The following is a 120,369-nucleotide window of genomic DNA, read 5'->3' on the forward strand; positions in this document are numbered from 1 at the left end:
AATGGAAATGTAACAACATTTGATCTACCTTAGAGTTACTTACATTATCAGTGTATGTAAATGCTGTAGAACATAGAAATATATGAGTGAAAATGAGCGGTATGTTCACATTGGGATTGAAAGATTTTAGATTTTTTTGTAGTCGACAAGAGTTGTTTTATTTAGAAACATTTCTTTATGCATGATTTATTCATGGTTTACCTACTGTCAGGTGCTTAGCTTAAAATATAACAGTAACTTGGGACTTGCTTGAAAGTGAAGGTTTGTTGTGACTTGCTTGTGACTTGGCACTGTAATATTTAAATAAATTGCTGGGATGGAATTATTTCAAAGTATCGGTACTCGCAGCAACGGCCGATAACAGTATCAGCCACCCTCTTGTAGCTATTTTACGATCAGGAACTAGAAATTAGAAACATAGAAAATTGCCATTAGTTTCATGCAGTAATAAGGAAAAATGCTATATTGGGATATATACTGTATAGGTCTTTCTTTAAAAATGTCTGTCATTGTTGTATGGGGGACTTTTATGTTGAAATAAAAATAGAAAATTGGCATTAATTTCATGATGAAAAAAAATACTAGGAAAAACTAAGCTAAGAACCACAATGGTAAATTATTTATTCTATCACGATTTTGTTTTTTTTAATATTAATGATGCAGATGAAGCTCTAACTCGCCTGCCTACACACCCCTGGCTTAGTGTATATGACGTATATTTGAAAGAGTACTGCATGCTACATCACCTCAGGCACACTTGATTTTCATGTGACATTTAATTTTCAAGTGGAAATGGATGTTTCTGGAGGTGACAGAATTGGTATTACAAAATACTTTACTTGAAGAATCTGAGAGCATGACAGAAAGCGCATCATTTTTTTTCCTCTCCTAAACTTCAGTGCGAATGGAACACCAGAAGAAAAACTACAGAAAGTTCACCTCTATTTCCTTTATGGTTATGCACCACAATGACCCCAGAAAAAAAAAAGCAGTTCTAAATGAAGCTCACATGTAAAGTGGGTTGCTGACAGCTCCAAAGACTTCTGGGCCCAATTCATTTGCTGTTTGACATGTTGAGATCAGTCTGTCAGACCTCCCGTGAAGATGAACATTTTGAAAGCGCCACCAGCCCGTGACATTTGGAGCAGGCTCTCAAAAGATCTTCACAGTACAGAACAATACAAAGCAATACTTCACATTTATTGTTTGAATCAAGTAATCAGCTAGTATCCACTAGTTTAACATGTACTTTAAATGTATGATGTAGACATGAAAGACCAGCAAATGGCTTTATATTTTTGATTGTTGACTGATTCAGCTTCTCATTCAAAGGAATTAATTAAATGAACGACTTGCTATGGTAACGTTACTCAGTTGAACTTTTTATGGTAAATTTGACACATCTGTTACTCAATTCAACCTTTTACTGTCCACCTAGACTTTTAAGAACAACCTTAAATACAATTCTTTGTCAGATTAAAATGGTAAAAGGTTCTTTCATATCGCTGACTGTTACAAATACAAAATAAGTCAACATTTCTGCTTCAGTCTTTGACACAGCCTCCTCTCCATCTATCACTCGGTAAAAGTCAATGCGTGCACAGTGGCTCGTGTGTGTTCTTTTTAGTGAAGTCCATTAAAGTTATGGACACACAAAAAAAAGCTAGTTTAAACCTTTGACATCGCTATTGTAACGGACTATAGTCCCAGAATGACGAGGCAATTTATTAAGGACTGGTTGAATATATTACCAATCTTAATATCTCTCCTCTGACTGTCTTTTTAAACATTATGTTTGATTAACCTGAGTTTTCCTTGGGGGACGGGGTAAGACTTGTGAAAGTGTGTTTTGGCATATGGCACAAATTGTTTCATTCCTTTAAATTACAAGGTGGAGTAGAGATAATGGCAATTTTGAGACCAAGGCAACAAGTTGGACTTGTCTTATTCACACCACCTCCATATTGGCAACACTATTTTACTCAGTTGTTTATTTCTTAAAGTGTGTTCCTTGTCAAAGTCTGTCAGAACAAAACAACTTTTGTTTTTCAGTTCACCTGCCAGCGGTTATGGTGTAATGACTGGTGGTAACCCTAAGCACTCCTGCAATTTCATACAGTATTTTGCGTATAATGCGTTAGCATGTAAAACATGTTCAATGTCAACCAAAGTGTCCATCAGCAACGGCTGAAGGTTGTGTTTGTGAAATTGGCAGTGTCACAAGTGAGAATATCTTGGGCTGATATGAGTGGTGAAGTGAGAGCCTATAGTAAAACTCCATTCCTTACTATCAATCATCACACTTGATTACAGCTCACACGTTGTGCTCCATTGCCTTTCTGAGTCCGTGCTTTTGATTTCTCATGATTGTTTTTCCCCCAAAGCCAAATGTTTCAACAAAGTCTTCACCTCTGAAAGATGTTCTGCTGCACCGATTGTTTACGTCACATAGTGATTTGGATCTTATAGTACAGAAGTCCTCTTTCATTTAAAAATAATCAGCTCAATTTCTGCTAATTTCTGTGTTTACCAAAGGCATATAGCTGCAGAAAATGGAGATTTTTATTTATTTTTTAATCCACGTGGTCATCACTTTTGGGGTGGCAATGTACCTACATAACATTTAACCTGAGAGATGAGTCAGGAGGCAAACAAGTTATGTACAAAATTTAAGAAAAGGCAATTTAATACATCAAAAAACACAAATTAATCTTATGGACATGCAAAATGGCAGATTCTTTTTTTCTTTTTTTAATTTTATAAAACAATGCAGTGACTGGTGCTAGACTTGATGTAAAATAGCAATGGAAGTGTCAACTGCATTAACAGATGTTTTTCCAATATGACACACTGAAATTATGTAATTTGCACAAAAATATGTGTTCAGAATTTGAAATGACCTATTCTATACATTCATCATGTGACATTTTGTGGGCTGTTATAGCAAGCAAACAAGATTTACCATATTCCTTATGAGGCATAATGACAACATATTTACTTCTAACATCAAGAGAAGCAGGACTCAAAAATATTTATGATGTGCAGTAAAATATCACTGGAAAATAATAAGTTAATAAGTAAACTTTACAGGCAGATCACACTTTCAATACATCTGAAACAGGAAAAAAAAAGAAAAATTGCTGACAAAAGAATAAAGTTGAATTGATGAATTTGTCTATCCAAATAACATTGGGGCTCATTCACTAATAATGCATAGAAACGTTTGCAATATCACCGTTGGATCTTTATTCTATTCTCCAAAATAAGTCTCATCAGAGAGCTTGCAAAAACAGAAAATGACAGCATACAATAATGTGAACCATTTGTAATTAATTCCAAAGTTAAATTTGACAATGCTTCGCACAAAACATGTATAGAGAAAATAAGGAGAATGAACAAAAGTTTTTAAAATAGATATATACGTAGTAGTAAAAAATAAATATAGAATAGCAAAAACACATTTGCAGTTGACCGAATTCATGAAATTTGTGTTGGAACCACTCACCGAAGATATGTGTATGCCGGTGGGCGTTATGCCCACAAGTATACTCTGTTGTGTACCGCCTTGATCTTTATGATGGTTGTTTGCCAACTGTAAATTTCTGGTAATGTTCGAGATTTTTAGCCTGCATATGTACTTGCAACAACTTTGAAACCATGAATTGTAAGTGGTTAATGTCTTTTCCGATTGCACAAGAAAGCTGGGCAGTCATTATTTGCGCATACGCGTAGTTTGAGGAATTCCTAAATGTGCTTGTAGCGTACTCTCATATTCAAGCACAAACATTTGAATCACAGATTTGTGCATCAAACATGCAAGCGCACAACAAATTTACACTTACACACTGCTAGTGAATGAGGCCCAATGAGGGCAAAGAGAATTTAGTGTAGAGCCAACAACAGTAATTAAAAAACAAACCCTCTACGTATTATTATAGTAAAAATTATAATAAAAGACACTTCACATACAGTATGCACACACACATATATATATATATATATATATATATATATATATATATATATATATATATATATATATGTGTGTGTGTGTGTGTGTGTGTGTGTGTGTGTATGCGTGCGTGCGTGCGTGTCTTTCTAATCACCCCCCGCTATTCGCTGGAGATAGGACCTGGGCCCACGAATAGCACAAATCTGCATATATATATATATATATATATATTAAACCACCCATATTCTTTAAAAAAAAACACGTGAATAAACATTCACTTTCCGTTTTCGACAAAAAACAGGCTGAAATGGGGGGGGGGGGTCTGCTCCCCTTGCAAAAAAAATAAAACAAGTAAAAAATCAACCAAAATATATAGATTTTTATATTTTTTTTATCCCGTAAATGCAAATCACAGGTGCTGAAATGGTGTTATGTGAGCGTTGACCTTGTATAAATATACATAAGTAGGTATTAATAGTCATTCAGCTGCAACCAAACAAACAGAAAATGAGGATGGCAGTTCCACTGGCTATGCTGCATTGCATTTGACACAAAACGTATGCTCTGCATCACTATTACATGTGTTCACTTGCACTTGTCCCTCTGAGCAGGTTTAATGAAAACAGTGTGCATGGTGGAAGATGGATGGAAGTCGGGCTGCTCACGCAGGGCTCTGAGCGGTGGCTTTGATCTCAGATGACATCCTCTTCTCCTTACGGCCCGCATACTCGCCTATAAAGGAGCCATCTTCGTTGAAGTGAGTGTCTTCTCCAGCGTAGTCCACCAGGCTGTCCCCGCTGTCCCCTGCTTTGATCTCTCTGCTCAGAGAGCGGCGGCTGCCTTTTAGGGGTTTCTCATCGTTGTCGCTGTTGGAAGAAGCACAATACAGTTGCCATGGATGGATGTTTATTTACTGACAAAAGGCTTTCAATGTTTGTTTTCCCATTATTATGTATTCTCTCCAAAGAATACAATTAGACTGAATGGAAATCATTAAATAAAAGTTTAAAAATGTATTATTTTAACGATTGCTTTATAAAAAGGTTGTTAAATATTTTCACAAAAATATGATAATATTTGAAGCATAAAAGTATAAAAATAATCAACTTCAGAAGAGTAATGTAGGGCTGTTAGATTATAGGAGCTGTGTAAGAACATGCACACGTGGACACAATTGTTGGTTAATTAATGAATAACCCACAGTGGTCACAGAAATGATTGAATCTGACTAAACTAATATAAATAAAGGAATACAATGATCCTACGCATTTGGTGGGGGTGGGGTGGGTGTTAAACTGACTATCATACAACAGCGTATTAGGGATATATATATATATATATATATATATATATATATATATATTTGGGGTTAATATTCTGAGAAAAAAGCTTTATAAAGTGGCAAATTTGTGAGAAAAAAAACTTGTTGACTACAACTACATGTTGATAGCACGGTGGCTATTATTATAAATATTTTTTTAATATACCGAGAAAAAAACATGCAAATTTGCCACTTCATTAACTTGCAAATTTAAGATTTTTTTTTTCTTCCAAATTTGCCACTTTATAAAGTGGCAAATTTGCACGTTTTTTTCTCGGTATATTAAAAAAATATTTATAATAATACGCCACCGTGCTATCAATATGTACTACTAACCCACAAAATTAGATTTCTGCATCGACCCATCACAGGGAACACACATGGTTAGTGGTACACACTGGAGCAGGGGGCTGCTTAAGTGCCTGGGGAGCAGTTTGGAGTATCGCCGGTGTCTTGCTCAAGGACACCAAAACCATGTGTTTGTCGGTGGTCTTGAACGAGGGTCCCCACGGTGACAGGTGATGATCTTAACCATACAGTATATATGGACTCTCGGCTGTGGTGTCCTTGAGCAACACACTCATACCCCAAACTGCTCCCCGGAGTTACACCTTGCACATGCATTGGGTGTAAAAATTCGGCCACACTGAGACACATTTTTCTTCATACTATATGCATTTGGGCTTTGTAGATGTCACTGATTGGGAAATTACAGTATACCACAGCCCATGGGGTGGTCTGTCATGAGTTGGACCACTACAGGATTAATGAAACGTGCACAGATAATACTGCCCCAGAGAAGAGCTACTTTCAAACACTGATTGCTTTCCGCTTCCTGCTGTGTACTGGGTAGTCTGTGCCCAGTGCCAGCAGAAGAGGAAATGGCAGCATTTCAACACTGCAACAGCTCCCTTCAGAAAGCATTGTCTAATGTGCACACCACACTGTAGGCGCTTTGTGACCAGAGGAACTTTTTATACTTTCCAGAAGTTGTTGACATAATTACTCATCTTTTGCATGTGTACATCAAAAAGTAGGGAAGGTACTTTTTGCATGCACGAAAACCCTGTCTCCACCAAGCAGAACCAATCGGTTTAGCCACAACTTGCACTGCCAATCCGCTTGTTGTTGTGCATTCAAGTAAAACGTCAATGCCCGCTTGCCTTCAATGTTGCAGTTTGTTTAGTGCAGCCATCCCCAAAGTGTCCTTCGCGAGCCGACTCACAGACGCTATGTCATGATCAAGCTTGGGTAGGAATGGAATACATGTCACGGTGTTATATAATCAGAATAAAGCATTCCAGCTTGCATTTTGCCTCCTGAAGACTGGAATGAAGGGAGAAATCCCAGAAACAAACAAGAACTGAAAGAGGCTGCAGTAAAGGCCTGGAAAAGCATTTCAAATGACAAATGCAACAGTCTGGTGAAGTCAACGGGTCGCAGGTTTGAAGTTGGAAGTAAGAGTCCGTCCATCCATCCATTTTCTACCGCTTATCCGGGGTCGGGTCGCGGGGGTAGCAGCTTCAACAGAGGAACCCAAGCTTCCCTCTCCCCAGCCACTTCATCCACCTCCTCTGAAGGGATCTCAAGGCGCTCCCAGGCCAGCCTAAAGACACTAGTGTGTGCCGGGTTGTCCCGGGGTCTCTTCAACAGGGAGGCGTCAGATGCCCGAGCCACCTCAACTAGCTCATCTCAATGTAGAGGAGCAGGGGCTTGACGCTGAGCCCGTATTGAATGACCGAGCTTTTCACCCTATCTCTAAGGGAGAGCCCAGACACCTTATGAAGGTAACTCATGTCGACAGCTTGTATCGGCATATTGTTTTTTCGGTCACGATGCAAGTAAGGGTTATGCCACCAAATATCGAATATTATTCACTTTAATTAAGTTAATTTCTTAATAATGTCTGTTCCAATACTTCTGCCCGCTAGTAAAGTGGGTGGCTTCAAACAAAAGGTGTTCTGTCTTGCAGTGTTTAACACATCTAGATGTAAAAAGCATGAAATTTAAGATATAATCCTGAACGTCTAATCTGGCACACAAAGTATACAACAAAAACAAAGGAAGTTGTTCCAATACTTTTGGAGGGGACTGTATATCTGCTACTACAACAAACTAACACTTATACTACTCAGAGATGGGAAGTAACGTAGTACAAATAATTTGTTACTGTACTTGAGTAGTTTTTTCAGTACTTTGTACTTTCCTGAGTATTTCTTTTTTGAAATACTTTTCACTTTTATCCATTACATTTTAACATGAGTATCTGTACTTTTTACTGGATGTGGGACGCCTGCCACTACAGAGGATAATTTGAACTTGATAAGAACACTGCAGTCTGCCAGTCAACAATACGAAAGAAGGTTCAATTATGTCATCAAGGAGTGGACCAGCAACAAGATGAGTGATTGATACTCAACACTGTGGACTTGACGCAGGGCAAGTCGGAGTGTCATCTGGCTGATGTACAGTACACCCATTTTTGCTCCATTACCTAATATCTTTCAAATTGATGTAGGAGGAAACATCTGTTAAAAGTACTTTTTACTTCTACTCGTCAAGTACTTTTCAGAGCCTGTACTTTTTTTACTTTTACTTGAGTAATTGACTGAATTTACTTACAGTAAATTTAAGTAGAGAATGTCAGTACTTTCCCCATCTCTGCTAATCATAACAGTAATACTATTTCTAATAATAGCAGCAACAGCACATGAAACAATATTTTCTGGTCCAATGAAAAAAGCTCCCAGACAATTTGGCTCATAATTTGGCCCTCAGCAAGAACTAATTGGGGAACCTCGGTTTGCTGTGTCACTGGTATGATCGGGGCGGGGAATCCAGGTGAAGAAAGTAAAAACCTTGCCGCAGATTCGCTTTAAACCACAGGTGCTTCTACTCAACTGGCAGGTAAATGACCTCGACTCCACCTGTTGAGTTGAAAGCCAAACTGTTTCAGGTTTTTACTTTCTTCACCTGGATTCCCCAACCTTGCTATTACCATCCCTCCTCCTCAAACTTCAATGCAAAGACACAATCCAGATCAGCGTTAAGCGTGTCAAACCATACAGTGCCAAGCTGAAATGAACTGTACCGGTTGGTGGAAACATGGCTCATGTATTGAGGGATGTTGTGGCATCCACAAGTTTGAAGCGTAACAATGATAAATTCCGTACACAATTTACATGTGAATGCAATCAGAATTGTTCCCTCAAGGTTTGTCCTAGTGAGCATTAAACAGTAAGTTGCTATTCCAACAAATACATATTTTCCCTAGCTCTCTTTGGTCAAAAACCGCCTTGTATCTAATGATAAACAATAGCTAGGTGCAACTACTACTGCAACAACACAAACAGCTCACAATGCTACTGCTGCTTATCACATACGTTACAATTCCCCAGCACCATCAAATTTCTTCTACAGAAGACGTATGAGGCTCTGTGTCGACCTCGTGAGTGTTACTTTCCCTTTGCAGCAATAGGGGAGAAATAAAGAGTAGTACTGAGAGAAGAGGAAAGATACTTTAATAGGAAGCATTGCTTTGAGGGTGCCACTTACCTGTATTCACAAAATGTGTCGTCATTCATACCCTGGGACTCCACGTCTGGATGAAGGTCCTCCTTTTCTTTTACTGCTCACAAAATGAAGAGACAATGGCAAATATATGCTCAAGAGAGATGCAAATGAAAAGTATGGTCTCCCAACACGCTACAATCGAACTCTGCACACTCAGATTGTATGGAGAATAAATCTAAGATTTAATGCAAGCCAGAAAGAGATGCTCTTTGAGCAAAAACATGCCTTGTTAAAGTTCAATTAATTTACATTTAAGTGATTTACATTGTACACACGGGGCGGTTAGTTTTACACAAATTATACCGATTTGAGACAACAATAATGGGAATTTAATGAGAGAACAAAGAACTGAGCTGTGTATCCCTTTTGTTTTCATGACGGCAAATGCGACATAGACACCAACCTGATGGCCATTAGCTGTGAATAATAAATGCAATTACGGACTCTCGAGATCCCGGTAGAAGGGATAAGAAAAACAAGAAAGGAGGGAAAAAAAGTGAGATAACCATAAAGCTTATATCATCATTAACTGCTCACGAACAACATGTGCAGCATTTGCATCTTGTCCCGCTGTGGGCTCTACATTGTTTGAAAATAATGCAACAAATGCAGGACAGAAAAACACATTTCCTATCACTACAGTACTGATATTTTGAGTTCTGCTGGTCTTGCAACTTGTACTCAAGTGCAACTTGTATATATTAAAATTAGAGCTGTCAAACGATTATTTTTTTACAAGATTAATCACATTTCAGAATTTTGATTAATCACGATTAATCACTTAAAAAGGCTTTTTTGACCGCCAAATTTGAAGAGCACCTGTTATGTGTTAATTCTTTCAACAACTCTCATCCTCCTCTTTTTCTAATCAGTTAATTACTTGCATCATTTAAAATCAAGAAAAAAGACCCCAGTAGTTCAACATGAGCAAATATTCTGAATGTCATACGCAAACATTGATTAAATGCTTTACTTTAATGTATGTAGTTAGTTTATTGCGCAAACACAACCTGTGCTACCTTTTTCCGCTGCCAAACTAAAGGATAATCTGTGGTCAAAATTAATAGTGTGATTAATCTGTGTTAATAGATGATCAATGCACTTTTCTTCGTGATCAATCAATGAGTTAACACTTTAACGTTGACAGCACTAATTCAAATTAGAGCTTGGCCTAGCACCCAAAATCACGTTTCTCTAATTGTGTTGACTTTCTGTTAATTTTCGCCACCTACTTTCCACGGACGGTAATGCACCAAAAATATTTGCCAACTGCCAACACAGTAGAAGAAAAAATGGAAGAAAACAAAGAAGAAGTAGTCATCATGGCAACTAATGTATGGTGCATGTTAACTGCGGCCGCTAGCATACTAACAAAAAACACAAAGATTCACTATTTACAGCAGCAAAAGGCTCAAAAAATGACCAGGATTGTATCTTTGGCCGCAATGTGACGTGGGATTATAGTAAAGGTAAGCCATTTTAAACTAAAAAGAAAAAACTTTTCCAAAGGTAGAAGCATAAGTTCCAAATGCAAATGGAATTTGTCAACACACTGTGTTGAACACAGGGTGCATTCGGAAATTCACTCTGATGCCCCAACACCACCCTGAGCGAGTGATTGTTCAGAGTGGCAGTCCGTGCTCCCCTCTTATTGAATTCCGAACACAGCCTATGTTATAAACCAATCATCAGTTCATGCTTGAATGGTTTCCATCTGTACTGCCTGACGAACTGGGCTCCGGTCCTCCCTTTTTGGGGGCACTCTGAATAACCAAACAGCACATTTAAACAACGTTCTGAGTTTCCGAACAGTCGGAGTGAAGCGGTGTGCGTTCAGAGTGTATTTCTGAATAGGGCCCGGTTGATTAATCGGCTGTCAATCATAATCGCCCGATTATTGCCCTTCAAACATCGGCTAAAACAATAGGCCAAATGGCCAATTATTTTTCCCTTAAAACCTTGTTGAAGAAAACCGAAGTTTCCGATGCTGTGAAAGTAACCTGAATGCACCATTTTGTTTGTGTAGCATTAGCAACTAGCAAGTGTGTAGCGTATGTTATTCTGATTATTCTGTTGTCCCTAAGCGTTCTTTAAGCTGTTGGGAGTTTCACATTGCTCGGCAGAGAGCCTGCCGCCATTCTACGTCGCTAGTCACCAAATGGGTTGTGACATAAAGAACAACGGCGGTGTACGTCCAAATAAAGTTTCTACAAAATGTACTGGAAACGATTTTTGAAAAACAAATCTCATAGTTATGTTGGTAATGCCCAAATAAACAATATAGAGCAAACTAGTAATTACAGTTGGGGTTCCTTATAATAGAATTCAATCACAACTTTCTTCTGTACACACTTTAAGTGTGCGCAACATGGCACCACACTGCCCCCTAGAGGCCATATATATATATATATATATATATATATATATACTTTATGCATCAAATATATATTTTTAAATAGTCGGCAGATTAATCGGTAATCTGTATTTTTTCCTGCCAAAAATCGGTATCGGCCCCAAACACTGCATCGGTCGGGCCCTATTTCTGAATGCACCCAAGATTAGGGAACAGGGAGTTTGGAGGCGAGTCCCCAAATACCCAACCCCCCCCACCCCCCCCCCCCTTAAAAAATGTACCAATATGGTACATGTTCTACAAAAATCACCAGAGGTGGCAAATCCAGGTCCAAAAATTAAAAAAAAACTGCCACAGTTTGGCCTTAACCCCTGATGCTAGCTAGCGAGCTAGCTCCCTAGCAGGTAAACGAGTACCATGGGAGCTAGCTAACGAGTACCTGAGGCTAAAGCCAAACTGTGGCAGGGTTTTTATTTTCTGGACCTGCATTTGCCACCTCTGAAAATAAAATTGTTTTATACATATACTGTATAAGGAATATGGAGTGATTATAAAAATGTGTGTGCTTGTACATGAGCACATACCTGAATATTTTCCTCCTTTATTTCTGTTGACAAAACAGGCAATCAGCACAATCAGTGTGAGTAGAGCAATGGCACACAGCAGGCCAATAAACCATCCCTGGTTAGATATTCCTCCGTGGATGCTGGCAAGACCTGAGGAGAAGAATACTCAGTGACTTTGACACGCCTTAACCTTTTTATCGGACGGCTTGATTGAATGTTTACATCGACATTGCCTGTCTGATGCAGAAGCGGTAGTCCAGTGATGGAAACCGTCCAATATTAATATTAAACAGCTAATTCGCCTGTCTAATTAATCAAGTATTGAGCATTATACAAATGGAATTCCTTGATCCATACCGCCAGATTAAATCCTTCAGACAATGGAGGACCACGCTCGACAAGGACACACCTGTAGTCGGTTAAAAAGGGGAGGTCATTTCAATGTAGCCTACAGCTTTTTCTGTTGATTTATTGTTAATTTTTTTTGCTGCAGTTCAGCTGAGCTTTGTACACATGCAGTAACCTAAACCTGAGCGTCGGTCTGCAGAAAACATGGCAGAGTAATAACCCCATCCTGACAAATGCCTGAGATGTTTACAGTCACACAGCCAACTAAAGCCAGAAAAGTCAATTTTGTAGTTATGTACCTTTGCGCAAACACTACCACTCTAAAGTTGGACTTTCTTAGCAACATTCATACCTTGCAAACATGGTGTTAGTGTCATGTTTTGGGGGATAGGGTACACATAAAAGGGTGATTTCACCCCTGCAATCTGCTTTCCTAGGTTTAAATGATTTACTACTAGGGGTAACAAAATTTGTGTTAATTCAAAGTTCCGTTAATGCCACAAATTTTTTTGACACCCGATTAATGACTGCCTTTTACTTGGAATGCCAGTACAGGGGGAATTCCAGTCGCAAACGCAGCAAACACGTCCACGTCAAAATTTAGCTGTAATAAATGTAATAATAATGCATATGTGGAGACTGGGGTCAGGTTTTATTTTACAATTTTACAATGCAGAATTTCACAAGTTACTTCATGTTAAAGATTAGATAGCTCCTTAATATGAAAAGAAAATTGCACTGAGCTGTCACCAACGTCTTAAAAATGAAATGATGCCATCTAGTGGCAGAAATATTACTTCAACACAAATCAATATCACACTCACAGTACAGTATATCTTTTTAATCTTAATTCAATGTTATGAATTATTTAAAAATTACTGTATCAATGACTACAAGATGCATCCTTATTTCAGCCATATATCTTAGTTTAATATTTTTTTCCAATTTGATGTTAACAAGAGTATGAAAATTTAGAAAAAAATATTTTATTGTACATTTTATTGTACATTTAGAACAGATTAATCGTGAATTAACGATTAAAGTCATGCGATTAAAAAATATGTTCGTAAACATTATGACCCGTGTCCCCCGGTTTGATTTGTCTTCACACAGCAAAAATATCAAGTGTTCCAAGCCAAAAGCACAAATAAAACACCAAATGGAGCAAAACTCTTGATGTAATAACTTCTGGACAACCTATCAAACTCCATTACACCAGCAAATAGCCAAGTTCACTTTAAAAGCACAATTGGAGTTCATCATTCTTTTTTGTTCAAGAAGACACGCTGCTATGTGAAGCTGTGTAACTGCAAACACAGTAAACCAAAGACAAACTAGACTTTGATTCAAATAACTAAACGGTACTGGAGTGAAAGCAGACAACGATGAAGTACATGACAGGCTTTATACAATGAATTGCACTTGTGGACAAATATCAATTTGAACAGCAATGCTTTTCAATTTTGTTTTTTCGTCGTGATTTGGTGGGGTGGGCGGCGGGACAAATACTGTACGTAAACAGCAAATATAATGGCAATCTGAATTTCCTATTATTTAATGAAATTGTGCAAATGCTTTTACAAACCGAAGAAATAGAAAGTTACCTGGTAGGCTACTTTTTATTCACATTTTAGTTACACATTTTTTTGTTTCTTTAAAAAAAAAAAAGAAGTCATTTTTATCAGCGATATTCGAATTGACTGACAGTTTGTTTTTCTGAATCTCTTTAATTTACATAATGAAATTCCGACATATCAAATAACTTGGCCTTTTGCAAGTCAAGCGGGGAGGAACACCATCTAATAATGTAGTGAATGATGTGCATCATTAGTATGCCTTGACAGCTGCTGTCGGAGCAGGTCGACATCAATCCACTTCATTTCCCCATGGCAAACATGCAAATCTTGTGTCGTGCCTTCAGCTCAGGTGCTTTATTTACTCAGGTGATAATTCAGCACACATGGACACCTGCGTCTGTGTTGCCCATCCCAACCAGTGCAAATGACACTCTTTGACTAATGTTGATGGATTAGGCTGCGACCATGGTAATTCCAATCATTGGAACTGCACAATGAATTTGACTAAGAGCAGACCTTGAACTAAAAATATCCTCAGGCTGTCTCCTGTGTGTGTGTGTATTTTTTGTCATTGCACTTCTCAGCTTGCTTCAGAAATGCCGGAGAAACCAGCTGTTCAGACAACAGGGAGTTGCTCTAGAAGATGCAGCAGCAAAGTCAAGGGTACTTTTGGATCAGACGACATCACCAACAATTCTGATATGATAACTTCCAACAGCTTCCACTTATCCATTTACCGCACTGTCCTATAAATATCACCCCTTCCCAGTGTGCGCTTCCAAATCCCCAGCATACTTCCGGAGGACATTCTCCTCATTTTCTCTCCGCTCAGTCAACTTCTTGTTTCAATGCGGTACTGCTGCTTAGCTAGTCAGGTGACTGTTGAGTCAATATACTGCCGTGTAGAGTGGGGACCCGGGCCCAAGAAATCAATCACTGACAATTAGATGTGTTTGTAGCATTCAAGTGATGGCATTCTCCAGCTACACCGTCTGGCTAGAGTATAGATCTTGTATCTTTTAATCCCCATGGTACAACAGGGAAATGAAAACTGTATTAGAACCAATTGATCAGTTGGCAGGATCACTCTGCTTGCAATTAGTAACGGCAATAAATCATGCACAGAGACTCATTAACGTGTGGACGGTCAGAACATTTTCATAATTTTGTTTACACGAAGACAACAAAAAACAAATCTAGTGAATAGTGGTATAATAGTTTGGGAATTTTCAGTATTGTTAGTTTTAATTTTGCTTTGAGTTTGTCTTTTGTTTTTTTACAGCAGATTTTTTTTTTTCTGAAAATGATTTGTTTTAGTTTAGTCTAAAAAACTTTTATTTCTTGTATGCAAAATAAAAATCATCATGGTAAATATTGTATATCAAAAATTTAATTTTAATTTAACACATTTTAAAAACAACCATCCACAAATCAAATGGGGGATGAGAATATGCTTTGATTTAACAAAAATGTTTCAACAAAGCAAAAAAGCAAAATGAAGCAAAGAAGGAGAACACTTCTCTTTAGAGTCACGTTTCGGGCTGAGCGTGACACACAAGCAACAAGCACAGCTGTGGCCTAGGAGTGATGTCATCTGGTGGCACTTTTTTATTGACTGCCACCAGATTCATTTTGCCGATTTAGCTTTAGTTAGTTTTGGAAACGTAATACGCAGTTTCCCTTAGTTTTCTTTTTTTAAAGCATTTAAATATATATATTTCATTCACATTTTTTCCTCCCAATTTTAGTCTTAGTTAATTTATTTCATTAGTTTCCGTTAACTATAACCTTGGTAATTGCGAACAAAATACTCTGACAAGACTTTTACAACTTGTTCATTTTATGGCTTTAGTGCTTTATGGTGCCATTTATGTGCTGAGGTTCTACCTATAGTGGACTGAGTAGATTTGGTCATAAGGTACTTGGGAGTACTTGGAGGTGAGGAAGGAGCGGATTTGCCTGAAAAGAAACATAGACCTTAAAGTTATTGTGATAGGGCTCATATTGCCACTTTCTAGTGTTGACATGCATGCTTTTTAACTACCCATTATTTTGGTGTGCATGCGCTTCGACTACTCAGTAGCTTCTAGCTAGATTAGTGACTATTCATGCTGCTACAGTGCAAGACAAATTATACATGTAATATGGTTTATTTAGTCTAGTATGATTCAGCTTTTTCTCTTCATTTTTTGGACCTTGGATTATCATACGTCTCAATAAGAGAATTTCTGTATCGCTGGGGAGACAAGGTTAATAGAGGCTGAATTATCCCTTTGATTGCTAATTAGAAGAATTATTAATGAGGCGACTAGAGTTTAGAAAAATATTTTCTTTTTTTCTTCATAACAATATGCAATAAATGCTTCCTACTGGTGGCAAGGACAAACAGTACACGTTTAATTATCTGCACATACATTATGTTCACTCTATATTATATATTTTTTAAGTAATACAAATCAAATATGCCCCTTGAATGAGGTTTTCCTGTACCCTAAAGTTATGGATTACTATTAGTATTATAATTAGCTGTAACACCGTGTGTGATTGCATGTGTACTGTATGTGTGAAATGCCATGCATCTACTCTGTTCTACATACTGGGGCCATCAGTGGGAGGCAGAGTGAAAGCTGTAGGGGCAGAATAAAAAAAAAAAAAAGAAAAAAATACAGAAGGGACAAGCAAATGCATTGCTAAGCAGGCATTGAAACACATTAGACATTGCATGATCAAAGGTTCCGCTTGAAGGGGAAGCCCTTTTACGCAGCACGACAGCGAGTAGACAACAATGAACGGTGCACTTTCACAGGGTACCAGCAAATATTCTACTACCTTTAATACTTACTGTAATTGTTACACATGCAGTGATGTAAAAAAAAATGGAACGGAATACAGAAAATACAATTCTTGTAATCATTCCTTTCTGCTTTTTAACATTCAAACAAGCAATCATTGACAGAGAGACAATTAAGTTTTGTTTTGCAGGGCTTGCAGCCCAATAACTTTCATTATGGCACAGCGCTAGTAAATTAAAAGCACCGTCTAGTCATCTAGAATGCCTACAGTCTGTTTGTATTGAAACTTAAATATGTTCCTGTTTCATTTCCTCTCCAATTGTTCATGCGACAGAGATTGCCTTCACTAGAGGTGTGCCATGTAATCCTCCACAAATGATGTGTCATGACAAAGGCACAATTATATGATACAAGCTGGATCATTATGCGGACTTACCCAGCGTCTCTTTTCATGATTGCACAATTCATTATCGGAACCTTCAGTTCCTCCCTGCTCAAAGCAATTTTCTTTCTTTGCTGATTGTCTCATAACTTGCACTTTCCATCCAATCAATAAACACTTGCTCTGGCAGTGACAAATGAAAAGTGGCAGGGCAGACATATTAAATTGTTTGTCCACAAATATAACTTACTGGGACAAAAGCAAAGCTTGGCTGCCCAGGCTGCAGCTTTTACAGGCTGAATGCTGTTTGGAAAACAAACCAAAAAATGGCTTTGTTATGCGCCTCACTAAGCCTGGATTATACTGAACAAATTCTGTGCCATAAACTCTAATGTTGTTGTTGCCTTTTAATGTAACACCAACACACACCAGTTTATTCCATCCAATTTACACAATGTTGCTTCCCCCTATTACTCACTTGCTTCAAGAGTGGTGGTGCTCTCCTCACTGGTAATGGGCCCACAGCCCACTGTGGTGCAGGAACGCAGGTGGAACTTGTATTTGCTTAAAGGCTCCAAGTCTCGCAGGGTCCACTTGTTCGTGTCGGGCTTGCTAATGTCGATAGTCTGCAGTTGTCCAACTTCCTCTGTGTTGTTAACTACATTCAATCATAAATTGACAAAAAAAAATGTTACTCTTGAACATTTTAACCCACAGAGGAATCATGAAATTCAGAATGATCTTAAAAGTCGCAGCTATGAAATGCTCTTTGACTAAACTATATGCTTAATATATATATATATATATATATATATATAGCCATTTTGCCACTTGCTGTCGACTGAAAATGTCATTACAGTTTCTCAGGGCTCAGGTGATGACAAATCACGGCTCAGCTAACAAATGTCACATGTCCAAACTCAGAAAACAGGTGAGCCTTGATTGGTCATTACCTGAACCCTGAACCACTGCGATGTAATTTTCAGCAGACAGCAAGTGGCAAAATGGCCGCCCACCGAGGCCCCATCCAGACGGAAGCCAAGTCACGTCGATGTGACACGTCTGTGTTTTTGTTAACTGTTATTTTGCACATCATTGAATAAAAAAATAATAAAATAAATTTAATTAAGCCCCCGTCCAGACGGAAACAAATCTGGTACACACAGAAGCATTTCAAGACTTGCGTGTGTCCAAAAGAAGACGCTGAGGATGTTTGACGGCTGTAATGTATATGCCAAGTCTGGAGTGGCGCTGTAGCGAAGCCAGAGGAAGTTAACAGAGAGCGTAGAAGAAGAATCAGCGAGAAAGACGAACATGTTTTTTTTTTCTAACTTCATTGCAATTTACAGAACAAACATGGCTTTGCATGTATCGAAACAACATGAAAAAGACAAACACAGGAGAAGTGACAATGGCGGGTGATTCAAGTACAACACCTCTTGCTGAAGGTGGGAATAAAGCAGCAAAATATTTTGCTGCAAAAGCATAAGCAAGCTAAGGAGGCTGCGCAAAACGACTATGACACGGCTATCCGCCATTGTTGTTGACAGACTGACGGTTCGAGCGCAGTCACGCGAGAATTGCCGCATACGTCATCAATGTGCGACAATGCGTCGTCATCGAGCTGTGACCATTACGCCATCACTGGAGGAGTATCCTGCGTATGGTGTCCAGATGGATTTTACTGGGAGCATTTTGAAATCTTTCCCCTCTGGAGCCCGGTTTCAAAAGTGAACGGTTTCAAGCTCCGAAATCGCGCCATTGGCCTAAACAGTGTAAGAAACTTGTGAGGATACATTGAAACTGGCTTTCGAGTGGACGGGGCCTAAGATGGATTTTTTTTAAAAATTGGATGCTGCTGCTTAATTCATATTTCACAAAGGCATTTTTATTCAGAATGCCGTGTTTAGACTAGTGGAGGGTGCATAGTATATTATTGGAAAGAAGATTTTTGAATTGACTTCCCCTTTAAAATTTTACTTGAAACCAAAATTAAATGACACCATGGATATCAACCAAATCTGAAAGTGAATGTGATTGTTTTGAACATTGAGTTCCTGACTAAAAATAAATTTGTAAATTTGGCACTGCATTCGATATGATGATCGGAATATTTTATCCATTCTCGTACAGTGCATCTTCCATGTAACAGTTTTATTACAGCAGTGAAACTTGTGAGATGTAAAAGCCATTAAAAGCTGCCATGTGGGTGTAGTCATGTAGCAGCTGCTCCTTAGCTTGAAATGTCACTTGTGTCACTGACAGCACGTTGGCAGCTGAATGCATTATCCCCAACTTTTTGCACATAGCTTGCTTCAAGGGCACTTTGACATACCGTCGTCACATATCAACTAGTACATCAGCTCTATCGCTGAGACACACTGAAAATGTCCTCTCCTGAAATACACTGTGACATTTGGCCCTCTTCCTCAGCTGCCAAATCAAACTCAATTAGCCAAGAAATGTGGCAATAAGATAATGTTGGAAGTGACTCCTAAGCTTTACTTTTACTTTTGTTTGATGAGAGCAGGATGTAATCAAATCCTGTTGGGACTGTGAGCGATTGCGTTGATGTCCCCTGCCAACAGCACAGGGTCAATAAAACGGAACCCTAACAAATTATGACTAGTGGCCTTGCTCTGCATGAGTCAAGGAATGATTATGGCAGACATCACCCTGATATGTTTCCTATACACACATTGTGACCTCATTATGACCACTGTCCCATTTGTGGGGCAGAACGATTTCCGTTACATAACGTGTTGCAGGTTTGGACAGCAAGACAAGACTTTTTTTTGTGTGGTATGCTATTTCCAAAAATGGCCAGAGAAGCCAAACATTTTACTCAAGTAAGAGTAGCGTTACTTCAAAACAATATTACTCAAGTAAAAGTAAAAAGTAGTCATCAAAAAAATTACTCAAGTACAGGTAAAAAAGTATTCGCTGAAAAGAATACTCAAGTACTGAGTAACTGCTTGAACATAAAGTCGGATTTATTTTTAAAAACAATGTCAAATCGCGACAGACAAATATATGAAATTATGTGGAAATTCTGGCATCTTCAAATGATAAAATAAAAAAAATATTACTTTTTGAGCTTGAACGGTGCAAGCAGACACGTTAGCCCAAGCACGCACAATTCATTCACAAATTGTGGCATTACTCGCTCTGCGCTGCCTCCCAGTATAGGCACCATAAGTGACAGTTTCTGTGAAAGCACCAAGATGTCATCTTTCAGTTGACTCTTTCAGGTTCTCATCATGCCCGCCAGCCCTCAACCAGGGCCGCATTTCCTGTATATAAGTAACGTGTCCGCGGAAATGCTCCCACACAGTCAGTCAAGCGGAGCGCTTACCGAAGTCGCACAACAACATTTGCCCATTTTGAAACTCGGTGCATACAAAAGGCACATTTCATTATTAGGCGCGTCTTCGATTATTGAGAAAATTTAAGACTTTTAACTCATTGACTCTCAACCATTTTCACTGAAGCAGCTCCCTTCGCTCCTGGCTGTTTTATTGGATTTTGACTGATTTAGCAAGGTCCACAGAATATTCTGTTCTATTGCTATAAAAACATGGAACCTACCAAAAGAAAGATAAGAGTCTCTTCTTTCATCGGGGAAAAAAGTATATTTGTATCTGTTTCTGTTTTTCAGCAGTTAGCATTAGAATATAGCTAAGTTTCATCATTATTCACAAACCTGTTGAAAACACTGGGGAACAGAGTTTATTACAACATAAACATGTTGATCTCTTATACTCTTCTGCCACCTGCTGGCCATTTTTTTCTAATAACTACCACTGCTTTAACCGACCTCTTCTGGTCAGAGGCTGAATCAAAGCCTTCTGTATACTCTAGCATTAAAAAAAACATGAACAAAATAACTTATAAATATGTTTCCGGGACCATGGCAATATTTAAAATAGAACGTTTGTATATGCTTTTGGGAGCCAATGAGTTAAATAAAGGGAAAATACAGTATTTTGAAAATAATTGATACATACTTAGCTGATACTCTAAAAGGTATCCTGTCAGAATCCCATTCGGCTTTGATGGCGGTGCCCAAGCCAGAGAGACAGTATGCTTCTGTGTGTCTGTGACCTTGAAAACTGAATTTTTCTCAGGAACTGTGGGGCAAAAAAAAAAAGGGGAAAAACAGCAAAAAGTTGAATTCTTAAACCAAATGTTCCTTTGTTGTTATTAGTTTCACAAGTTTTAAATTAATACACTCCATGTTGGGTTTTTTCACAATCCTACCTCCCTCTGGGGTTTTGAAGTTGACAGGATGGCTGCCAGGACCGTTGCCACGACCGTTAAAGGTCATGACAATGAGGCTGTATTCGGAAAAGGGTTGTAGTCTGGGTATGATTGTGTGGCTACGGTCGCCAGGTAAGGTTAGTGTGTGTTTGTCTCCGTGGCTTTTCTTCAAATCCAACAAACTGCGCAGACGCCACCAGTTTATCTACACAAAGAAAGAGACGCTCATTACAGCCTCAGTAAATATCCAGCATCACAGTCCTTTTATGTGTGTGACAAAATGTTAAGGAGGGCGTGCAGAAGTGCATTGTGCTGAGGAGAATGTGTAGGTGACAGCGGCATTAGTGCACAAAACGTTTAGAGTAGGTCAGGGTCATTGCATTTAAACTGTGGCTAAAAACAAAGGCCAGTTTTGAAGTATTACCCTGTAGCCTCCCAGATGTCCATGCAACTTGTCCTTGTTTACACGAGTCCAGCTGACCTTGACCACTGAGCTGTTCATCACCGCCACAGCAACATCATCAGGTGCAGCCGACGGAACTACAAAAACAAAACACGACAGGATATATAACACACTTTATGTATGTAAGACATGCAGAGCTACAACTTGGAACACTGAGAGCTATTGTGACAAAATCCAATTTCAATTTGAAAAGCTACATCACAAATGAAGATCAGACAACACAGGTTGCAATATATTGGGAAAACACATAACTACAGGGATGGAGGGGCTCGACCATAGAAATGTGGAAAGTAAGTAACATGAAGGACCATTTATCTTCTATCTAGAGGTCGTGACCTGTGTTGGTCTCCTGGGGACAAGTCCAAAAGAAAGCTAAACACAAAAAATACAGGTGGTTGCACACTTTTCTCCAGAAAACACATAAGTACATAACCTTCAAAGCTAAGCTCATACTAAAATATGTCAATTGAATGTTAATGAATAGCTGAATACTACGGCATAGAAATAAATTTGTGAAGTTGAAGTCAAAGCACTCATTCTTATCTAATGTTCCTCTTTCTTGTCTTTTCTTTTTATATTAAAACGATAGATCACAAACACACTGGCTACTCGAAAATTGACTGTTCAATATCTAGAATCCATATGAGTTTATGTCAGTTAGGAAAAAAATAGCTCTCAGAGGGTACAAATTGATTAAATTCAAAAAGTTAGATTTCTAGCAACTTTTCACATAAAAAAACAACAAACTAAAACAATAGTTTGAGCTGTCTGTTGTGAGCTCACTAGTTAGAATTTGTGTTATCTACCTTTTGTGAAACCCATGTGTCGCCCCTGAGCTTATTAAAATAAAACATCTTGAATCTTATACTCAATATGGCAATCTTAAAGAGGAAGTCAAGACATTTTTTTTCTTGACGATGATATGTTCTCCGTGTTCTCACTATTCTAAACAAGGCATTATGATTAATACTGTGTTTGTGGAATATTATTTACTGGTAAGCAGCTAAATCTACCCATTTTTATCCATCTCAGCAGGCAGCCATTTTGCCACTTGCTGTCCAATGTCTATATAACTGCGCAATGTCATCTGTGATCTTATAGCCTCTTTGAAAAGTGTGATTTGCGATCGACTCGTGATGTCTGATAAGGACGGAAGAGGGAGCTCTCGTCGCAATGCTCATCGTCGCTTTAGCCGCTGGAGAAGACGCATCTGTGGCCGAGTGGTCATTGATATCTCTCTCATCCTCATCCAGGTATGAAAGTAAACATTTTGTGCATTAACATTATGAGAAGAGTTACTAGAAAGTTCGTTTTGAACTACTTGTGTGATTTTAAATGTTTTGAAAGCTGTACCGTCGTGTTTATTCCCTTGTTAGAGACGCCAGCTCGACGCGGTCATTACAAATGGGCATGTCGTTTATGAAGAGGTCACATGAAGTGTACATGGTCGTACGTACGTTGCGATTACTAACGTATATATAGCCAAAGGGTTAAAATGCTTATTTGTGTTAAGAATTATTAGTACTTTGTATGAACATATTTAAAAATTTGTTATGATAGCAATAATAGGCTTTAGATGCACAATCTGTCTATGTATGTTCATGTGTATTTGAAATGTACTTTAAAACACTAGATTTTATTATTTTTTTTTAATTTTAGGCTGTATTGCCTGCCTCAACTATATCCCATGGTAATTGGAAAAATATTGTTTTTGTACTATGTTGCAAAATTTGTGTTCAAGTATATTTGTACTTTTTGTGAATATTCATGAGATAAAGATTCTCGCTTTAGCCGCTGGAGAAGACGCAGCTGTGTCTGATTGGTCATTAATATCTCCCTCATCCAGGCTGTAACACTTATTAGTACAGTACATTCAACAAAGCTATAGTTTGAAAAACAAAACAAATTGTAGTTCCAAACATTGTTTACATTTGCTGTAAGGAGTAAGATAATAAGAGTTGCAGCCTGCAGCTGTTTAAAATTGAGACAAACAGTATAACCAAAACACTCGTCTAAAGTCAATTTCCTTAAACATTAATGACTCTCCCACAAGCATTGCCTCCACATTAGATACCGTTGGCTGTAAAGATTAAAACATAATTAGTGTAAGTTTCAAACCAAATTAAACGAATGAATACTCACAATCTTCGCCAGAGTAGCCTGTCATTATTTTTGGCTCTGGCCCCCAACCCTGGTTGTTCCTGGCTTGGATCTTGATCTCATAGGGCACAAACGTGGGTGTGTTCTTCACCACAAACGAGTGTCTCTTCACCATGTGCTCCTTCCAGTCATCCTCCAAATCCTGTCGTCTGTAGCTCACTTTGTACTCAAGACCTGGCCCATTGTGTTCAATTGGCAACAAGGGCTAAATAGTAAAAAAATAAAGAAAAAAGGTGGCTTTTAAACTTGGCTTCCTTTATTGTGTAAAATACCACTTTTATTTCTCTTCCACAATGTTACTCCTTCCATTTCACTAAAATGAGAAGTCAGCGCTTGGAGCACTCGCAGTGTTTTATCTTGCCATCTATTAAAACAATGGGCTGAGTATCCGGCTCTAGCGGGGCTTTTCTTAAATGTAGAATCGAGCATATTGCAATTTATCTCTAAATAGAGGACAGTCTGCAAGAAATAGAATGAGATAGCATAATCCACAAAAGAACATCATTAACAAAAGGGTAGCTCATCAATCCAGGATTCAGAAGCCTTCTTTCTGTGACCCAAGAACCAGCTAAGAGGTGAAAGCAAGATTTGTCTCACAGCAATAAAACTGAATATGAACATTGTCTTTCTCAAGGGCAGCTTTCAACGGAACCTCATTCAAATGAAGACCAAAGCCAAATTGAAATGAATGTTTGTTCTCCTAACTTAAAAGGTAGTCGATGTGTTATTCTTTTAGTCCAGACAACAAGATCTGTTGCAAAGGAACGATACAAGCCCCATAATCCTTTCTTACCTCCCAGTTGATATCCATTTCATGCGGGAAATGACCTTCGATTTTGATATTTTCCGGGTTCTTGTCCGGGGCTGTGAAAACAGCGGGTACAGCTTTAGTCAGAATTGTTAGTGTGTGAGATGTCTCAAGTGAAATGGGCACACAAAAGATTTTCAACAAGAGTGGAATCAATTATGTCACAGCTCTGAATGTTTGAACGTTCACACAGAGCACAATTTTGCCGGCTTTAGTGGCCTCAGTCCCCTTATCCAAACACATAAAGCATAATAAACAATACACGGAGGATGCATTAGACCTGTTGGAGGGGTTTTGTATCTCTCTGTGGGCTCACTGGGAGGGCCCCTCCCGACACCGTTAACACCAGCCACACGGAAACGATAGTCGACGTGACCGTGTAGTTTGAGGACGGACGAAATGTGATTCCCAGGTACCCTGAGCAGCTCCTTCCAATTTCCAGGCTCCCACTGGCTCTCCTCGTATTGAATAATAAACTCTGTTGAAAGGCAGAGAGACAATCAGCCCCTAACCGCGACGGTTCTTGTCAAAGAATTGCTTATCTAACCACAGGCTGTGCAGAGCTCTCCTCGCTCTCTGCTTTGGGCTTGTATATTCCACACAGACACTGATCACAATTCATGCTTGGATGGATCAATAATTGATACATGTTGAATAAACATATGGTGAACCCTCGCACAAAATTAGAACAAAAATGATGTATGTCATATTAACACCAGACTGCTGCATGGATTTTCCTTTTACCTGTGGTTGAGCTGTTGTGATTGTCCCCTGGGGTCCATTTCAGTTTCACACTTTTGGTCTTGTGCTCTGAGAGTACCAAGTGCTCAGGTGCATCTGGGACATCTGGAATCCACAACATGGGTTTGGAAAAATCACAGACACATCAATCTCAGCGGGAATTGAGGCCAAGGCAACAATTTTCAATCAAATCATCCCAGCAGTGATAAGATGTGGAAAAGCCTGCTTCACTGAAATGGAGATGGGTGATGTCAAAACGATTGCTCATGCTTATGATAGCATATAATACAGTATTTCACTGTTAAAGCCATGGTATATTCTGCTTAGGCTTGCTGACGTATTGATCTGTTCTCAAATGTCATAACGTAAAATGTTATTGGGGATTTCTGGACTGCATATAAAATTGTATTTCGATGCCAGCTCACCTAACACCATGAGCAATGCAGATGCGGTGTCCCGGTCCACTGGAGTTCTTCCTACACATGTGTACACACCCTGGTCCTTGTGGCTTACATTGAAAATTTGAAGGATACCATCCTCCGCAAAGTATCTGTTAACGAGATGATGGATACACAATATTGATTGACAGAACTAAGCAGTAAAATGACTTTTCAGCAGGGAATAGGTCTGTAATGCAATACAAAAAATCCGTAGCCTACCTGGAATTCTCAGTATAATTGAGGCCTATGTCCATATCGTCTTTTTCCCACAGGAGCTCAAAGTCGTCGCTGAAGGACTTGTCGTATTCTGCCAGACATGAGAACTGGGCTGTGGTGCCTATTAGGATCTGCTGGTCTTCCGGGGCCACTGTTATTCTTGTGGGATCTTTATAAGCAGGACCATATTTAGTTTCCTCCTTATGAGGACTAAGAACCACAACAAACACATCAGGTAAAACATATCATACCTTTCACATAAAGTGAAGCTTCAATGGCAGATGATCCTTCTATGTTTTTGGCGTAACATGTATACTGTCCTGTGTCATCTTTTTTTGTGGTGTAGATCTCCAACGAGCCATTTTCATGGACGGTAAACCGTGGCCCCACCACAGATTCAGAGGAATCGTCTTTCTTCCTGTAAACAATAAATACATAAAATTAGTCAACTTTTCAACATTCATTGAAGAGCTAATGCTAAGTCAACTTGCACTCATTGATGTTGCTTGTTAGCTACACACATTGTCTCTGTCAGTTCTATCAATTTTAAGTGAAGCTAAAGCTTTCCATGTATTAGGAGCTCATAAAAATATGCTGCAAAGCAAAGATGTTAATGAAGGACAATGCATCCAGTGGTTGAGATCTACTGCTCCCTGTTGTTAAAGAGGAAGAATAGCAACAGCCTGTCCACCCACCAAGTGATTGTTGATGGCGGAGAGCTGAAGACATTGCAGTCCATCATCACTCCCCTCCCTTCGACAGCAGTGTAATCCTCCCCCTCCTTTGTAAGAATCATTGGAGGGAGATCTGCAAAGCAGTAGATTTGAATGAGAAGCAGTGCGAGCTTGTGATGGGAACCACACTACTCAGTGAACAAAAGAAGGTGTGGCATTCAGCTGACGCACACTGCAGTACCGACTCGAGTGAAACAACTAATATTGGTTTAACTTTGGGAAATACAATTGTCTTTTCTGTGCCTTAATTAATCTGAGGTTTTTGTGAGAAGACTCAAAGGAACACACAATGAATCGTTGAACATACACTATATTCCTTAACAGTTTTAGCCAAGGATGCCACTGAGCTGTCTTGTCTCGTAATTTAGCATTCAGATACTGTTCAACTTGTTTTTTTAAGGCAAGGCAGCTTTATTTATATAGCACAATTCAAAGACAAGGTGTGCTTTATATAATTACAACTGCAACTATTAAAAACATTTACAAACAAAAGAGTTAAATACATTTATGGTGTTGACTCTCTAAAAGAGCATCACACATATGTAGACTGCAGTTCATTAAGAACGCCACAACTCAAGTTCTGACCAGAACAAAGAGATCAGAACATATCTAGTCCTAAAGGTCAGTTGTAAATTTTAAAACTCTGCTACTGGTCAATAAATTGCTGACTGGTGTAGGTCCTAATTACATGAAATAAATGATAATGGAGAATAATTTTAGTAGGGCTGTGATGTCTGCAGACTCGAGTCATTTAGTGGAACCTAAAGTTCAAAGCAAAGATGGTGAAGTAGTATTTAGCTGTTGTGCTGTTTAACAATGGAAGTGAAGTCAGTCCAAAGTTTAAATGCTTTAGAATCCAGGTTAAAAATATGTGCTTTTCCCCATGAACTTTTTTTACTGCTGAAAATGTTTCTGAAATTCCACCGTGGACCACCAACATCGTTAATTGACATCAAGGTTGTTTTGTTTTTTTCCGATGGGCAGCGAAATGTCTTGGGCAGCTCTGGTTTCATGAATGAGCTGGGAATGAGCATTTTTAAAATCACGAACTTGCACTGTACGTTTTCTTGGCAATTTTAGTAAGCTACTTTTCTTTACTTTGCTTTTAATTGAACTGTTGTTATTTGGGGACATTGTGGAATGGACAAGAACTCGTTAGCATTTAAATGTCAAGGAATAGAACTTATTGCTCCTCTGGGAGTGCAAACAGCTACAATCACAAAATGAGGCTCATCGGCAGTTCCTTTCAGCATTATGGACGTATGCCAACATCGGGACCAGCTCACTAATAGGCACATCACTCAGCAATCTCAACATAACGCCCTACCAACTTTGACATTTATTACAGTATTGTCTTAACGTCAAACTGAAGTTAAAACCAGAATTTAAAACAGAACTTTGTGAAACAAAACTTAAAGCAAGTCGAATACTATAAAACATACTCACTCATGACCATGATGTTTGCATTAGCAAGGAGGGATCCATGCCTGTTGGATGCTTGACACTGATAGACTGCACTGTCAGATGCTTTGGCGTTGCGCAAAAAGATGGTGTCATCAAACACCTTCCTGTTAGCTGCAGGGGCTTCTACACAGTAAGATTAAAGGTCACTTAGTTAACAAAACAAAAGCACTTTGTTTTAAAACATTCTGGAAATAATGGTGCCCATTTTATTAAATGGTTTGTTCACTTTGCATAATTTGAATATGATGATAGCTACATCATTGTTTGCAAGCACATTCTGATGCTGGAATCATGATTGGCCCTGCCAATAATTTGGCTTCTGACCAAATTGAGATAAAAAAAAAAATGTTTTAATCCGTTAACGACATTGGCATAACAGAGAGAAAATAGTCGACTGTTTCCCAGTGTTTTTCAGTCTGTCAATTGTTTGTTTATGCAGTCAAAATACATACATTAGGATGCCATCCTCCCTCTCCCCATCATCTGTCATTTTTAAACCAGCAGATTTCATCAGGAGCGGAAACTCTATAAATAATAAAATAATATTCTTCCTTCGTTTTAGATACCATCTTTGTATCCCAGTAGAGAGATTTCAATTTGACGATTTCAGAGTTGGTGACAGCTCAGGACTCATCTCAAAGTATTTCAAAGTCTATTCCGTTCATCCTCGGAGCTTTTGAGAGTTCACTACCATTCCAGGCAGCTTTTAAGCACGCTCTGCCTTTCTTTGCTCAATCATGCACCAAGTTGTGCAAAGTGAAGGAAAAGTACCACAAAACTGCTGATGATTTGTAAATTCAGATCGATTAAGTCAAACATGAGACAAGTGACATGAAGACGTGTGGGACCAACCGTGCAAAGGCAGACCGTTCACCCTCCAAGTTATGGCCGGCTTTGGAGTTCCAGTCGCTGAGCACTTGATGAGCACATCTGAGCCAATCATACTGAGCTGACTCTCAGGCTCCAACAGCCACTCTGGAGGCTCTGGGAAGACACACAATCAGGATGATTTTTATCAAACTGAATACAGCGCAGACATTAAGCAGTTACAAGGAGAGGAGTGAGAATATATTTCATTCAGTGCAAGAGCTCCACTGCAATAAAAAAAAATGGATGTCAGACAGGCTTCACGAGGAAACTTGGACATGTAATGTTGTCAATAGAAAACTTGTTCAAACAGCTCAATGTCACCCTGATATATACACATATTTTCTGACAATGACTGTGAAGGACATTGAATGTAGTATTCATTGACAACAAGTCCCAAGTTATTGTATCCAATATCTACTGTATCTACTTTTCAAAACTCAACTTTTATTTTCATTTATTACTCAGATGATTTCCATGTGTGATGTGCCAATAACAACATAGACTTTCTTTAAATCAAATTCCACACTTCTGACATTACTTTGTGATCAAATACATTCAGCTGTTTATTGACGCCTGTTGTGTCACTTAAGGAATGAAACGTGTTTTAATTATATGAGATGCAAGCGCAAAACGCCTACAAGACATCATCACTGCACGTTTGATTTACCTTCAACTGTTACTGTGAAGTAATGGACTACTTCTCCGAGTATGTTCTTGGCCTTGCACATGTACTTGCCGCTGTCTTCTTGTTCAATGCTTGGCACAATGAGCAACTTTCCATGACTCTCCAGTTTGGCTTTTGCTGAAAGCTTATGACCCATTTTGACCCATTCGACCTCTGGAGTTGGACTTCAAGAAAAAGCACATTTAGACTATTATTCAAAAAAACATTATTTGCAGCCTAATAATGCATTTTATTGCTAAGAAACTACTGTAACTATATTGTTGTTTTATATATCTATATGTTTACCTAAATTATACACAGTTCTAAACAGTCTTGCATGTGTGTATTTAACTCACAATCCCTCAGGAATGCACTCCAGTTTCAAGTCCTCTCCCCTGACAATATGTTTCTCTGTTCTGACACCAGAGGGCGCCATAAGCTTGGGGCTCCGCTGCAGGATGGCATTGGCTAATGGCACATGGATCGGGGACAAGAGATGAGCAGTTTATTAAAGATTACTCTCACAAATGCAACATGACAATGAAATCTTACCATTTTCAGGACTCATGCCATGACTTTTCTCTGAAATGCAGGAGGATGGGATGAAAAATAATAACACAAAGTGGATGCAAAATTACACATATCACTGAGCTCGCAAACCAAAACCAAGAACATGCATGTGAATAAGACAGAGTGGCACAGGCATGGCTTTATAATTGCAGCTATAAACTGTGAATGTGCAAATACTGCAACTCATGCTAATTTAGGAGTAAATTAGTGACACCTACTTGACTTGACAATGACCGACATGGCTGTCTTCTGAACGATGGTTCGTATTCTTGGGAAGGCAGCGAAGCAGCAGTAGTCTCTCCTGCTGTCCTTCTCCACCGCGTGAGAAAAGTACAGGTCTCCATTCAAGCCCATTGACACCCTCTCATCTTGTTCTATATGTTGAAGGTCTGAGCAGAAAAATGTGTCCAAATATTCACAAGTGAGAACATTTACTTGATATTTCTATTCACACATGTAAAGGAAATGAGGCCTATGAAAGCCATTGTGCGCCGTGACATGATTCTGTAGCAACGGAAATCCACCCATCACGTCATAGTTGTCTTGCATGCTTTTTTCAGTGATTCTAGCACTTTTGTTCGGGAACAGCTTTATAGGCAAAATACACTTTCACTTTTGCTGTGGTGCGTCCACACCGGAGCGCAAAAACCCTGGTTGTTAACGACCCCATATGGACTAAAAGGGTTGCAGTGGATGATGAGATTTGTCTCGCTCTTTCAGAGCTGTGGGGAAGTTTTGACAGTCCTTCTTCTATTGTTCGCTGGTTAGCAGCAACAACTGCCGGATTATTCTCCGCTAACCCTGGGTGGAAATGCGAGAGGGGCTGTTGCATGTTTCCCACCATCTTTTTATTCTGAGGAGAACATCTGTCACTCAGTTACTTCCGCTGCCGCTTTAAATGATGAATAAAAAATAAAAAACTTCCACTGCCGCTATCCTCATCTTGTGCGTTCCTTTGGGTGTATGGGCGGCAGGCGTGTCTTTTACTTTCGTTCTGAGAGCAGCGGTAATGTTCCTGTCATTAAAACTCATTCACTGCCATTGACGGCTATAGACGTCAAAAAATCATTTGAACTATTTTTTATAAGTTTCACATTTTTTTCCACTATGTTAACAAGAGTATGAAAACCTAGAACAGATCAAGTCATGTGACAAATTTTAATCGCCTGACGCCCCTCATTTTTATCAGTCTTTTCTTTTTTAAATCTTAAAAAATATATAAAAAAATGAAGAAAAGATTATTAAAAATTTAGGGGCGTCAGGTGATTACATTTTTTTACTGTAATTAATCGCATGACTTTACGAGTTAACTCACGATTAATAACACATTTTATATCTGTTCTAAATGTGCAATAAAAAAAATTCTAGGTTTTCATACTCTTGTTAACAAAAGTGGAAAAAATGTTAAATTAAAATAAATAGTTAAAATATTTTTTGGACGTCTATAGGCGTCAAAGGCAGTGAATGATTTAAGTTATTATGGAAAATAATCATTTTTGAACATTTATGAATTGTAATCAAATCGTCACGTGCTGAATCGCGATTAATCTAATCATCAATGTATTGACACACCCCTAGTGTCCACACCAATGAGTTTAAATCTTACACTTTTATGTTACTTTTTCCACACTTAAACAGTGTAACTCCCACACTGTATAGTGTTAAAAATCTACACTGGTAAACACTGAGTAGTGTTGAAAATATTTTACACTGGTGTCAGTGTTAAACATTTGATTCTGCCAAATTACACTTAACTCTTTAAACACATATGAGTGTATTGCAGTGTTAAAATTTTAACTCAAACTACACTTTACTCTTAATTTATATCGTGTTTTAGCTCCTCGCAAGGGCCTTTGACTACTGATGACACGGCATCAGGAGCAATTTGTGGGTTCAGTATCTTGGTCAAGGACACTTTGATTTAGTCACACTGCCCTGGGATCGAACACATGCTCTTAGGGTTGGGAGAAAACCGCTCTACCACTGAGCCGCGCCACCCCAACAACATCAATGACCGGATGTATCGCTATTGAAATGTCGACAGCTCGCTGAAAAACTGGAAAGTTTCTCCTTCACCGGAAATGAGAATGTGGTCAATTCAACACTCAAAGTAGTGCTATTCAGTTTGCACCCAACACTCACCGAAATTTACTCTGACAGTGTAAAAATAACACTGCTTACTGCATATTTGATCGAACACTGGAAATTTAACACTGACCGATTAGCTGTGTTGTGTGCAGAAATATCTTACTAATGAGGACAAAGAGCGTACTTGTACTGTATATGGGCAATAAGTGCTCAAATGGCTTTAAATGTGCCAGCACACAAATGTCACAAGTGTGAGTCATTACAACGTGTGGCGAAAACATTTGCAGAGGTTATATTCATGGAAAGCATCACTTACTGATAGTCATCCAGTAAATCTGCAGAGGGGGTATTCCTTTAGGCGGGTCACATTTTAAAGTAAAAGGCTGACCTTCCTCCACCCCAACAGGATCAAGCGTTTCTTTTGGAAACTTTGGAACATCTAGAAAAGTAAGACAACGACTATTTAGAGTGAAACAGTATTGTGTGGGTTGAAAAAATGAGCAATGAGTTCTCCCCACCTCCCAAAGCTTGCTCTAAGAAGATACTGTTTTGTTTTATAAACTGTAGCAGTCAACCTGGCAGTGGATTATGCACTTCAATTGTGTGGGAGCAAAAATTCAAATGTTTAAAACCAGGTGGAAAGGCTAAATGCTTAGTGTAGCACACATATTTACACTGAGATGTGCTTAAATCCTCCCTGCCACCTCAAATTGACTCACAGTGGAGAGGGCCAACAGATAGTTACAATACACAGGAATAGACTCAAATCACTTAGCTGTAATAGAGCACTCCCTCCCCCCCTTCCCCCCACACAAAGGCATGTGTATATGTTACTCACGAGGGACAATGAATTCAATCTCCTTGGATGTGGCAGTCCCCAGTTTGTTTGAGGCATAACAAAGATAGGTTCCCTGGTACTCTGTAAGGTTCCCATTATTGGGTATCACAAATGTCCCAGAATCCTCTTCTTTCATCAGCCGGGGATCTGAAGAGGGGTCGAATTCCTGGCCATTTTTCATCCATCTGAATCTACACCATAAAAGTTGGGAAATGACAATGCCTTCAGCTGAAATTGAAGTGTGCACATGTTGGGTCTGAGAACCACAATGTCAATATTTGTCCCAGTGTGGGCAAAGTGTCATTGTTTTCTGGCTACTATCGAGTTTTCCTTCCTCTCTTTGCGTCGAGCAGAAGTGATGCAAAACTTGCTACTTACTCTGGCGTGGGATTCCCTTTGGCCTCACACGTCATGGGATAACTCTCATCAAACGGGAAGGCGATAAGGGAGCTTGGCGACTGGGCAGTGATGGTGGGCAGCTGCTCAACTGGGCCACAAACCAGAAAGAATCAACATTTGAGCAATTCATGAAAAGTTAGATGCAGACATTTACGCGTATTACACAATTCATGCAATTAACAGAGCATGTTTTTGAGTCTCTAGGGTAGACGGCCAGTTGGAACATTTCACCTAACGATCATTCAGTATAGAACTTTTTATTATTATTATTTCTTCATTTAGATACATTGACTGCTCTTTGCAAGGAACATAGTGGGGCTTTGACCAAGTGGTTGTTTGCATAATTATCAATAATTGTAGCGGGAGAACTTTTTCTCAACACCCTATAGACTGTATCCCAACAGATTATTAGTATAACATTGCTTTATTTTGCCAGAAATACAAATATCACAATACTATTGTGCTATGATTTATATACTGGAAAACAAATATAGTAACTGAAGCAGTTTTCTAATGTCTGTCCTCGTTGAATAGCAAAACATATAGCATGCGTTATTGAAGGTTGTATTCAAAAAAGCGAACCCAGCACCCACAAAAAGATGTTATCATTGGTAAGGATGAGCGAGTACCGATAGCAGGTATCGTTATCAGTGAAAATACCATCCTTAATTTAAGGTATCGGTTCTTGTGACAGTGGCCGATACTGATATGTGACTGTTTTACAATCAGAAACTAGAAATCCGAAGAATAATTGCCATTAATTTCATGTCATTGATTTTTGGAGGAATTTTAAGTACTAGTGGTATCGATATTTGGCATAGGTATCAAGGACTACTTGTACAATTATTGGTCTGAAAAAAGTGGTATTGAACAACCCTACTCATTGGTGGTAACACTAGATCCACTGATACACAGTACCAATGATGTATATCAATATTGCACCATGAGGTATAATGAAACAATACTGGAATATTGATATTTTGTCAATAAGATTATAAAATGAGAGTTACAACATATAATAAAAGATAAACACTGCACAACAGAGCAATGAAATTAAAAGAAAAAAAAACAAAAGCCCAACATGGAATGAAATGGGCCTCTGCTCAAACAAATATGGCTAATAACAAATGTGGTGTTCAACAACATAGCAGAAGATGAACAACAGAGAGTTACAGTTTGTTTGAGTAAACTTACTGTCGACATAACCTAAAACTAGAAAATCCAATGCAGCAGTGGAAAGATAATAGAAGAAAAACAAAGCAAAAAGAGTACTTTGGGATTTATTCCTTTTTGTCACATGCTATTCCCCCTTAAGACTGAATTCAAAAAAGCTGTTTTTATTTTTAGAAAAAAGCTGTTTGAACTGCTCTCTATCGAACCCTAAGAGACAGCCTTGAATAATTTAGAGGAAGAGGTTTGATATGAGTTTCCAAGGAAACTCAAATACACACAGACACAAAAGATACAAGAAACATGATTCAAGCCAGATAATAGCTGTAAATATATTCTATTCACACTGTGAGTGCTTGATGAAACTAAGCGTACTCTAAATTATTCAACTGCTTTCGTTTCCCAATGAGAATAGATTGTTTTTTTTTTATTGTTATTTATCCGTATACAACCATAAGCAAAATGAATTTCTTTGCACAGTTGCATTCCTCACGCCGTGAAGGCTGAGCTGCAAGTTGGTGGAAAACAAAGAACTTTAAGCTGCAGTAAGATCTAACAAGTCCTCCAATGGAGGACGACCTTATTGGTCGTTTTACCATGCACCAAAATATGACCTAGTGTTACGTATTGTAGTTTAGCAACCTCTATCGGCCATGTAAATAGCGAAGGAAACCATAGGTGGAGTTAATTGGACTCGAACCTGATCAGAAGATGAACGTCTATCTTATTAAGCTATCAGGCCTGTAATTATTTTAGTGTTCAGACTAATGGTTGGGGTTAGTATTAGGAGTCCCAGTAACTACACTTATGGTTCATTTTTAAAAAATTTTTTTCGCTATTTACACGGCAGATAGGGGTCGCTAAACTACAATATGTAAGACTTGGTTGTAATTGGGCACATTTCAAAACGTATTCATTGGAGGACTGTCTCTAATATCACTTGTTGCTCGCAGATTGTTTTATTGTCTGTGAACATGTGCTCCACAGTTTGAGCTGTATTTTTGTGATAATCGCAAGTCTGGCTTGAATGGGTGGAGTTTTCTTTCTTTTGGCATTTTCGCGGGACAAGGGTGGTTACAAACGGGCTTTTGTGTGGTCGACTAGCTTCCCAGCCAATAGAAGCGGCTCATCTCTTCTCTTTGAAGAACTTGAGGTTATCTGCCAAACTGCTGCTTGATGTGTTGACGCTGTCAGCCACCATTGACCTATCGAGAGTCTAAAGTGGTCTCATTCATCAAGTCGTTGTTTGCAACATAAGTCAAAAACTTGGCTGAACGACGGCTCGTACCTTAAAAAACTTGAGCCACTTGATATTTCAGGCCTCCCTACCACTGTATCTTGGAAATTGAGTAAAAGTCATGCCTAAACAGTTACTTGTTGAAGTTTGGTATTCTCACAATCCAAGGTTGGTTTTTAGGTTTAGATTGTCAAGTTGAGCAATTGAACAGTTTTTTTTAATGCAGAAACTATCATTTAAATATTTGATCTAATATATGCGTTTTTTTTATTTCAAGTTCTGTTATGAAGAGTAACATGTATTACTAACCTTCCAGCGGGATATCAATGGCTGTAGTAATATGAAAGGCACAGATAAAAGTGACTGAGGCAAGAATGCAAATGATTCTCCAGCTTCTTGTCATGATTTTCATTGTCGATCTTAGACGTCAAGAAACGAGTGCTTTCCAATGTTTTCTCAGTTTTTGTCTCTGGTGTAGTGAAGAGGTGGCACCTGTGAATGCAGAGCAGACGGAGAAGCCCCCATGAATCCACCCACGTGCTGGCAGAGCAAAAGGCAAACCCCAGACACAACAAATCCCCCGTGACTGAGAGCCCCGGCTGCTCTCTCTTGTCAGCCATGCGTAACCGGGCACGCTCATGTTCACTTGCAGCAACAGGGACTCTGCTCAACATGTAAATTTTGATGAAATATTCACATTAAAGTCTCCTACCAACCCACTCAAGTCAACCACCCACATACAGTAGATTTCCATCATTCCTCTCATTTTATTTTCTAAATTTGATGTCTACCTGCATAAAGTTTACTTTCCTTAGGACAATAGAAAATAATGAGTTGATTTAATGATGCCTGACAAATGCTCACTATCATCCAGTTTTTTTTTTTTATTATATCCATAGCCATCCAATTTAAGTTAGTCACTGTCAGTGCTGTGATTCACTGTGAAAGGTTTTATGTCTTGACCAGTTCAGAGGAAAAATCCACCTATTGTCTGCAATCAGCTGGGATTGGCACCTGTTCCCTGTGACCCTGAGCGGGATAACCTCTATCGAACACTAAAGGATGGGCAAGTTCTATTTTCTTTATCCCTTCTGCTCATTTAGGTCCCAGGTGAGCTGAAGCAGATCCCGGGTGACTTTGGCCACCCCCTGGGCCACCCCCTGGACTGGTTGTCAGAATGTCAGCCAATCACAGAACTGTAAAATCAACGTCAAATTCACAAGGTCTGTTTAGGCTATTTAATAAGAGAGCTGTTTGAGTGTTAGCTTTGCTAATTAGCATGCAGTAAGACATCTATAATTTCAGCTAGTATTGCTGCCTGAGGGGTGTGAAGCATAGTTAAATTGCTATCTGACAAGTCAAAGTACAAACCCAATTCCCAAAAAGTTGGGACACTATATGTGGAAGTGCCAAATTTTTATATTTTATTTATAATAGAACATAGAGAATAGGTCAAAAGTTTAAACTGAGAAAATGTATCATTTTAAGGGAAAACTATGTTGATTTTAAGTTCCATGGTGTCAACAAATCTCCAAAAAGTTGGAAGAAGGCCATTTTCACCACTGTGAGGCATCCCCTCTTCTTACAACAGTCTGCAAACGTCTGGGGATCAAGGAGGCAAGTTTCTCAAGTTTAGAAATAGGAATGCTGTCCCATTCTTGTCTAACACGCGTCTCTCTAACTGTTCAATTGTCTTGGCCTTTCTTTGTTGCACCTTCCCTTTTATGATGCACCAAATGTGCTCTATAAGTAAAATAAGTGGAGTGCAGGCTGGCCATTTCAATACCCGGATCCTTTTCCTACGCAGCCATGATGTTGTAATTGGTTCTGTATGTGGTCTGGCATTATCGTGTTGAGAAATGCAAGATCTTCTCTGAAAGTGATGATGCCTGGATGGGAGCATATGTTGTTCTCCAATCTGAATATAGCTTCCTGCATTGACGATGCCTTTCCAGATGTGGAAGCCGCCCATGCCACACGCACTCATGCAACCTTATGCCATCACAGATGCAGGCTTATAAACTGAGTGCTTGTCCGCTTTAGTCAGTATGATATAGCGCCCAAGTTTTCCACAAAGAACTTCAAATTGTGATTGGTTTGACCACAAAACAGGTTTCCATTTGCCACACTCCATTTGAAATGACCCCTGGCCCAGAGAAACGCCTGCGCTTCTTGGTCTACTTTACAAATGGCTTCTTCTTTGTACTGTCGATTTTCATCTGGCAACGGCGGCTGGCACGGTGGATTGTGTTCACAATCACAATGTTTTCTGGAAGTATTCTGAGCCCTGTCTGTGATTTCCTTTACAGTAAGCATTCCTGTTTGCGGTGCAGTGCCGTTTAAGGGCCCGAAGATCACGGGCATCCAGTATGATTTTTCGGCCTTGACCCTTACACACAGACTCAGACTCTTTGGATGATGTTATGCACTGTAGATGATGATTACGTCAACCTTTTTGCAATTTTTCGCTGGTAAACACCTTTCTGATATTTCTCCACTATCTTTCTGCGCAACATTGGAGGAATTGGTGATTCTCTCCCCATCTTCGCTTCTGAGAGACACTGCCACTCCGAGAAGCTCTTTTTATACTCCAATTAAGTTGCCAATGGACCTCAACTGGTCTTCCAGCTGTTTTTTTTAACAAGTGCAATTGACTTGTCCAGCCTCTTATTGCTACCTGTCCCAAATTTACAATCAACACATTTTCCCCTTAAAATGATACATTTTCTCAGTTTAAACTTTTGACCTGTCATCCATGTTCTATTCTGAACAAAATATTGAAATAATTGCATTCAGTTTTTATTCACAATTTGTATTGTGTTCCAACTTTTGGGGAATTGGGTTTGTACTACCTGCACTCACACACTGTACCTACACCTTTCCAGCCAACAGATTAGATTGTGTGAGTGAAGTTGGGTTGCTTTGGTTTCAACCCCTGCAGTGGTGTAAAATTTCAGACTTTTATACCTGTGCCTTAAAGTGGAAGTCAACCTTAAACATTTCTTGACAATAATATGTCACATGTGACATTACTAGTCTGAACATGACATTTTGATTAATATTACATTTGTGGAATATGAGTTATGCAGCAAAATCCAGCTGTTTTAACCATCTCAGGGGTGCAGCCATTTTGCCACTTGCTGTCGACTGATGATGACATCATAGTTGCTCAGGACTCAGGCAACGACGTTATTTGTACATCCTTGTGAATGGGGATACTATTGATAACATTCTTATCTGTGCAGTTTTGAGTTATGCATTTGTTTCACCCGATAATGTAATCATTTCCTGATAAAATAATAATGCCGGAAAATGCAACAAAATTTGCACTTAAACATGCATTGCGGACTTTAACACGTTAATGATAAAGATGTTTTTATACATCACGCATGCTCCACCAATGCCAAGACGAGTACAAAGAGCCCTGACTTTTTAACTGCAACTGTGCCGACCAGCGTCTACCTTCCCTTCAGTTCAGAGTATTCAGAGCATTTCGGGGCCAACACACTCCACAATTTAATATGAGGGAGAAAGGGTTCTGGGCTGGCGTCATGCACTTGCTTGACACAGAGGTTGCGGTTAAGCTTAAGGTCAGAGATGGCAGTCGTGAGTAAAAAAGTGACAACCTCCAAAATGCACCTTTACCTTAATCAAAAATGTAATAAAACCCAATACCTTCACCAACGATGTAATAATAAAATAAAAAAAAATGACTGATATTGTTATAACATCTGTACCGATAATGCAATATCTTATTACATTTAATTATATTCTAATAACGTGGGCAGATGGTATTTAATTATCCCTATGCGGACGCTGTTTAGCACTAAATAAATCAACTCCAAAAATGACTTACATTTAAATCTGAAAATATGGCGGTCAAAATCAACTCCAAAATTTTAACACTCAATTTTATTATTTATTTATTTATTGCTGCGAATGTAGATAACAGTCTTAGATTCTCCAAACACAAAATGTAGAACTTTGGACTGGAAATAAACATATTTATTAATTTATCTGTCAAGTTTCACACGATCAGTTTTAAGAACAAAACGACGCACCTTCATATGTAATAAATCCCCGACAATGTAAATATACTATTTGTAAAAATGCTATTACAATATCAGTCAGGATTATTACATGTACTGGACATTTTTGATCAAGTTAATATAGGTCATTCTTTTATACAGGAAGACTACCCTAAAATTAACAAATCAAGGTCAACATCACACAATTACCAATAAGAACAGCCGAACATTTGCATTTCTGTATTTATGCTCTTATAGGGACTGTGCAATTTGTGTAGTAGCTTAATGTTAGCCCTGTACACTGGGGTCAAACTTAATCATTGACCAGAGAACAAAGAGCAAATTTAATTAATAATTTAATTAATTCAGTCCAGTCGATTCATCTTCAAATGAACATGCACTCTGAACTTAACAACCATTCCTCAAGTTAATGGTATAAACTAGGGGCCTCATGGGTCAATACTAGTGTTTAAACCAGCTTGTGACCTCAGCTCCACCCACATATATCAGCAACGGGGTTCAGGGCTCTAGGTTAGCGTTACGTACACTAACACTCAATCACAATTCAGTGCCTTTGACCTTATCTGAACTGAGGACTGGTGTCTCCGAGTTATAAGTCACCCTGAAAAAAATGCCCGAGGTGTTCATTTGTTTCAGCGTTTCACACACATTTTGATTTATGTTGTTATACGCTGAATGAAATCAAAAAGTAGAGACTTGCTGTAATTGGCTTGAGCTTTGTTCATGGTTTCGGCATGGTTGAAGGAGGAGGGATAGGAGGAGTTCCAATTCCCAAAGCCATTGTTTTCTTAATGTCCGCATTAGCCAGGCAAAGGCTTCTCCCCACCCTCAACACTTCACATGGATTACATTTTGTTCAAACTGTGCTTGATGATTTGCCTTCTGATTTAATTTGTTGCCCCCCTATTAAACATTTATTGAGAACTAACACTGCCATCTGGTAGTGGGAGGTTCACTAAAGGACTTGACTGTGGCGAGTGATAATGTCGACATTGAAGTCACGGCTATGCTGTCTATTCGACGTATATGATGCACATGAGGGGCCCCCTAAAGCTCGCCTGATTTAAAGACCCCGGGGTCTTCTTAATCCCCGCCCCATTCAACAGCGATCAGACCAGCCGGAGATTGATGAATCTGGCAGGAGGTTAAATCTGTTCACTGTGGGAAGGCCTATATGAACCCTAACTTTGGTTTGCCAAGACTCAGAGGGGACAGACGCTCTGCAGCGGAGGGGGCAAGAAGAGGGAAACAGTCAGAGGCAAATAGAGTCGGTTTCACTACTTTGAAAGTTTTGGCGTGACACAGAAAGACAGCCAAATAACTACTTTTTTCCCTGCTCATTGTTGATTACTAATCTTGCCTGGTTTATCATGTCGCAGCATGCCAATTCATCAATGTCATGTGGCATCAATATTTGCTTTTCCATTTTTTAAGCTTTCTCATTTATTTAACACTCATATGATTACAATATAAAAGTTCCCCAAATTTTGCATGCACAAATAAATCAGGCTACTGACAAATGTTGGTACCTCCACTTTTTCCACATTTGTTTGTGAAGTCAGGGTTTGAATCTCTGGAACTCCGTACTTGTGTGGGTTTTCTCCCAGTACTCCGGGTTTCTCGCACAGTCAAAAAACAATGTATGTAATTTTCATCGAAGACTCTACATTTTTGTCTAGCGCGCACCGTTCACCCCTAACCCAAAGTCAACTGGGATTGATTCCAGCTCACACTTATGAGGGCAAGCAGTACAGAAAAACAGATGAGTGGATGGGTTTGACCTGTGGCTAAACTGTATCTGCCTCCAAACGCTAGGTGGCGACGATGTTCCTTTCAGCTCATTTCAATCATTGAATTTTTCAACAAGAAGTCACTGCAGAGAGGTTGGATGTTGAATGGTAAAATTTATCACTTTTACCACCCTTTAAATCTCGTGCGTCTGCTAATGTTTATTTTATTTCTAGAAATCTGCTTGACTCAATGCTTTTGTTCACTTTTACATCAGAGATCCTCACAGAATGACTTTTGTTACAGCAAAACATATACAATTTGATTTAAATCAAAGATAACACTGTAGTACTAAGAAAAGTACTGAAAAGAGATTTACACTTAAATCAGCATAATTCAAAGTCGAATCGATCCAATTTTCTTGTATCAAAGAGACTCAGCTCTGAAGCAGATGCATAAATGATGCTTTGATTGATCTACATTACAGCGTAGACTGCACGTAGTTAAACACCAACGTCAGTTATTTTAGCAAGTCCCAATTGTCATCATTATCAAACTACAAGGTCATCATTGTAGAGACTTTCTGTGCCTACAATGCATGGTCAAACAAAGTCAAAGTCAAGTCATGTAAACAAAGTAAACAAATAAACAAAAAAGGTTGTGATGGTGAAAACAATAACGCTAAAAAAAGTGTTTTTACTTGCTGGACTGGCCGACAGGTCACAAAGCTGCCTCAAACGTTGTTGCAGTTGTGCTTTGGCATTCTGTTCTGCTGTTCAACTTTTGTGTGTGTGTGTAGCCTGATGCAATAAGCAGATTTGTTTCAGAAAATAGCATAAAATATATATATAATTAAATAGAGGGGGTGGGGGGGTGAGTGGTGTAGTATATTACAGCTACAGCTATTTTAAATCAACTATCGTCACTTCATTCCATTTGAAATTTGAAAACAAGAATACAAATTAACATGTACTGTACTTATTGGGGACATTGTTATTGTTTCTTTGCATGCCTATCCATTATTTCCACAAATAAAACTGTAAGATTTGGTTGTTAGAGTTCTATTAGTTTTCTTTCTGTCATAAATATATTTAAGTTTCCGCTTGGCTTTGCACAATTTTATTACTGTATTTTTTTTGTGTTATGTTATGTTATGACATTTTTATGCTTATGCGCAGAACATATTATTTTAACATTTTTGCTGACAATTCTTTGACCTATTCAATGACTTATTGGCTGTTGAAAACAAGTTGGCAAACCTGTTCTATATTTTTGGCAAGCTCCATCATCATATTCCGACCATCTGGCCCTTGCACCTTGGCTTTGACCCTCAAACACCTCACGCATTACAAATACACAATACAGTAGCATTACTCACATTAATGGGAAAGAACACAGAAAGGTTGTTTGCTCGAGAATTCCACACACTTGTGGATATGTTGTTGAGGGCGGTGCAAGGTGCAAGAGAAAGCATGCACAGTTCAGTACAGTAGCCTCTTTAGCTGGCACCATCTGCTGCTTTTTCGCACAAAGACAACAGACAGGCACGTGTGAACCATGTGTGGTTTAATGTGAAAGACTGTAATAGGATTAGGCAGCTCGTCTTCTTGTCAGGCTGGATTAAAATATTGCCTTTGCTTAAAACCAGCAACATTCTGCTGACATTCATTACAATGCCTACACACACACACGCACACACACACGCACACACACACAAAATCATTAATCATTGATCATTAAAAATGAACTGCTGAACAAGAGCATCAATTTTCTTACCTACCAAGCGTGCATGTGTGACTGTATCTGCAAATGACATTTTTTTTTCAGTATTTCCATGTTTTTTCCACAAAGCAGTCTTTCCTCTGGCGATAATAAGCACATTCAATTTGCTACTACAAGCTTGGCCATGCAAGTCATCTATTATTAAAAACATTATTGGTAGGACAAAATCGAAAACAAGACACTAAATGAGATTGGGAAGTGGGAACAATATTGGATCATTTGCCTGTAATTGTCCAATTTTGCCGCACTTCAGGAGCATGACAGTTCAATTATGCCACTATTAATATTGCAGGAGTGTGTAGCATTAGCAGGCTGATGGAACTTAGAGTACTGTCAGAGGAGGCTGAGAGAGGAAGTGATGAAGCTGAAAGTGAAGAAATGAGGCTTAGTTGGAGTTGGATATAGATCTGCTGAACCGAGTCACTCGGGTCTGTGACCTGCATGTTCTGTGTGAACTAATGATGTGTGACCTCCCTATGAAACAGCGAGACCCCCTGTCACAACTGGCACATTAAAGTAAGAAAGCATGAAACACATACAAGTGATATCTTCTCATTTTGATCATTAGACCACTGCAGTGGTGCCCTTAGATATGAATTTAATAAATTACATGACCATGCTTGAATCTTAAATAATGTTTTCCCATTGAAATGAATAGAATGACATTAATTAGTTCCAGGCAATTCCCAAAAATAAAAACATATTTTTAATGTGTATTGTAATGAGGAAAAAAGAGTACTGCATAATACTGTACGTTATAAAAACATACAGTTCTGACATAATTAAATATAATGAGGTGATAAGGACCAGGCCAGCCCGCGATTAGCAAAAACGCATAAATAAATGATATCTATACAATTGCATTTTTTTTAACCCCCCACCTAAAAAAATTGTAAGCAGGGATATATGTAGCCAATAAGTATTTTCCGTGGAAAACATGGCTGTGCATGCCCTGCAAAAAAAATGAACAAAAAGATGAATTACCGCTGTGAACATTTTTTGGCAAAACTCTGCTCTGGCTGCTCTTTCTGGCGTTTCCACCTGGGGGCAGTATAAGATACTGACAGACACAATGTTCCTTGTGACATCACACACCCTCTCAGGGCCACAGTATGGCACTAATAACAGTCATTATTCACAGAGGATAAAGAATATACGACCGTGAGTGCTGTTGTATTACTGTATATGTACTGTTGCACCATTTATTGTTCAATCCTTTGCTTAAATGATTATACCACAACAGCATAGCTGTTATTTCATATTAGCATTAAGCCAGCAGACAAAAATAATACATTATGTGTGTGTTTTGTTTAATACACAGAGTGTGAGTTAAGTGCACTGCCAACACACTGCCCTCTTATCTCAAATTTTTGCTCGCATGTCAAAGCAAATGCAAACATTTTGCAGAATGACAGCTCAATTTTTTGGAGCTGGGAAGACTGTAGCAATGCAGAAATCAGAAGTACACAGCAAAATCGCCAGTGTTAGATTAACATTGAGAGTGTTAAATCTAACATGAGAAAAGTGTTTATATGTGTCCACACCAATGAGTGTAAATCAGACACTTTTCAAAGTATTGCTTTTTTCACACTTAAAGTAGCACTAAGAAAATATTCAACCTTAATAAAATATTTTCATAACTCTTCTGATGAAACCTGGTACCTTTGCCATGGCCTGAGGGGGTCTGTATAATTTTTACTGGCATTAAGCAACTTTGAGCGGGATGGTAGGAACACAAAAAAACTACAAATGTGCTGACTGCTTTATGGAGTAGTCACTTACCCCTTTCCTCATTCGTTACAAAGACAGTCAAAGTCAATTTGAATGTCAACCCTCGCTGGGGTGAGCTAAAAAATGGAGCAATGCGCTTGTCCTCATGGGAAATGTGGTCTTCCTTCAGGCATGACATGACCACATTTGTCCATATGGCATCGCTATAATCAAGGTAAACTGAAAGTTCCTTAGAGTTGCCTTAACCAGTGTTACTCCAACACTGTATATGGTATTAAAAATCTAGTAGTGTTGAAAGTACTCTACACTTGTGTCAGTGTTAAACATTTAATTCCTCCAAATTACACTGAACTCTGGTGTTTAAACACTTATGAGTGTATTGCACTAGTGTCAGTGTTAAAAATTTAACTCAAACTACACTTTACTTTGGTGAATGGTGCTTGACTTATGTAGCGTTTTTCCTCCTTACAAGGCCCTCAAAGCACCTTACATTTTGACTACAGGTGACATGGCACCAGGAGCAACTGGGGGTTCACTATCTTGCTCAAGGCCACTGATATAGTCACACTGGCCTGTGATCGAACCCACACTCTCAGGGTCTGAAGATGACCACTCTAACACTCAGCTCAGTGGCCTAGTGGTAGAGTGTCCGCCCTGATACTGGAGGTTGTGGGTTCAATCCATGGCCGGGACTACAAAAATGGGACCCATTTGCCTCCCTGCTTGACGCTCAGCGTTATGGGTTGCAATTGGGGGGTTAGATCACCAAATGATCCCCGAGCGCAAGACCCTGCTGCTACTCCCCGCTCCCTCAGGGGACTACATAAGTAGGTATGACAATCTGTGGTACTTTGAATTACCACTGAGCCATGCCACCCAACGAAAACAACTGGATGTATCGCTGTTCAAATATCAACAGCCTGCTAGAAAATTGGAACGATTCACTTTCACCAGAAATGAAGGGGTGATCAATTCAATATTCAAGGTTCATCACCACCCCGGCACTTAAGGAAATTTACTCCGACAGTGTTAAAATAACACTGCATATTTGATCGAACACTGAAAATGTTAACATTGACTGATTTGCTGTGTATAGCATAACATTTCCTCTCCTTTCTCTACATTGGGAAACTATTACTCAATTGAAATATGTAATCAGATTATTGGGACATGTGCTATGCATGTCAAGAAACAGCCAATGCTGACCTCACTCTGAACCTGTTAATATGTTTAAGCTAAGGGTAAGATTGGCGGCATCTGTCTGGCTACCATCTTGCAGCTTTTTCATCATACAGTATTTCTTCTGATCTGCTGTCTTTGAAGCCCCACAGGAGTGCCCCGCTGCCTAGGACAGTAATCATATTAGTGTGGGAGCCTTGCCCATGGCCAGCAGAGAGATGAATTCACTAGTTGGACTGCTCTGACTGGAGTAATATTTTGTGGGAACAAGCACAGCGTTCTCCTCTCTACATTCATTCACTTGGTTCGACTAATGCTGGCAATTTCCCCTGATGTATGTATCTATGCCACAGCAGGACATAATTAATGGCACCTGTTTCTCAGATTTTCCCTAAATAGAAAACTAAAGCAATGCATTTCAGTCAACCACACTAGATTCCGGATTTCAGTGCACACTTGTATGAAAAATCTGCTCAAAGAGCATAATTTTCAGTGAGGCAATAGTTTTTGTGTTATAATTCAGTGCTCGAATTTACTGTTCTGGTTCTGAACAGAGCGTCTGGACAATACTACAGTGGGTCTGCTGTTTAATACAGCTATCAGATATGTGGCCTACTTCCTGTCGTAGGGTCGAGCTGAGGTTGTGTTGAGACAAATCCAATGGAATGATTACAAGACCAGGCACAATTTACATCACAGTCAGTCAGTATTTATGCTGAATACTGAAGGTTTATAAACATGGCAATACTCATTACTACAGGTTTATATTATTGAAAATCGAACCTGTTCAGATCATTTCCTCAGCATCCACATTTGCATGTTATGGAGAAAATGCTTTCAGCTAAAAGTGTAAAACTATCGACTGTGTAAGATGACAAACACATTAATAGAAGTATTTAATGAGATGGTGTAAAAATATGTAATTTCTAAGACTTTGTGACATGAAGAGAGGAGTTTTACAGTAAAAACAATATTATATAAGTGTCACACAGTACATACCTTTTGTAATGCTTAGTTTGGACTTTTTAGTGACAGTCAATTAAAATGCGACTTTAAACTGCAAATGAGTTGATCTTGAAATCATGACAATTGTTAATGGTACTCAAAATATTACATGCTGTCTGAGTGTGTAATCCAAGAAGGCAATACCTGAACATGCATGTTCACATCGATATATATATATATATATGCACTGAATACATCTGTATTACGTATATACTTACACGTGACATCATCCTTTGCACCGCTCCCCATAAGGAATGTGTATATTCCCTCCAAAGGCAATAATATCCAGTATAAACAGCAAGTATTTGGTAGTAAACTAGTACAAAAAAAAGAGTGTTGAGCTGGCTTTGTGTTTTGTCGTACAGGCTTGATATGGAGGAAGATGAGCACTGAGGGCTGTGGCCACATATGTTGCCTAAAGCCTCTGGCTTGGTTAAGACGCTCATTAAGCCTCTGACAATCAATCCCACAAAGCCCCATGTAAAAGGCTATTCACATAGAGAGTACAAAGGAGTAGTGGAATGCAACTTCCACTGACTGATCCCTCCTTATGGCTCACAACTAGAAAAAAAAACTATATGAAAATGTCATCACTATAAGAGGGGCCAAATTCTTTGTTTCCAAATACCATGGCATCTGGGATGCAAACCTACCAATCAAATGTGAAATGAATTTAAAATAGTATTATGGTTAAATAAATATTATTAAACCTATAAAGCCTGAACCATGAAATACATGAGAGAAAATTCAAATTTGTAAATAGAGTATTTATTGGTCCTTTTGAACAAACAAAATGAACAAACACGTATGACTTTTGATTTGTGTCATATTTGATACATCCGGTCACAATGCTCGTAAATTTATAACTGTCAAAAATTTTATAGTAAACAGACATATCAAACATATTAGTATTTCCAAAAATCAGAAAGAGCATTTCCCACTATTAATAAGTATAGGTGTCTTTCCTTTCTCAATTGGGCGATCTTACAAGGTAGCTGGAAAAGCCATCAGCTGGGTGATACTGCCCTCTAATGGATTATCAATGCAATGCATGTGTCAGATCATATACTTCACGGTTTTAATAAGAAAAAAATATATTATACTCATGAAATAGAGGGCTCAAAATGTCTTGTATTTAATATGATACGTTTGGTGTTACAGGGTTAAATTAATCTGTAGGAGTCACCAGGATGGCTAGGATTTGAAATGAGCCCATTGAAGGGACAGCTAAGATTATTTGTTTTTGAAAAAAAGTTAGAGAGAGCAGACAATAGTGAGTATGTTGGTCGAAAGGTGGTGAAGATGAAGCTGCCGGAAAAGACAGCGAGAGGAAGACCTAAGACAAGGTTGATGGATGTTGTGAGGGAAGACATGAAAGTAGTTGATGTTAGAGAGGAGGATACAGAACAATTTTGAGACGTTATCAGAGTTGAAAAAAAGATTTGCGTCAAATCCAATAATTTTACATTGAACATTCCCCTCTTATTCCTACTGATATACTCTTTGAAGCATGCACAGTTTGTTGCACAGCAAGGACATTGAGTTGAGAAACAAATGAACTAATCGACCGGTTTAGACTTTCGGCATTACACAGAGCCTGATTGTTCTACGCTGATGAACAGTGAGCTGGACTCTATGGCTACACAGTCGGACTGAGGCTGGGTGACATGTCAACTCAGAGCTTGGTGAAGTGCTGAGACTGTTGATAAGAACCTTCCACCAAAAGAACAAGCTCGCTCCCACAGCACAAAGGGGGGAGGGAGGAAAAGCACAAAGCGCACTCAGTCTGGATGATGTATGATGGTGGGACTGGTTTTAGACTTGGATTTTACCAAGGAGCAACGCAGAAATGAGAAAGGGGGATGGTCATGCTTGAATTATGCTGATGTGGGTTGCAACCACAGTGGAAATGCAACAAAAAGCTTGGTTGCTTCACCAGAACTAGCAGCCACAAATAAGGTAAGTATTTATTGGGCCTCATAAAAGCTGATGCTTTGAAATATAAAGCACCAAGTTTACTTAGTACATAATTGATGCTTATGCTTTTTTTCTATGGAAAAGGTGTTTTATGATAGTTATCCTTTAGCAGTTAATTATTAAGAAAACACTTGACTTGATCTTCACTGCAAAAAGGACAATAGAACATTTTAAGGAAAAAATACAGTAAAATAAGAAAATGATTACTTCAAATAAGAAAAATTATCTAGCAACAGAACAAGACCTTACCTGTAAGATTAAAAATAATAATAATAATAATACTAAGCCCATATCAACCACCGCGGTCTTGAAAATAGTATTTTTAGTCTAAAAACAAGTAACTTTTTTCAAGCTGTAATATATAGAACAATTTTCTTCAAATATATAAGTATTCCTTTATGTTTGGCCAACTTGTTGGCCTGAGTGTCAATCAGGGCGGTAACAGATCCCAATTGTATTGTCTTTGGTATGACCCAGCCAAGGATTGAACTGAGCTGGTACTGGAAAGAGGAAAAAGGAGCTTGGTAAATATAACGAAACGAACCACTTCTACTAAAGAGCTATATTGCCCTTTTGTCTGTTTACATACTTGTATTTTTTCTATTTATCTTATTACTAGGTTTTTCCACCCTAGTACATATCCTTAGATGTTGGTTAGCAGTCATCTTAAAATGTGAGAAACGTTTGTTTTAATCCTCACCGTACATAAACCTGGCTGTTAACATTCAATGCCAAAACTTCTTGATCAAATTAGATAATTAAGTAATAAGTATCTTAAAATATCTAAAAATGTCATTTTGAGTAAGCAAATAATAAAATTTGGATTGCATTTAAGAAATGATATCTTATTAAAGATTTCAGTTTTTACAGTGTTATACTGGATCTGTTGAAGGACTTGGTCTTTGTTTTTTAAGGGGCGGTACTGGAGGGTCCCGAATGAGTGCAGTCAGCCAAAGTCAGTAATTGAGAGCACTCAGATCCCTCTGCAATGCCACTGCCAGATCCTCAGAGTCCACGAGCACTCATTAAGCCACAACAGGATGGAGCTGCCATTACGGCCACAGAAACACAGGGAAGCCTTGTGAATGCTACACAAATGCTTAGTGCTCTGATGCTTAGCGGTCCTGGAAGCTGAATGAGATGGGTGACTACCAAGACAGGCAGTTCCGAAAGGCAAACCTAACATTGTTGTTGACACAACCCCAGGGGAAAGTCACCCTTTTTAATGTTGGTGCTGTTCTTGCAATCAACTTTGAATCAGTTGTTAGAATACCTTAAATGAAGGCAGCTGGAATAATTTCCTAGCAGAATTTACTACAGAATCAATATGGCATCTACGTAACCAACATACAGTACATACCCATAAGCACAACTCTAACTCAATAAACTTTCTTTTTTTTCATTAAAAAAGCTATGTTTGCTGTCATCACCCTCACAGTCACAGTTCCCCATGCCATGTTTTAATGTAATCTTTCCAAAAAAAAAAAAATCTGCTCTGCTTCCAGAGAAAACGCTTACAACATCTTTAATTTATGACATGCCTCTTATCTCCCTCAAGCAGCAATCATGACATGTTATCAGACTGCACAAGATGGAGGTCTGCAAGTGTATCATTATGGTGGGATTACAATAATGCTCTCTTGACCTGCTGTCTTTCCTCGGGCAAGCAAGACCAAATAACATTAAAAAACAATAACAGCGAAGTTCAGATAGGAAGCTGTACCTGCATATTTTGAACACTTGCTGCATCTGAGATGAATCAAAAGTGGCCATGTGTAAATGATTAAGTCGACATCTAAAACTGTCGTTCAACCTGTCCACAGATGATAAGCACATTAATTATTTTTTTTTAAAAAAGAGTCAGGGCTTGGGTAGCCTAATAATATCCCTGAGAACTGCTGAGGTAGTGAACACGTTCTCCCATTTACATCATGTGACAAATGTGCAAGCAACACACAGTGGGGGGTTTTAATTAGCTTTTGGACACAGCCCATTCTACCAGCAAGTTGTCTGTTACTCAGTCTGTCAAAAACTGTCAATAAGTCTTGAACCCAGCAAACACAGACAAAATGGCCAACCTGCCTTTGGCTGATTACATACGTATGTTCTGTACCTTCTACACTGAATCCGAGAAAGTATCAGACTTTTTCTCCATCATACAGCACAGCTGACTCGACATCATCAACTTCACTAAACGTTCATATTTTCACCGGAAAGTTAGTTGACGTAAGTTATCACTATTTATTCATGTGCTTGTCTAAAATATGTATGAAAAGATTGGGAGAGTGATTTGGGGATTAAATGGGCCTACCGTATAAAGCACATAATGTGTGTGTTGTGTACATAAAGATTAATCATAAATAAATTAGAAAACCTTTATTGTCATTGTATGGTGCTGATACCATGAATTTGGGGTTAGAAAAACATAATGACAAGCGTATATTACTTCCAAGATTTTAGAGAATTGAGAGAATATAAACCAGTTGTGAATTGCCTCCCCCCCCCAAAAAATCACATTTACGTTTTTTGATTACAAATGGTTTGGTGAATGCACGTGAGAAATTTGTGGTGTTCAGTACCTCCACAAGGTGAATAACCACTGTACTAAATCAATATGGAAACCATAATTGCCCGGGGACGTTTTCCATTTTCCATTCAACACCCTTTCCTTTTTCATTGTCACTGAAGCACAGAGTGAATGTTCTCCCACGTTGCTGCCATGTTTTAATACACAAACTTCTGTAAGTTCACAATATGGAAATGACTAAAACCATTTCAACAGAGCATGATCACAGTATTCGATTTGCGTGGTTCTCTTAATGATCTGTGACTGCACATCAAAAACAGGCAGAATTCCTACGCCGTGTGGGCCATAATCGGGCAAAATGTACGCTTTCATCTACTGAATTATTTCCAGATCAGTGTTGACAGTGGATTTATTCAGTGCAGCTCTACAAACAGTCTGATCAAACAAAAAGCTCTTAAAAAGCCACATCAAACACCTTGCACTCATTCTACAACGGTTCACTTGTAGAACATGTTTGGTATTCAAACTGAGGTTAAACTTAGCTCGGCCTTTGAGCACATGTTGAGAACTTCTACGCTAAAAGTAGGAAGTCAAAGTCTTTACTCCAATCATACATAACAAACTTTCAGACTTCTTTCCAGCTCTCTCAGCCAGCCGTTACAGCGTCACAGATGGTGAACTGTGATCGTGGTCGTGATCTGCACTCCTGAAAGCACACCTACTGAACATCTGCTTCTCCTGCAGCGTCAAACCTACAATATAATTATATTGAAAATGATACTATTTCACACATAAATATCCAAATTATTGTGGATTATGGATAGATAAGAATACGGACCCTATTCTCCTACCCAGCGCAAGTCTACACTCTAAAAAGAGAATTGTCGAACCAATTTAAGATTACAAATTGAATTGTTGACCAATTTTAAAAAAAATCGCTTTAAATGGTAACACATGATTTAATAAGTTAGTCCAAAAAGAATATATTAAGTTTAAGTAATTATGAGTTGATTAAACGTAATACATTGGATTGGAGTCACTTTTGATTAACTTAATTTAGGTGAATATATTACGTTTAAGTAATTATGAGTTCATTAAAGTTAATTAAAGTCACTAAGTAATTATGAGTTCATTAAACTTAATATATTCACCTAAATGAAGTTAATCCAAAGTGACTCCAATCCAAAGTATTACGTTTTAATCAACTCATAATTACTTAAAACTTTAGACTAAATTAATTCAATTGTGTGTTACAACTTGAAGCGATTTATTTCAAGTTTTCAAATCAACAATTCAATTTGTAATCTTAAATTGGTTCAACAATTCTCTTTTTAGAGTGTAGGGCAAAGCATAGCCTAACTGGTGCATGAGTTTTCTTTTTTGTTTGTTTGTTTGTTTGTGGATATTTTCCTAGACGCGTCCAGTGAAATTGTGTTGTTGCTCCATTGAGCACTGTTGTGGGAGGGAATGCGGCCAACTCCCAACCAACCAAAGCGTCTTTCCTCATTCTCTTTGAATTCATTGCAGAGAGCGTCTCGCTGTCTACACGGCATGTATAGGTCAGTGCGCACAAAGTGCATATAAAAGGAACTGTAAGTGTATGGAAATGTCAAGTTGGAGACTTCTATATGAAATGATTTGCAATCATGTTCAAACCTATATTTAATTAAATACACTACAAAGACAAAATATTTCAAACTTTATTGTTTATAGCAAATAACTGTTAATAATACATTAAAATTTTATGGCTGCAACACATTCCACAAAAGCTGGGACAGGTGGCAAAAAAGAAGAATGCTCATCAAATACCTGTTTGGACATCCCATAGGTGAACAGGGTAATTGGGAACAGGTGTGTCCCATGATTGGGTATAAAAGGAACCTCCCTAAATTGTCATTCACACGCTAATGGCGTGAGGTTCACCTCTTTGTGAACAAGTGTGTGAGAAAATATTCAAACAGTTTAAGTACATTATTCCTCAACGTAGAGTTGCAAAGAATTTAGGGATTTCATCATCTACGGCCCATAATATCATCAAAAGGTTCAAAGAATCGGGAGAAATCACTGCATAAGCGGCAAGGCTGAAAACCAATATTGAATGCCCGTGACTTTCAATCCCCTCAAGCGGCACTGCATCAAAAACCGACATCAGTTGCCGGGTTTACATGGAGCAACATAATCCGATTAGAATTCATCAGAACAGCTAAACAGAATAAAATGGTTCATATAAACACCATAATCAGAAATGATAATATTGAATCCGATTGGAATTTCATTCGGATTCACACGAGTGGGTTATCCAATCCCAATGAGTGTCATGTAAATAGTTCAATCAAAATGGCAAGGTTGCGTCCGGTATGCACATGCTCTGTCGTGGCGTAAATGTGTAAATTCTCTCATTTTTAATAACGGAATTATGTTCAAGTGCCTATGTTCAATTTCTGTCCATATCACACTTTTGCTTCTGCAGCCAGATTGTTATTGAAGTCAAATGACTTTTCATCACATTTTGAAATCAAAGTAATCCTTACAAATCAAATTACAATGATCCAAAGTCCAGTGCTGTTCACTGAGCGCAGAGCCATTTTGACGTGTTACATAATTGCGACGTAAACTTGGAATTATCCATAATTTTTTAAACAAATTGATTTCTATAATGATTCGGAGGAACTGTCCGCCGCTGTTGTCATATTTATGAATGAAATTCAGTGACAACATCCATCTGGGCCTTGATCAAATCCACCAACATTGCATCATCTCACAACCCAGACCTGCTTTTATCAAGTTTATTTTTGGTCTTGAGGCATAGCACTGTCTATCCAATTCCCCAACACGCTAAACTTGACTGCACAGCACAAAAATGTAGATGAACCTGTTTTTATGCTGAGTGCACGGGTGCCCGTCTACGAAAATAGGGCCATATATGTGTGAAAGCATTTAATGCATGTGTAGTTTGCATCTATTTGCAAATGACTTCTGTGAAGCAACACACATTTGCCTGGTGTATGTAAACTTGCCTTGCCTTAAAACTCAATTCCTTTGTGTGAACAGATCAATATGCTATTTTTTTCCAGGTCAGTGAGGTCACCTCCACAGTGGAAAAAGGCCTCTTCTATGCAACTATTTGGAGTGTGTACACAGCAGACAGAGAATGAGCTTCAAAATGAATTCATTAAGATAACTGCAATGCTGCGTAGTAAAGCGGGGAGGCATGGTAACTGCTTTGGCTGTGCTTGCCATACACAATTTTACATTCATTCATAATACATTCAAACATGTGGCATTATCATGCAAAGCTCAGCTGTGACAGTGAACGGGATAAGCGGGAGAAAATTGAGAGCTTAGCGATAAACACTGTAGTAACATTCTGCCATCGTAGTGCAGCATATTAATATAGTTGTAAAATCTGGCAATCAACTTAGTTGATATTCATTTTTACTTCATAATTATTTCTTATTATTGTTGAAAATTGAAAAATATTTAACATATCAATCAGTCATCCATCAGAGAAGGTTTTTGAGGAAAGACTCAAAACACTGGCACTCGCTCTCCTTAATCCTGTTACGCCGACAAGAAGGTTTAATTCTATCCAGAAAACAAGCTTTTTCCTTCTTATGGTCTTACAACAAAGAGACGCAGAGCTGACCATTCACTTGAACTCACCCTTATAATAAGCAGTAAGGATCTAATAGCCTTTTAAGGAGTGTCCTTCAGGCACCCTGCTTCCACACATATCCTGGGTCAACCCTTCATGACCATGCGGGATGACAAGAGGGCTGTCACACTACACGGCTAATCCTGCAGTGGAAAATGTCGGTGGGGTCCGTCTCACATGAGCACACAGCAAGAGATGAAGGGCAGACCAATATTTGAGACCATTTACTGATTGTGTGTGTGCGTTTGTGTGTGGAGGGCGGTGGGTGCGGCGGCCATGTCTTTGTGTGATTTTACACAGGCAGATTGTCAAAAGACAGACTGGCCAACTTTTCATGCCTCTTTCTGATTCCCATTCAGTAGCTACATAAAGGCAACACAGGGAGGTCTATTTCAGACAGAGTGTGGGCTAACGGTGTTATTAAAACATATTGCAACGTTTGGACATGCTTAGAATCATTGACTGAAGACTGTTTCTTTAATGTCCATGTTTTTTACAAATAAATCTGCTGTGGGAACACTGTAACTAGATTCTTCTCAGAGCATCTCTTGATAGCCAATTAGCTCATGTCAGGTGTATTGGCCTAGAGGCACATTTATATTAAATTCCAGCAACCAAACTAGTACGTATTACGTGCTATTTGTGTTGTCCCCCCCCCCCCCCCCATGAAAGCAGGCTCAGGATACTCTGTATTCAGGGGAATAAAGGCTAATAAAAACAGAGGTGGGCAGTCAGTCATCCGGAGTGACAGATTGTCCATCGGTCCTTCACCGACGAACCCCTGTTTTTATGATGAATGGTAAGAAACTTGAGAAAAATGGGAGACTAATTAATGACGGACGTGGGTTTTCAGTATAATCGACACTCACCGGTTCAATTACTGACGTACTTCTCACAGACGGTTGTCTGTTTTGCTGACGACTGAAGGAAGTCTCTGGTGTGTTTGTTTTCATGTTTTGCTTAAAAGTACTTAAAGGGAAAACCATGGTTTGATATGTCCTCATGTAACCTCTTATATAAGGATATGTTGTTGTCCTGAACTGTTGTACGAATCCAGGTGCCCAACAATTTGTAAATAAAGGGCGGAATCAGCCTGGGAGTGAATGCCTTGTTTATACTACAGTTTTCCCGGCTTTCGCAAACATGTTTTTGAGAGTGTCTGAGAAAGGGCTTGTTTCTCACGCTCACAACTTTTTGTTAACGAATAAAAGACGGAGCGGCACGCGGTCCGGACAGAGTCAGCTGTTCGTTCTACCCGGACCGTAGGCTCTCCGGTCTAGTGTCAAGGTAAGCGCTGATGATGATCATATTATGCTGCTTAACGTTGTAGTGTATTGATTGTTGTTTGCGGGGAATAAAAGGCACCATTATTCTAGCAAAGTGAGTTGTGTTTATTGCTGTTTGCGGGGAATAAAAGGTACAATTATTCTAGCACAGTACAGGTGTTGATTGTTGTTTGCTGGGAATAAAAGGCACAATTACTCTAGCTCAGTATATCAGTCTCTGTGTACTCATTGTTACCGCCGATCACTTACGATCTTGCATAAAAGTATAAAGGTGAAGTAGTGTTTTCCACAAAACAGTACTGCATTGAATAAAACCTCTGAATAAAAGTACGGCTCATTACACATGGAGAACAAGTACTTGCCATATGCCCACAACTATTGTACATAAAACACACACATAACTTAATAAATCATAGGTAATAAGGTAAAACAGTCACAAAGGCAAATTGTCTTAGTTGCTATCATTTTGATAAGGCTGGCTAAAAAATATTTTGACTGAACTCCTTCCAAAGGGGAAGTCAAGGGTTTTCTTTACAATAATATCCCAAAAGAAATAATTACTTTGCCTTGCAATTACCGCATTATGTGCCCCCACTAGTCCAAGAACGGTGTTATGCTTAATAATATGTGTGTGGAATATGAATGAAACAGAAAAATCCACTTATTTTTACCCGCCTAAGGAGGCAGCCATTTTACCTTGAACTGCCACTTGCTGTCGATTGAAAATGACGACATCACGGCTCACCTGTTTTCTGGGTTTGGTGATGTGACATTCACAAGCTGAGCCCTTAGCTAATGTGATGCCATTTTCAATTGACAGCAAGTGCCAAAATGGCCGCTCCCTGAGATGGATAGAAACGGGTGGATTTTGCTGATTTAATTCCTATTACTAGTGGCGGCACATAGAACGTATTATTAGATTCTTATTTTTTTTACTTGATTTAGCCTTTAAAAGGCATATTGTAAACAAGCATTTTACTTCAAATTTTGTTGGTGCTTTTGTCTTGTGACAGCCAATAATTCACATGATTTGTTTAGCACAGCTTTTACGCCAGATGCCCTTTCTGACACAACCCACACTAATTGTTATCTGGACTTGCGACTGGCCGTAATTGGGTATTAAGCATTGACTTTGCACTTTGGAAATCAGTATGTAATCATGGCATGAGCTGTAATAAAGCTGTGAGCTATATTTGTTTTGCTTTCTTTTTCTGCAAGACAGAAATGAGAAACGCTTCAATGCAGACATTTCTTCATCCTCACCCCCATAGCTTGTCACTTTATTGCAGGCGTAACTAATTCAGTTGTCTATAGCCTGGCTATTTTTTTCTTCTGAACAAACAGGAATGGTAAAGAAGTCAGTCTTCGTTCAATAAGCCCACATTTGTCTTATCAACAGTCATGTAATGACATTATTGTATGTTGCACAGGTCAACCAAAAAGTGGCTCTGGAATTAGCTTTTGAGGACTTGACACATCAATCTCGGCGAAATTGAAGCCAGACTTAGCAAGCAACCCTATAAGAAATAATTACTTTGCCTTGCAATTACTGAAATACGCCTGCCATTTTTCTTTCAGAAGTTTGACTCAATACTTAAAATACTGTATCAGTGACTTTTATAAACATATGTTAATCTAACGTGTAGGAATTGCAAAGCCTTGATTTCTAAGGTTCCATTTAGGTTCTGCCCATTCCAGCTCGATCTGCATCCAAACATTGCATCACACCATCACTCAATTGCTTGTTTGTAAAGATTGTTTTCAGTCAGGAATGCAAAGTGTAAACCAAGTAAAGCCAAAACATAAGCTTCAGCCAAGGCAAGAAGTCTGAAATAGATTTTAACTTCTAATCTATGACTGGCTACAGGTGGCGGAGTGGAACCGTTACTTGCCTTCAATGCAGGTTGGTGTGGATTCACTACCCCGCCTGGGAGATCATGTTTGTCTGTGTGCATGTTTGTGTGAGTGGGAAAAAAAAATTAATAATGAAAACATCTAACATGTGACTTGTGCAACCATTCAATGACAGCACCGATAACGAGCAGTCATTAATCAACAACTTCATTCAACTTTTGTAATATCATATGGTGAAATTAACATTTAACTTTACCATCTATGTACATCAGGGGTCCCCTGCTCACTTTTCTAACTTGAATGAGTGGGCTCTGGGTGGAAGACTGTGCAGTACCGTAGCTAGCTTTCGATGCAGGAGGCGTGGGGTCGCGTCCCCACTCGGGGGACCATGTTTGTATGTGTGCTTGTTTTTGTGAGTGAGTGTACTCAAAAAAATAACTTGAATGAGTAATTCTGATCATAAATTTTGTCACATTTTATTATGTTTGTTTTAGAAAACAATACTGTGATAAAATTTTAAATCTTTTTTTCTACTATGACAAACTGACCCCGACCCCCCCATCAGAGCAGGGAAAAGTTATGTGGCCCTCACAGGAAAAAGTTTGGGGACCCCTGATGTACGTACTAAACAGAGGTTTCATTGTCTAAATTACAAATCTCAGTATTGAATGTAGCGCTGCCTGCTTGCATTCATCTTTGAGAGAGGAAGAATCCCTGGAAACCATCTTGTTTTCATAATTCTCATGTTGAGTAATAAGTCTTTAATGCAGTCCCATGCCAACAACAGTGTGGACCATCTCATGTCACAAAACAGGAAACCTAACGTCTTAAGACTTGATGGCAGTGGCATTAGCATTTTGGACACAAATGAATGGAGGCATTTGTTCTTGTGCCCCCTGAAAGACTCTATTAAAGGAAGGTTTAGAAATTGTTCAGTTTTCAATGTAGCAAAGTTTGGGTGCTTCAATTTGGTAAACAATTGACTATATGATAATATTTAATAATTTTAGTTAATTTGTAATTTTTCTGAAATCCCGACCTCAAACTGTTGAATAGCATAGAATTGTGAATATATAGCATAGAATTGTGAATTTGTAAAAAAAAATAATAAAAAAAAATGCTACTACCTTATATTATGCACCTTGTTTTTCTTTATCCTGTGCTGGCTGAGTTGACTAATCCCCCATTTCTAGTACGGTATACTACTTTGGTCGCCACGACTTACTGATCATTTTTATTAGAAAAAGAAGGTAGTGCAATCTTTGATTTTGAGACAGAAAGAAATACCACTGCTTCTTTTTCACACTGCACTTAGCAAGGCGCAGCGCGCTATTGTCAACCCCATTCATTGTGTAGCCTATGTGGGGTGGGAACCACGGAATCGAATGTTACTTGAGCGCCGCGGCAAGATGACCTCGTGCTGCAACGGTAAGGTGACTCGAATTGGAAAATGTGTTCGAGAGCGTCGTTGTGACGTCGGACAAGCGCCTTCAGTAGAAGAGAAAGGACACAACGTGTTGGCTGAAAAGGGGATGATCTTCTAATCAATTGTTTTTAAGCAATTGTTAAAGTACGGTAAATGACTTACCAACTGTACAACCATTTTGCTCGGAATGTTGAGCAAACTCAGATGATTAATCTAGTTTAACATCCAAAAGGATGCACTACTGGATTCAGACCTCTACTCCATATGGGTGACTGATCCCATGGATGATGTTTATTGATCTCCATCGAGCAGGACAGAGCATTGCCACAGGGCTGATGATCATCAATGACGCTCTATTTACCACAATATCATCAAATTCAATACATTAGACAAAGCATGAATTCTGATTTTATCTGGAGGAAAATGGTTGATACTGCTTGTTAAGCAGCTTTTTTAGGTATAGAAAAAGCTGTTTTACGGAATAAAACCTATAACAGGCCTACAGTGTTTTCCAGTGCAATGAACATAACTAATGTACTTGTATGGCAAGACAAAGCAAAACTGATTTCTACCAATGATATGAAGAATATACCAAAGGGTCTCAGGAGCTCAGTTATATTAATAAAAGCACATTGATTGAATAACTGTACATTTAGATAAGAGAGCAATGTATGTAAAACTACAAAGACACCCAGAAAAATGACTCCTGGCTTGTCTATGCAGAGTTCATTTGGATGGTTGAAAATCTGTATTGTCTTTTTTGAAATGGCGGATAGTCTATACAACCATAGGAAAAAGGATGGCTGTTCACATTGCCTGGATTAATAAACAAATGTGATAAATGTGATTGTCCTGACTCTGTATTGATTTTCCAAATACTGCATTTTCACAGAGGTAATCCATCTTTAGGAAATTGGACTTTCATCGTTTAATGCAGAAATATTTTATTTCGAAGGTGCTGATAAGACAATTTCAAATCTAAACCACATTTCAGAGTTACTGACTCCGCATCCACAAGCCATCAATTTTACCAGGCCCATCCCCCAGTTTAACACTGCTTCCTGCGTTTCCTCCTAGCTATCCTCTACTCAATATCGAAATGCCCTGTTTTCCAGCTCTTAAAAGAAGATAAATGAGGACAAATTCCCCAATTAGTCTGCTTTGTTGATTTAGAGTGGCTTTAAGAGGGTGTTGCAACTGAGGCTTTTCTTATGTGTCTACTGCTTTAATGCATAGAATATGAAGTGTGAATGCGCCTCAATGATTTCACATGTTCACAACATGTCTCCGATGAACCATCTGAATGTGCCGAGGCAGCAGTACAGGGACAGCCATTAGTGTCCAAAGCAGTATAGCTGTAATGATGATGGCTGTGGATTTGCTGCGGTCTGCATTGTGGGGAGCAGAGGCTCTGACATTGGTCACATGAAGTGCTCCTCAACCTGCTTTGCGGATGCATTTACTGAGCCAAGGCGGGAATCAAATGGAACAAACATGATTTCATGTGGTTTTCGCTTATGAGAACACAACCTATTCAATAGCAATAAAACTGATTTGATCTGATGCCTTTTTTTCCAGTTATCTTCACTTGTGGCGACAAGGTGGTAAAGCTGTCATTTAATTGACCTTAACGCAACATAGAGTGTGAAGCAGTGAAGCATTTTGAGGGGGCTTAGTATTGCTAGCTCTCTACAATTTTACAGAAAAAAATGACAAATACAGTACACTTAATCCACAGCACACAGTGCACATTGTGTAGTTGGGTGCAGTTTACATAGCAACACTTCCAACTCTATCTTTGGTACAGTATCAAATCGACCAGGTTCTCAGTATGCATGGAAGCAATCATAATGGCAGTGAATTAATTGACGTGATGGTGTCTTTTAAAATGTCTACAGAAGATGTCAACATTCATGATCTTTTTTTATTCAAAAATATTGCACCTTACACCCCAAAAGTACTATTACTGTGATAATACATTTAGCTTCTAAATAACCAAAAGTCGTAATTTGTAGAGTAGTAACTATGAGGATGAAAAACAATCATGGGGTTCAAAAACTTGACGGTGAGTTTATTTTCTCAAATTACATTGATCCCAACTTAATATTATATCTACAAAGATGATTTTCATTATGATGTTCTATGATCATAGTATGTTTAAACACACACACACACACACACACACACACACACACACACAAGTTTGTTTTACTATCTCAATCATAATGCATTTCCTAGCCCCTTCCCCTTCTGGTTAGGGCCTAACCCCAACCATCAAACATAATTGCCTACCACTATTCCTTACCCTAACCTCAACCATAACCCAATTCAAACCTAAACTCTAAAACCAAGTCTTGACCCTCAAAAAGAGGTCTAAACTTGTGCGACCAAACAAAATGGCCCCGCATGGACAGGTGGGCCCCACAACTCTGTGAAATCCCAAAATGTTGGCCCCATTACACACTTTTTGATGTACACCAAACACAGTTATCCTCTGAGGTTATTCCACTTTCAGTAAAGCCACATCCCCTCTCGTCTATTTCAATAATTCTTTCCAAACCCCAGAATGTGTCAAAAGAGAGGAAACAAAGATGTTTACTTCAGAACTATGCTAACTAAAGACAGTCCCATTAGCACTCTTTTTGGTTTAAACGGCATTGATAAAATTAGTTTTTTATAAAACTTGTCATGCATGATAAATGTTTATTCCAAGGAGTGTAGTTTTACTGTGAGATGCAACAGCAGCATGAGAATCTGATCCTTGTTTGTCCTTGACACAATGACACAATACACAGGACTAATAGATAAGCTTATGCCACACTTTCGAGTTTTGCTAAGATCCATCTACCCTGCAGGTGGTAAAGAAAAAGAGTGACTCAAGTAATAAAGAGATGTGGTCTTAATGGCACTGGGTTCTAAACAGCAGAGGTAGAATTGTAAACCGGCACACCTCCTCCACTGGTGAACCACAGGAAGAGGTACAAGCCATCTGTGAATTTGCTCGGGGAAACAGGGAATGCTCTCTGCTTGTGTATATGATGCTAATGTTTCAAAAGCGGCTGAATTACGGCACACAGCACCGCTAAGGGGCCTATAAAGCACCAGCTCAATAAGAATACACACCCTGGGGGAGTCAAAACTGTGAACAGACCCTCATGAGTTTCCAAATGCCTCCCCTCCCCACTCTCTGAAGAGGATAATCACAATTCCATGACACAGGGTGCAAAGTGTGGGTTCAGCTGGGGCAAGCAAGTTTTAGAAAGGGATTACTGAGGTGTAAAATGGTTTTAAAAAGTAACTAAGCATTTGTTGTTTATTTCAGAGGGCAGACACCCGTGAATTCAACAACTGTCAAAAAAGTGACAGGCCTCAACATTAGCACCGTCAATTATTTTAGCTTTCTGACAGGATCTCTGAAAACACAGGGCTGAACTGTCACTCCAAGATCTCTGTCCCCCTCCTAATTTAGTATGACCCCCTGCTGAGACTGTTGTATCAGAAACTGAATGAATTACAATGTCACATAAACATGTGTGATTGCCCTTTTAGTGACACTCGGTACATTTGCTCACATCTGGCAGGACTTTACATCTTACAGATTGCTTAGGCTCACATTTCACATCCTGCACTCAAATTGGTATCATATAATATGCCTTAGTGTGACACATTAAAGCTATCTATCTATCTAAACATTCATCCATCTGTCCATCCGTATATTAGGGCTACTACGCAAAAATGGGTGATGAGTTCAATTGAGATGCGAACTGGCAGTTTAAAACTAATGTTGAATCACAATTTTCGAATTTGAGTGAGAATGGAAAGCCTGTGACGTAATATGTATGTGGGGAGTGCACAGCATCGTTTAAAGTGCGCTCTTCGAGAAATTTTTGCGCTTGTATGGGTGTGTGAGTTTGCAAACTTGAACGTTGAATGGGTGAGATGAACCCTCCCGGGTTAGCTTTGCGCGAGCTAGCTGGTACGATAGAACACAATGGATTTAAAACTTTATTAAAAGCAAAAAAAAAATACACAGGATTCTGCTGTAGGCCAGTCTATGGTGAGGAATTCCAGAGGCAAAGTTATTTCAAATGAAAAAGGAAAACCTTTCCGTAGGTTGTCAGAGCTGCTTTAGCTCTACGGCCGCAAACAGTTTTGGTACACTCCGATATGTTTTCTAAAAAAAAAAAAGGAATGTGAGGATTGGTAAAGTGCTTTGGACAGGTAAAGCATTCCATTTACCAAAACTGGAAAAATTTGGATTTTTCATTGTCATTTTCATTCATTGTGACATATTTTTCAGCAAAAACACAATCTGTAACCCATTCGAGTGGATATAGGATGTTTTAATGTTGTGTTTCTCAAGATCGGTATTGGTCTCAAGACCACTTTTTAACAGTCTTGGTCTCGTCTCGGAATAGAAGGAATTGGGTCTTGTCTCAGTCTCGTACAGGACGGACGGACGGACTCGAGACTTTTTATCAAGACCGTCGAGACAGGCCACTACTACTGTAATCAGTGAAAAATACTGAATGCAGGTGCTGCGCTGCCCAGTTTCGCCTAGAATATCATCCAACTCCACACAGAGAGTGAATGAAGAACACTGGAAAGGCAGAGCCCAAAAATTGAGAGAAAAGTGTCCACACACTTAAGTCAGTAATTAAGTTTGGTTTCCAAAACCATAAGGAGTTAGTTTGCTAAGCAACATCGAAGTGGAAACACTCAGCAAATTCTGTGGCGCACTCCTTGCAGAAACTGAAACGAAACATAAGAAAACTTCCCTGCTCTGAATATTTTTTGTCATGCAACGAATAATTCCACTGCACTGCAGTCAAGCAGGGCAGCACGGTGGCTGACTGGTTAGCACGTCCGCCTCCCAGTGCAGAGGTTGTGAGATCGAGTCCGGGCTTCGGCCTTCCTGGGTGGAGTTTGCATGTTCTCCCCGTGCTTGCGTGGGTTTTCACCGGGTACTCCGGTTTCCTCCCACATTCCAAAAACATGCATGGCAGGTTAATTGAACACTCCAAATTGTCCCTAGGTGTGAATGTGAGTGTGGTTGTTCGTCTCTGTGTGCCCTGCGATTGGCTGGCAACCAGTTCAGGGTGTACCCCGCCTACTGCCCGAAGCCAGCTGGGATAGGCTCCAGCACCCCCGCGACCCTAGTGAGGAAAAGCGGCCAAGAAAATGGATGGATGGATGGATGCAGTCAAGCATGACGGAGCAAAATTTAATCTGCAGTTCTGAGAAAAGTTGTCAAAAACCCAATTTCGCTGGTTTGCCCACACTATGAAACAAAGTTTGTCTAACTATTCATGAATATTAATCCAGCTTCTCTTATCATGCAAGAGAATTAGAGTCAAAGTCACTGTCAAATCTCTGTCACTCACTTAAGAAGTCAATCAGAGAGTCATGAAGTCAATTTAAATGCAAATGTGAGCAAAAACTTTCAAGGAGGTGTGGAGCTTCTTTGTTAATCACTGCTTTAATGTCCATGACGGGACGCAAGGGTCATAAGGAAGCCACATTGACGGAGGCATCGATACATGAATCAAATTGTGGTAAAAATTGGTGCTGTTAAAGGCAATACATATATATATAAAACGTGACATTATCGCAATAATTTGGATACCCTTAATGGTATCCAAATTATTGCGGCACCAATTTTTTAACGCTCGATTAATGACCGCTCCTTATTTGGAAAGCCTCTAAAAAAGCCGAATTCCAGTCGTGACGCAGCAGAAACGTCAAAATTACCCGATAGAAATGCACTGTACTCCACAGGAGCTAAAACACACAATGTTTAAGGGGCAGAATGTTAGCGCGGAGGAGCCATTTGGACTGTGTAGCACTTCCACCTTCCCTACTTTGACAGAACACGCTCGGTAAGTTCTTCAAGAGGCGTCCACTCTCAACCCCTGTGAGATCCAAGAGCTGAATGGATGCCGTGTTGTCACTTGGAGTAACTCCAAGCCACTTGATCTTTTGAGGCATATTTTACTCAGCAACTCCAGAAAATAGCTCGTTAAGTGTAACATCAATATCGTCTTCTGGTTTGTTGCAGTAAAGCATGAGCATCACTATACAATGCGCATCTGAGAACTTAACAAAATAAAAGCATTCAACGTTGTTCAAAGGAGTCACTATAACACAATTTAGCAGTAAAAAATAAAATAATAATACATATATTTGTGGGGACTGGCGTCAAGTTGTATTTTACCATTTTAAAATTGTGCAGAAGTTCGCAAGTTAATTCATGTTAAAAAAAAATTAGATGGCTCTTAATGTGAAAAGAACACACCAATCTTGTCTGGTTCGTCATGCAGTAAAGTTGCGGTCATTTTACAATAAGCATCCGTATTCAATTTAACAAAATAAAAGCATTCAATGTTGTGAAAAGGAGTCACTGTAACACAATTTAGCAGTAATAAATTAAATAACAATGCGTATATTTGTGGGGACTGGGGTCAAGTTGTTGTTTTTTACAATTTAAAAATGTGCAGAATTTTACAAGTTACTTCATTTTTAAAATTTGTTATCTCTTAATATGAAAAGAAAAATGCACTGAGCTGTAACCATTGTCTTACCATGTAGTGACAGAAAAATGATAAACACAAATCAATGTCACACTCTTTATTTTAAATAACACTACAGACGCTCCCCTACTTACGAACATTCGAGTTACGAACAACGGTACATACGAACATTTCTGCGCGTACAGTATGTCGAAAAATGTTTGGGAAGAGATGCTGTAAGTTAGATTTTGTATTGCGCGTAGTGCTTCTTTCCGCCGCTAATACCGACGATTGGCGCTGTGAGAGCTCATTGGAGGCTGAGCAACGTGTCGAGGAGGAGGAGGAAGAAACGCCCGTCCCCATGAAGCAGGAAATAACTTTTGAAGCCGATTCCAGCGACGATGAAGAATCTCTCATGATATAAAATCCTCCTCTTCCTCCTCCTCCATCATCTCCTTAAGCATCGAGTACATCTTCCAAAAGTAAGTTAAACTTCATTTTATTTATCTTATTACGAACATGTACATACTGTGTGTGTGTCTCGCTCTCTCTCTCTAACATACGTAGTACAGTACAGTACAGTACTGTACGTATTCTCTCCATTTTATTAAAAGTTTTTTTCAGTACAAACCAATGCAGGTTACTTGTACAAGCCTTAAACATGCTTATATAAACCTTCAATATACTTATATGGGCTTTAAACATAAAATATAATACAAAATATAGCACTGAAGCAACTTACGAACAAATTCACCTTACGAACGATCGTCCGGAACGTAACTCGTTCGTAAGGTGGGGAGCGTCTGTACATATTTTCAATTTTAAAACAATTTTATGAATTGTTATGAACTTACTGTATCAGTGGCTAAAAAACGCAACCATGTTTTTATTAGATTCATTTTTTTCCCACTTATGTTAACAAGAGTATGAAAAATGAGAAAAAAACACATTTTATTGTAACAATATTTCTACTAGGTTAACATTTCTTTACAGTTTTATGTTAACATGAGTATGAAAATTAGAAAAAAATATTGTACATTTAATTGTGAATTTAGATTAATTTGTGATTAATCGTGAGTTAATTATTGAAGTCATGCAATTAATTACGATTAAAAATTGTAATCGACTGACACCTCTAATATATATAAACTAGTATATTAAACTGATATCAAAAGATGTACACTGAACTATAACTAACAAAACAAACACTAGCAAGATGGCCTTTGAGAAGCATATTTTTAAAGAATCATTTATTTCCAGAAAGAATCTGCCCATGCAAAACTAATAAGGTCACACCAGTCGTTAGTTAATGTAATGTAATGTAGTTAATGAGGGGAGAGGGCACAATGTAAATATGAGGAGAGACAATCTGCTGAGAGGATGAAAGAATTTGGATCTGAACCAGTTTGGCACAACTGTTTCATTCATCACTTGTATGATGTAGAAGGGAAGTACGCTGACCAAGAGACACAATAAAGTCTACCTCTTAGTAGGAGAAAATGAAAGATCAAGGGAAGAACATCTAAAATGGTTCAAACAATTGTGGTAGTGCACTAAATTGTCATAGCTCTGCTTCAGGACCCAACTAGCACGTATTTGTGGCTAGTAAGCTTCATGCAATCCTCTCTGCCAATTAGGATGAACAGATTAGGTCATTGGTTGTTCATGAATTCTCCACTAAATTAAATGAGTCATTGGAACCGCTGTTTAGAAAACAAATACGGATTACAGACCTGGTTCAGGTGGTAGCCCAATTAGCAAATTGGCGACTCAGCAGGCCAGCCTTTGGTTTCATGAGTTTAATCAAGCTTGATTTGCTCGCTAATCTTCACTTTGGAACACAGTGCTGTGTTCAATCTGCGGGTATCATTGGGAAAATTAACAGCCACTCAGTTTGCACAACCGACACCAGGACTTTTTGTTCACACTTCACACCAAATCAACATGGCCGACAGAGATCTGTACTTGCCTGAGGCTTCCAGACATTATTTTACAGGACCCATGAGAGCTCCACATGTGTTAATGAGGTCCCAGGGGAAGCCTGTGGACCTTGTCTTACAGACATCTACTATACACCTCACTTTAGACCCATTGTCACAGAATGTTCAGAATGACATGACAAGTTTCCAACTTACATGTGTTGCCCACCATTAAGGGGCTCTGTGCACATAGGAGACATATCCATTGCGCATAATGTTGTTTGAATTTTTGCGCAAAATGACAATTGTGGATTAATAGTCTCAAGTAAACAACAGAGTAGGCTACTCGACCTTAAAAACACTTATTTTTACCAAAACCAACACAAACAATATCATGAACACTGAACAAAAACAATTCCATGACCATTGTTGCGTTCTAATGTGCACCTCAACATCCAAAATCAATGAAGTTTTAAGCTATTATGGATTTCCCAGCGATGTTGAACTCACTCTTGATTAGGCTATTGCTCTGTCCCAGAAATTGATTCTGGACACTGCTCGGCTGATAAATAAAATGCTACAACAACAAACGCAAATCCACTATGCATTTTATGTACCTGGACTGGTAACAACAATTGTCATTATAATAACGCTTATCATAAATTATACGCTAGCGTACGGCACAATTGGAATGGAAACTGAAAAAAACAAGAAGAGGCTGACTTACACATATATTACCTATATTTGCTTAAATAACTGGAAATGTTACATCAAAATTGAAACCTTGATTAAGTCCTGGTAATAATAATTATTATTATCATTTTTAATCGTATTTGTTAATTTTTTTAAATACGTTTTTGTTGAGTCAGTACTGTAGTTGAGTGCCAAGAAGCATAAATGCCACTTGTGTACATGTTTATTTAATGTATTTTGTTAACTATATAACTGGTGGTCATTCAATTTACCATAGAAACAATTTCCAATTTGCCATAATTACGGATTGCACACACCAAAAATGTTACAATTTAAATATCGCCATAAAAACTTCCCTATTAATTCCGCAGCGCAGTAGAATGAACAGGAAGTGACTCAGAAGTTCTCCAAAATAAACAGTAAGTGACCGGGATGTGCCCCAAAATCAACAGGAAGTGATCAAAGATCAACAGGAAGTGATTTTTTTCTCCATTCAGCCTTCCCTGCCTTCACATACAATTTCTCTAGAAATTGCATTTTCTATTTAAGATGTATTGTTTTACTGACTAAATTATTTTGAACTGGTTACATTTTCTCAAATGAATGTGATGATCATGAGCAATTTTATCCGGAAAGCGTAAGAATATTGTGAGGCGTGTTTAACTTAGGGCCGAGTTCATCCTCCATGCCCCCTGTCTTTCACATATGTCCTCCCTCATCCTGGGTGCCCTTCACTTCCATGTCTCAGGGGTCCCTTTGGATCCTTATCCATAGAGCCACACACAATACCCTTCACCGAACACAAAGCTAGTAATGCCGTGCTCCTCAGTTCTATTCTTTACATTTGTCACATTTACTCCGATGTTCTTTGTTTGCCTTACCTCCGTATGCACGACTTGTTCCGAAGTGAAACCGCAATTGAAATGGTAATTTTTGCTTTTACCAGTGACTTCAGGTCGATAAATTCTTACTCATTTGGGCATAGCTGTCATGTTTGTTGTTCCTTGGAGGGGCTGGTGGTACAGCAATGTTTTTTTTTTACATAAACATTGAATTTTGTGGACATGTGTTCTGTGCTGTCATGGTTCTGTTTTAGCTTGAGTCCCTACAGTATAATGTTGCTGACAACCGCTGCACACTAAGCAAAGCCCTTTGTTTCTTTTTATTTTGTATTGCTTTCATCATATTCGATTAACCAACCCCAACTAATAGTGGTGCAACGGATCATCATTGATCCGTGGTCGGTTCAGATCAGGCCCCATAGTTTGGATCGCTGAATGATCCGCAGATTGGTTGGTTTGAGAAAAAAAACACAAACAACAACAAAGTGTGAATTGACAGTGGACACCATTCAGCCGTGTCAAGGAAGCTGAAAAATACTCAAAGTTAAACACACGCTCAGGTTAACATCAAAATAAAGTATAATAATAATAATAATTTTTTTTTTTTATTATTATTTTTTTTTTCCTGGAGAGCTCAGTATTGTTCATTCGGTAATTTTACCGATTTGACATGTCATCATCATTGCTCTCTCTTTATTTTTAGAATTAAAAAAAAATAAAAAAATTTGTATGTGACTTCCCTTTTAGACGTTTAGGATTTCTTTATCGTAGTTTTGATTGACTTTAAAGTTGCAACCAACATCGACACAACGCTATCCCAAACTCATATTCAATCGTTAATTTAGGATGCTAAGAAACCGCTAATTAATTAAGCCGTCATTGTATGATAGCATTACCAACGAGTGTCTGGCTGGTAGCTGTAAATGAGTTTGACAGCTGGCTAAATTCTTTTTCAGTATTCTGGACCAAGGCTACTTTGTAATTCACTCTCCATGTTTAAAGGAAGGGAATGTGCCTTAAATTGCACTTTGTGGTCTTTTCATTATAAAAAAAAAGATAAATAGAACTTTGTCTTTACTTTATGAAACACTTTTTCCCATTAAAAAAGAAGAACATTTAACTCAAAATATCAAACTTAGCAGTTTAGATTATAGAAACGCAACATTAATAACTTATTTTACACATGAAAGATGTAAAAATAAGTATGTTTTCTGCTTTATATTGCACTTAAATGTTGTGTTCCTGAAACCTAAACGGCTAAATTAGACATTTGTTTTTTTTTTTTTTTAATGGGAAAATACAAAATAAATGTAGACAGTAAATCCTAAACGGCTTTATTAGACATTTTGAATGTATTCTTTTTTTTTTAATGGGGAAAAGCATTTTACAACAAGAAGACAAAATACTATGTATCTTTTCTTTCCTCTTTTTTTGTTTGTTGCTGATCTGAAAAAAGATCCGAACCGTTTTGTGAACCGTTGCAATACACTACCAACTACTAACCATAACGCACAACAAACAGTGCATTCATTAAAAGAAGCCAAACACATTTTCTAAACTGATTTGCTTGTGAACATGGGGATTCGTGAACTGAAGTTCAACCGTAAACAACTGGACCAACTGTTTTTTAATTTGTTTAACAGCATAGTTCTAATTGATTTCAATTGTAAGTCTTGCATGTAAATATGAGGAACATAAACATGCCTGCGATATAAGTAAATCAATTGCGCATGTAAAATGTGGGAATTTCGATACTTGTTAAAAAAAAAATAATAAAAAAAATGTGTTTCCAGATTGGTTTGGCTTGTGGCAAAGCTGCAAGCTGTGTAAAATATGAGAAAAAATACTTAGTACCCCAAGAGAAGGACTTTGTCAATTTAAATATACCCTCAGGCAGCTGTGCATGCACATGAAGATGGCCAGCCACAAACCTTTCACAGTTAGGCTATTTCTAACTTGCACAAGAAGTACTGGGGGGGAAAAATAAAATGGCATTGAACTCACTGCCAGTGTGTCCTTCAGTAAAAAGTGCACTGATTGTGTTTGTGCTGTGCAAGAAGCCATTCATCACGTCTAGTGGCCCCAATTACGTTACATAAGAAGTAAACCTTGGTTCTGACGGCCAGCATCTCTAATCCTACCGTTTGGTCTCTTTCACTTTTTTATAGAGGCTGCAAGAAAAATAATGTTCTTCAACACCTCTTGAGGTTTTCTCAGATCCACTCCAGTATCACAGAACTATAGTAGATAAGTATGCACATGGCTGGAAAGCAGTCAGGGAAATTAATATTTCATCTTATCAAATACACTTCCAGGTATACCGGTCCCTTTGCGCATGTGGTTGGTGGCGATTATGAAAGGAGAGAGCTCTGCTATTGCAAGGCACTGAAGCACTCTAAGCCTGCAGTTGGGAGCACGGGTCGACACTATAATTGCTTGTAGCTCTGGAGCCCCAGCTGAATCTCAATTAGGGTTGGGTTACTTGCTAGGTGCCACATGCCACTTGATATTTCTGCCAATACCATAGTGAATACTTTTTAAAGTGGAAGTCAACCTTAAACATTTCTTCACAATAATATGACCTCACTTGTCTAAACATGACACCCTGGTTAATATTACATTTGTGGAATATGAGTTATGAAGCAAAATCCAGCCGTTTTTATTTCAGTTTTTCGTCTCAGGAGACGGCCATTTTGTCACTTGCTGTTGACTAAAGATGACATCACAGTTGTTCAGGGCTCAGGCAACGACCAACCACAGCTCACCTGTTTTCTGAAGCTGCGCTGTGATTGGTTGTTACCCGAGACCTGTCAGTTGACAGAAAGTGGCAAAATGGCCACCCCCTGAGATGGATTTTAAAAAAACTTGGATTTTGCTGCTTAACTGATATTCCACTTACACAAATATTAACCAAAATACCATATTTAGACTACTGGAGCTGCATAGAACATATTGTTGACAAAAAAACACCCAGTTTTAGAGATAGGTTGTATTCATAACATTTATATCACAGAATAGTTCTGTTTCTCCTAGGACACCTAATTAACTCTTGCTTGTAGGAGTGCTACATGTAGGAACAAAATGTTGTGATCACTACAGGGCTCTATTTTCATAGACGGTGCATGTGGAAATGCTTGCGTATCCTGATTTTCACGAAGACGCAAGGGTCAATGGGCCTGTTTGGGAATTTTGTTCATCGCTCCGCACCAACCGACGGTTGGCCCATTGACATGCACATGGCATATCCTACAATTTGGTGGCTGAAAATTGTCTAACTATTGGCACAGGTCATGTATTGTGATTATGTTGAATTTGATCAAGACACATGCAGGCAGATTCTACGCTTTGCGAAGGTGTGTGGTGGATGGCATCATATTTTATTTATAAATATGACATCGTCCTGCATTGAACACTTTAAAACAATGTAGAAATCAATTAATTGAGCTCATTATTATAATTATCATCTGTTTCATCCCACTGGCCGTGGCACAGATTTGTGGGGACTCAATGTTTGGGATGGAAGACGGTCTCTGAGGGCTCACTTCACAGTGCAGAGTTGTGATCTGCCCAGCCAACATTACAGCATCTGCCTCCTTGCAGTTCCTTCTAAACTTATTTTAACTTTGACATTCTGCTGGAATCGAGCAAATCAGTTTCTTCTTCCACCATGACAAGGAATATCAATACACCCTAAAACTGCACAAACAACACTTTTTTTTAAATGTGCTGGCTTGTGTGTATCTGTGAAAATATAAAAACTCGGTCTAACCCGCCTCCACTCAAGTTTACGCCGTTTCCCGGGCCAGACTTGTGCTGGTCAAGTAAATAACGTACCCTTGGTGTGAATTTTCAAACTGCTGCTCAGTCACTATGTTTGCATTCCGTCAATATACGGGTTAGGGTCAAAATGATCTATCTAGTATCTAGTTTACCTGTATGAGAAGGCGAGTAACTCTGTACATGGTAATGTGATCAACCCCCGCCATCCCACCTTCCCCCACTCGAATGAAAGCATAGTCAGGTTTTTATGTGTGTACATGGCCTATCAACCCCCCCAAATTGCCAATATTCAGGTTTTAAAGGGTTCTTGCCTACATGTAAACGTAGTCACTGATGTCAACTAAGGTCTCCCCCTACTCCTGCTTCCTCTGACAGGCACCATAACAAGTTCCATTATTGATCTTGATTGGAGACTGAGCCAACAATATGATAAGTTCATCATTCATCTTTTCTGTTAGACACACTTGATTCAAGCTGATTTAGGATTCTATGAAGCAACATCAGTCATAATAGTAATGTTTCATTTATTCACAATCCACTTGGTATCAAACATCTGTTAAATAATTCTTTCTAATATCAAGATAAATGAAAGGCAGCAGAACAAAGTCTTGATTAGAATCTTATGAAGTCAAACCATCATGCACCGCAATACAGTATACAGTACATTGTAATCAAATTATTGTAAAATGTGTGCTTATGGGTGAGTAACATTTCTACACAAAAACACAAGATGTGTGTCCTGATTTACCAATATTATAGACCACTAAGGTAGGTGATTCAGGGTTGCCATGGCGATGATAGATAGAGACACGCAAGTCTCCTTTTTACAAGCCACTGGACCAACAATGAAGCTCTCATTGTAAGGTAACATTACTATAGTTGATTGTTGTTTCTTACCATACATGCACATCATCAAATGCTTTGGAGACACCGATTGCTCATGGAGAAGAGAAATCTGTGGTTCTTACTATACTCTCATACACACACATTCAATCATACCCCCACACAGACTGTAATCGCAAGGCAAACACTATTTGAACAGGTGAAGCCTGCTTTTATCTCACATCTTCAATGCACGTTCACCTTCAGAGGCTGTTTTTGAAGTTGTGCAATCACAAAAACAAAGAAAGTAAGGCACATTTGGAACACTAGTGAGTTTTTGTATGCGCGGATCAAAGACACAGTGGAAAACCTCCGTGATGTAGTAGGAAGTTAGATCTCTAACAATGTTTCCTGATATTGAAGGAAACATTTGATGTGCATTCAGAGTCAACTGAGTGCACCGACCGCTTAGATATGAAAAACGAGCTTGTCCGCCATTACAAAGGATGTTCTGTTTGCTGGATTTTGTGATCTAACTGATTAAAAGCATGAAAAGGTCCATGAAATGCATCAGGTTGGAGCTGCATATTAAGCGGCTGGGGACTGGCTGACACGGGTTCGTTTGGAGATGGTGGACACTTTGCTTTTCCAATTACTGGCTCCTGCTCAAATTGTTTGGTGAGAAACATTCGACCTACTTCTGGACACAAAGCACCACTGCCCTGAATAGTGAGAGGCTGTGGACCATGTGTGACGACAAGAGCTATTACAAGCTCTTGTCTTTGGCTTACAAATTCAGTTCCAGGAAGCAACCAGGTAATTATCTTGCTTATACATGTTTGTCATGAGCAGAAATAGGATCTGCTCCACTTGAAGAGCAGCTTGAGATGATGACATTAATTAATGTCAGTCTGACCTTCAGAAGGTCTACGAGTTAAGTCATTGAGGCATATGGGGAGGGACTAAATTAGCTATATTAAATTTCTTGAAATTTGCAAAAAACAGGCCTTATAAACCAGACATATTGAGTCACAAACATTTTTTATGGCATCATTAGTAAAGAGAAACTGCACTAACACTACAACATTTGAAATGAGGTTGTTCACTATCAACCAAGTGAGATGCATCTGGTCTATAAATTCATCAAGGGCACCAGCTCAGTATACAACAGCTACACACACCCCCATCAATTACAACAAGCATAAGCAACAGCCGCTCTACCAATTTTTTATAATGTGTTTTTAATCACACTCACTAAGGTCTGTCTCATCAGTCATTGTAATCTCGTGTCATGTACAGTATTTACAGATGTAGCAGAACTGGCAATGGGGAAATACCCTTGTGTGTTAAAAGCAAGTTTATTCCAATTTACCTTCTCACTCAATAGGCTGCCATGTTGGAACTTGATAGATCTCAATAATGATCCACTGACATGATTAAATTATGCTGCTTATTAAGAGCTGGAATGAGTCAACTGAGTGTTCATGACTTCAGATAATCATACTTTCAGTAAATATCACTGTTCAGAATGGTACTATATTTGAGTTTATAATGTTCTACCAACTCCAGTTGATCAGCTTTTGCAACGTTTTTCATTATTTTTAAGAAGCCAAAATATTGATCTATATTTTTGATGCCCATTATGACACCTTTCCTAAAAAAAAAGGAATAAGTCATTTTTTTCAGTTTTTTCATAAAACACGAAAAGCTGAACCAAAAACTTATATTATATTTAATAATTATTTATCACATCATATTTACTTTTTTTTTTTTTTTTAAGTAACAAATAAATAAAAAGTAAAAATATATCTTAGGCCATTATGTTAAGGAAATAACGATATGTATCCAGCCACCTGTCTTTAACAGGAGCCACACTTGCTAAAATAGAGTGACAGCTACCATCAGTGCAACAACTAACTTAAAAAAACTAACAAGAAAGGTCAGCATGGTTTTTAAAGAAAAGCAACACAGGTTTTGAAAATAATAATTGTTGAAACCAACCTTCAGGTGCAACATAAGGCAGTCCTTCACCAAGTTGGCTAAAATCCCCCAAGCCAAGGAGAGCAGATGGATATGCAGCAGCACTTCGCCCGCCTCGCAGTGAGTGGGTCTGAGCGGTGGAGCAACCAAACCAACCTCCCCTCCTCCTCTCGTGGATGCTGCTTGTGCCACTCCCCCTGCCTCTGGAAGAAGAAAAAGTAATAGCGGTTTCTTCCTCCGCCTCCACAAAGACGGACTCAAATAAAAGCGAGGACCCTGTCGCAGTCAATAGGTTTTAGAAAAACCCCATGGCAACGCAGAAAAAGCAGCGGGCAACTTCCCCACGTCGTGACCGGGTTAAAGCGCCTCCCCTGCCCCCAAAATACAGTGACAGCGACGTTATGCTCCGGAATGAGCAGGTTTTATTGGGTGGAGGTGCATTGAGAGGAGCGCTCAACTTAATGGACGAGGATGCTGTTCATTTGTGAATGGGAGTGAATAGCAATTCAGAATGGACTACATTTAAGAATGAACTGAATATAAATCCACACACACAATGAGATCAGCACTGCCTAATTAAGAGCTATTTGTCTGGCAATTAAAATAAAGCTCATTTTCCAATTACTTTGCCATTGGTTGTTCTTTGAAGTGGGGAACTGTGATAAATCTAATATTGTAACTGTGAAAAGTGGAAACATACGTCAGTATTAAAAAAGCATTTAAAAAAAATGAATAACAATATATAAAGACAGTGGCAAACTGCCCATTGTAATGTACTCAGACCCGTTTGGAGAAAGAAATAACAGGGGGGACATTTATTATTATTTTTTTTTTATGGGGTCACTTCTTCAACCTAAATCTAATGTTCTTCAGGCTGAATGCTCAAAAATATTTTCTGTCACTTAAAAGCGGCAGTTCATTCTGAAATTTAAAAGACAAACGGAAAAAAATGTGTAGTTCTCTTTGCATTTATTCAACTCAAAAGTTAAAAAATTTGCAACAAAACTGGTCATCACTTCTGTAAACAACTGAGTTCGAATGAATGACTCTGTGACCCAGCCCCTTCTTTTTGGGATTGGCTAGCACTTGCCTTCATTTGCTTTTTGGATTTAAGGCTGTATGATTCATATCTCGATATTTTTGCCAGACATCTCTATTCTTTTTGGTCTTTGACTCAGCATGAGACTTTGCATCATTTCAGTGTTTTATGGTGCCTTCTGTATTCTGTATAATGTTATGCTCCAACATAAGTTGTTGAGGGGAGGTTGGGCTAGTTGTATCACTTTTTTTTTTTTTTTTTACACTTTTATATATTTCTTGGAATCAATACATCATATATAAACAAAATGGAGACCAGATGAAAGACCAAAGTCTTAGGTATGTGGTTGACTTGTGCAAAATGCATTACTTTAAACAAAAAGCACAAGTTTACGTGATCGATAGGAAGAATAGATTATTTATTTTTTTGTGGCATTTTACACTCACTCACGCAAACATGGACTCCCGGGTTTTTTTCATGTTAAGTCACACTCTAAGAGGAGCTCTCTCAGCTGAATCGTTGCCCCGTTCAATAACTCTGAAGGAGATACGATCAGATCACCATGGTAACCGTAAGTGCAGTTAGAGCCTCATATCTAATCAAAATCAGCTAATTGAAGTCTTTCAAGCTAATTGAGATCAGCTAATTTGACCGCTTCTTAAGTCAATAACTGTACTGAACACATACTGTTTTTGCCTCCGTTTGCAACTACCACGTTGAACAATAGATTGAATACATTTGTTTAATCCTGTAATCATGTATCCTTACAAGGTTGACTTTTTTTTCCTACTCTCACTATGTATTAACATCAATACTTACTGTAGTACCTTGGTGGCTCGGGGGGGGGGGGATATCGATCTAGATGTATAACAGGGGTGTCAAACTCATATTAGCTCAGGGACCACATGGAGGAAAGTATATTATATATATTGATAAAATCATGGTATATACTGTAACTGAAATACAATTGGCGTCAATTATATGCAGATTTTTGCTATTTGCGGGAAAGCCTTAAATTGCGGGACTAAACTGTAAACATAGTGTGCCAAAGAAGAACACTGCAACACTTCTAAGTGTATAAATTCTGGGCATGTTATATTTACCTGTTTTGCATATATATTGTTCCCAGAATGCATTGTGTGATGCAGTTAATGAAGTAATGTGGACGTTAATCAATGCCATATGTGTTTGTGTTACCAGTAGTTGAATGTGTGTCGTATTTAGCATGTTTATGTTTGATTTATGTTTTTTTACAAACCGTAACTTTAGGTTCATCCAGGGAAATTTCATTTACAAGTTGCATTGCTCATCTGCAGTTTGCTTGTGGAATTACAAATTCATATGTTTTGATTGTGGCTGGCTGATTCCTTTTTTTCTTTTATCTTTTACAATGTAATCGTAAGTTTGACACCTCTGATGTATACAATTGTGACGATGATACAATCATCAATAACAATAATGAATATAATAAAATAACATAATATGCCAAGATAAGTCTGATATGAAAATATCATGCAGAGTAAATATTATAGGTTCATCCTCCAACAGTATGACAATATTTGGGTTTGATATCAAAAGATGAAAAGCAAATTTAGAGTTCCCCTTTCATTTCCAAGTTTTTATCTAATACACAATTTAGAAGACAGCATTGTTTGTGACATAATAACCATTTTGGGGGGGGATGTGCCATTCAGTCAAATTTAGATGGTAAAATGTATGCTTTGTAGGGTTTAGATCTGGAGGTTGACTTGACCATATTGATTTTACTCTTTTTTTTCTTTTCCCAATTCCGATTCAGTCACATATTCCAAAATTTTACTCACATTATGTTATATTCCTTCATTACAAGATTGTTGACTTCGTGGTAGTTCTACAAATTAAAGCATCTGTTCGTTGCTTCCTATTTTTGTTGAACTGCAGTAGGTACATTCACATATACACTGACTAGTATGTTAAACAGTGTTGCATCATCCCCTCTAAAACATAGTTCTATCATTTCATCACAACACCGGCTTATTGTATTGTCAGTTCATAGGGATGGTTGATCTCAGCATCTCTGACCGCAACAGGTCATTAAAAAGTATTTGAATCAGAGGAGCAGTCAGAAGAGGGCATAAAGAAAAATCAATTCAGTGACCTCAGACCCTTCGAGAAATTGAGTGGATTCCCAAACTAAAAATGACGTAGTGGGAAGATTTTATCACCATTGCTTGTAATGAGAGGCTCACTTGCCATCACGCATGACTCATTGATGAACCAGTACCCGGATGGGGCGGTGTTAATGTGTGTGTGTTTGCAACAATGTAAACACACATCTGCAGGATCCTGAGATTGGAGATTTATAACGGGAAAATGCTATTACAATACCTGATTGAGTATAATGAAAAGCAATAGCGTTCAGTACTTAATCTGGGAATGACAGCACATCATTTTGGATTTAGTTTTGCCTCAATATTGATGGGTTTGCGGAGACACAGACACGTTATGTTTGTTCCAGCTGGAAGAGACCGGTACCTGACTTACTTAGAATTTATTTTGGCTGTCTTTCTGGACCTGATTGTTCAGAATTTAACTGGCTCAGAATTTTGACATAACCTGCTTTCTGGAATACCCGACTTGCTTGTAGCCAATTCTCTTCCTTATGGCCATCACTCCAGGTAGTAGATCACAGCCTTGTTGATAAAAGTTTTTTTTTTTTTTTAAACCAGGGATAATTAATATCTATGCATCTTCAAACATGTTATAAATTTTGTATGCATTACTGGTCCCTTTAAAATTGATTTTAAAAAACACCAAAATGGCACCAATTTTTGAGAAAAAATTTAACATCGTCACATTACACGATACAAACTTTGAAGATATTGTATATGCATTTAATTGCATCATCTCTTCGTATTGTGTTATCACTGGCATCATAAAAAGGCAATGCGATGCTTCCATTGGTGTACAAAGAATGGGAGTGAACAGATTGACTAGATCCTTAAACCTGATTATGGTTGTCATAATTACATCGAAATGATTACACAATGGAGTGAATGAGGCATGCATGTAAAAAGATACTTTTGTGAGGTTTTCTAAAGTACAGTGAGTGCTCTCAGCAGATCAAATTAGATTTGTGGAGCATCTGCTTCCTTTTCTTCCACAAGGGACTCCCTCATGTATATGCCGTAAATGCTTTACAGGAGCCTGAGATCTCCGTTCAACCGACAGACCAGCTACTAAGACAAGACAATAACATAATAACAACCCATCAATAAATAAGGTAGTCTCATTAATAACATATCATTAGGTAAACAATGATACCTGTACTGTGCTAAGGAAACTTGTAATATTAAGCTAAGTTACAAAGGCGTAGGACATAGGAGTTAAAAAAAAAAGTTTCTACTTCTTCCTACACCTTTATCGAAACTGTATGATTTTTATTTTCTTAGCTATTCTTTTTCTTCTTTTTTTTTTAAATTCATATTGTATATCAGGGAAAATCCAAACCCCTGCAAGGACTTCATTATGACGACACAAGGAAGTTTTAAAGTGAACTTACAAAGTCAACTTCTCTCACAATGTGATCACATGTAAAGTCAATGGAGTTCTCGTAGATAGGCGCAAATCCAGCACGATTGATGAGTTTGAACCAATGCAGATGAGGCCGAGGACATTTGCGAGACACACATCATGTCCCGATAGCTAACTGGCCAACCTTCGTAAATGAGCCCATCCAATACTGCGTGACTACATTTGGATCGTGGCGTGGGTGAACTGAAGCATATTGGGTGCTAAAAGATTAGTATGATTAAAGCCCTTGTTCACTAACCGTGGACATGCTATAATTTCAAGCAGCATATTGCTTTTGTAACATTTTTCAGACAACATGGAATATTTCAGAATAATTACTGCAGGGATATAAACAATTTGGAATCTTGCACCCTCCCAGACAGGACAGCCTGAGAAGAAAAGAATGAGCTGGTGCCATTGAATAGCCAGAAAACAGAGGCTAACTCAGTCAAAGGTGTCAAAGTTCACATGCAGAGAATGAATGCACCCCCATTGGTTTGTTTCCGTGCACTTGTTCTGTGTGTGTGTCTCTCTCTGTCCCTCTCTCTTTCTCGCTCTCTCTCGCTCTGTATCATTGAATGACTATAGGACAGAAATCCCCTCACTGATGTCTGCTGGGCTGCATAATGAGAATAAATGAGCTGGAAGTAAATAAGCAGGCAGTGTATTGCTCACCACTCCATACCAGTCACATATAGCCTTTCATCAAAAATGAAGATGGATTATGGTGGCAAAAGATCATAGCAATAGTCCGGTGTACTGTGAAAGAACCCCAAGAAGAAAAACTCCAAACAGATAATACATCAATTGTTTACCAGAAATATATATATATATTTAGAATTATCTATCAATTTTATCCAAAGGAATGTGATATTAGCCTCCCCACTGCTCTTGTGTGTTGTCTTGTATCCTCCCCCTGCATCCATTAGGAGTGCATAACACAACCCTATTTTCATACGTAATTAATATCAGCAGCAGGTGGGATGAGGGAGTTTTCTTTTGGCGGATTGTGTAGGTGCTCTCTCTGGAGACAATGTTCAGCTCTGCTGATAGGGCTTAATCATATGCCTTTGTGGAATCATTTCCTTTTTATGAGAGCAACAAGGAGCATCCCCATACTAGATATTAGTTGGGATATTCACAAGTGTCTGAGAGAATGTAGGCAGGGGGCACACTGTATCAAATTGGTTACCATAGCAATGCACATATTCCCGTTCTAAAATGTGAGCTGGGACTGGAGACTAGTGCCAGTGACTGTCAGTCATTTTATAAATAAGGAAATGGGGAATATGCTGCCCCCCGTCCTAAACTAATATAACTGTCACACTCTGTGATAAAGATGAAGCGTTCTCATTAGATATGTGCATTTGTGTTTGGCACAGTTATCTTTTACAGCTTAACTCACAGTTAGGAGATAATTTATTCAGCAGTGCGTAGATCCATTCCGCTAATGTGTTGTCTTTATTGTTGAGAATGAAGAGACAAGTCAGTACAATAGAAGCTGGTTTCATTTCAGCATCATACATATTTAACCGGTAAGAACAAGATTGGAGGTTCCATGAGGCTTTATTTCATGCATGGGGTGGCTAATCTAAATTTAAAGATTACATCATTTCATGAATGAGAACAGAAATGAGGCCTTTCTTCTCCAGTGTGAATGCAATTTGACCATTTGTTTATTACATTTCAATGAAATGGGATGAGCACAATGGGTGTCTGATCATGCAAATAATTGTTTCCCTGATTTTATTTTAATGAGTGAGTCTGCGGGTCACATCTCTGTGAGGAGATATGTAAGATCTCCAATAAGACACACAGGATGACATTTATTAATTATTTGAATGACTTGCTGGTAAACAACATCATGAGAAAGATGTAAACATCACCATCTTGCATGTCTGTAAGATCATTTGACAATGTTGGAATAAGAAATGATGTTCCAGTAGGAGGGGGAGGGGTGCATCAAGGCAATGTAATTGTGCCCATGGGATAAGAGTGTTGGTTAGTTTGTCTTTTTCAATTGAATGTCTTCAGGAGCCTTCGGAGGGCCGAGTAACATATTTGGTAGTCGCACAAAATGCTGCCCACAGGGAAAAGAGGGACCAATTAATCGGAACCAACAGCGAGGCAGTCAAGGAGTTCACCAACAGATCAATCATTTTAAATCCACAATCAAGACTGGAGGTCTTGAAAGAGGAAAATGGGAATAATTGGAAATCATTATTTACATTTCAATTCGTTATTTATTTATTTATTTTGCTTTTGTTTTACTTTATGGGCCCTATTTCGTAGATGGGCACATCTTCATTGTCTTCATTGTCTACCCCGCACATCTGGCAATTTGGTGGCCAAAAGTAGACTCGACTTTAGACTAGCTGAAAGCGGATGTGTGTCAGAGCAACAAAATGTTTAATAACCAGATATTCAGTCTAGTGCTTTATGTGACAAGGCTGCACATATAGCACATGAAAACAAAAGCAGACGGGATGCATGTTGATGTCCCCAAGAATAACAAATGCTGTTATGTGGGCATACTGTCTATTACAATTATTATTGTTTAGTATTCTCACCATTATTATACTTATGATTATAATGCTGGTTTGGAATTTTATTGTACGTTTTCTTCACAACTTTAACAAAATAAATACATATTCACACTGTCTGTGCTAGTGTGGGAGTGGGGTGTGAACAATTCTTTTTAATGAACTGATTCTAATGATTCATTAAATAAATAATGAATAAATGTAATTGATAACCTCATTGTATGATGTTATTTTATAACAAGATTTCATTTAATTCTTACATTCAAACAAAAATTCAACATAAATCATAATTTCTGAATGTGCCCCGGGCCACTTTTTACAGGAAAATTTGCGCCCCAATGTAAAAAAGGTTAAGAAACCCTGCTTTAAACAGTCAGATTTAGCTCAACTAAATCAAATGTGTTTATTCCTAGCGGCTGTCTGCAGCGCTGTCTTGTGCCAATTTACTGCATGTTCTTGAGCAGCCTATTTCCTGTTTCTGCATTTGGATGAGACATCCTGGATCTTGTTACCCGTCCAGTGTGAACATGTGACCTGATGTCTAGGAGTTGGGGGTGTTCGCACATGTGCCGTCAAGGAGGCGAGCAGCAGTGATTCAGGCCTGACTGATGTCACTTTGACAGAGAACAGAAACGACTGTGTTGGTGTCAGCAGGGAGCCAGACAAGCCAACACACCAAGATCCCCCTTCTCCGACAGTATCCACTATTAATGGCCTTCACCTCAAAGGAACCCCCACCCGCACAACCCTATGGAGTGATTAATACATCTTTCCCATACATAATTTGTGTAATCATGTTTTGCTTTGATTAGACTTCATTATTCATCCAATAATAGTATCTTGGACTTTGCATGACCATTCTATTATTCAGAAGAGAAACAAGGACAGATTGAAGACAGGCTATATAACACACCAAAATAGTAAACCAACAACAAAAACTTTCAATGGGTGTGTGGAAAAAGAACGGCTGGTTTTGTTGCTATGGCGATAAGGCTTACATGGAACTCAGGAAGTCAATTAGCAATCTGGCTGCATCTCATTAAATGTTGTCTGCCAGCGCCGAGAGGCTGGCCATTTCAAACATTTAGGGCTTGCCACCAGTGGGAAGGTTCAACTTTTAGCACTGTTTAAATGCTTTAATGGAACTTGTTATAAATCTTAGAAGGGGGTCAAATCAGGACAGACCACATGCGATTGTCTCCACTGCCTTTGCTGTGTGCAAAAATGTGTTGGATGCTGGGGACAGACACAAAAGGCCCCGCTGATAAATCTGGTCAGTGCAACTCAGTCCTGATGAGACACATACAACATTTGCTAAGGTAATTTTTGTTAAATTTTGTTAATAAACGAAATAACAAAAATTAAAAACCTTTTTTAAAACAAAAATAAAGTGCTTTAAAAAAAAAACTAACTGAAACTACATGTTACCTTTAGAAAACGAACAATAATTATAGTGAAAATGGCCTTTGTTTTTGTCTTTGGCAATTAATTTAATATATGAGCTGTGTGGTTGATTTTCCACAGTCCACAATAGGCATATAATGATGAAATCTTACCTTTGACACAATCACAATGTAATTTCTTATGAGTTATTTCGGTGGCTATTTTTCTTACCGGAAGTCAAACACTCGGTTCAGTAAGACCCCGCCTTTCCCCCTGTGGCTGCCGTGCCCCTCTCATGACGTCGTCCGTGCCGGCTGCTTCGCGCAACGCCTCAGAGAAAGTGGGTGTGCGTTTAGTCTGCAGATGCGGTGCGGGGGTGGGGCTGCACGCAATGACGTCAAACTGTGCCAACAGCTCGTTTTCTCAGGTTGGGAGGGGCTGGTGCTTGGAGAGCAGAATAACCTAGAATTTCTCATACAGGGGCGAATGGAAGAAAACACAACTTTGGTCATGTTTTTGGTGAGGAATTAGCATTTTAACATGGCTAAAAGCTCTAAAAAGTTGATTTTTCATGTTGCAGTCCCTTCAGCTGGAAGTAGGACATCTAGGAGTTGTGTTCCTTTTACTTGGTGTCGCACAAATGCAGCATAATCTAACAGTAGTCAATCAAAAAGCGCCACCACATGACGTCGCTCCTTGGCGACAAGTCTGTATGTTTGACATTGGCCCGAATGGCTCCCCTGCTTTTGTTATTTAACTCAGCCCAAAACACAACACTAAGTAATAAGTGCTTTCCTTTTTTGGTAAGACTATACAGAAAAAAAGTACATACTTGCACTACTGCATACTGTTGCTTAAAATGGACCAGAGTTTGTTTCCAACGATGGTCCACACCTTTTATACAAACAATCGGACCGAGACCCACTATTTGGTTTCTGTCCGCTTCCAAACTGACTCGGTGCGGTTCGCTTCAAGTGTAACTACAAACTAGTGCTGTTCCGATACCGTTTTTTGGCCCCCGATACCGATTCCGATACCCAGCTTTGCAGTATCTGCCGATGCCGATACCATACCGATAACTAAGTTTTTTTTTCTCAACATGAAAAAGCTGTCCTGCCATTGGTTCAGAGAATTTAAGGGCCAATAGGATATCTTAGCTCGGCATGCAGTGAACATGTCACCCATCAGTGAATGTCGTGCATGAGCAAGACACAATATGCTGCATCCACAGTCCTATATTAGTGTCAGAATTAATGGTATCGGCATGTTACTTGTTAGTATTCACCGATACTGATACCACTGTTTTAATGCAATATCGGGGCCTCTGCCGATACCAGTATTGCTATTGGAACAACATTACTACAAACTACTCGTGATCCGCACTAACTGCAGGACACGCATCTTTTTGGCCTTCACAAAAAAAAAATTCCCAGTAGTGAATATTGTACAAAATTCATACATAATCCTCCGTATTCTGTTCTGCCGGCATGTTTTGGGTCGGTCATGCGGTGCACAATGGCTCCTTCGGGTTACTGCGCGCAATTGACAATGTTATTCCAAAATTAAAAACAGCAGAGCGGAACCTCCGTTGAATGAGCTGCTCTTGACGCTCGCAATTATTTTGTATCTAATAACGCCACAAATATGCAGAGCAGCAACGCAGCACTTAGGAATTTATAATGTTCCTCTATTTCTGTGTTTGCGCTATGTGCTCTTTGTGTGTTTACATAATATAGATGCGTAAAAAAGCAGTGTGAATATGAACCACACCCAACAAAAAAAATAAAGTCCGCTTTTGGTCCGGACCAAACAAGCAGACCAAGGGACTTTTCTCGTCTCAATACACCCTAAAAAAATAGTACACTGTACAACTGGGGTTAATACTTCTCCACAGGAATTCTATCCACAAATCCACTTTACAAGTCTGCAATTTTGCAAACAAGGCATCTTAGCCTAGCTTTTTTTTAATCAGGGTTGTGATGCATCTAACTTTAGAAGCGGACTCATGCACTACACTTATTGTAATTCAAAGATTGTGGACTGTGAGATTTGATTGACGGATGGATGTTTGTTTTTAAAATGTTCTTAACATAATGTTTGTCTTGATTTTTTACCAGTATGTGTACTCAACTCTTGAGGAATCACTGAAACTGGTTACCGATATCACGAATGCGTTTGACGCATAAAATTTCCGAAAAAAGAATGAGGCTCAAAATAAATGGTCTCGCTTTGTAGTTTTCACGTCAAAATTGTGCAAAAGTGTGGATTTTGCGAGCCATGCAGGGATTACAACCCACGACGCAATTCTGTCATTAAAGAATAAATTAATATAAAAATTTGAAAAACAGGCGTGTGTGCATTTACAGAGCAGCTTACTTTCATTTCATCGAAAATGTAATGTGCGCATAGTTAAATACACTTTTGTTGCACTTCGTAACAATATTTTCATCCGTGGCTGTGATTGGTCAAAACAAACATGCACAATGCCGCATCGTCCAATCAGTTTGAAGTATTGAGTAGAATGTCCCGCCTTTCCCGAGCAAATCACCGTGGAGAAGTCCCAGATTTCTATTGTAGAGAACTCCCTTGAGTGAATCACAATATCATTCTGGCTATTGCCAGGTTAGGTATTTAGAATAACTGACCATCCCAAATACTTAACATTGTTGTTGTTGTTGCACACAAGTAATAGGCTACAAATTCTACCTTTGGCCACAATGCAACGTGGGACTGTTGTTCGGGTCAACACGATTAGAGAACAGGGATTTTGGGCCAAGCTCTACTGTTCTTGGTCTCGTTTTTTGTGAAGTAAATCCCCCCCCGAAAAGTGACTTATACTCCGACTTATAATTTATGTTTTTTTTTTCATCTTTATGATGTATTTTTTGAGCGGTGTGACTTATCCTAAGGAAAGACTTATAGTCCGAAGAACACAGTTACAATTCCATAGTGTAGTGGTTATCACATTTACCTTACATGCGAAAGGTCCCTGGCTCGAGACCGGGTGGAAGCATGGCAATTTTCTTTGTATTTGCAATGAAAACTGAGCATCCAAAAGATTATTTTCACAAACACCACCTCCCCGTCAGGGAATCGAACCCCGATCTTCCCCGTGATAGGAGGAGATACTATCCACTATACTAATGAGGAAAGAAGGGCTACACATCTACCTCCTTGTCAAGGGAGGAAGGAAAAATGTATCTGAAAACTGGCAAATCAGCTACGCTGATTGCCTGCCTTGCAAACAGGTTGAAGGTGAGTGTGTGGTGGTTATCACATTTTCCTTACACGCGAAAGGTCCCTGGCTCAAGACCGGGTGGAAACAAGATCATTTTCTTTGTATTTCCAAAGAAAACTGAGCATCCAAAAGATTATTTTCACAAACACCTTCTCCCCGTTGGGGAATTGAACCTCGGTCTTACCCGTGACAGGGGGAGATACTATCCACTATACTAACGAGGAAAAAACGGATATACATCTACCCCCCGTTCGGGGATAGAGTGGAAACTGTCCTCGGAAAGTGGAAAAGCCAACCAGCTAGTCTGATTTCCGGCAGTGCTAACAAGTTAAGGTTAAGAGTCTATTTCCATAGTGTAGTGGTTATCACGCTGGTCTCACATGTGAAAGGTCCCCAGCTCGAGACCGGGTTGTAACATGACCATTTTCTTTGTATTTGCAATGAAAACTGAGCATCCAAAAGATTATTTTCACAAACACCATCTCTCCGTCGGGGAATCGATCGAACCCAGGTTTTCCCCGTGACAGGGGGAGATACTATCCACTATACTAACGAGGAAAGAAGGGCTTTACAGCTACCTCCTGGTCGGGGATGGAGCGGAACCTGTCCTCGAAAACTGAATACAGCCAGGTAGGCTGATTTCCGGCTATGCTAACAGATTGCAGGTCAGAGTCTGTTTCCATGGTGAAGTGGTTATCACGTTCGCCTAACACGCGACAGCTACCTGATTCGACACTGGGTGGAAACATAACCATTTTCATTCTATTTGCAATGAAAATTGAGCATCCAAAAGATTATTTTCACAAAAACCATCTCTCCGTCAGGGAATCGAACCTCGGTCATCGCCGTGACTGGGGGAGATAATATCCACTATACTAACGAGGGAAGAAGGGTTACACTTCTACCTCCTTGTCAGGGGAAGGAATAAAAATGTCCCTGAAAAACAGCAAATCCAGCCAGTTGTGCTGATTGCCGGCCCTGCAAACAGGTTTAAGGTAAGAGTCTGTTTCCATGGTGTAGTGGTTATCACAGTTGCCTAGCATGCGAAAGGTCCCTGCTTGAGACCCCGGTCGAACCCCGGTCTGCCCCCTGACTGGGGAAGATACTATCCACTATACTATCGAGGAAAAAGGGGCTATACATCTACCTCCCGGTCGAGGATGGAGCGGATACTGTTCTCGGAAACTGGAAAAGCCAGCCAGCTAGGCTGATTTCAACAAGTTGAAGGTAGAGTCTGTTTCCATAGTGTAGGCTAACTATGATGAACAATCGAAAAGTATAATAACCCTGAAACACACTTGATTTGAAATGCATGAGCCTCCAGAAATACACAGAACAAGTTGCTTGATGCTGTGTCTTGCAACTTTGTTGTGTCTCTGGGGATCAAAGGTGGAGCATGAACATGGAGCTACACCAGCAAAGAAACCTCCCAGATGCAGCTCACCCCCCTGATACTTCCATCTGAATTCTAATCAGCAGCAAACTCCTGCCAATGAAAAGCAATATGGATTCGCCAAATGAGTTGCAGAGATTGTTATCAGCCACACTGCATGCTGCAGGTATCTGGGAAAATGCTAATGCTCTCTGTTCATTATTGTCATTGACCAGTTTCATTGTGGGACCTGATGAATCTGCCAGTAGATCCCATTCAGCAGCGTGGCTTCCTGTCATCGTACGTGACAAGCAGATGACTACAACGTGCCCCCGGGCAGCTGTGCGAGGATGCGGCATATCTTCCTCATCGCACAAAATAAAGGGGGACTTTGATGGTATCATCTCTGAATCAGCCCCTACACACAAGAAACATACAGTCACTGTCACACACGAGGAGACTTCCATTTCCCCAGTAATTGAGTTTCTGTCTCGCCTCTTGTGTTCAGACGACGCACAACTAAAGTAACCTCAGACCGAAGCGCCTCCCCACACCTTGAATTAGAGGACCAGCTCAGAGCCTTGTACTCCTACTAACTGTACTCCTTTACCACTTGAGTATGTAATAAATACTACAAAACTTATAAATATGAAATATACAAAAGCATTCACTTGGAAAAAAAACCCTCCTGTTTTTCTGACTCTTTTTTGGCGGGAGCTTTGTTTTTTGTGCTTTTTTTCTCGGTTTTTCTGAATATTTTTTTCCCCGTTTTATGGCATATTTTTTTCTGTCAAAAAAAATATTCAGAAAAACCGAGAGAAAAAATTACTTACTGATAAATACTGAACTCCAGTGACTTGTTGCTAATGGCGGACACTTTCCCGCATGCAATACTTACTTTACTTTACTTAACTGTTAGCTTACTAAAATCATGCCTATTGATTGGCATGTTTGTATACTTATATTAACTGAGGTGTAAGTGATTTAGGTGAAGGTACGTTGGAGGTATGCGGGAAAGTCTCCGCCATTAGCGAGTTTGCAACAAGTCACTTGGAGGTCAAAGATAAAAAAGAACAAATAAAAAGAAAACTTAGAAAAGTAGAGCACCAGCCACTGTTTGTTGTTTTTTTCTGTTTTGAAATTATTCTTTTTTTCCCGTTTTTCTGATTTGATGAGTAATTTTTCCTCCTGTTTTACTGAATATTTATGACAGAAAAGAAATCTGAAAAACAGAAAATATAAATAAAAATTACACACAAAAAACCAAAGCTCCTCCAAGAAATTATGAATTCAATACACTTTCGTAGAAATAGTAATAAATAATTGAATAATTAAATTTATTCATTCATTAGTGATTATCCCACCAGCCCCCCATTCATTTCTGAGGCTCTGGGCATCCATAGTGGAGTTTGCATGTTCTTCTTGTGTTTGTGTGGGTTTACTTACTCCCACTTCCTTCCACACATGTATGTTCGGTTAATTGGAGACTTCATAGTGAGTGTGAGTGTTAATGGCTCTTTGGAGAGATGCCCCCTGCGGTTGGTTGGCAACCAGTCCAGGATGTACCCCACATTTTGCCCAAAGTCAGCTGGAATAGGCTCCAGCTCATCATGAGCTTAAGAAGCTAAAAATGCTGTACCAATCCAAAATGGATGGATGGACAGATTGACAGGGAAACATGCATATGTGCATTGTTAAAGAATTATCAGTTGCACAGTGTGTGAAAGAAAGAAAGAAAGACTTCTCTTCAATGCTTTCAAAGATCTGATTGTGATGGCTATGCGCTGCTGTCCTCTGTTGGTAGAACTAAGAGTTACATTTGCCCAAAATTCCATCCCTGTATTTTTTGGGTCTCAGTCGCCCTCTGCAGACCATTTGAGTTTCTATCAATTACACCCCAACAAGACATGCGAGCTTAAATAAAAATCACACGTTGTAGCCTCGCTGCTTGTTTGTTATTACAAATAGATCCCGCGACGATGATTGCAACCAATTACAACGACCTGGTGTGCAATTCAGCATAATTATTTTTTGAATGCTTTCCCACAAAGGGGAAAGGGATGACTCTGGCATAAAAACGCATGACGTTTTTGAATTTCACGTTCTTTTCATACCTACTCCCCTTGACTTTGAGCTCCCCTTGCCACTGGGGTATTGCATTATTTCCTCAGAAAATTGTCTCTTGAATATAATTAAAGTCCCCTTTTCTCCTGTGTCAGCAGGGGATATTGTGCTGGGTCAATAGACCACTGATTTAACAGCAGGAAGATGAATCTAGGGGGTGACTCATATTCATACCCTTGAGCAAGGTGCTTGTTCTTACAAGCGTAATTGCCCCTGCAGCAAAGATACAGTTGTTGTCCATGTATAAAACACATCATACATCAAAACGACATATAGGTTAGGTGTGTATTAATGAGCTCTAGCAGCAGCATCCTATTTTATGGTAAAAATAAGACAAAAATATATCAACAGTATTTCTTATTCCCAGTACAGTTGCAGGATTTATCAAAGTGGAGTGGGTCAGTAATTTATGAGTAATTCAACTTGTTTTATTAAAGTTCTGGCAGACAGGTTCAACCAGGGAATCAAAACCATGCAGAAAACACACACTATTCTGTGCTGACTATATTAATTTTTTAGAGGAAGAAAAGAAAAGCTTTGATGTTCCTCACGGAATATGTTGTGGAAACAGTCTGGATTCAAACATGCAGTAGGCCCATATACTCCGTTCATGCCACCTGCTGGTTTGTAGGAATTTGATTTTTGGACTCCACTGTCAGTCACACAGTATCTTCACACTAACACAGCCTCCTGCCTTGTGTCAATTGCAATCTAATCATACTCCCCACACCATCTGCCGTCAAACTTCTGAATGGGCTTTGAAACATGCCAGTATGCTCTACAAATATTGGCCAGTTTAATTTAAGTGGATTGACACTTAACAAGCATGACACAAGCGGTGGTCCTGGCCTAAAATGATCTATATAAAGCCAATGCTCAATCCTCGTTATAGTGAAGCATCCAACAAGAGTTCCTCTGTTCCCCTATTTACCTGTAGCAAGCTTGACAAAGCTTTAAGGTGATAGATGTTTGTTTTTTTTGCAGGGTAAAAAAAATACTGCCATTTGATTAACTTCCTTGGAAGAACTAATGACAATTAGAAGTCAAGTCAAAAATTGTCTTTGCAATGCACCACTACCAATCTAAACCTGGTATTCTGTTTAGTATTGCATTTGTGCAATATAATTTATTCCGAAATATCCACACACTTTTTTCCAAGTCCCTGGGCCCTTTTGCTACTTGTCGACTGAAAATGACATCACAGTTCCAAAGGGGATCAGGTAATGGCTGTCATGTTTGACCTGTTTTCTGGGTTTTGTCATCTGACCTTCAGAAACTCATTGTCTTTGAAAAGTAAAAACTTTTGATGCCACTTTGAAATCAAAAAGTACTCACACCAAACTATTAAATGTACCTTTTACACAGCCGCGGGTTGTCACACATTTAACGATAGAGGTTATATTTCAGTCAGATGGCGTCCTAGTAGCTTGTAACATATTGACAGCACAAACAGTTATACCATCTGACCTTTCCACCGGAAAAGCTTACTGCTGTACATTAAGTCCAAGGAATCTTTATGGGCTTTATGGCCATTGTGTGGTGGTGGTGGCCTATTCCTGGCTTCATTTGCAGTCTGGACTCTCTGGCAGTCTCTAGTAACTACCTCAGGTTCCCCAAGATTAGACACAAATGGAGATACCGATGACTGAACGGAGGCTGAGAAGGCCTTTTCCATTGGTGGTCCCAGTCTTTGAAATGACCTCCCGCTTAATGTTGGACAAGCCCCCTCTCTCATTTTGTGATGTTTTACTGGTTTGTAATGATGGTTAAATGAAGCTTCATGAAGCGCGTGATATTTTTTGGACTTCTATAGATGGCACTATTGGTTTAAAGATGCAGTGGAAATTTAATCAATTTACATTGCACTAGACTTTAGATTTAAACCAAGAGTACCATCGAGAGGAGTAAAAAAAAAAAAAATATATATCCTAAGTGCTCCATGAACCACCAGTGTGTTTGTTTTAACTGTCTTGATGTATGACTTATTTTGATCTTCATAGTCTTCATAGTCCTTCTGCACTGCACTAGTTTTGCACAATACGCTTTGTTAATAGACACATAGGGCACATAACACACACTTTGGGGCGGTGGGGTAGGCTGGAGACACCGTCTTCGCCCTACAACTCCCCTCCAATTTTAATGCAATGTGGGGGGTTGTGTCCGGGTGGGGTGCCATCGGTTGGAGCAGGCCGCAGTATTAAACAGTACTGCGGTCCCCCATCCGTATCCCCGCCGTTGAGCTGCCATTGACGCTCTCAAATATCTTGCATCTAATGATGCCACAAATATGCATGGCATGTGCAGCAAGTCGGAATTTCATGTTTTCCTCTATTTCCGGGATTGGTTATGCGTTTATGCGTCATTTTTGTCCATTGGGAGCAAAGATCATCACGCGGGTCAATATGATTACGCAATAAAGTCCACTTGCAAAAAGCACAGTGTGAATATGAACTGCAACAAACAAGCGGACTAAAGGACTTTTCCGGTCTGAATACACCCAAGGAGTCCAACTTTATATTGTATGTATTTTGGCCCTTGCCACAATCATTCAGGTCAAGCCATACTTGATGAGTTTGAGATTTGCTTTGGGTCGACGAATGCTTTAAAATTAAAATTTGAGTCTTTTGTTAATTTTCAAAGCAGATGCCTGGAAAACTAGCTAGCCACCTTCATATAAGCCGCATTCAACCCCATGAAATGTTTTGCGTAATTTATTACCCGTATACTGTAGCCTACATTCAGGCAAACATTTTGCAAGAAAGACTTCTGTCTCAAATTGCGGTCAGTCCAACAAAGGATTTTCTTTCTCTTTTCATGAAAAGCTAGCGCAAACAGGCAACCTTTTTAGATGTTTTCTGGAAGTTGGGGTTGTCACACAAAATTGACCCAGCCAGTCTTGATGTAAAACCAACATGTACCCCTTAAATAGCAAGTGTATTTTGATGCTGCTGCAAATATTTAATGAGACTGTGGGTGAACATTGGCCACCCTACTTTAGCCTTGCTAATAAGGCCAGCAGAGGTCCCAGTTATTACATTATAAAGCCCAAGTCTCAAGGGCTGCAATCTTGTGTGCAATAGCATCACTGCCTGACTGGAGATGCACCAGGGAAGGTTGTTGACAATCCCCAACCTCATTAGAGGGCTAGTCAGAGGCGTCTTGTTGCAGTGCAATCTTGTGGAATGTGTCTCCACACAGGAAGGGCTCTGAAGCCTGCTGGTGCATTGTAACCATGTCAGGCTGGGGGTGAAGCCAAAGTCTGTTTGTAGCACTGCACTGTTTTGACATTAATTGTGCTCCCAGAGCAAACACACTGTGGCTCATTGCCAGCAAATGAGGATTTGTTTAATGCTAATATTTTTCAGGCAGAAATTTTATGTAAAAATATTTTTGGGAGAAATGTATTTAGGAAAGTTGCCATATCGTTGCCAATGTTATCCTGAGGGATCAGTTCACTACAAGAAGATCCATGGTTCAATTTCACCTTGGAGAAGCTTTTAATAACATCTGACTTGGGAGTTCCACCAATGAGTCACAATAAAAACTACTAGTTTTCTTTTTTTAAAGTAAGCCATAAAGACATGCACAGCCATATACAGTATCTCACACATATTGCACTTGTTGCTTATTTCCTTACATGACATGTGGCAAAGTGTAAGCAAAAACTACTCAACTAATTGAGACAATTTGGACAACAATAAGCAATGGTGTGGTTAAGCCACTATGGGATGCTGTGCATGACTATATTTTATATACAGTGTGGCCCCGGAAATGAAGCTACTTGGATGGGCGATTACTGACACCAGGTATCGGTGTCTGTCCGACACTTAATGATAGACAAATTAAGCTTCATTAAGCACTTATTTTTTTTTACTTCTCTAGACGGAACTCTTGGTTTAAAGAGGCAGTGGAGATTTAATCAATTTACATTGCACTAGGTTTTATATTTAAACCAAGAGAACCATCTAGAGAAGCAAAAAAATATCGCAAGTTTATTTTGAATGGTCATTACTGGTATTAATATATACAGTATATATTGTTTCCATCTGCACAATATAGCTTTTCAAACTGAAATTACCGTTATTGGATGGTGAACAGGTTGACGTTTTTTGTTTGTTTGTTTGACAACTGTGGCCAAGCGGTTGAGATTTGCACCTGGCATGGGGACCCCGATTCAAGACCATCCACACACAATATCCCCTGAACACATGGCTATGGTATCCTTGAACATGAAACCGCATTTCCATGGCACTTAAGTAGCCCCCAGTGCCAGTGTGTGCCACTAATTTCTTCTTCTTCCTACAAATGACTATTATAATACTTGCTATGAATTTCTCCCACTGATGTCTGATCCATTTTAGGCCTATTCTCAAGAAGCTGGGGGAAAAAAAGTTCTGGTGTTGTTGACCGGAAATGTACATTTGAGCTATGCCCTGTGTAATACAATTGAAAAGTAATTTTCAAAGACATGTTTCATAGCCTCACGTGTAGAACAGCTTTTTACTCCCTCTATATGATTTACTGATCCACGAAATTCAAGCAGAACAGAAAGGGGGAAAAAATGAGTCTCCAGGACACTTGATAGCCCACATCAATGTTTGAACCAGGTTTGCCTTTGACAGGCAGAATGGAAAGCCCTGCCAGAAGTCGAGAGTGAGACAGTGCATCACTGCACTGCAGTGAACAAAGAGACTAGGGTATGAGACTTACTGTGCTGTACATACCACACTCAGGCAAGGATTATGCTCTGGAGTAATGTCAACGTCCCATGATGCCCTTGGCCTAGTTCTCATTGATGCAAAGAGCATTATCAACAATATTATTAATTATCTATTATTTCTACAACACAGGGCGCTTGAACTCTTCAGAATGTTCAATTAATGTCCAAATATCGTTAATAAATAATACTTCAGTGAATAATACTTGACATTTTCAGACATTATGAACATGTGTCCAACCTAGTCAGGCCATGCTGTTTCATATGTATGGCGCAAACATCCTGTCAAGCCCTTTGCTCTGAGGGTTCACCCAAGAACGTATACGTGGCTGGTGAAGCTCTTGCATTGCCGGCTGCAAACAGACAATTAAAATGACATTCAGCTTTCAGCTCACTTGCCTTTTGCAACACACATGCTCCACAACACTCTAACTGCCAGTGAGGGCAAGTTCATGAGTGAAATCCCTTGGAGAGAGTTGAGGCATTAATAATGACTAACCAGTGCTTCTCATTCATCAAGTAGCCAGATTGATCCGGCATGGTATTACAGTACAATACTCCATAGGATGCTCAAAGCAGACATACTGTATATATTGAATCCGTCATTTAAAAAAAAAAAAAAAAAATTTAAATAAAATGACACCGGAATATTTACTATCATAGCAAAGACCATTCTTGAACATTTGTGTCTTTACTTGCCGAAAAATGAAAGTGCACATTCCCTTCTTCATGTACACACTGCGTGAATGATATCACATCTGCAGACAGAGGGCGGGAAATTTAAACCCGAATCCAGTCTGAAAACTGGAGACTTGTAGGAGTAACCGTTGTGAAAAGCTAAGGTGTTAATCTGCTAATTAGAATATGTTTCAGTCATAAATGGTCAAATGAAAAGGCTATTGTAATGATATTTTTGGACAAATTGCTACATAGAGCAGCTTTAATTACGCCATTATGTCACAAAGTAATTAATAAAAAATGTCATACAACTATACATGGCATTAAAGAAGGGACAGGCAGGAGTTGAATACCATTTGTAGCAAAGTATGATACCTTACTTACCTTTATCTTCCAATACATCACCTCCAAATAACTTTAAAACTCTACACTACATTAGTATATATACACAATTAATTAATATCTGACAACATCACAAATACATTGAATGGAATACGTCTCAACAGAGATGCTGATGTAAACCTTTCTCATGCCTGCTCTGAATGTGCCCCAAAAATATTTTTCCTTGTTGAAACAAGGCAACAATCAATGGTGTTGGTTGAACTATCCTCACATTACCACCCGAAAAAAAGTGCCTTAAAAAAAAAACTTTTCAATTCTGTCTGACATTGTCCTCCCCTTACAATCAATCAATCACTTTGGTGCATAGTATATTCAGCTCAACCAATCAGAGGACGTTAAAATGCTGATTTCACTTTGAGACTTTGCAAAGGTGCAGCGTGGTGAATCTAAAGTATGACTCGCTCAATTCACTCAGTATTTAATTTGACAGTTAAGACATATTCCATTCTTAACTTTTCCTTCCTACCATAACAAAACCTGTACATTTTCGAAATCAGCCTTGTGACAAGACATGGTTGTGCATTCAAATAAAAATACAAAAGCTTATTATTTATACTGCACCCTAATTGTAAGACTGAAAATAATGTAATTTAATTTAATCAAGCTTAGATCACTTAAAAGCTTTTAACTTCAATACCTCACTGATGTCCTGTGCTAACTTAACTAATCATAATTACCGGTAAACCGTGTTTTCAGTTAGCACAATAAATAGTGTACAAAGCATTTCTCGTTAAGCAGGCAGTTGCAGGACGATTGTTTATGGGGGTTAGCAGGGTCAATTAGGCAGCTAATAGAATCATATGATCATGTAAAGGTTACAACATCGTCATGCATCTTTACTGGTCTAGTAGCAATGTAGTCATGCTTGCTTATCTTATAATAGTATAATTGAATGATTATATATAAAAAATATATACATTAAATGTACCCCATAATTACACAATAAATGAGATTTATAACAGAGTAAAATCTCAACTTGAACTGGTATAGCTAGCTAGCTAGCTAGATAGATAGTCTGAGATGTTTGATAGAAAGAGAAGAAAAACAAATGGACCTAAAATGACTGGGAGGAGGAAACACGGCAGACAGGCTGAAGGTGGGCCAGCATTTTCTGCTGGCCGGTTCATTCAGTTATCTGTCTCGGCTCAATGTAGGCAAGGGTCCCAAATGCAGAAAATGGGGAATAACGCAGGAAAGAAAGCTTAAAATGGTTGTTTATTACCAAAAATCAAGAACTCATTCTGCACAGCAAAAATGATGAATTGTTGGCAATGAAATAGAATGAAACTGGCCAATGCCAAAGAGGTTTTCCGACCAGACAACTTCAAACGAGGACTGTAATGAGAGATCTAGGAGGCCAACGCAACAGGCTTGGATTGGGTCTCAGCCAATTTGCTAAAGAGGTTGGTCTAGGACGCCAGATGGAAGAATCCAAAGTTTGTGTTGTGTTCCCAAAGCTCAGTCCATCACTTGGGAAGAATCAACCAGCTGGGCTTTGAACCATTGTGAATCGTCAGCCCTCTGTCACTGCACCAGTGAAAATCAAAACATGGTCTTCCAGATGGAGAGGCAGACTATGCACAATATGTCCTGCTGCAGTCACTGTCACATACTCATCCCTGTCACCAGTGAAGCAGCATGTGCATATATGCAACAATAGTGCAGTTGCTCTTTAAAGGTTGTTCGAATCTAATTATTCTCAGTTCAAAATCAGCTCGGATGTCAGAATTTCCTGAAATATCACACCGCAGTCACACTAAGATCATGTTGACCTCTTGAAGAGAGCACTTTGGGAAGCGCAATAATTAATGCCCATAAGCAAATCGTCTGCTTAACACTTTAACGGAGAGTGTGCAGCCCTAATATTATGCTGAGACCTGCATCTGCCTCTTGCAGTATCTGTCACAATCTAGTCAAGGACAGAATGCACCATTGTGGCATGCTGTGTTACTTTGTGTGTTCATGTGTGAATGGTTTGGTGGCCCAGATTTAACGAGGCACGCCTGGCCCTCATGCATAATGGAAGAGAAGATTACACGTTAATTTAATGGCCTGACCGTCTGAGGTGATGTCAAACACCTGTAGAGGTCTTTACTTGCTGCATAAAATATAATATCTCACATTCAGCTTCAAGTATAGAGTAGAGACCCAAATGTGCAGACTACTGATGTCACCAAGGTGTGACTAATCAAAAGCCGTTAATATGCTCATTTTAATTTTTACAACTTATTTTTGAGAATTTTTACTATAATGACTCAATAAAAAAATACGAGCTGTTAATATTTACTTCAAAGTAAGAATTATACTAGGCTTTACACAGAGGCGATTCTAGGATCAGAGGTTTAGGGGTGCTATAAAGACGTTTGGAGGTGCTTGGATGGTACAAAGAGCGGGGTGGATGCTGTGATAGTCGTTTGTCGTGGTTGTGGTCGTGTTGGGGTACTTCTTGCTCCAAAAATTGGATGGGAAGTTGGTGAGTAAACCGAATCTAATAAAAATTATGCAAAGGACAAAAGGACTTAAAATATAAACATATCCCAATCCTAATTTCTTGGGAAGGGTACTTTTTTTTTGATACGACAGCTCCTCAACATACGCATTGACAGTGTGCATGTCTCTGGAGTAAACCAGTTTCCCACAGTTTACAGTGAGAATAAAAAATAAAAAAAGACCTTGGGCTTGTTTTTGAAATGAAACGCACAACATATAAAATATATTAACAGACATTATTTATTTATTTATTTTTACTGTAGATTGCTTGTCTGTACTGTCATAAAAAAAACATGCATAACATACACATGAAAAAGAAATGCGCTTGAATTTACAAAATAATATTAATAATGCATGTACAAGTCTATTTACGGGTGAAGTGCAGACATGTGTGACAGTACAATGTGAGTTCAATTCAGTTTTTTTATTGCCAAGTTTGTTAATCTTATATTTCTAATAAACAATGCACTTTTACACATGGTCCTTTTAGATTGATATTTTGCTTAGTTTTCACTGAACCCATGTAACATTGTTCTTGTATCAGTCTTGCAGTAAAGGCAAGTTAAATGAAATAACACAAAATAAAATGTATTAATATAATGAGTAGTAAAGAATACAAGTAAATACAATTTATAATACATGAATAATAATAAGAAGTAGGGAAGTCCATCCATCTTCTTAAAGAATAAGTAAATAAGTATCAATAAAATAACAAAGTGCAGCATGCAGATGCCATAAAACACTGAAACGATGCTAAGACTCATGCTGTGTCAAAGACCAAAGAATAGAGATGTCTGACCAAAAACACAATATATGATTTTTTTTTTTTGGGGGGGGATTTGCCCAGGGTGCAAATCTAGCCAGAACCGCCTCTGGCTAAAACTAATGCTAGATACTTTCACATGTCTTGGTTCAACAGCTGTAAACAGGACCATACACTTACTTACCAGCTACAGTGCGTTGCTTCTGAATAAAAAATATTTGTCCTCTTTGCGTGTTCCAAAACTTGAAGACAGATTTAATGTAAGAAAAAACACCTTTGCAAAAATGATTTAATCTAACAGAGAAGAAGGAACTTCTAGACCAAATAATATGTCCCATCTTAAGGTCAAATTATACTGAGTTCAACACTACTTGCTTTACACATCTATAAAACCTTTCAACATGGTTAATATAAAGAATTAAGATGTTAATAATGTATAACAATGGTTAATAAATGAAAATAAAGAATTTAAATGTTAATAATATCTAACACTTCGCATTCTTTTCCTGCTGCCGATGCTGGCTGTTTGTCCACTTTTTATCTCCAAAGGACACTGTGCGAAGCTGTTTGGCTGTGGCAGAGATTCCCCTCCATCTACAGAAATTGTATTAATCGCGTTGCAAAAATAGCCCACTCAACATTCTATAGGACTGTAGTTTATCTCGTTCTCTCGTTTAACAAAAGTTTAGCACATCTGTATGTGAGGTTTTGTCACATAGGAAGTGGGTGAATGGGTATGAAAAAACTACCATAAAATTTTTATTGCAGGGAGTGTACTAAAAGTAGGTTTGAATTTATCGGGTGGAGAGCATGCTGAGGGACCAATGAGATATCAGAACAGGTTCAACGCATCAGGTGGTGCCAACAGCAACAAGGGTATAAAAAGATTTTTTGTTTTGTTTTTTAAAAACCAACTAATCCCAATAAAAATGAGCAGTTAAAAGAGAAATAAAACAATTAAAACTCCTCAAAAAGAGGGAGTTAAAATAAGTCTCTTCTTTTTTTCCACAATCCGCAGCTCCTCGGGTGCTCCTGTAACCACGGTTAGGCAGGGCCTACAGAGACAGGGGTAGCAGGCAGTACAAGGGCTAAACATCCGCATGCTGCTATTGCGGTCCTCACCGGGCCACCATATGTAACTTGTTGAAAGATACTCACAGCTCAGGCATTGCTTCTCGCCGTGCTCCCGCTGTTATGTAGCGCTGGCACACCTCTCAGGCCTCGCCGCTGCCTCCAAACAGGTTGTCATCGTCTGCCCTTTTTGCTCACCCCTGTTCCCCTGTCCGCTTCTTGTCCGCTCCTTGTCCCTCTGTCTGTTCCCTTGTTCTTCCATCCGTTTCCTCCCGTTTTCTCTCACTACCAGGTCTTTAGAAAGCCATTGTGCAAGCCACCGATTGGTTACAACGGAAACTGGTTGGGGAGGGCAAGAGCTGCACAGGTGCAGGCAATTGCGTCATGTTTTGGGTTTTGTTTGAGTTTTTGATACCTTAGTTTCTGTCATGAGCTGTTGTGTTCTGTTTTTCCTTGTGTGTCTACCTTTATTTCGTCTAGTCACGTTCCTTCTGCCTTGTTATCCTCGACCCCTGGTGTGTCTTGCGCTCCCCTATCCCTCAAGTCACGGATTCTCGTCTGCTGCAGCACCAAGTCACAAATTCTCGTCTGCTGCAGCACCAAGTCATGGATTCTCGTCTGCTGCAGCCCCTGGCTTCTTCGCCTGAGCCGTCTATGCCTTCTTCGCCTGAGCCACTGCTGCCCCTGGCTTCATCGCCTGAGCCGCTGCAGCACCAAGTCTCATCGCCGGAGCCGCTGCCGCTGCCGCCTCTGGTCTCATCGCCTGAGCCGCCTCTGCCTTCATCGCCTGAGCCGCCTCTGGCTTCGACACCTGAGCCGCTGCCGCGCCAAGTCTCATCGCCTGAGCCGCTGAAGCACCAAGTCTTATTACCTGAGCCGCTGTAGCATCAAGTCTCATCGCCTGATCCGCTACAGCACCAAGTCTCATCACCTATCGTCTGGCCTCCTGACCGGCCCTGTTGGGCACCTCTCGTCTGACATGCGGGATGCCCTCCTCGCCAGATTTTGTTTGAGTTTTTGTAACCTTGGTTTCTGTCATGAGGTGTTGTGTTCTGTTTTTCCTTGTATGACTCCCTTGGTCTTGTTAAGTGTAATCCTGCCCTTCCTTGTGTCATCCAATCAGTGCCCTCAGCCTACAGAAACGCTATTACTTTGTGATTAGATTGAGCCGGATGGGCGTGGAGGCGGAACTTCCGCCTTCCAGCGCATAGGATTTCCGCTGGTATGAGACACAGCAAGGCTAAAAATATTGTGGGCAATCTGACAGTACAGAGTCAGCGAGCCTGTAATTGCCATTTTTATTTGCTTGCACCTGTTACATTGTGATTGTGATTGTTAATAACAGAAGAAATACATGTCAGCTACAGTACTATACACTAAAAACAGTTACTGGTAAATACAACAAAAAAAACTATTTGTTTACAAAAAAAAATCTGATTAAAAAATATATTTTTTAAATAAGGCATTTTTAAATGAGAAAATACCGATCTGAAATGATGAAACGTTCACAGCACCTCCTACACACTGCAGTCCCGGATGCCTCATTATTGGCAGACCGAAGTAACACTCACATCAACCCCGTCATTCCCCCATGCTGACATTTGTTAAATAGCAGTGGTATTGCTTGGCTGTTGTGGCTACAGAACTATATATTTGCAGTATTTGCTTGCATTTTCACATATTTGCTTCTGTGTCTTTTGTACTTTTCTGCAACAAAAGCTGCTGTAAGACTGACACAGTAAAATGTCAATATAATTGACTGTTTACAGCTCTTTGAATAAATCCGCCCTCATGTTGTACACAAATGTAAATGCCACAAGAGCCCTTTGACAAACTCCTATGATGCAATACTGATTAAATTCTAATATAACAACCTGTGACAACACTAAAAATGTGTAAAACAGATCACCAAAGTACCTCAGAGTATTCCTTGACAACCAAAACTGCTTTAATCCTGCATTCAAGGAAGGTGTGAAGTCGACTTTTCAGACTTCATACCAGGACCTGTACACGGGAACACCCCTTTGAACTCGGAGATCCCAGTTGCGAAGTCGGGGGGGAGAGTACCCCGACTGGAATGGCAAAACTGGATGTCACTGAATGGCAAAAATTTACATTATTATAAATATATTTATCTATAACATTAGTTTTTCGAAATAAGCAACTTGGTTTGGTTTATTTAGCACAATTTAAAAACAGTGCAGGGAGGGAATGAAGGTGATGTACAGGATTCCACTCCACGCTCAAAGCGTCATATAAAATTAAATTATTGCTTAATGGACAGTAAAAACGTAAAAACAAAATGAATTGAATTGAGAAGAGATAAAAATAAAAATAATAAGTATATACAATAAAATAATTAGTTGAGATTTCCTTGCATTTGGAGGAAAAGAAAAATGTAAAATACAGTACCGTAGTTAGGAAAACTCAGGATACGATTAAATGTACCTTCAATGACTTTTTAAAAGTAGTGTAAGAGGACATATTTCTCAAAGATGTATCCAAGTCATTCCAGAACTTGGGGCTATATTGTTCTGATAGCAAGGTGTTCGCCAAAAGGGCAAATGAAAATTATGGCCATGCCTGGATGAAAATCAGATGAAAAAGCAAATAAACTTAAAAAATAAATAAATAACAGGGAGATGTTGCTTATTGTAGACATACAGCACTTGTGCATAAACAAGGAAGAATGTAAGTAATGTATCTTATGAAATGGTAATATGAAGTATTGGTAGTATGGAATATTTCCAAAAGGGAAGTGAAGAAGGATCACGAGGTCCAGATAGAGAAATTGCTCTTAGAAATCTCTTCTGAGTCGAATAGGTTGCAGCCCAAACAATATTATTATAATTCATGAATGGAGATTTTTTACTTTTTTTAAAAGGGGGAAAAAACCGTAAGGGTTACATGAGTGGATAGATAGACCAGGGGATAATCCTTTTTCAAGACACCAGGCATTTTCATCGATCTTGTGGTTACTAGATCGACATCGGCCATAACAATACCCCAAAATTTAGTATGAGATACTCGTCAGATTTCAATTCCGTTGATTAATATTTTGGCTGGTTCCTTTAGATTGGATTTGTTCTTACCACAAAATAGCAGGTAGTTTATTTATTATTTATTAGCTTTTTTTTTACATTAAGAGATAGTTTACTAATCTGAACCCAATTGAAAGCATCAGCAGATTATTCTCTACACATGCAGTAAGAGATTTAATGTCATCACCAACAGTTAGTAAACTGGTATCGTCATCAATTAATAAAGGAAGAAGAACTTTATGTAACCCAACGTGATTTAGACAGACTGCATTAACTAGAACAACAAACAATTATCAGAATAAGACATATTTGATGTTTACATTCGCCTTGAATGCTTTTAGGTCGGACCTGGGACAATCCAAGTGGGATACTGTATATCCGACATCACACCTTCCTCGGATGAAGCATAAGGTGTGTATTGAATATGAACCCAACTATCATTAATTATTTCACTTTATTTGTTGTATTTTGCAAAGTCAATTTGAGATATTTTGCATAGGGGTGTCAAATTATCGTGTTAATTAAGATTAATTAATTACAGTCATGGTTAAAGTGGTATGTTTTAAAATAGTGTTTCAAATCAAATTTTACATCTCTAACTATGATTTGTACACTAATTAGATCGATTTTATGCACTGAGCTTTCTGCGTTAGTGTTGTTGGGGGCGGGGTCACGGGGAGGAAAACAATGGGCAATCAAACGCTGAAATGAACACTGATTGGCTGTCATTGTGTTTGGCCTAACCTGATTGGTTTCTATTGTAGTTCTATTGTAATTGGAAGGCCAAGTTAAGGCATGCCCAACTAAAGCCAAGAACACATTTTAAACATACAAGAGATTTTCACACCTGTTGATGATTGTTAACTTGCTTTTCGAGCATTTAAACATGTTTTGCTATTTACAATAAATGGCCGGCGGGACTTGTGCTTTAGCAAATTTGCTACCGTTTGTTTATCCCTATACCAAACTAAGGGTTGGTGCAAGGGTAAGGGGTTGTATACTTGGGGCTCGGTGTGAGGGAGGGCGAGGTGGCGGATGTTGGAGTTCTTTAGCCACCCGAGACTGAGCTCACAAACTAATAATTGTAACTCAGAGCAACCATTTGAGCCTGTGGAATCATGTAATCCCTGGTGCTTCTCTGAGGGTGCTGTGTCACAATAGCAAAAGCCTGCTGACATTCAAAGGAGCTCATTACGTGCTTTTGTGAAAGGAGATTCTTTAGAATATTGCTTAGGATGGAAAGGAACTAGAAATACTTTAGCCAGTGTGATTTGTCACAAAGATAAAACAGTTTCATTGGTGTCACTTCACTTCCAACGCAAAAGCTGTTTGCATTCTCTGCATGAGTCAGTTTGTAAAGCTTGCTCTAAGAACTTCAGTCATAGCTATTTTAACATAGGTGGCCATGAAGGCAGATCGTTTTCACAAGCAATTGAAGGGCAAGTATGTATAAGTTTACTATAGCAGCACACCAAATGTTCACTCGTTTCATGAACGACGGCACTCACCAAGACTTGAAATTGGCTCTGATTCTAAAATCCGCTGGATGCATCAGAATTCAGCTTTAGGCACGTTTAATTAATTTGCAAAGTAAGCGCTCAATTTGACTAGACTAGCCCTAAGCAGGGAAATCAAAACTTGCGTTTGTGTAAGTAGTTGTACGTAAGACAGCAGGCGTTACCGATTCTAATTAGAAGCATCTGGCGCACTGTTGAATTGGGTAGGGAGGTGTCAAAAAGAAGAATTAATCTGACAGACGTTTTTTCAGGAGAACCTTTTGAAAAAGATCTTGTATTAAATAATTTGTGAGTTAAGTCCTTTATTTAGTTTTGAAAGATAGTATAAATATGCACTAAATAACGGAACAAAATTCTGTAAACTGAAATAGGTTTATATTTGTAAAACATTGAAGGAAGTTATGAACTCCATAATTTACACTTGCTTCCAAAATTAATGGGACTGTGGGGCAAATTCCTTTATTTTTTGCGTTAGACTTGACAGCAGATGACAAATATGAGACCAGAGATTTGAGCTTTCATTTCCAGGTATTTACATCTGGATTGGCTGCTAAACTTCTCTTAGCAGCTTGACCCCTTTTGTCCCCCTTTTAATGACAGAAATATTTTCAGTGCTATAAAGAAATACCCCAAAACCACTGTTAATGATTTCAACCGGAAAATCCTGAAGGGCAAGAGTAAAAGTCTTAAACATGACCACGAAGAAACTAGATGCAACACTAGAACATCCAAATCACACTTACAGAAGATGAATAGAAAATCCAGGCCGACATTTGCCAAATAATTACAGAGAGCTAGGAGAATCTTGGGTGAACCTTCTAGTAATTTAGAGATTCCTCGTACCGGGAAAACTAATGTAAGTATAAGTGACACAAAGGAATTGATCTGTCAATCAACACAGATCTTTGTGTTCCATGGCCACCTGAGTCTAATCAATAATTCTTGCTACAGTAGTTTTCTTAGAGTCTCATTATGTTGAGGAATATTTGCCATGTTTTGGTTTGAGAGGTCATTTCACATGTGAAACGTCTGTCATTCATCCATTGGCTCCTTTAGTAGGCTCCATTTGGCAGGCACAGGGTCAGAAGCTTCACACTCACAGGTGAGACAAACTAAAAAAAAAGAAAAGAAACCACTAGAAAAGCTTTTTGACTATCTATGCTTTTGAAAGCATTAAGGGTTACAACCAAAAGTGTCATTAAAAAAAATCTTACTTTGGGAATAACTGCCCTGTAAAATGTCTGAATAGTAGCCAGTATGTTGATATTAAAAATGCATTATTCACCATACCATAGTGTATGTAGTGTAGCAAAGCAAGCAGAAACAAAACAAACATCAGTTAAGCCATTAAAGCAATAATAACCAACTACAATGCCAAATAAATTGGAGAGACTGTATCTGAGAGGAGGAGAAGTGATGATGCATTTTCAATTAATACTTTATTTTAAATAATGATTTAGCAAAATAAATAATGAGGTTTGGGAATTGAAGCTCTCTCTTGCAATTAGTCGTTTCATTTCTAAATATAATTTGGTTTAGTTGAAATGCCATGGCTGTGATTCCACAGTGTCGTGCGCCAAAGGTCATTTTAAAGGTTCTGCTCCATCTTTTTCTCTCCTCTACTTCCCTCTATATTTGTCCCCAACAATAAATTAATCACTATGAATTAAACATTGTTGTGTGCCAATGCCCTTTCTAAAATGGGTTGTATATTTAATAGTGATGGTAAGGGTATATAGAATATCAATAGAATATTGATGAAATAATTACTTGTCTTATCTGTACCTACACTGACTGACTGCTTGTAGCATTTTCAATAAATGAATGATGAATGATTTCAAAGTGGCAAGAGCATCCTTAGATTTTTTTAGTTTTTTGCCTTTAGAAGAAAACGTTTGGTCACCCTTGACCTTCAGATTTTACGTCAGCACATTGACTTGATTAGTCTAAAAATCTTCCACCTCCGCTGATTAACTTCTTTGTTGTTTTAGAAATGTAGTCATTGCAATCATTACATTCTGTTTTTATTTACCTTTTACACACTGTCCTAACTCATTGAAAGGAGCACATACCTCCAGCCCCCAGCCTGGAGTGAGAAGACTGACACACACACAAAATAAACAAGTAAAAACTTTTTTTTGTTTTTGTTTGTTTTGCAACAGAAGAATGAATTATGAAATGTTATGTTTGCCATTTTTGAAATGTTGACTCCATGAGGTGTCATGAAAATGTTCCACTGCAGTGGCAGATTCTCCACTTAACTTTCATGTGTGTGCACGTTTGACAGTTGTCAGCTAGGTAACATTTCTTTTGATCTGTTCAACTGTACATGTTTGCATTTGATTGAAGTTTGAATTTAGAATCTAAGTTAACATGGGATCCAGATTCATTCTGATTATGCTTTACCAAAATTCCTACTGGGCTGGTCATTTTCTGCCCTGGTCTCTGTGTAACCCGAGACCAAATTCAATTTGAGTCTCCTTCAATTAATGAGTCAATTGATTATTGATTTTATAATTAACGATTATTGATTTAATAATTAATTGGACCGATTTCCCTAACAACCATGCGTATGGGAGTAAATCTGTCCGCCACGCATGTAAATGGGTTATCTTGAATGTTTCAGAAACCGCAATTCTGACCTTAACCCGAATATTGACTGTATGTAGACGTAGTCATTAACGTTAAATGTAACCACGCTGCAAGTAACGCTCAATAAATTCAAACAGTGATCTGTATTTATGTTTGGTGAATTACGTTATTCTCGACTAGGTCTATGATTTGTAGCCTATAGCATAAATGACAGAAACGTGATGTGCTGGTATATCAAAGAAACAAGTTCAAATTAAAGTAGCAATAACGCCACCAAGACTGCATTGTTAAACCACAACACTTCATCAGAAGAGTGTGGGCTCTGAAAGGTTTAGTTGGAATTTTGTGTGGGAGTGATTTCTTAAAATCCCACAGCAAAGACGAGTTCTGTAGTATGACTGATTCATTCCTAGGAGGCATTTTAGTCAAACATGTCGACTAAGGCTCTCATTCAAATGATAGACTAAATCTTAAATATGTGAACCAGTATTTAACCATCATGAACATGTCACATGTGTCAGTGAAATAGATGTGGCTTGAGGATAAAGCACTAGGAGTGTTGAATTTTTCACGAGTTGTGCCAGGGCTGCACTATGCATATTGTATGGCCTGTGCCTGACAATAAAATTTCTATCTGAACAACTTTGTCAAATGATTGATACAGCAGATCTAGCTATGATATGTATAAAGTGAGGGAGTGAGATGAACATTTGCAACCCCATCTGTCAGCAAATACAGTAGTAGTATAGTATAGTAAAGGATCACACCACTAGTGATTTTAGGAATGTTCATTTTAGATCACAGCCTTCATAGCCTCTTCCCACCTTCTCTTCAATTTTGCTGTGCGGTTTTGTAATCTGTGCGTGGGTGGTGTGTCTACTATGTTTCCTGCAATGTTGCTTAAATTTCACACATTAGTGCAAACCTGCTTATGTAGCAAACGTCTCTTCACGCTGGGTTTGAAAAAGGTAAAACTGTTGCACAGTCATGCAGATTTAATCCAGGCCATGCTACCTTTCGGTGCCGATAGAATAATGATCAAACTCCTGATAAATGCTGTAAGTGTGTCAGAGGCCAATTTCACCCTCATGTGGCTCAGTGAACCTCAATTTCACCGAAGCATCATGGAAAAATTTTACGCAGCTTTGGCCATTTTTTTATTCAACAAATTCATAAAACAGGTTTAGTTACAGTTATGACAAATCACAATGATATGACAATTAAATCAACATCACATGTAGACACATCCATGTCCATATTAGAATTAATGCGGAAGCAAGGGATGGAACTCAGTTAAAGACTACGTACAGTGAATTCTGAGATTTGCTTCTGAACACATTATACATGTTTGAAGATACTTGCTGCAAACAAGTGAAAAAAATGAGTAGCTGTGTCATACAGAATTGTTGAGCTAAAGTGTTAAACTGCTTTGCTCCATTTCAGTTTTCTACATTTCTTTTGGCCGTGGTTAAAATGGTGCCCAGTGACGAGCTTGGGCGTCCGGCATAAGCCTTCAGCACCAGGCAACACAGGTAAAAGCAAATGTGGTGGACCATCGCAAAAAAAAAACCAGCAGTTGTCAACTCTTCACCACACATGAGGTGACTAAGTACATCGCTGAATCAGAAAAACTAAGTTTTAGGGATCCATATTGTACTGCACTGTATTGGCGTGTGTACACTGGGCTTCACCCCAGGATAAGATCTGTCTGTAGGTACTCAGCCGAAAGGTGAAACTCTTAATTTTCCGGTTGTTGTGCATTCCCACCCTCACCTATGGTCATGAGCTGTGGGTCATGATTGAAAGAACAAGATCGAGCGGTCTCCCCCTTCGAGACAGTAAGAGAAACTTGGTCATCCGGGAGCAGCTTTGAATCAAAACCCCTGCACAACCACATTGATAAGAGCCAGATGATGTCTCTTGCGCATCTGTTTAGGATGCCTCCCTGGTGAGGTGTTCCAACCATGTCCCACTAGGAGGTAGCCCCGGGGATGACCCAGAATACGCCTGAGGGACGATGGGCTCTATATTGGTCCCCAGCTCAAAAGTCTAGCTCCTCTCATTCCCTTTAAATTGAGCACGCAAGAGGTCTGTCTTTGGACATGAACAAATGGTCTCCAAGTACCCACAACGCAGAACACTCAAAAGCATTTTTTTTCTGCAGTAGTTTGAGCCTGTGTCGTTAGTAGTTTGATCCTCAACGATTGTGGCCATGTCAAAATGTCCTTGAGCAAGAAATGGAACCCTAATTTGTTCCCAGTGGATCTGGCAGCGACTTGCATGGCAGCAGCCTCCCATTGGTGTATGAATGTGTGTGTGAATGTGTGCGTGAATGTGTGAATGTGAGGCTTTGTAAAGCGCTTTGGGCACCATATGGGGGAGATCAATTGTGATATAAGTGTACTTTATTTACCATTACCATTGCTCCATAGCACCAGAGCAAAGGAACAGGAAATTGTGTTTTTTCAGAGTGTGGTGATTCCTAGGGAATGTTTTCGCTTTTGTGTGCATGTCCTCAAGAGTGTGTGGGTACCAATGATCCTCTCGTCATAATTTTCCATTACAGTTGCACTTCGTCCTTTGAAGCTGCACCAAACCAAAGTGTGATTGACGAACAGAGAACAGAATATAAGACTGATGTACAGAACTGTCTCAACAACTTGTATGGCAGGCCGTGCTTCCTCAGCAGCCACAGGAACTACATCCTCTATTGGAAGGAAGGAGTTGGTGTTGGCCAGTCATTCCCAGGCACTTGAGAGTCTTGGAGGTTGACAAATGCATGTGGACGGTGTGAAGACTAGAGTAGCAAAGGACATTTCTTGAAGTCTACCATCATCCTACAGTCTTGAGCATCTTCAGTTCCAGATTGTGCTGGCTACACCAGGACACCAGCCGCCCCACTTCTGTCATTATGTAGATTCACTGGCATCGGATATGAGGCAAAGGACTGTAGCATTGTCTGCAAACTTTAGTAGTTCAAATGCTGGATGTGCTGAGGTGCAGTCATATGTGATCTATCCTTGACGTAGAAGTGTATTTCATCAACTATTGATTTCTTTATTGGTCTGGAGGTGAAGGGAAGTATCTCATCCATTGGGCAGCGAGCGTAGATTTGCTATTTGAATCAATGGAAGGAACGTTCGAAATCTCCACTTGCGAAGCTTTCTTAAAATGCTGCTGTGTTTCGCACCCCGTCTGTATCTCTGCCAGCCTCCATAGGATACAGCTGCTCGCCCCGTTAGTAATTTTGAAAAGTGCTGTGGATTTGTGAAAGTTAGCCAAAAAAGAACCCACACTGTCTGATTTTAGCAACCCATTCTTTGTTTAAGTGAATGGCATAGGGCTGCAAAAAGGCAGACAAAAAACAATCAGTGTATAAAATACCAAGGTGGCCACTTACAGCGCTGTCTGAATTGATTAAATACAGGGTTCCCCAATTCTGGTTCTTGAGGTCCAGAGTCATGCAGGTTTTAGATATTTCTGCCTGCCAACACACATGATACTAAAGATCAGGATCGTTGTCAGGCATGCTGATCAGCTGATTATATGAATCAGGTGTGCTAGTGGGCGGAAAAATCTAAAACCCGCAGGACTCCGGCCCTCAAGGACCGGAATTGGGGAACCCTGATCTAAGGTAATCGATTATTAGGGTTACTGGTTATGTACTGCTTACCTACATGCAACAAATGTCATATTTTACTGCAAACACTGGTGTGTACTTTTCAAAAATAAATATTGCAGAAATGTTTTTGTTAATTCTCATCATGATCAACTCAGATTTTTGGTGATTCAACCATGGGATGGGGAATTGGAATGCTGAAATATTTATGAGATGATTGCATATTCATCGAGGGGTCCTTTGTACGTGCTCATGTGATCTTTCGCAACATGTTCAAAAATTAAATATTAATGCATTTAAATAAAAAGGCCAGTTCTGGGTGAGCGCGTGTGTATTTGTGTGTCTGTTAGTGTGTGTGCACATAAGGGGTGAAGTGAATTGTGTGCTATCAGGGCTGACTGGTGAGGAATCTCAAGGGGGGGAAGTTTGTTGAGCCTGTCAGAAAGGAGATATGAGAATCACCTTCATATCTACTCATTCACAGATATTGGAATCTGCCACACCACCCTCTATATATTTCTTGCAATGATGCAAGTGCACTTTATATTTATGTATCCCTTGACATCCTGACATCCTTGTTTTACCACAGATGATTTAGTTGCAGTCTTTTGGGTTTTACTGTACTATATTCTGCACTGTTACCGCAAGGGTGTGGATGATCGCATTCGATTGAACAATCTACATAGTGAAATCGCACCTGGGTTCGTTTCAACCAAATGCTTGTGAAGTATGACCAGACCCGCAGTGTCAAACTTGTAATAAATCATTAATCGGTCCAGAGTTTAAACCCACCCCTCCCCAAAGCTCCCTGTGACCCTGAACAGAAGTATAGAAAATGGGTGGATGACTAAATTCATCACAACGCATATTTAAAATTTACAATTGATGTTTGTTGTACTGCAATTGGCTGGCAACCAGTTCAGGGTGTACCTTGCCTACTGCCCGAAGATATCTGGGATGGACTCCAGCACTCCCGCGACCCTCGTGAGGCGGTTCAGATAATGGATGGATGGATGGATGGATGGATATTTGTTTAAATACAAATGCATCAGAACTTAACAAAGACTACTTCAAATCTCAGGTTCAGGAAATGCAGTGTGGTTTTCATCCTGGCCATGGACCAGCTGTAAACCCTCTGCAGGGTCGTCAAGGCCGCAAAGGAGCTTGATCACCGAGTCTACATGTCTTTTGTGGACTTGGAGAAGGTGTTTGAATGTGTCCCCTGAAGAAGGTGCATATTTAAGGCCTAGATACACCAATCCGACGTCGGAAGTCGGAGTTGGCCCGACGGCATGCATTTTCCGCTCATTTTGCGCATCGTCACCCTGCTGTACCCTCCGCATTTAAACGTACAATGTCTGTTTGGAAAGAAGATCGGTTAGATGGCTTCCTCTCTTTGGTTCAAGAGAGACCGGCATTGTATGATATTACCGTTAAACGGTATGCCGACAAAGTTATGAAAGCCAAACTATGGCATAATTTGGGGATGCGACTGGATATAGGAAGTAGGATATACTTTTATATACGATACTGTGCAAAAAGCCGGAGGGTTTCATTCACGTGGAAGGACATCATGAGAGAAAAAGTAACCGGTATGCATTGTTTAAGTTTTTATATCCCGCCCCCGTAAAGAGGTTTCCTGTTGCCTTTAGGAATAATGACTACCCCCGCCAATGGTATGGAGGGGGGATTGCTTCTCACACATGCGCTGAATGTACGTGATATTCGGGTCAGTGCGGTGTGTATTTACGTCATCTTTCTACGCAAATTGCCGACATCTGGGCCGACGCCACAGGGGGTAGATGTCGTCACATTTGGCCGGCGTTGGATTGGTGTATCTAGGCCTTTAAGACAGTCCTGAACTCCACCTCATCACCAGATTAACATATGCTGTCACGTAGTCAGTCAGCTCCAAGCATCTCAGGTTTATGCCTTTTTGCCTAATCGAGAATCCTAATCTGCATTTTTTTTTCTTTCGAATGCACCAGCTGAGTCTGCCCACACATGTGGACTGCTTGCTACCCTGCCTGGATTCAACCCCCTGGTCATTATTGAACCTTCAATAAACATTCTGCACACTAACCTGTCTGCTCTCTTTCTGAATCCAACCTTAACACCTACAGGGTAAATGTTACATTGGAAAAAAAGGTGAACATGAAGGGCTGACATTTTTACTGGCTGTTCATCAATTATTCCACACAAATATCAGTGTTTTAATTGGCAAACACAATTGTTGACTTGCATGAACATTTTAAAGCAAGCAAACTAATTACACCTGGTCTTTTCTTGTTTCTGTCAACTCTCTTCAAATAAAAGTAGGACTTTATTAAGTTTCTCTATGAAAGACCCTGTCAAGTCGTATTTGTGATTGGTTTCTAAATACATTAACACTGAAAATAAATAGTATTTGATTTCATCATGTACATCGGTTGCACATGATTAAAATCTGTCAAAATAACATCATTTGTTTAGTCTTTGGAAAACACGTGAAAATATACATCGGTTTACGACATTGTAATCATGTGCAACCGATGTACTGTACATGTTCCTATTAAGTAAATCTAAAGGACTTCTGCTGGTTATTTTTTATTTATAAATTGAAGACAATGTTAAAAATAATGCTCTTCATTTTCTTTTGTAAGTGAATGTAAATTAAAAATTAATGGGAGTGCCAAATAAAATCTCACTTCAGCTGCCACAGTGCATAGGGCCTGCTCTAGGTATACGTCATAAATCAAGGATTTGTATTCATCATTCTGACTATGAACAGTGATATTCTTGTTGACAAGGTGAGCCAGGAGAAAGGCAATGGACTTTATGGGAAGGGCAGCTTCAGAACAGATTTGTCTTAAAAGTGCAGTGCCAGTTAAAGGTTAATGGAGCATTGATAAGTTTCATCTACCTCCTCTCTATAATGGAACTCCACTAGCATTGTGTCATCTAGATAGAAGGTATTTGGGATTTTAAATATGGTGTACAGGCGTACTGGTTTTTACAAGACATTTAGTTTCATTGAATTTCTTCCTTGAATTGTGTTGGCTTTTTTTTAACTTCTTCCACTTTCACCTGCTTTCAAGTTCTTCGTCTGGTGTTACCCACTCTCTGTAAAATCTTTTGTTTTATTTTACTTTGGACCACATAAACCAAGTGGACCAATGAAACATAAAATAAATAAAATGCTATTCTTGCCTGTAGATGTTGTTATACTCCCTAACTTGAGAGAACTGGCAGTAACAACAATGAGAGCGGTACAGTATGCTGCCAACCCTGGAGCAGAAAAAAAAAATCTCACCATTCTCTCAGTCAAAGTGTTATCCCACAGGGGAGCACAGCACAGCTAGAGGTGAATTTCCTCTTTCTGATCACTGTGCACCTGTCTTTTCTTCCCCTCACTTTTCTCTTCTTACAGTTTTTAAAGAACAAGTTCGACTCACAGTATCGAAAGAGCTAGGCCCTGCACATTTGTATGCATCTGTCATGCTGTATATAAAGTAGACCAAGTGACATTTATTCAAAACCTTCCAAATTTCGAGTAATACCCTGTATCAGTGTTTTAAGTGGAAAAAATAACTCTCCTCTCTCTCTCTCTCTCTCTCTCTCTCTCTCTCTCTCTCTCTCTCTCTCTCTCTCTCTCTCTCTCTCTCTCTCTCTCTCTATATATATATATATATATATATATATATATATATATATATATATATATATATCACATCCAAATCAGTTGTTACGTTTTGTTTCCCTTCCAGAAACCTGCCTGAGTACATCTTTTCCCCTATTTCATTTAAAAAAAAATACACAATTAACTTTACTGGAAGTTAATTGTCATGATCTTATTCTTTACTAAATGGAGACAAAGGTTCCATGTCAACATTAACGGTGGCAAGATGGCTTGTCGCCACCATGTGACGTGACTGTGTCAAGCCAAGACAATTTAGTATTTTTTTTATTTTTACACTCCAATTAATTACGCTTTCTATTAACAGCAGCTGCATTCTAGGTTGAGATTTTTCAGCAAGTATTGCGCTTTTTTATTTTATTTTATGGATATGGATACCAGCAAGCAGGGGCGTCACTAGGATCCATGGCAAGGGGGGGCTTAGCCCCAAGGACAGGGTGGAGTCCTAAAGGTTTGGGATGTTTCCCCTCTCCAACACAGCTGATATATGATCAGCTCATCAGCAAGCTCTGCATAAGCCTGATAACGATCCTGTTGATTGGAATCAGCTTGTGTTGGAAGAGGGAATCCTCAAAAACCTGCAGGAATCCAGCTCTCGAGGACCGAGTTTTCCCACCCCTGCCCTAGAAGATGCACAGATAGACAGATAAAAAGGAATACATACAATACTGTGCAAAAGTTAGAGTCATCATTAGACTTGAGGTGTTATTTCCATCAGTATTTTATTATGGTACACAAACACATGAAGCATTTTTATAAAATGAACCTAAAATATATACATGTACACATTGTCTACACTGTATGAAAAACTATATGCAAAAAAAGGTAGCTGTGCTGTCATAAAGTGAGTCTATCATTTTCAATTAAGATACATTTAATTAATTATTAACTGAGAGGCATGACATGAATTTGGCTCAAAGCACAGTAACTGTTTGCTCCCGAATACTTCTGAAGTCACATGTTACATTTCGGTGCATATGTGACTTGAAGGAAAATATTACTCAATGAATTCTAAATAAGATATGAAAGTAATATTTAAGTGTGAATATTTTTTTTTATTATTGTTAAAATCTATGCTTTTCACCATGCCTATGATTGAGATCTTTCAAAGTTTTTAACCCCAAATTATACATTTTATTTATTAATTTTAATAATCTCTAAAATTTAAACGTTTATTTCCGTGCTTTGTAGGTGTCTTTAGTTCTTTTGAGTTTGCGGACAACAGAGTCTCTGACAGCAGCAACGCTGTGTGGTGTCCTTGATGATTTCGGTCGACCAGAATGTGATTGTCTGTTAGTGTCTTTACGATTGAGGTTATGCACAGTCCCACGGGTTCTGAACTTGTTGACCCATCTGTAGATCATTGAGTGGACAGGAAATTCACGACATCCGAACCGTTCTTTGAATTGCAATTGAGCTGCGTGGATAGACTTCTGCCGAAAATATGCCACAGCTATAAATATCTTTTGCTCATTAATCCATCGCATCTCGAAGGTCAAATGTGGTAGACTCTTTTTGGTAAATCTAAAAAATAAAAATAATTGATTAATTATTTCAAAAGTTATTCAAGTTTAGTTGATGACCGTTTTTTTTTTTTTTGTGGCACCCTGTATTTATAGAAAAAAAATACACAACCAATTAATTTAGGGAGGGCTTAAGAACATTTTAGGTAGGCTTGAGCCTCGTAAAATAGGTCTAATGACGCCATTGCCAGCAAAAGAGACAGAAATTGGTCACCTATTGATGAAAGTGCCGACTCACTCCGCCTGTGTAGCGTTGCTGGTAGCTTGGAGGCACTCCCAGCAATGCTTTTCGGCACTGGGGATTGAACTGATGTTTGGAATGCTTGTTCTGTGTTAATTATTCCGTTAGTTAGTGGTCCAGTTGTTTTATTGGTTATTGGTGGTGTTTTCTAGTTTGTTGCTACGTGGTGATTTAAGTTTGCCGTGACACCGTGATTGTGCATGACAAAGGGAAGAATGACTTGCCTGCATTCTGTGAGTTGAAAGTGGGTAAGTGTCTGCATACAATAATAAAAGTGTTCACTGTTTCTCATTGTCCCGTGAGCGCCACACCAGTGAAGACTCGGAGATAAAATGTGTTACTTGAAAAATATATACGACAAAGGAAATAAAATTCTTTCACTACTTAAATACCGTCATATTAAATAGTTTTATTCACTGTTTTGTCATGACAAGTACGGTGGTCATTGAACACGTGATACGCAACGAGGAGGAAGCAGTGAGCTGGTTCAGTCAATTGTCTTTACTACATAGAGACAAAGGTACCACGTGAATTCGATGAATACATTAAACTAATAAATGAGCACATCACTCTTATTTTTATTTTTTTTAAATGCTTTCGTTGACACAATTCAACACAAATTTACATTGAAGACCATATATTCCATAGTTACCTGACAAAATCTTTGTTCAGCGCTCTTATTTTATTTAATGAGGTGTAATGCCATTGATGTGACGTCATCGGCCAGCGAAGCTCGCCCGGAGCAATGATTTACATTTTCTAACTAAATAGCCAATCAGTCATCTCCATTTGACACAACACACAGCACTTCAATTGAAACCATGTCTAAAATGTACGATAACTCTTACTTCTTCAAAATTATAATTTATAAACCCTTAATTTTACTTAGATATGTTCTTGCCTGTAATATTTTTAATATGTTTGGAATTTTATTTCATGAAACCATGACAGTGATTGGTATCACAGACAATGACTTGAAGGGTGTGTTGTGCAATGTGATGTATCTACAGGTAGGTGTCAGTAACACCTGGTGCATGCAGTCCCGTGCCAGCCTGACATTAAAGTGGACATCGTTCCGCCAGTCCGTCAATGACGGATATAATTTTTTGCTGAGGGAATGACAAATTGATGATTACAATGCTGTTGAGATATTGATGATGACGGAAGGGGTATCCTGACTATTGACAATTGCCGAACGACAGACGCTCAAAACTCATTGACGTGCCCACCTCTGCTTGCTTCATAATAATTGGCAACAACATTATATTATTAATAATTCTATTTTTTATTTTGTACATATTGTTTCTTAGAGATTTTACCTTGTACCCTTTTTGCTTTAAGAAAAAATGTTTGTATTTAAATTAATTTATATTCAATTATAATTTCTAATTAAAAAAAATTCATTTTATGTCCAAAAAATACAAATTATTGGTGCAATAATTTTGTGTATTTTCAGAGGTTGATTTGGGGACATTTAGAGATGTGCACATAGGTTTTCATATTAGCTTAATGGTGTTTTAATGTATCACATGCAAATGATGATGCCCGGGCTGATCGGCAATTGTGGCGATGGGGGTGGGTTTTTACGTCATGTCTTGTAGGCCTCCATGGCAAAAGTGTTGGAAGGAGGCTTGTGGCAGGGGCGTAACAAATTGCATGTGGGAGATTGTTCAGGAGTATGTCTGCAGCGCCTGACGCTAACACTCGCCAGCACACCCAATGTGAATGAATTTCGTGAGTGGTAGGTAACGCCGTCCCAGCTTTATATCCAGCACCACATCTACAGACAGAAAACAATAACTCTCGTTCAAGACAAACGGGGTGATTATATTTTAAACTGCACATCATTACTGGCTTTACGGTACTGACGAAAGGTACAGACCAATTAGATGTGAGTTAAGTCATCCCATGTGACAGCCAGTCAAGTCTGCATCTCAGGCTAGAATTGCTCACTGTGCAGCAGACCGTACAGAGAAAGACCAGCGCAGCGGAGAGACACTCAGCATGGAAATTGAGTCAAAGTTACAAAAAAGACGGATAAAGAAAGAGCAAATTTGG

The 120,369-nt window shown here is 39.0% G+C and overlaps 1 protein-coding gene and 1 long non-coding RNA gene across 10 annotated transcripts; one reads left to right on the forward strand and one right to left on the reverse strand.

Annotated features, from left to right (window-relative positions):
• Positions 1 to 2,548: 2,548 nt before the first annotated feature.
• Positions 2,549 to 77,088, reverse strand: chl1b (cell adhesion molecule L1-like b). 9 transcript variants are annotated; one of them, XM_077573779.1, is made up of 29 exons: positions 76,752 to 77,088; positions 36,296 to 36,478; positions 34,774 to 34,791; positions 33,559 to 33,667; positions 33,181 to 33,371; positions 32,659 to 32,781; positions 30,473 to 30,643; positions 30,237 to 30,266; positions 30,041 to 30,152; positions 29,688 to 29,869; positions 29,003 to 29,134; positions 28,133 to 28,273; positions 26,648 to 26,759; positions 26,204 to 26,370; positions 25,956 to 26,121; positions 25,722 to 25,846; positions 25,300 to 25,401; positions 24,836 to 25,033; positions 24,541 to 24,611; positions 23,730 to 23,952; positions 21,924 to 21,959; positions 21,549 to 21,664; positions 21,125 to 21,329; positions 20,872 to 20,994; positions 17,343 to 17,522; positions 11,784 to 11,915; positions 8,829 to 8,901; positions 8,657 to 8,737; positions 4,672 to 4,818 (listed from the first exon to the last, which is right to left on the reverse strand). In XM_077573779.1, exons 2-28 carry the CDS (start codon positions 36,396 to 36,398, stop codon positions 8,677 to 8,679), a joined length of 3,402 nt encoding a protein of 1,133 aa, XP_077429905.1. In that variant the 5' UTR covers positions 36,399 to 36,478; positions 76,752 to 77,088; the 3' UTR covers positions 4,672 to 4,818; positions 8,657 to 8,676. The 9 variants fall into 9 exon arrangements, with proteins under 9 accessions (XP_077429898.1, XP_077429899.1, XP_077429901.1 ...); XM_077573772.1 differs by lacking the exon at positions 8,657 to 8,737 and having other exon boundaries at positions 2,549 to 4,818; positions 76,752 to 77,087; XM_077573773.1 differs by lacking the exons at positions 8,657 to 8,737; positions 76,752 to 77,088 and adding an exon at positions 47,679 to 47,843 and having other exon boundaries at positions 2,549 to 4,818.
• Positions 75,185 to 77,354, forward strand: LOC144056747 (uncharacterized). Its single transcript, XR_013295107.1, has 2 exons — positions 75,185 to 75,566; positions 76,758 to 77,354. It is a non-coding gene; the product is annotated as an uncharacterized LOC144056747 (long non-coding RNA).
• The last annotated feature ends 43,015 nt before the right edge of the window (positions 77,355 to 120,369 follow it).

Source organism: Vanacampus margaritifer, chromosome 8, assembly GCF_051991255.1.
Source record: "Vanacampus margaritifer isolate UIUO_Vmar chromosome 8, RoL_Vmar_1.0, whole genome shotgun sequence".
NCBI lineage: Eukaryota > Metazoa > Chordata > Actinopteri > Syngnathiformes > Syngnathidae > Vanacampus > Vanacampus margaritifer.

Bases quoted from the DNA above. Each gene is read 5' to 3' on its own strand.
- chl1b (XM_077573772.1), bottom strand. From the start codon at position 36,398: ATGAAAATCATGACAAGAAGCTGGAGAATCATTTGCATTCTTGCCTCA. The intron at 32,782-33,180 runs GTGAGTAACATA...TTACTTTTCTAG, and splicing joins GATTGAATTCATTGTCCCTC to ATGTTCCAAAGTTTCCAAAA. The intron at 17,523-20,871 runs GTATGTATCAAT...GATTGAATGTAG, and splicing joins CCTTTTAGAGTATCAGCTAA to TTAACAACACAGAGGAAGTT.